Source organism: Rhinoderma darwinii, chromosome 1 (assembly GCF_050947455.1).
Source record: "Rhinoderma darwinii isolate aRhiDar2 chromosome 1, aRhiDar2.hap1, whole genome shotgun sequence".
NCBI lineage: Eukaryota > Metazoa > Chordata > Amphibia > Anura > Rhinodermatidae > Rhinoderma > Rhinoderma darwinii.
Window position 1 is genome coordinate 365,191,780 of NC_134687.1, and position 144,179 is coordinate 365,335,958.

Genomic DNA, 144,179 nt, shown 5'->3' on the forward strand with positions numbered 1-144,179 from the left:
TTGCAGTAATTCTCGTCATTCGAAAAAAGAGTAGGTCTTAGGTGGCTGCGAAGGCCACGTGGTATCCTGCTTAGTCTGTGGTATTCTGCCAATATAGTCATTTGAGGTATAAATTCTTTCTCGTAGTCTCTAGTATGGAATTCCTGTGGAGGGATGCGTAGAAAGTCACCCGAGTTGGTGACCTGTGATAATATGGTTGCTGTAGTTGTGGAATCATATGCAAAAGTTTCAGACGTCATCTGGGTAGGGTGCAAAGCGTCCAAGATCAAGTAGTGCTCTAGAAAAAATATTGGGGCGCATCTCAATATTTTTTCTAGACTCCTGGAGTTAACTGCCTTTGTCCGTCATTGGTGGTACAAAGCTGCTTAAAATGATTTGGATGCCGCAGTTACTTTACATCCCCCATAACACTACCATTTGGATACCCAGATTTTTCTTCTAAAAGTTTCATGGAGTATTTGGGGACCTTATCTGGAAAAAAGGTTGGGCTAGAATTAAGTTGGAAGCCCTTCAAAAAGCTAAGGATAAGTTGGTTTGGCAGCCTCCAGCTCTGAGGTATAGTATCTTGCAGCACAGCTGTAACACTTGCGTGGTTGGGAGGAGCAGATTGCATACATCTTAATTGCTTATTGCTGAGAAATTACATGGCCAATAATTATTTGTATAAGTGTTTGGAGGCGCACAAGTTTAAGGCACACACACACAAAACATTTTACTACTCTATATCTTCTCCATAAGCTTTGGTGGAGAGTTAGAACGCTGAAGGGTTTAGATGGTAGCACTCAATACACCTTTATCTTTAACACCCACCCCCTGACTGTGGGAGTTATTTATAATAAGCGGGTTTGAATATTAACAGCTGGCACTATGTTATGTATCTCAACTTATATCTAGAGCCGATATACAGCTGTTTTCCTTATTACAGTAGGAATATGCAATTCTTTTGAATCACTTTTAAAAATACCTACAGGTAAGACACACTTTTAATACTGAAGTCACTTCTAAGCTGGTACAGGTCTCCACTAATTCGGCTGTGGAACTGATCAGTCTCTCTATATGTTATTTAGGGGTAATATCACTTTTATATCACTATGTATTGGATAAGTTTCTGTGCAAGTTCCCCTATAATTTAATGGAAAAATGGTAGGATGACCTGAGACTCATTGAAGAAACACAATGATCCCTTAGCAAAGACCACAGGTTTCCCTTATCTACCTGATTTATATATGATGTCGGACCCCAGAGATTTTGTTTAAAATTCGAGATCGAGAATTACCATTCTGTAACCGCTTCAAACCATTCCTGGACAATTTTTGCATGTGTGGCAGGGCGTTTTATCCTGCTGAAAGAGGCTATTGCCATTAAGGAATATCATTGCAATGAAGGGGTATACTGGGTCTGCAACATTGTTTAAGTAGGAGGTACTTTTTATAGTAACATCCACATGTATGTCAGTACCCATGGTTTATCAGCAGAACACTAGCCAAAGTATTACACTGTCTCTGTAAGCTTGCCTTTTTCCCAGGTAACATCTCTTCCACAGGTAAGTGATGCACATGCAACCGACCCTTCACATGATGTAAAAATAATGCAATTTTTTAGACCAGATTACCTTCTTCCATTGCAGAAGTCCGGTTCTGATGCTCACATGCCATTATAGTCACTTTTGGTGGTGGACAGGGGTCAGCATGGGTACTCTGACCGGTCTAACTATTTTGTTCTTTCTATGATAGCGAGGATTAACTTTCTCAGCAATTTATGCTTAGTTCTTTGCTCCCCATGACCTCAATGAGCCTTGGGCTCCCATGACCATGTCACTGTTTCACCAGCTGTCCTTCATTGGACCACTTTTGTTAGGTAAGATCTGCCATTTTGGAGATGCTCTTACCCAGTTGCTCACTTTTCCAAAGTCGCTCAGATCCTTAGGCTTGCTAATTTTTCCTTCTTCCAATACATCAATTTCAAAAACTGACTGTTCACTTGCTGCCTAATATATCCAAAAACTCGACAGGTGCCATTGTAATGAGTTAATCAATATTATTCACTTCACATGTCAGTCGTTTAGAGGTTATGGCTAAATTGTGTATAGTACTTGCAAAAATGTATAAAAAATCACCCCAAAATTACCCTTTTTATAATCATGCCTCTTTGAAGTTCTCAAAATTGTTAAAATTTACTGTGTATTCATTTTTCATTTATATATTTTATTTTTTAGTTGTTGGTATCACTGAATGACTAAAACATACATAATGTTATAAATTAAATCATTATACATTTATCTAATGGTTTGGTTATTCTCTTTCCTGCTGCTCCATTTATAAAATAGGCAATTTTCTAGGTATTTTTATTGAAGACCAGTAAATTTATTTTATAACCAATATTGTCGGTCAGAGTCCAGAACAGTCGGATAAATGGTATCAGATAACATTACCATGTGATTAGGAATGTATCTTATGAGCGGTCTACAAAGCAATTCAGTGATAACAATATATTTTCAATAAGTCAAGACCAATTAATTAGCCATTTTTTTTTTCAAAGACTTTAGGTACCTAACAATGTTTGTTCCTTTCTGAAACTAGGGGATATTGACTATCAACTTTTACAAACTACAAATCTGCACTTGCTTAAAACTTACCCCGTACCCATTCCAACTTTATGTGGGACTGTAAGCCTTTCTGCAGGAAGCACAGTATAATTTGGCACGTATTACAGTTCCACAGTATTAAGGAAGTATGAACATAACCAACTAAAGGCAACCAGTAGAATATTGAACTTTCAAAATCAGTGGAAAAAAATGAAAGCAAAGTTACTCAACTTTTATCTGGATTTAGAAATATTATAAAAAAATAGATGTATGCTTTTATTGGGACGTATTGTGTAATTATGAGCTTCATAGCAACCTTTACCTGCAAAACGATAAGCATGGTGAAAAATATCAGTCTTAACATGAGCACACATATTGTGATACTTTTGATATTGAGTAGCATGTGTATTTTTCAGACAATAATCTGGTTAAAAGGAATTTCATAATTAATGAACATTGGCTTCATAACGTAGCTACATAATGGCCCACTGACAAAAAAAAATTCACTAAAATTGTCTGAGCTTTGGTAAAGATGACAGTAGTTACTTAATTCATGATAGGGTCCTCCATGGTGATGTAATCTATTCTGTACCAACTTTCAATTTCTCATACTTGACATACATACTGTACGAAAATAACAAACTGATGGAGGTCATCTGTAATTATCTTCAGGAGACATTGATAGCAGATCTATCGCTTACCGTAGCTCTGTCAGCATGAAATGCCAATATGAACTCACACATAACCATCTACACACCTTCGGCACCAATCATAACATAAGGCAAGAGTAGATTTATATGCAACTGCACACATTTTATTATCTTAAGTGGTATGTAAAAGTATGCAGATTGACATTGATTTTTATATTACACATGTACAGTTCCAAGATACAGTTTGACATATTTATTAAATTTACTCAAAGGAGTAAATGTAAATATTTTTGGCACAAGGTTTGAGACCAAACTGAACGAGCATCTGCTATACATTAGCTTCCAGTGGTTTCAACACATGGTTGAGTGTTTCAATTAGCATTTAATCTTGACATAGTCAATAATAGTCAATTGCTTTCATTAAGTAAATAAAGCAATATACTGTAATACTCTAATGTTAGCTACCCAATAAAAGCTGTTAAGATAAGAGGCTGATCAGGTGAGTGCAGGTAATAGGACATTGGCTTAAGTATATAGGCACATTTTTGTACTCTATAGAATATAATGTTTAATGATAGTTTAACAACCATAATACAGAATACAGCTGCTACAATGTTACCTCAGTTTGGTCATTAGTGAGTCACAACACTGAAAAGATTTAAATAGGCTCTGTCACCACATTATACATGGCCTATCTTGTACATGATGTGATCGGCGATGTAATGTAGATTACAGCAGTGTTTTTTATTTAGAAAAACGATCATTTTTGACGGAGTTATGACCTATATTAGCTTTATGCTAATGAGTTTCTTAATGAACAACCTCCAGCCAGGACGTGATGTGTATTCAGACTCCTGTCATGTCTGTAGCGTCTCTGTGATATCTACAGCAAGGCAAGCGTAATCTCGTTTGAAATGACAGGTTACATCGTAATCTCGCGAGATTACGCATGCCTTGCTGTAAATATCACACAGACGCTACAGAAGTGGTCAGGATTCTGAATAGACATCACGTCCTGGCTGGAGGTAATGTATATTCATTGTCCAGACACTGCAGTAACGTTATAGTGTGTTTATGTGGTCGCATATAGCGATATAGCTATATCGCTATGTCTGTATAAATGAATGGAGAGAAGTGTATGATGCCGATTGGTCAGCGTCATACACTTCTCTGTACAACGCCCACTTGGCCATATAGTAAAACACGCCCAGTTGTTCATTAAGAAACTCATTAGCATAAAGCTAATATAGGTCATAACTCCATCAAAAATTATCGTTTTTCTAAATAAAAAACACTGCTGTAATCTACATTACAGCGACGATCACATCATGTACAAGATAGGCCACTTATAATGTGGTGACAGAGCCTCTTTAAGCTCAAATCAAGGACACTAAATTTAACAAATATGAGTGGTATTTTTTATTACATTCATTAATTCAACACTATATTGTAATAAGGTCCTCGTCTCTGTTTCTTACATACATGGATAGTTTTTCTGTAGGTTAAGGATTGTTAAATACATCCATTTCTGTAGTGCAAAGCCTCTCTATTTTAAATCTATACTTAACAAATCTGCGCATACATAGAATTCATGTCTGTAAGGCTCTGTTAGGACTAGCGCCTTGGCTTCCGTTTATAACGGAAGCCATGATGCTTTGGCGGATCAGTTTGTCAATGGTTCCAAATGTACCGCAATGACCGATGGAACCCCCAACAGAGGCTCCTAAAACTATGTGAATTTATTAGAGCCTATTAAAGAAACAGCTTACAAACCTATTACAATATAGTACTAATTAAATTAAATAAGTGCAAATAAGTATAAATGTATGAAATGATGTAATGTAATGATAACACTTCATTTGGACTGAATAATAAACATTAATTCGGAAATGGATGAATGTAAAGGCTAACCGCCCTCTGCCATTAGAATATCACAGACATCTTATACATAGGACTTTTTTTCTGCTTAGCTGCATAAAAGATAACTTCAGCTAAGTCATACGGATATCATTTCAAGCATATCTTTTAAGACACAAAATGCAAAAAAATATAAACTTGTTTTACATTTTAAACCTCTTTGAGATAAAGGGTGAGCATCGCCATTTTCAACGTGTTTGTCTTCTGCATGGCTGTGTCATAATAAAGCATTTAAAAAAGAAAAGATATAGCAGAGAGCGCTACATGGTGCAATAAATATGGTGATGAATAGCAATGAGTGATAAAATCATGCTCGCCAAATTCAGTTGTGCGACAGGCGGAACACTTGGATAAGTTTGTTATAGTGTCATGCAAAGGATTCTGTGACTGCTGCTCCAACCTGCAGGCCTTTGGTAACGCGGGCCTCATGTAAACCATCAAGGTATAGGAAAAAAAGCAGGAATAAGGAAGGGGCTGTCAACGTGATAAGCAAGTATAAAACAATTTCATTTAAACGTACACCGCTTTTTAGGTTGATCTGAATCTCCCTGAGGTACATAGTAAATGTTTCATCAATAGTACAATTTAAAGAAAATATCTAGTTAAAACCGGACATGACATAATCTGGACAAAAAAAACAATCTAATTTTCACAATTGTTACAAACCGATTGACAGGCATTAAGTTGCTCCAATGTGCATACAAGCATAGATACAAAGACGAGTATACCTCAATACCAGAAAAATTCTATACATATATCTATACAATCCATTTAGAATTATTTCATTTGTTTAACCTGGTTCATGCCAATGGTACTATTCCAAATCTAGACATATGGTGTTCTACTTTGTTTCAGAAATGCATATTTGTAAAATATATTTTTTTTATATACATCCGTATCTGAAAATCTGATACAAAATTGAACACCATTGTAATGAAGGGGGTAAGGAAACAGACAAGTGAGCCCTAATCTACCCGCCACTCAGTCCCTGCCTACTTGCAACGACCCGCCCTAGGCGACGGGGTACAACTGGGCGACGGTCCCTACGCTCAATAAGTGCACGACAGACAAACAGACAAGGTTACACAGAAGCAAGGGAAAAGGGGCAGTTGCCCACGGGAACACCGTGAGCAACAAGAGTGGTGAACGAGCCGAGTAAAACCAGGAGTGTACGAGGTACCAAACGCAGAGCAGGAGAGTAGTGAACAAGTCGAGTCAAACCAGGAGTGTACGAGGTACCAAACGCAGAGCAGGAGAGTAGTCAGTAAGCCAGGGTCAATATGAAGCAGGGTCAAATGGTACAAGAAGCTGCAGCAGGGCCAGGAAACAAAACGAGAAGAATCACAAGCAAGGAGGAACAGGAAAGGCAGGTATAAATAGACAGAGGGTGGGAGCTAGCTCCGTCTGGCCAGGCTGTGATAGGTTCTCCCACTCCTAAGCCTGCCATCCTGAGTGGTGGAAGATGGAGTCAGTCTCACAGACATAGAAGCAGGTGCAGACTGATTACCCATGGGCGTGGATACAGAAGCTGTGCCTGGCAGATCCTTAACAACCATATTCTTCATTGTCCAGATTTATAACATTACCATTGACATGAACCTGGTTTAACACATTACATCATTCTCACATATATCCATTAATTCTAAATGAATATATATGTTTTTAATGCATTTTTCAGGTATTGAGGTATATTCGTCTTTGTATCTATGCTTGTATGCACATTGGAGCAACCTAATGTCTGTCAATTGGTTTGTAACCAATTGTGAAATGAGATTGGTGTTTGCAAGATTCTATCATGTCCAGTTTGTAACCAATTCTACTACTGATAAAACATTTGCTATGTACCTGAGATCAGATCGACTATGAAACACAATGTACTCTTACGTTAAATTGTTTTTTATATTGTTATCAAGTTGACAGTGCCCACCTTATTCCTGCTTCTTTCCTATACATTGATGTTTTGTTATTAATACATTTTGCAGGGCTTTTACTGAGCTATTTAAATCAAGTTGTAGTCCTTTGACAAAATGCATACAGTATTTCAGATCCAAATTCAAGTAGAGGTGTACAATATAGAAAACATAGCTTAATTGTTTTATGGGAACCTGTAACTTACAGATGTCCTATAATTAAAAATAGCATGTCACATTTGCCCATCACCTCGGTGAGCCCTTACAGCCATTCAGTAGATCCAAGAGGGGTCACATGACAATTCCCTGCAGCTCTGACACACTAAAAAATACTTTATAGTGTTTTTCAGGGGCTTTTTAGTGGGAGTTGTATGGGGCAATTTCTAGGAAAAAAACACATTATGCCAGATTCACATAGATTCCTTAAAAACATGAGTAAGACAATAAACATTTGTACTCTTTTCAGTGTTGGACTTTAAGTGCTGAATTATTTTCATTCAAGGCCTAAATCCTCTTTCCCGACATCACAGTGATGTTTACTAGAACCCAACAAAACTGAATCATGATAAATATTTTTTTAAGGGTGTAAAATACAAATTTTTGTTACCCTTAACAAAACCCTTTGTTACCCTCTCTTAACATTAAAAACATAATATCAAACCTTTGCCAACATATCTAGAATGTAAATAAATGGAATTTCTAATAGAGTGTCCTATAGTTGTACAGATTGGTGTTTACATAAGACTACGACCAAGACAGTAAGGAATCTTACAAAGCTGTTTTATTATAAATGATTCTACTTTTATTTGGCAATATGATTGAATGGCATGTCTACCATGCTAAGGCAAAATACAATACAATCCACTAATACTGAATTATTCCGCCCCCTCTAACAAACGTTCAAGACTTCTCAGCTCCGTTGTGTAAAATACACAAGACTTCTCTTATTAAAACACTCAAAGAAAGAAGTATAGACCAGCTATATAATTATATTAATTTAAGATTTTCTATAGAAATCATTATAATTGATACAAATGAAACCAAGTCAAGGGGAACAATCCTTTAGATACAGTTGGCCTTGATCCTTTGAGGTGCTAAAGTGAACACATACAGATTAATATTTATCTCAATAGACATATACTGAAGTAAATAGTTATATATTGTTTTATAGTTTCACATGCGTGTTTCGTTGTAGGTCTACTGGCTATAATCAGCAAACATGTGATGGGTCATTTATTATACCAATGTATTTTACATTATGTCGAATTAACTTGTACAATAGATATCAGTGGTGGTGACTTTCTATGTAGACATACAACTATATGGCACACTGAACTGTAATGATAACCACAAACAGTATGGGTAGAGTAAGTTTCCAAGCCCCTTCGCTACCAAGATGGCATGCTCTACGGTGGGTTTCCTTAATACTTACATGCTTCCTAAATAAAGGTGAATGATAAATACCCTTTTACTGCATGATCTCTGCACCTTGACAAGCAAAAATTCATTCTATCTGTACAAATAGCAGCTTGAAGATACGAAGACAAGTAAAATATGGGCACTATACACAGAAAATGCTGCTGTGTGTGACACTTTCCAAGGCAAATTTGTATAAAGGACCTCAAAGTATAAAATATAAGACATGGTATGAAAAGGCATAATGTAAAAATGTCACTGTCCCTTTATAGGCATTATTAACTGATTGGCACAAAATCCTGTGTCTTTAATGATGTTCACAGTTAGTGGGGGGCCCTGTGAATATTGCAAATAAGCAACCATGTGGTCTATGAATAATTATTGGCATGATACAGACACATACAAACACAAACTATTCTTCATATATGGCCTCTGGATTATTTCCCACATGTTTACAGAATAGGTTATATCTAAGGCAACTTGCATTTTACCTTGGTGGTCAGTTACTCCAAATGAAGAGAACACAAGACATTGTAAAAACACGAGAGACTGTGCTTCAATAGTGCTAATGCAAAAGATTCACATTACTGACCCAGATTTCAGAATCCAGGTAAAGAGCATGCTAACTGGTAATACATTCCAAATATGTTGGAAACTTCATGTCTCCATATAAAAAATGTGAAGTATTTTACAACTGTTCTTTCTTTTTAACCTGTTGGCAAGAGGCAAAAAAAAAAAAAAAAAGTCCAAATATTAAAAAAAATATTTCAATTTATTGTCTCTGTATTACTCGACATTCCATAAAGTCCATGTGCTCTCAGCTCCTCTTGCTTAAAACTGTGATGTCTGAGTAAAAGATATGTTATCTGATTTATCGACAGCAAATCCTCCGTTCACATAAGACTTTTTCACCTCACTGTCCTCCTCGTTTTTCAGTACACTTGGCTCAATGGCAAAAGGGTTAGCAATGTTAACTTCTGATGTTATATCCATTTGCTCCAGTTCTTTCTTGGAAAGCTTCTCTACTATACCAGTTCCATAGGCATCACCAAGAACATTTACCATGGTCCTAAATCGATCCCTACAGAAAATAAATATTTTGTTAAATATGTATGTTGTGTCACATAGTTTGCTAATGGCTAACAACCTGAAAGAGGACTGTCATAAGAAAGCACCATGCCAATTTAACATGGCAAGTAAAAAAACAATATTGACTAAAGGACAATGTTGTCCTCTAATAAAGAGCGTAGAAAACATTGCATTATTCATCTATGCAGCTACATGACAAGACTGCATTCAAAGAGTTAATGCACGCAAATCACTAAAGTGAAGTTCTACTGTTCATTAATATTGGCATCTTTTTTATATATACTGCATATATCTTCACAAACTTTCTTGCCTTTTTCACTTATCACTTTTTTTTTCTATTAATTATTGTGTGTGGCTCCTTGAGGCCCAGTTCACACAGTTTTTTTATGTTGACGCGGAAATTGCGTCGGAATCGGCGACAGAAAACAACCTCATATTGATTTCAATGGGAAGCGGAGGTGGGCTTTTTTCCACGGTGTTTTTTAGCCGCTCGTGGTAAAAAAAGGCGGCATGCTCTTTCTTGCCGCGGTTCCGCCTCTGACCTCCCATTGAAATCAATGAGAGGCAGAGAAAGTGTTTTTCGCTGCATTTTTTGCCCGCGGCGCTCAATGGCCACAGGCCAAAAATGCTGTTAAAACCGCGGCAAGAGTTTGCAGACAGTTCAAAATCTGCCTCAAAATTCCTGTAGGAAACTGTGTGTGAATAGGGCCTAATTCTGTTGACTTTTCGCATGGGTTAACATACAATCCTTTATTATTCATGTTGCCTCTGCTGCTCTGAATCATAAATATAAATATTTGAAGCCATGAGGAAATGTTATGAGGAGTTATAATGATGCTTCTATGACCTTTTTTTAAAATCTCCTGTAATTGTATTGTGTGCAATTCACAGTCTCTGTAATCAGCAGGGCTATAAACTGTGGGATAATACGCCATCTGCAAGCTACAGGTCAAGGCTGAACATGTAACAATTAACTCAAGAAATGTCTTTCTTATATATCAACTTCCGCAATAAGTATATATTTTTTTTCTTTCGTAAACTAGAAAATGATATCTGACTAGTTGCCAAGGGAACACAACTGTTTTCCTTCTGTTTTTAGAAATTAGTTTTCATATAATTTTTCTGCAAGTTCTGTGTGCATCTACTGTCACAATCTTTGATTGATAGTTAAGCTTTAAAAATGTAGAAATACAGATGCAGCCTGTCATCAGTGCACAACATATAGGAATCTCCCCCACATATAATACTTCCCCATGTTTGGCTATGCACTTACAGAAGCCAGTCAACAGCGATGATAAGAGTGACATCGTCTGCTGGAAGCCCGACAGCGCTCAGAACTATCACCATGGTAACCAGGCCAGCTTGAGGTACCCCGGCAGCTCCTATGCTGGCTGCGGTAGCTGTCACACTGTAAAAAGTGTAACATGTTAAATAGTGACAGAAATTCGCTGAAATGGTGGGCATCCTGTTTTACAATATAATATATAACAAGAAAGTCTAATTAAAGTATTTGCGATAATTTACACCAAATAGAGGGTTTTGTTGCCAAGACTGAATCTACATACCTAATTGTGACAATCTGACCAACATCCAGGTCCATGTCATTGAGCTGCGCAATGAATACTGCGGCCACTGCCTCATAAAGAGCTGTGCCATCCATATTGATAGTGGCTCCCACTGGTAGAACAAATCTTGTTATTCGTTTGTCCACCCTGTTCTTCTCTTCAGCACAACGAAAAGTCACTGGTAAAGTCGCTGAGCTAAAAATTTTATTAAAGAAAATGTGTCATATTATTCCACATACATCAAGGTTGAAAACTTACTAAAATCTAACATTAAGTTAACATCATAGGTCTTTGCTACATGGTTGACTGCATGATAGGCTGAAAGTGTATAAATCTGTAAGTATCTCTCTCAGTGACAGTTCTAGTGGGCAATCAGGGGACCGCTAGAGCCATCTTCGAGAGCAGAGGGGCGAGCTGGCAGCGTGCAGTGCATAAGTACTTGCACATCAAGTACCTGTCTTAGTGGCACTTGCGATTGCGGCGCAGGGGGGAAATAAACATTGCTTTCCCTGTCATGGAACTTTCATAACTGAGTCCAAAGGTATTTTTACAATCCCTCCCCTTCCCCTAGATCGCTCTGTCAGCAGTTTTGAGGCCTCTGTGCTGCTGACAGATTCAATTTAAAGTAAAATACTTCTGAGCCATAATTTACAACATTTCACACAAATTTTTTGTGCAAAATATAAAAAAAAAACACTAAAATCTTTTTTATATAGATTTAAACTGTTAAATATTGTGGAAATGTAATTTAACTTTAACTGTGGTTTTCTAAAACTTTTAGGCCTCTCAGGTCACTTATAGTGCTTTTTTTGTTCTAATGTATGCTTGCTTTAATGTATACATAATTTGTTTGTTGCTGTATGTGTATTGCTCAATATGCGCTCTACCTAGGTGTTTTTGTTATTTTGCAACCCAAAGCCTGTTCAATTATTATGTTGTTGTATTACATTGTTAACAACTAAGATTTCTAAAATCAACATGTGGTAAAGTGAAAAACTTACCTTGATGATATCATAAGTGCTGTAAGAAGAGCTTGTGCCATGCCCATTGCAAAACGGAAAGGATTCTTCCGTACTATTATTAGATAAATAAGTGGCAGCACTATAATGGAATGGATGGCAAGTCTGTAAGTAAAATTACATAATGAAATGTGTCAACTTGATACTGACTAGTCATTCTTACCATCATTAAAACTTAGAGCAAGTTAGGTGTCCATCAAAATATTATGTTTTATTGTATTTTAAGTTTATACCATTATTTTCTTTCCCCATTAAAGGGAACCTGTCAGCGTTATATACATGTAACGGAGTGATGTAAAGATAACAGTGTTTTTGGTCATGCAAGTTGCATGACCGAGATATCTCTGTTTTGATGCCCCCGACGCCATGATCACAAGTGCCACGGAGGCGGCCTCTTCATGTTCAGTGCTCCATGACTCTGCACTGAATGCTGCCAGCCCCTCACCTCTGCTATGAGTGATGGCTCTGGAGTCCAACCAGGGGACCACTTTAGCCATCGCTCAAAGCAGAGAAAGGCACTTGCGACTGCAGTGGCATCAAAACGGAATTTCTTCAAACTTGCTACACTCCATAACTCAAAACTGCTGACAGGTTTCTTTTAACAGAACGATTGAAATATTAGTTATACTGTATATATATTACATAAATAACAAAAAAACATACCCACTGAGCACTGTTGCCATATAAAGACCAAGTTTACGGAAAATCTCCCAGTCATTAACTTCAATTATCTTCCCTGCAATCAAAAACAAGATGCCAAGAGGCATGTACCTAAAATGCATCAAAAAATGAAATGTGTTACTTGAACGAAAAGTTATACTTCTTGTTGAAAACAATGACAGTCTGATTAAAACAAGTGCACTCAGGAAGAGACAAGGATTTGAAAATACAAGACCAACTTATGAACCGTCTTCTTCTACAAGCTCGCTGCCTGTCTACCTTTTTTAACCCCTTCACGCAAAATCACGTAACTGTACGTGATGAGGGTTAAGGGGAAGTATGGAGCGAGCTCACGGGCTGAGCTCGCTCCATACACAGCGGGTGACGGCTGTTACACGCAGCCGACACCTCCCTGCAATGAGCGGAATCAAAGTTCACTTTGATTACGCCAGTTTAACACCTTAAATGCCGCAATCAATCGCGACCACAGCATTTAAAGTGTTAGAATCAGGGGGACGCCCCCTCAAACAGGTTACAACGGTTGCTATGGCAGCCTGGGGGCTGAACAAAAGCCACCAGGTCCGCCATTTTGAACTCCGGCAGGGCTTCAAAGGAGACTGTCAGAATCACGATATACTGCAATACATTAGTATTGCAGTATATCATGCAAGCGATCCAACGATCGCTGCTTCAGGTCTCCTAGGGGGACTAATAAAAAAATGTTCAATTAAGGTCTCATCTACACGAGCGTGTGCGTTTTGCGCACGCAAAAAAACGCAGCATTTTGCGTGCGCAAAAGGCACTTGACAGCTCCGTGTGTCATCAGTGTATGATGCGCGGCTGCGTGATTTTCGCGCTGCCGCCATCATAGAGATGAGGCTAGTCGACGTCAGTCACTGTCCAGGGTGCTGAAAGAGTTAACTGATCGGCAGTAACTCTTTCAGCACCCTCGACAGTGAATTCCGATCACAATATACAGCAACCTGTGAATAAAAAAAAGACGTTCATACTTACCAAGAACTTCCTGCTTCCTCCAGTCCGGTCTCCCGGCCGTTGCATTGGTGACGCGTCCCTCTCTTGTCATCCGGCCCCACCTCCCTGGATGACGCCGCAGTCCATGTGACCGCTGCAGCCTTTGATTGGCTGCAGCCTGTGCTTGGCCTGTGATTGGCTGCAGCTGTCACTTGGACTGAATTGTCATCCCGGGAGGTCAGACTGGAGGAAGAAGCCGGGAGTTATCGGTAAGTCAGAACTTCTTTTTTTTTTTACACGTTCATGTATATTGTGATCGGAAGTCACTGTCCAGGGTGCTGAACCAGTTTAACTCTTTCAGCACCGTGGACAGTGACTGTCTCCTGACGTCGCGTACCAGAAAATTTATTGCCGGGTTCGGTCAAAACGAGTTCGGCCGAACCCGGTGAAGTTCGGTGCGCTCATCTCTAATTTGACACTCCGTTTGGATGTTTGTAAACAGAAAAGCCCGTGGTGCTTTTCTGTTTACATTCAGTTTGACAGCTCTTGCGCGAATCACGCAGTTCGCACGGAAGTGCTTCCGTGCGGCATGCGTGGTTTTCACGCACCCATTGACTTCAATGGGTGCGTGATGCGCGAAAAACGCACGATTATAGAACATGTCGTGAGTTTTACGCAACGCACTCGCGCTGCGCAAAATTCACGCATTGTCTGCACTGCCCCATAGAGTAATATAGGTGCGTACGACACGCGTGAAAAGCACGCGCGTCGCACGCGCGTATATTACGCTCGTGTAAATGAGGCCTAAATGTTCAAAAAACCCCCCCTTTTCACATTTTTTCCCTAAATCAATGTAAAAAAAAAAAGTTAAACCAACTGGTATCGACGCGTCCGTAAAAGTCTGAACTATCACAATATAGCGTTGTTTAACACGCTCAGTAACTACTGTATATAAAAAACGCAATTGTTTTTTTTTGGTCACCTTAGCGCTCCAAAAAAATGAAATAGAAAATGATCAAAAAGTCGCATATACCCCAGAAAGGTATCGGTGAAAACTACAGCTCGCCCCGCAAAACTTAAGCCCTCACATCGCTAAATTGATGGAAAAATAAAAAAGTTATGGCTCTCAGAATACGGCGACACAAACGTTTTTTTTAATTTAGCAAATGGTTTTATTTTTTTAAAAGTGGTAAAACATAAAACAAACCATATAAATTTGGTATCGACGTAATCGTATCAACCTGTAGAATAAGGTGAATACGTAGTTTTTACCGCCTGATGGACGCCATAAAAACAAAACCCCCCAAAATATGACGTAATCGCTGTTTTTTGCCCATTTCAACCCACAAATAATTTTTACAACTGGTCCCGCGAAAAACAAGCCCTCATATGGCTATATAGACGGAAAAATAGAAAAGAATTATAGCTTTTGAAAGGTGGGGAGAAAGAAACAAAAGTGAAAATTTAAAAAAGGCTGCGTCCTGAAGGGGTTAAACCAAACATGGACTTAGGTTCTCAATTTCTACAGTCACCATAACTTCCCTGTTCATTAAAGAGAAGATCAGCTAAAAAGTGTATAGATTTTTTTTGGGCAGCGGAATAAGTATTCATTTCCAAACTGCTTTTTTAAATATTCATACACATTCTTTTTAAACAATATTTAGTGCTCTTTATAGTATATTACCTTTGCATATTAAATAATTGTGACATTTTTGACAAGTTGACATCATATATGTTATAGGTAACATTTTTGTAAATGACTGTTGTGTTGAATATGTCAGGAGCTACACTTTGCTGTTTATTGGTGCTTATAAATTGAGTTTTAATTCACCTTCTTTCATTGTTCTTGGCAGAGAAATGTAGATTTGGGTTATTTTTGTGATTACTCCAACAAGTGAATAGTAGGTAGACAAAAATTCAAATATTCCAATGTTTCTATTTTTTCCGTAAGGTGCATGTGTTGCTTGTTAGGTAAGAAAAATGTTCATCACTTACCACATGATGATCTGGACTATTTGCATTGTTGCATCATTTAGCGCATTGAAAAAATCCACCAAAACTTGTCCCTTTTCTCCCATTTTTCCAATGACAATTCCAAACACGAGACAAAATACAATGAGGCCTAAGACATTGACTCCATCAGTGTAGAGGCCAACAATTTTGTATTCCTTTGTTTTGTTCTGTAAGGGCAAATACAATCCTAACTTAAAAGAATATATATGAGTTTCAGATTTATCACCACATATTCAATAGGAGTTTTAACCTATGTTTCTGCATTTCACAGCCCTATTTACACTATGCTGCTTTCTTCTACACTTCTCTCCTGCCTGTGTTTAATTATCTCTACTACCTACATGGCTTTTGAGCCAACTCTCAATCTATGCCTATAGACTGGAAATTAGGCCATATCATCTTTTGAAAAAACTGTGCACTTATATTTCAAACACATAAGATTATATACAATTTACACATCCTAGAGCTAACTGGGTACACACAGCAAAGGCGCTCACCACAGCTGCTCCATTTGCAATGACACTAGATTTGTCCCTTAAACTGACATGTACCACTTGAGCAATTTGCTCTCTACATATTATTTAAAGGAACAGTGTCACCACAAATTTTTTTTCATGTCAGTTTAATGTTAGTGTTTTATTAAAAACGTTTTTATTTATTTGTGTGTTTGTGTGTTACTTTTTTCTATTTTTTCACTTTTTCTTCCCTATGGGGGCTGCCATTTTTTTTTCCATTTCTGTATGTGTCGATTAACGACACATACAGACATGGAATACGGCAGCCACAGTCCCATAGGGACTGCGAACGGGTCCCGTCCCATCCACTTCTGTGTACGCCGTCTGTGTGGGAACTGCGCATGCGCCGCTCCTACACAGTCCAATTTGAAATGCGCGCCGTCCGGCGCCATTTTCCTGTGGACCGGAAGTCGCGGCCGGACAGTAAGATTACTACTTCCGGTCGCGGCTTCCGGACTTGTGCACTTGGACCAGCGGCAGCAGACGGAGTGGACGGGCCGGAGGGAGCCGCGGCGGCAGGAGCAGGTAAGAGATTTCTATGTATGTTCGTGTTTGTGTGTGTTTTACTACTGTATGTAAACCTACTACACTGTGTGTTAGCTCAAAAAATGGCGACACACAGTGTAGGAGATTAGACCGTTCAATCCCCTCGTTTATCCCGGCCCTAGCCAGGATAAAGGAGGGGGGGATTCTCAGAGCTCACTAGAGCGAGTGCTTTTTTCCCAATTTTGCAGCAAAAAGCAATGTGGTTGCTTTACCACATGCAATGCTGCAATTTTGGGAATAGCTCCATCTAGTGACCAGCAATGGGAAATATTATAAATTAGAATCTAATTTATAATATTTCCTGACTCGTGAAAAAAATAAAAAAAATTTGAACAATGTTTAATCACCTACACACTAAATGTTTAATTAAAAAAAAAAAAAACATGTTTTGCTGGCAACACATTCCCTTTAAGAGGTATATGGAAAAACAACATTATACCATGCATACAAGACAAATTGGTTGAGAATCGTACCTGTTTTAACATTAATAAACTAAGTTGGATATCCATGGCATCAACATATAACATTTTAAAATAAATTGTATAATACCTCCTGAACTGTCAAAAACAGATCGATAGTATCATTCTTCTCAATGGTGCTGTTCTTGTCAGGTTCCTTTGATGGTTTCAGCTCTTCGCGCTTGGTCTTGTACTGTAATAGAAAATGTTCTTTGTCTTATTGTCTTTGTCTCTCCATACGTATATTAACCACTTCCCTCCGCAGCCATTTTTCAGATTTTCATTTTCGCTTTTTCCTCCCCACAATCCAAAGGCCACAAGTTTAGAATTTTTCTGTCGATATAGCCATATGAGGGCTTGTTATTTTGCGGGACGTGTTGTAGTTTTTCACAGTACCACTTATTGTACCATATAATGTACTGGGAAACTGGAAAGAATTTCTTTGTGGGGTATAATGGGAAAAAAACTGTAATTCTTCCATTGTTTGTTGGGGTTTCATTTTTACGGTGTTCACCGTGCGGTAAAAACAATATGTTAACTTTATTCTGCGGGTCAGAACGATTACGGCGATACCAAATAGAAATAATTTTTTTTATGTTTTACTACTTTTACGAAAACACTCGCCATATTCTGAGAGCCGTAACTTTTTTGTTTTTCTGTTGATGGAGTGATGTGAGGGGTAATTTTTGCATAACGAACTGTAGCTTCTATTTCTACTATTTTGATGTACATATGACTTTTGGCCAAAACCTTTTTTTATTAGTCCCCCTAGAGGACATGAACCGGCGATCGTTGGATCGCTTGCACGATTTACTGCAATACTAATGTATTGCAGTATATTGTGATTCTAACAGGTTCCTTTTTAAGCCTTGCCTCCGGCAGTGCTTAATAGGAGTACAAAGATGGGAGACCTGGAGGCCTTCATTAGCCCCGTAGGCAGCCATGACAACAATCAGCACCCTGGGATTGCGTCGCATGAGGGGGAGATGGAACGTCAGAGGGTGCCACTCCCCTGTTTGTAATGGCTTAGATGCCGCGGTCTCTATTGACCACAACATCTAAGTGGCTAAATGAGCGGGATCCCGCCCATTACACTGAAGTGTCGGCTGTAACATACAGCTGACACAGTCATGTTATGTAGCAGACTCAGCCCGTGATTTTGCTATATACTCCCCCACCTGACCTCTGCCAGATATATATGATGTCAGGAAGGGCTTAAAGAACAACTAAAGCTTATATGTTAGCATTTCAACTACAACATTTCTATGCTAGCCTCTCCTAGACATTTTGTTTAACCCGTTAGGGACCGCCCCATAGTGTTTTTATGGCGGCCACTAATGGGCTTTATTCCGATGCAATAGACTTTTTACGGCGCTGCATCGGAATAAAAAAACAGAGCAGGGAGCTGTTAAATCTCCCTGCTCTCAGCTGCCAGAGGTAGCTGAGGGCTGGCGGCATCCCTGCTCGAACGTGTGAGATCGATATTAATATCGATCTCACCCGTTTTAACCCCTCAGATGCGGCACTCAATAGCGAGCGCCGCATCTGAGTTGTTTTGGAGAGAGGGAGGGAGCTCCCTCTCTCTCCCGCCGACACACGGCGATAAGATCGCCGAGTGTCTGTCTTCTATGGCAGCCGGGGGGGCCTAATAAAGGCCCACAGGTCTGCCTGTAGTGAATGCCTGCTAGGTCATGCCTGTGGCATGACCTAGAAGATGCCTGTCTGTTTTACACGGACAGGCATAATACACTGCAATACAGAAGTATTGCAGTGTATTATAAAAGCGATCGGATTATCGCATAGTGAAGTCCCCTAGTGGGACTAGCAAAAGAGTTAAAAAAAAGTTTAATAAAAAGGGAAAAAAAATAAAATAAATAAATACCCACTTTTTCCCCTTACAAACTGCTTTATTATTAAAAAACAAAATAAAGTTAAAAAGTTACACCTTTCTAGTGGGAGCTCATACGTTGTCTATTGTATACATTTTATTTTTTCTTTATGATGACCTGTATACGTTCTTCACAACATTTATTTTATTTACCTTTCTTTTATTATCCATATTATTTTGAATCCCATTTTCTCAAAATGTTAAAACTTATAGGTTAATTATTATTTGAGACTAACTATTTACTTCTACCTGCGAGTAGAACTGTTATACACATATATTTTCTGATGTCTCAACTGTTTAATAAAGACATATTGAAACAGAAAAAAAAAAAAAAAAAAAAGTTACACATATGTGAACAAATATATGATAGAACGGCTAAAGTCTCCCTATCGAACAACATTACAGAAACCTTGTATAAAATGTTAACAAGGTGGTACCTTACTCCGGATAGAATAGACAAGCTGTTGCCAGGTAGTTCTGACACTTGTTTTAGAAACTGTGGAGAGAGGGGCACTATGGCTCATATTTGGTGGTCCTGTCCAATAGTACAGGCTCATTAGAAAAGAATTGAGCGTCTAATTGATTCTAAATTACATTTACAAATCTAGTTATCCCCTTGCTCGGAGTTACTGAACGCAGACATTCCTGATATACCCAAACAAAGTAGAAAATTAATCTCACATATTTTATCGGCAGCCAAATGGACAGTAGCAATTAGCTGGAAATCCCTAACTATTCCATTTTTGAGGACGCTGAACAAAATTAAAGAGATACATCAATTTGAGAAATTAATTAGTATTCTTGAAAACAGACTGCCAAAATGAGAAGCCCAGTCGATCGGTTGGTCCTCGTAGAAATCGCTTAGAGACTTTTGTTAGCTTCTGTGACTCATTTGTCCATGAAAGAACTAGAATCTTTACTATAGATAGCTGCACCAAGTTTTGACTGTTTTAGTTTTATGGTTGGTTCTTCCTTGCTAGCTTCTACAACCTCGGGCATGATATTCCAACTTCACCTAGAGACAAACATTTACTGAGTTTTACGTCATAATAAACTAGGAAGAGGTTATGTGTTTTTCACTAACACCATACTCATGCATATCTTTTAATGTATTGTTATATCAATATCCTCATATGGATAATTTTTTGGTATTCCTGCAACATATGTTTATGTATTAATCTCGATCACAATGTTTCCTACTGAGAATGTTATCATAGCTCTGCTAAGCTATATATGCTCCCGACTTGTGGGAATGTCTACTGATTTATCATGTCTTTTTTTGCCAAAAAAAGTTACACATATTTGATATCGCCGCGTCCGTAACGACCGCACTGTGAACGTTGTAAAAAATAAAATAAAAAACCATGCAAAAATTGCTGTTTTCTTTGAATCTAGCCTAAAAAAAATGTGATAAAAAGTGATCAAAAAGTGGCATCTACTCCAAAATGGTACGGATAAAAACTACAAGTCGTCCTGCAAAAAAAAAGCCCTCATACAACTGCATCGGCTAAAAATTAAAAAAGTTATGGCTCTTCAAATATAGACACAAAAACAAATAATTTTGAAAAAAAGTGTTTTCACTGTGTAAAAGTAGTAAAACATACAAAATCTATATAAATTTGGTATCATTGCAATCGCAACAACCCACTGAATAACGTTGTTGTGTTATTTATACCACACGGTAAACGGCGTAAATTTAGGACGCAAAAAAGTGTGGCAAAATTGCACTTTTATTTCTATTCCCCCCAAAAAAAAGTTTATAAAAGTTAATCAATAAAATCTATGTACCCCAAAATGGTGCTATTAAAAATTACAACTTATCCCGCAAAAAACAAGACCTTATACAGCAATGTCGACGCAAAAATAAAAAAGTTATAGCTCTTTGAATGAGACGATGGAAAAACGTAAAAAATGGCTTGGTCAGTAAGGTCTAAAATAGGGGTTAAATGTTTGTGTTGAAACAAGCTGAGATAAACATCGCTGATTTTGGTAAAACTAAATTGAATTTAAGTCTGTGCCTCTTGTTTGGGAGCTACTTTGAACTATAGATTATTATAAAATCACATTAGCAAAAGTAACAACACACTCATGAAGATAACAACTTTTCTAAACACGGGCACCCTGACGATCAGCTGGGTCTGGTTCCTGGGAGCCCTGAAGATCAGCGGTCGCAGCAGGGGAAATGGCCTTGATGAAACAACCCTTTGAGGACCGCTTGTAACTTATTTACAATTATGTATGCCTGGACACATTACTTATCTGAGCAAATATGAACATATTTTAGGATATTTAAGATCTAGCAACTCCTCCCTCTATTGTGAGCACATTTAAAGTATATTTGAATAGACTAGGGAAAAAACAACAACTATTTCTGGCTTGGTCATAGTGTATATTACATTAAATCTAGGCCACATTCAATTTATCCAGCCTGAGGAAGCAATATATTATGGTTTAGGGCTTGTCCGCGCGTAACGGATTTGCTGCAGAAAACTTCAGAAGCAATTCCGTAGAAACTAGCAGTAATTCCGCTACGGAAAAACACACTATTTTCTGTGTTTTTTACTGCAGCAAATGGTGCGGATTTTGCTGTCTTTCTTTCAATGCTGGGAGATGGTGACATCTCCTCTGAAAAAGGCAGTAATTCTGTTCACTTTCCGCAGCAGGCATTGACATACTGTGGTACGAAAAATACGCAACACAAGTGAATTTCTGCTCTGAAATTTTTACGCAGCGTGTGGATGAGATTTGTTAAATATCACTTTGCTGCTACTGTATTCTGCTGCGTATTTTCCGTCCGCAATTCTGGACGGAAAATAAGCAGCAATTCAGCAACGTGTGGACAAGCCCTTAGACATCATCTTGACAAAGTAATCTTTACATGTACATGCAAAACAGCTTTCCACACTGCTAACATGACGTATTCTCGCATATAAAGTTTTACCAATTTTACATTGTTCACCAATTCCTGTCACAGCACAGCCACTTTTCATTAGGACATGAATTGCTGTCCACCACGGAAGTCGGTTCTGGGGCTCCCTCTCTTTCACCCTGCTCACTGCAAGTTCAGAGTGAGCGGTGTGGGCCTAACCAATTGGCTGGGTTAACCCCCTTAGATGCCACTATGAATAGCTATCGCAGCATCTAAAAAGACAGAGGGAGGGGGCTCCCAATGTCAGTCTATCGGCACCCCACAATGCAATCATGGGGTGCTGATGGCTTTCAATGGCCCCCAGGTCTGCCAGAGGCATATGCCTATTAGGCCCTGCCAGGGGAATACCTTTTTCAGTTTTACACTGACAGGCAATAATGCTTTGAAATGATAAATTCTAAAGCATTATGTAAGCGATCAATGGATCACAACTTTAAGTCCCCTAGTGAGACAAATAAAATAAAAAAGTAAATTAAAGCGACCCTGCGGTCTCAGGACAAAATTATAAATGTGATGGTGTATAGTGAGTAATATTACCTGGTGCCCTCCTGTTGTGTCCCTCTGCCTTGGATCTGCCATTGTAGGGTCCCCTCTGTATTGTCTCAAAATGGCCACAGAGCTTCTCAGACTGAGTTTAAGACACTCCCTCTGTTCACGTATTGGACAAAAATACTCATGTTAGCAGCTCTGGCCAATCCAAGAACACTGGGAGTGTCTCAGACTCAGTCTCAGGGACCCTGCAGCAATTTTGGGACAGCACAGGGCGGACCCCAAAACGGCAGAGGGACACAACTGGCAGGCACCAGGTAATAAACCTCCCTTATATAAAATGTTGTTCCGGAACCAGAGGGTCGCTTTAAGTTCAATAAGATTAGATAAGATAAGATCAAATAAATAAAAACTCTCAAAAAAAATTTAAAATAATGTTTCATTAAAATTATATTTATTTAAAAAAAATAAAAATTAATATATGGTATCGCCACAAACGTAACGACACATAAAAAAAAGCGAACTTATTATTTAAACCGCATTGCGCATGTTAGAAATAAATGCAAAAAATTAAGGCGAAACTGCTGTTCTATTACTGTTCCTCCTGTAATTTTTTTTTTATAAAAATCAAACAATACAGGGCTTGAATGAACTGCATTAGGTCCGAAACGGCCATCTCCTGTGTATTTGGTTTGAGTCTGCCACGCTGATAACTTAAAAGTCTAAGGGCCTGTTCACATCAGTGTTTGACTTCCGTTTGCAGAAAGACAAGTGGAAAGTATCGTTTCCGTTTACAATACCATTGATTTCAATGGTATTTTTTTGGTTTCAGCTTGCATCCGTTCCGATAGGTTTTCGTTTTGTTCAGGCAAACAATAGTGCAGAACACTACGCAATTGTTTCCATCAAACACTGATCTGAACAGGCTCTGAGAATAAAGGACGATTTTAATTGCTGGTGAGCGCCGCAAGTTCCTCTTCCCTTCTACTTTATTTACATTGGCTGTTCTTGTTGTAAACAATAAATTATATGCACCCCAAAGTAGTACATGAAAAAAAAAAAAAGCTGACACATTTCAGTGCAACAAGCGGGATCCCATATAACAACTTAGATGCTGTGATAAATAGCGACTGCAGCATCTAATCCATTATAAAGAGGGGGAAGCCCCCTCTGTCCCTCCACCGCCCCACCCCGTGATGCAACCGCTGGGTACCAAGGGTTGTTATGGTAGCCTAATCAAAGCCCCCAGGTCTGCCATCTTGGTGCTTCTATGAAGCCCTGCCAGAGGTGCCTGTAAAAATCACAATACATTGAAAGACATAAATATTACAGTTTATTGTGCAAGCTATCTAATGATCGCATGTTTAAGCCCCCTGTACAAAAAAAATTAAAAAAATGTAACAAATAACCTTTTTCCCATTTTTGTCCTAAAGTAATGTACAAAAATACACATAATTGGTATCTCCGTGTTCATAAAAGTCCAAACTATTACAATATAACAAAAATATATATATATATATATATATATATATATATATATACATATATATATATATATATATATATTAATACACTACCGTTCAAAAGTTTAGGGTCACTTAAAAATTTCCTTATTTTTGAAAGAAAAGCACAGTTTTTTTCAATGAAGATAACATTAAATTAATCAGAAATACACTCTATACATTGTTAATGTGCTAAATGACTATTCTAGCTGCAAACGTCGGGTTTTTAATGCAATATCTACATAGGTGTATAGAGGCCCATTTCCAGCAACCATCACTCCAGTGTTCTAATGGTACATTGTGTTTGCTAACTGTGTTAGAAGGCTAATGGATGATTAGAAAACATTTGAAAACCCTTGTGCAATTATGTTAGCACCGCTGTAAACAGTTGTTCTGCTTAGAGGAGCTATACAACTGACCTTCCTTTGAGCTAGTTGAGAATCTGGAGCATTACATTTGTGGCTTCGATTAAACTCTCAAAATGGCTAGAAAAAGAGAGCTTTCATGTGAAACTCGACAGTCTATTCTTGTTCTTAGAAATGAAGGCTATTCCATGCGAGAAATTGCCAAGAAACTGAAGATTTCCTACAACGGTGTGTACTACTCCCTTCAGAGGACAGCACAATCAGGCTGTAACCAGAGTAGAAAGAGAAGTGGGAGTCCCCGCTGCACAACTGAGCAACAAGACAAGTACATTAGAGTCTCTAGTTTGAGAAATAGACACCTCACAGGTCCTCAACTGGCAGCTTCATTAAATAGTACCCGCAAAACGCCAGTGTCAACGTCTACAGTGAAGAGGCGACTCCGGGATGCTGGCCTTTAGGGCAGAGTGGCAAAGAAAAAGCCATATCTGAGACTGGCTAATAAAAGAAAAAGATTAATATGGGCAAAAGCACACAGACATTGGACAGAGGAAGATTGGAAAAAAGTGTTATGGACAGACGAATCGAAGTTTGAGGTGTTTGTATCACACAGAAGAACATTTGTGAGACACAGAACAACTGAAAAGATGCTGGAAGAGTGCCTGATGCCATCTGTCAAGCATGGTGGAGGTAATGTGATGGTCTGGGGTTGCTTTGGTGCTGGTAAAGTGGGAGATTTGTACAAGGTAAAAGGGATTTTGAATAAGGAAGGCTATCACTCCATTTTGCAACGCCATGCCATACCCTGTGGACAGCGCTTGATTGGAGCCAATTTCATCCTACAACAGGACAATGACCCAAAGCACACCTCCAAATTATGCAAGAACTATTTAGGGAAGAAGCAGGCAGCTGGTATTTTATCTGTAATGGAGTGGCCAGCGCAGTCACCAGATCTCAACCCCATAGAGCTGTTGTGGGAGCAGCTTGACCGTATGGTACGCAAGAAGTGCCCATCAAGCTAATCCAACTTGTGGGAGGGGCTTCTGGAAGCATGGGGTGAAATTTCTCCCGATTACCTCAGCAAATTAACAGCTAGAATGCCAAAGGCCTGCAATGCTGAAATTGCTGCAAATGGAGCATTCTTTGACGAAAGCAAAGTTTGAAGGAGAAAATTATTATTTCAAATAAAAATCATTATTTCTAACCTTGTCAATGTCTTGACTATATTTTCTAGTAATTTTGCAACTCATTTGATAAATATAAGTGTGAGTTTTCATGGAAAACACAAAATTGTCTGGGTGACCCCAAACTTTTGAACGGTAGTGTATATATATATATATATATATATATATATATATATATATATATATATATATATATATATATATATAACGCCAGAATTGCTGCTTTTTGGCCAAAACTTGTAAGTACATCAAAATAGTACAGAAAAACTACAGCTCGCTGTGCAAAAACAACCCCTCACATCGTTCCATCCACAGAAAAATAAAAAAGTTTTCTCAGAATATGCCGAGTTTCAGTAGTAAATGATAAAAAAAAGTATATGCATTAGGTATCACCGTAATTGTATTGACCCGCAGAATAATATGTCGGTTTACCACACGGAGATTGCTGTAGAAACGAAACCCAAAAAACAATGGACGAAGCGCTGTTTTTTTCTATTCTACCGCACACATTTTTCTGTTTTTCAGTACATTATATGGTACAGTAAATGGTGCCGTTAACAACTACAACTCATCCTGCAAAAAACAAGCTATGTTGGTGAAAAAAATTAAAAGATATGGCTTTAAAAACGGGGAGGAAAACTGAAAAGATTCAAAATGGCTGCTGACGTAGGTGGTTAATTATATTTATTGATTAGAGCTGATCGCCGGGCGGCCCAATAGCAGGACACTATGTGGTTTTCTAGCTTATAGTCCTCCTTCACACAAGCGTATTTGACATCCGTATTACATCTGTTTTTCAAAGTAGCTGTCTTATATCATTCAATTATCTCCCTAGAGGACAGCCCATCAGTAATACAGATCTGCAGGCTCTGTTCACATCTGCTTTGGGGTCCCATTCTGACGTTCCGTCTGAGCTTTCGGTCAGAACGGGACCCTGAACAGACACAAACTGACACGAACGGAAACCAGAGGTTTCCGTTTCCATCACCATTGATTTCAGTGGTGACGGATCTGGTGCCCATGGTTTCCGTTTGTCTCTGTTGTGCACCGGATCCGTCGTTTTGCCGGAAGCAATAGCATAGTCGACTACACTATTGCTTCCGGCAAAACGACGGATCCAGTGCACAACAGAGACAAACGGAAACCATGGGCACCGAATCCGTCACCATTGAAATCAATGGTGATGGAAACGGAAATCTCTGGTTTCCGTTCGTGTCAGTTTGTGTCTGTTCAGGGTCCCGTTCTGACCGAAAGCTCAGATGAAATGTCAGAATGGGACCCCAAAGCAGATGTGAACAGAGCCTAATGCCTCATTTACACGAACGTGATATACGGCCGTGCGACTCGCGTGCTTTTCACGCGGGTCGCATGGCCCTTTACAAGTCTATGGGGGCATGCAGACAGTCCGTGAGTTTTGCTCAGCGTGAGTGCGCTGAAAAAAACTCACGGCATGTTCTAAAATTCTGCGTTTTTCGCGCATCACGCACCCATTGAAGTCAATGGGTGCGTGAAAACCACGCAGGTCGCACGGAAGCACTTCCGTGCGAACTGCGTGATTCGCGCAAGAGCTGTCAAACTCTGAATGTAAACAGAAAAGCACCACGTGCTTTTCTGTTTACTAACATCCAAATGGAGTGTCTCAGAGATGAGCGAACCGTCCGAACCGAACTTCACCGGGTTCGGCCGAACTCGTTTTGACCGAACCCGTCAAAAAATGTTCCGGTACGCGACGTCAGGAGACAGTCACTGTCCAGGGTGCTGAAAGAGTTAAACTGGTTCAGCACCCTGGACAGTGACTTCCAATCCCAATATACGTGAACGTGTAAAAAAAAAAAAAGTTCTGACTTACCGATAACTCCCGGCTTCTTCCTCCAGTCTGACCTCCCGGGATGACAATTCAGTCCAAGTGACAGCTGCAGCCAATCACAAGCCAAGCACAGGCTGCAGTGGTCACATGGACTGCCGCGTCATCTAGGGAGGTGGGGCCAGATGTCAAGAGAGGCGCGTCACCAGGTTACTCGATATGGTGATCGGAATTCACTGTCGAGGGTGCTGAAAGAGTTACTGTCGATCAGTTAACTCTTTCAGCACCCTGGACAGTGACTGACGTCGACTAACCTCATCTCTATGATGGCGGCTGCGCGAAAATCACGCAGCCGCGCATCATACACTGATGACACACGGAGCTGTCAAGTGCCTTTTGCGCACACAAAACGCTGCGTTATTTTGCGTGCGCAAAACGCACACGCTCGTGTAAATGAGGCCTAATACTGATGCAATTCTGATAAAATACTGATGCATCAGTAATACACCTGAAAGAGGCCACAATCAAGAGAAAAATGCAACATGGTGTCTATCACAAAATAATAATTTTACTTATGATGTCACACACAATAACTGGCAAATCAAAAATATGAGAGCAATACATTCTCTTAGGTTGTCATTGGTAAATTATGTTTTCTCATCTACTAGACTAACCATTTATGAAATAACCTACTGACTGAGATATATTAACACATTACCCTGGAGCTCAACATATTCCCCAAGGGTTAATTCTGAAGTTCTTTGGAAACATATTGGCCAACATTTCTTTAGACAACTCTTTGTCTTCTGTAGGGTTGTAACTTTTTAAGTGATATGGTATAAGCAAAACCTTCTAAAATAATAACATTATCTATGGTCAATAACAAACTACTGGATGAAACTAAATTATCTATGAAAGGCAACAAAGGGTGTTGTCTTACCTGCTGGAAGCATGCCTGCACAAGATTTTCCGGAAACATATTTCTAAGAGGTAAGTGTATCTTTAGTTAAAAACGATATTCACAAAAACAATAAAGACTTATTATTAGATATGAAGCATCAATATGCCCACACTTATTTCATTACAGTCACATAGTATGGTTAAAAAATTCTCTCCCCAATCCAAACATTTGGAAATCAGAATACATTTCTGGATCAACGATCTGCCAGCAATCTAGTGCCCATAACTTGTAATATTATTTACTTCTAGAAATGACATCCATGCCCCTTTTAAAATCCTTCAACAACCAACCATCACAACATCCTGTGGCAAAGAGTTCCAAAGTCTCACTGCTCATACAGTTAAGAATCCCTTATTATTATTATCTATTACTATATTAGGACATGCTCTTTAGAAAAGAGAATTCTAACAATACAATTTAGAATAATAATAATAATAATAATAATAATAATAATAATACCGATATAATATGTGTCATTGCCATTGTGCTTCAAAACTATAACATTACATTTGTATGCAAACTCCAATTTATTCATTAAACATTGAACATAAATGAAAACCAAATTATTTTAGGTATAGACTTTTCACAACTCATAAAGGTGGAACTTTGGTAAATTGTGAATAGTAACTTTAAAGTGGTTATATGGGGACCGAAAGGTATTAGCAGTGTACTCACTGCAGTATGTGAATACACTGCTAATATACATTCTGGTCCCCCGTCACGATGAATATAAGATTTTCATAGATTTTTATAGTGCTGGCGGGGGACTAGAAGTCTAGTCGCACAGTCTTCCTTCAAGACGACACAACTCTTCATCATGTGACCGAACCCGCTGTAGTCCATGTACCCGATGTACTACTGCTACTGCTTGTACATAAAGTACAGCGGGGCCGGTCACATGATGAAGAGTCGAATCATCATCAAAGAAGGCTGTGCAACTAGACTTCTGGTCCCCTGCCAGCGCTATAAAAATGTTTGAAAATCTCAGAATCAGCGCGACGGGGGACCGGAATGTATATTAGCCAGTACACTCACATACTGCAGTGAGTACACTGCTAATTTTTGGTCTCCACATAACCCCTTTAAGACATCTCACACTCCATGCATATATTAAAGATTAACTCAGTTTAGTATTAATGACTAATGATGCCCCTTTTATGCAGTGATATAGGCATACTATCATCCTGCAAATAATGAGCAGTTACTTGCATAAAATAACACTCCCTTACAAAATCTAAAAAAAGACTAAAAAGGCCAAAGAACTAAAGATGTTTTGCCATAGGAGACAAGCGCTAACTCCCACTTCTGGTACTTGCGCCAATCCATAGGTTTAATTTTGATATTCTGCCTCCACATATGCTAATGCTAGTTCATTATATCTGTGCAATCAAGGGCATGTTCAGACGTGGTCGGAAATTTTCCTCCTCGTATTTTAATGCAAATTTGTGGTAATTACGCAACGAGTCTGCTGCAGAATCTGCATATGTGAGGGTCCATCCGGATGTGGCAAATTTCGCAGCGGACTTTTGCAAAGGCTGAAATCTGCAGTGAAAATCCGTGGCTTCTCCGCAACAGGCTGCGGAATGGAAAATCCACACCACAAGAAATTTTCCCGTACTTTTGCTCTCTGCAACGTCTGCACTAAGCAAAGTAAGAAGCTAAAGATACCAAGTCTGAACATGCCCTAAATGTTTTACTGCACCACTGATGATAATATAACTTGTGATGAAATTATCATTAATTGAAACACATTGGCGCACATTTACTGTGCATATGCAGTTTACACTAGTTCTTGTCGTAAACGGCACACAAAAAAGTCGCAATTCATAACGTGTGACAATTTTGCTTTGGTCTCAAAAGAGATGTCGTTTTAGACACATTTTTTTCAGTATAAAGCTGGAACATAGTGCAGGTCGGCACCGGCACATATGGTTTTATGACTTTAAGACAGTCTCATATGCAACAAATTTATTAAAAGGCATGTACCTTTTAGTAAATTTTGCACAATTCACTCCAACTCACTCCTTTACTAAGGGCACTTTACACGGGCCAACGATCAGGAAAATGAGCGTTCATATGATGTGTTGCCGATATGATGGAAATGTATGGAGACGAGCGATCGTAGTAACGATCACTTGTCCCCATACATTACTGATTATTGCTCCCTGAGAAAGGAGCAAACGAGCGCCGATCAACGAGCTGCCTTGTTGTTCGGCGCTAGCTTCCACGGCCCATATCAAGCCGTGCAATAGGACCTTTAGACTGAACAAACATACGCCAGTCTTAGTAAATGTGGGCTACTTTGTTTTTGTAGTAGCTACTTAGTCAGCGTTAGATTTCTCTGTTATTCATCAACTGTTATCTCTAAGATTACCTAGTAAGTCATATCTGTTGATGGTACAGATAGGACAAATTGGCAAATTATGGAGCTATCGTAAATGACCGCCGAATTTATGGCACACTGTACCCTTTTTCTAGGTAAAGGTAATTCAAGTGGGACATTGTATTTAACAACAAGAAACAAATACTGTCTTAATTAATGATTATACAGCTTTCAACTCATTTAAATTACTTTACTATTCATATTAATACTAGAAAGAAGCTATTATAAAAAATCTACACTTTGGTAGACATCAAATTCCTCTATCTGTCTGTGTGCCTGCTGACTCTGCAGTATCAGGAACCAAACACATTAATACTGTAAATATTATGCACTGTACTGCCCCTTTATTACCAGGCATGAAAAGGCCTTCATGACCAGCTATTTTTTTTTCTTTTTTGCCTCTCTGCCTTTCACAGTCATTTTTTATTTTGACGTGGCTATATGAGGCCTTGTTTTATGCGGAGGAAATTTATGCCATTTATTTTTAAATATAGAAAAAAAATTCTCTCAATACATCTACTACGACATCTGTTGCAGCTGGGGGGGGGGGGGTAACAAAGACCCCAAGCCTGCCATGACTATATGCGTTGTAGGCCATGTCAGAGGCATGGCTTAATAGACTGCCCGTTAGTCTTACGGTATGTTCACACGATTAACAAAATACATCTGAAAATACGGAGCTGTTTTCAAGGGAAAACATCTCCTGATTTTTTTCGGGCCGTTTTTACGCTAATTTTTGGAGCTGCTTTCAATAGAATCTCTGCGAAAACGGCTCCAAAAACGTCCCAAGAAGTGTCCTGCACTTCTTTTGACGAGCCATCATTTTACGCGCTGTGTTTTGACAGCGACGCGTAAAATGATAGCTCGTCTGCACAGAACATCGTAAGACCCATTGCAAGCAATGGGCAGATATTTGCCGACGTATTAAAGCCGTCTTTTCAGGCATAATTCGAGGCGTAAAACACCTCCATTACGTCTGAAAAGAGGTCGTGTGCACATACCCTTAGGGTATGCTCACACGCAAACGTAAAATACGTCTGAAATTACGGAGCTGTTTTCAAGCGAAAACAGTTCCTGAATTTCAGACGTTTTTGCAAGTGTACGCGTTTTTCGCGCCGTCCATTACGGACGTAATTGGAGCTGTTTTTCAATGGAGTCAATGAAAAACGGCTCCAATTACGTCCCAAGAAGTGACATGCACTTCTTTGAGGCGGCCATCTTTTGACAGCGGCGCATAAAAAAAAGCCTGTCTGCACAGAACACCGTAAGACCCATTGAATTCAATGAGCAGATTTTTTTGTCGACGGTTTGGAGCCGTTTTTTCGGGCGTAATTCCAGGCGTAAAACGCCTGAATTACGTCCGTAAATAGGGCGTGTGAACATACCCTTACACTGACAGATAGTAATGCTTTGGTATACCAAGTAGACCAAAGCATTATATCAGCGATCAGAAGCTCACATTGTGAAGTCCCCTAGTGGGACTAAAAAATAATATTAAAAATACAGTTAAATAAAGTGTATTAAAAAATACAAATAAATATTCACTATAAAAATAAAATAATTTTTTTCAATAAAAAAGTGGTTTTATTTTGTACAAGTGTAAAACAAATAAAAAATACACATATATGGTAATGACCTGAACAATAAGGGGGATTCACACGAACGTGTATTCGGTCCGTGCGGGCCGCGTGGTTTTCACGCGCCACGCACAGACCAATACAAGTCTATGGGGCAGTACAGACAGTCCGTGCTTTTTGCGCAGCGTTTGTCAGCTGCGCAAAAAACGCGACATGTTCAATATCTCCGCGTATTTCGCGCATCACGCACCCATTGAAGTCAATGGGTGCGTGAAAACCACGCAGGTCGCACGGAAGCACTTCCGTGCGAACCAACTGAAACAGCGCACCAGCTGTCAAAAGGATGAATGTAACCAGAAAAGCACCACGTGCTTTTCTGTTTCCAAACATCCAAACGGAGTGTCTTTTTAGATGAGCGAACCCGGACAACCGAACCGAACTTCACCGGGTTCGGCCGAACTCGTTTTGGCCGAACCCGGCAAAAAAAATTCCGGTACGCGACGTCAGGAGATAGTCACTGTCCAGGGTGCTGAAAGAGTTAAACTGTTTCAGCACCATGGACAGTGACTTCCGATCCCAATATACATGAACCTGTAAAAAAAAACTAAGTTCTGACTTACCGATAACTCCCGGCTTCTTCCTCCAGTCTGACCTCCCGGGATGACAATTCAGTCCAAGTGACAGCTCCAGCCAATCACAGGCAAGCACAGGCTGCAGCGGTCACATGGACTGCCGCGTCATCCAGGGAGGTGGGGCCCGATGTCAAGAGAGGCGCGTCACCAAGGACGCGTCACCAAGGCAACGGCCGGGAGGGAAGTTCTCGGTAAGTACGAACTTTTTCTTTTTTTTTAACAGGTTGCTGTATATTGTGTTCGGCATTCACTGTCGAGGGTGCTGAAAGAGTTACTGCCGATCAGTTAGCTCTTTCAGCACCTTGGACAGTGACGGGCGTCGACTAGCCTCATCTCTATGATGGCGGCTGCGCGAAAATCACGCAGCCGCGCATCATACACGGATGACACACGCAGCTGTCAAATGGTTTTTGCGCGTGAAAAAAGCAGCGTAGTTTGCGCGCGCAAAAACGCAACGTTCGTTTGAATCTGCCCTAAAAGTGACATGGTGAACGCCATACAAAAAAATGCAAAACACTATGACGGAAATGCTTTTTTTTCACGTCCTGCCCCCAAAAAAATATAACAAAAGTTAATCAATAAGTCCCATGTACCCCAAAATCATAATAACAAAAAAATTAAACCTCATCCCGCAAAATAAAAAGCCCGCATATAGCTACATCGACAAAAAAAAAAAAAACTCTTGGAAAGCAGCGATGCAAAAACAAATTTATTTGTGTTTAAGATTGTTTTTATTGTGCAAAAGTAGTAAAACCTAAAAAACCTATTCATATTTGGTATCACCGTAATCGTACCCACCCATAACATAAAGATATCATGTTATTTACGCCGCAAGGTGGACGGTTTAAATTAAAACACAAAAAAAATGCTGGAATAGCTGTTTTTTCAATTCTCTCTTCATTTTTTTTATAAAGGTTTTTTAATATAATATAAGTACCCAAAAATGGGGCCATTGAAAAATACGGCTATGATGATGGAAAAATACTAAAGTTATGACTCTTGGTATGTGACAATGATAAAACGAAAAATAATTGAATGGAAATTAAGGCCAAAATACGCCTGGTCATTACAGGATTGATATATCTTTCTGTAGCTGTGGTACTGCATGAATAAGCACAGACATTTCCTTGTTTTTCTATCGCTTACCCCTGCCCTCTATCTCTTCCCAATTCTCTACCCATGTCTCGTAGGATTTTATCTTTAATAACTTTTGTCGTCAGGAATTTCTTGGAGGCAATTGGTTTATTACTTTACCTGTCATATTATTAAAAATTCAATAAAACTTGAATTTGGAAAAAAATAAAAATAAAAAAAGGTCATACAACTCTTAAAACCAATCACATGTGCAGCACTTGTACATCCCGCAGAAATAAATACTTAACTAGGTTGTCTCATGTAGGCAGCCCCTTTTAGAAAGAAGCTGGCGAGGTGATTATCAGGCTATCCTACCCCCTGGCGATCAGTTGTTATTGGCTGGGGAAGCCACAGCCAGCCACATATTTGCTCTGCAGCAGCAAATCTACAATTACATGAATGACGGTCCATGTAATGCATGGATGCACCGGATCCGCAACAGTGGGAGCCTCTTTTACTTATCTCTGCTGCCTATATAACTCTGACATATTTCGCTGTGCTGTACAGAGAATGTCACCATAAGGGTATGTTCACACTACAGTGTCCGTAACGGCCGAAATTACGGGACTGTTTTCAGGAGAAAACAGCCCCGTCATTTCAGCCGTAACAGCATGTGCAGGCGCTTGAACGCCGCGTCCATTACGGACGTAATTGGCGCTGCTTTTCATTGGAGTCAATGAATAACGGCTCCAATTACGCCCCAAGAAGTGACAGGTCACTTCTTTGACGCGGGCGTCTATTTACGCGCCGTCTTTTGACAGCGCCGCGTAAATATACGCCTCGTGTGAACAGACAAACGTCAGCCCATTGCTTTCAATGGGCAGATGTTTGTCAACGCTTTCAAGCCGCAATTTCGGACGTAATTCGGGACAGTGCAGAGGAGGAGAAGCATCCCCCACCCGTCACGGGAACGGGGATAGGTAAGTAATTACGTTATTTTTTTATTAGGTACGTACATATGGTGGCATTATACTGTATAGGACAGCTAAGGGGAACATTATACTGTGTAGTGGCAGCTATGGGGGAATTATACTGTGTAGGACAGCTAAGGGGAACATTATACTGTGTAGAGGCAGCTATGGATGGCATTATACTGTGTAGGACAGCTAAGGGGAACATTATACTGTGTAGAGGCAGCTATGGAGGGCATTATACTATGTGGCAGCTATGGAGGCATTATACTGTGTAGGACAGCTAAGGGGAACATTATACTGTGTATAGGCAGCTATGGAGGGCATTATACCGTGTAGGACAGCTAAGGGGAACATTATACTGTGTAGAGGCAGCTATGGACGGCATTATACTGTGTAGGACAGCTAAGGGGAACATTATACTGTGTATAGGCAGCTATGGAGGGCATTATACCGTGTAGGACAGCTAAGGGGAACATTATACTGTGTAGAGGCAGCTATGGACGGCATTATACTGTGTAGGACAGCTAAGGGGAACATTATACTGTGTAGAGGCAGCTATGGAGGGCATTATACTGTGTAGCAGTTATGGGGGCATTATACTGTATGGGGCAGATATGGGGGACATTATACTGAGCAATTACAAGAGCTGCAGGTCCAAGGGGGGAGGCGCTGTGTAGCACTATATACAAGGGGGGTGGCGCTATGTGGCACTATATACAAGGGGGGATTGCTGTATGGCACTATATAGAAGGGGGGAGCGCTGTGTATCACTATATCTAAGGGGGATTGCTGTGTAGCACTATATACAAGAGGGGGAGGGCTATGTGATGCTATTTACAGAGGGGGAGGGCTGTGTAGCACTATTTACAGGGGTCTGTGTGTAGCGCTATCTACAGGGGGCTGTTTGTGGCTCTATCTACAGGGGGCTGTGTGTGGCTCTATCTACAGGGGGTTGTGTGTGGTGTTATCTACAGGGGCTGTGTGTATGTGGTGCTTTACTCTACAGTGTTTGACACAATTATATTCAGGGGCGCAGTCTATGGTGCTATAATATTTAGGGGCCCAGCGTTTGGTACTATTTTATTCAGGGGCTCAGTGTTTGGTGCTATTATATTTAGGGGCACAGTGTGTGGCACCATGATAATTTTATCTTTGTTTATAGGTGTGGAAATGTTGGAAAAGTGAGGAGCCAGAGACACCTGAGTGGCAAATTCTGCAGAAATGGGTCATGGCCGGGAAAAGTCGTCATGAAGTCTGGACCGGATGGAGTAGAAAAGAGGGATAAAACTACGTCGTTACCTGTGAGTTACTAGATTTATAGACAATCTGTCATCTCTCCTGACATGTTTATTATAGGAAATCCTTGAATTTCACAAAAAGTCTTTGTGCAGTCCAGGACTGATAGACAAATAAGGAGACTGTCAGCGATGGTTGGAGACTGTCAGTATGTGGGGACACAGCCTTTTGACAAGGGGAGTAGTAACACCCATTTGTTAATGTCTGGACAAAAAGGAAGTGTTAACAATAGTTACAGGGCGGCGGTGGAGAAGGGGGGCCCAACTTTGGGTAACAGCCCAGGGCCTATGGTCTACTTAATCCGCCACTGGAACAGAGCCTAACCTATGTTCAAAGTCTCAATATACACATTATAGGAGGTAGGAGACACAGGAACTTTACAACAGGTTTTCTGGGAAAAAAAAGTCCTAATAGCTTTCAAGTCCTATTGTACTATGTACAAGTTTTGTGAAAGGCAGAATGTACTGCCACATCTTATTAGTGCTGGAAGTCTTCCACTAAAGGGGATTAGTATCTTTGATATGCTTGTTCTAGCTGTACTGTATTTTCTATAAGCAGCCATGTCAAGTGGAAAGATTCTAATCTAAAATATACACTGCTGCAAAACAAATAGCAAAGAGCTTCTCTCAAGACAACAGTGGATAGATATTGACTGCACTTTAAAGTGTACCTATAGTTCACACTGTTATTTAATAAATGCTTCTCACATGGCTAAAGACTATTTTGCACCTTGCTCTTATAGAGGTTGCAGCTCAGTAACCTTCCTGCTCTTTTAGTCAGATTTAAATATATAAACTCAACAGGTCAAATCACAGGTTAGGTGCCACTGACAGGTGTCAAAGCACCTCCATTATATGGTTATATCGTAGCAAAGCTTCATTAAATCATAGAAGAATTGGAGAAACAGAAGCCATGACGCCACAATTGTTTGAAAATAGTAACAAAATTTTATTCGAACATACAATATAAAGTGACATGGACACTTTATATTGTATGTTCTAATAAAATTTTGTAACTATTTTCAAACAATTGTGGCGTCATGGCTTCTGTTTCTCCAATTCTTCTATCTTTTAGTCAGATGTAGACTAAACTTTGGGAGTTCTGGTGGCATATCATACATTATATTGTTTGATGTAGAGGATGTTTAAAAAACAAGAGCTGTAAAATAACAGAAGTCCATAAGGCCTCATTCACACAGAGTTTTTTGCAGGAGGAAAATTCTGCCTCAAAATTCCGTTTCGGATTTTGAGGCAGATTTTGTCCTTCCTGCACGTAGTTTGCCGCGATTTTCACTGCGTTTTTCTCCCATGGCCATTGAGTGCTAAGGGCAAAAAACTCCGCAAAATCCGCTTTCTCTGCCTCACATTGATGTCAATGGGAGGTCAGAGGCGTAAACGCGCGAAGATAGGGCATGTCCCTTCTTTCTCCCGCGAGGCGGTTTTACCGTTCGCGGGAGAAAACTGCCCCCGCCTCCCATTGAAATCAATGGGAGGCATTTTGGCCGGTTTTTGACGAGTTTTCAAAGCGGTTTCCGCTCCAAAAAGCTTGTCAAAATACTCTGTGTGAACAGGCCCTAAAATTAAATTTATTGTGCAACCTCTTCACACTGAGTTTTTTGACGAGTTTTTTTACGCGGAAACCGCGCCGCAAAACTCGTCAAAAATGGCCCGAAAATGCCTCCCATTGATTTCAATCGGAGGCGGAGGCGTCTTTTTTCCACGAGCGGTAAAACAGCCTGGCGGGAGAAAGAAGGGACATGCCCTATCTTCGGGCGTTTACGCCTCTGACCTTCCATTGACATCAAAGGGAGGTAGAGAAAGCGTATTTCGCTGCGTTTTATGCCCGCTCAACGGCGCAGCGAAAATCAGTGTGCAGGGAGAGGAAAATCTGCCTCAAACTTCCAAACGGAATTTTGAGTCAGAATTTCTGCCTGCAAAAAACTCTGTGTGAACATAGCCTAACAATCTGGCTAACATTTTCTAAAAAAAAACAAACAGAACTGACAAAAAGGGCAATATGTTTCTAAATATTAGGGCACATTCAGATATGGCAGATTATTTGCGTAATTCCGCTGCAGACAAGCCACAGTGGAAAACCGCAGCAGACTTTTGTTTCTTTCATTTCTATATATTTAGTTTACTTTAGTGCAGTTGTTGCAGAAAACAAAGTGAGTAAGATAGCTTGCAGTCCGGAACTTACATTCCGAAGCATGCTCAGTCTGTTGTGGAGAAGCAGCAGATTTTCACTACAAATTTAGCCTTTGCAATGCAAAGGCTGAAACCTGCAGCAAGTCCGCTGCGAAATCTGCCACGTGTGGACGAACCATCACATATGCACATTTTGCAGCATATTCGCAATGTAAGTGCCGCGAATTTGCAGCACAATCCGCAGCGGAAAGTTTCTGCCACGTCTGAACGTCTTAAACTGTTGCCCAGAATATACAGTATTTTGTAATTTAGAGACATATTACACATTTTGTCAGTGCTGTTATCTGTGATTATAAAGTACTATCTATGTGTGTCACCTTCTCAGATTTAGTTTTATTTTACAGCTCCTGCTTTTTTAACCTCTTGTGCCTCCCTCTATGTCAAACTATATATAACGTATGGCATGCCACCACAAACACATCAGTAAACTTAAAATCCACTGGCAGAACTGTGGAAAATGCAGCTAAAATAATTCAAGCTTATAAATAAAGTAATAGGAGGTTTCCTAAATAATTTTTCCATTTGGTTAGCAGCCAATAACACCTTAAACATTATGATTGTTAGGGCGGATTCACACGAACGAGAATTGCATCCGTGCAGGCCGCGTGGTTTTCACGTGTCTCGCATGGACCAATAGAAGTATATGGGGCAGTACAGACAGTCCGTGCTTTTTGCGCAGCATTTGTCCGCTGCGTAAAAAGCGCGACATGTTCAATATCTCGGCGTATTTCCCGCATCACGCACCCATTGAAGTCAATGGGTGCGTGAAAACCACGCATGCCGAACGGAAGCACTTCCGTGCAAACTGGCTGTTTCGCGCAACAGCTGTCAAAAGGATGAATGTAAACAGAAAAGCAGCACGTGCTTTTCTGTTTACAAACATCCAAATGGCGTGTCATAATGATGGCGGCTGCGCGAAAACCACGCAGCCGCGCATCATATGATGCTGCCTCACGGAGCAGGTAAGTGGCTTTTGCGCAGGCAAAACGTCGCTTTTTTGCGTTCGCAAAAACGCCACGTTCGTCTGAATCAGCCCTAATTTTATTACTATTAGATTTGCTGAAGGCCTTATTCAAACGAACATGTATCCCGTCAGTGTGCTGTTTATTTTTTGAAAGGGAATCTGTCAGCAGTTTTGAGGCACGGCGGTCGCAAGTGTTCTCTCTGCTCTAATTGATGGCTCTAGCGGCCAATCAGGAGACTGCTAGAGCCGTCACTCAGAGCAGAGGGGCAAATCTAGCAGTGTGCAGTGCAGAAGCACTAGTACATCAAGTGCCGCCTTAGTAGCACTTACGATCCCGCCCTGAGGTAATTAAACATCGCTTTCTTGACCATGCAACTTGCATGATCGAGATAAAAGGTATGTTTACAATGTCCTCCCCCTCTCCAATATCGCTCTGTCAGCTGTTTTGAGGCCTCAAAACTGCTGACAGATTACCTTTAACAACAGACAGCAATCTGACCCATTCAATTCATTGGGGCTATTTACACATCTGTTGTTCTTTTACCGAGCGTGTATCCGTTGCGAGAAATTCACAGCATGTCTGGTACATTTTCTCGGACCAGACTTGCCCATGAAACTTTATGGGTGCTTGAAAACTAAGAAGTGCTTGCAGAGGAGAAAAACAGATGAGAAAAACGGATAAAACAAGAAAACCCCACTGACACAACATTGACATTTATATGCATTAAAAAGTCTTTTTTTGCGGATGCAAATCAGGCACGCTCGTGTGAATAAGGCCTCACTTGACACAGGACTGTTTAGGATATTATTTCACCTTTTGCATGTCAGAGATAGCTAACACATTAACCCCTTCCCGCTTTGGCCACTTCCTGACAGAGCCTCATTTTTCAAATCTGACATGTTTCACTTTATGTGGTAATAATACATTCAATATTTAATTGTGAAAAACACCAAAATGCAGTGAAAAATTCCAAAAATTAGCATTTTTCTAAATTTAAATGTATCTACTTGTAAGACAGGCACTTATACCACAAAAAATTGTTGCTAATTAACATCCCCCATATGTCTACTTTAGATTGGCATCGTCTTTTGAATATCGTTTTATTTTTCTAGGACGTTACAAGGCTTAGAACTTTAGCTGCAATTTCTCACATTTTCAAGAAAATTTCTAATTTTCAAGCTATTGCGCTGCGGATGGTGCAAATTAAAAATTAAAATTTTTCCCTAGATATGTAATTTCAGTGGGAAATATGTCGTGCCCAGCTTGTGCCACTGGAGACACACACCCCAAAAATTATTAAAAGGGTTCTCCCGGGTATGGCGATGCCATATATGTGGAAGTAAACTGCTGTTTGGGCACACTGTTGTGCTCAGAAGGGAAGGAGCGCCATTTAGCTTTTGGAGCTTGGATTTTGCTTGGTAGTAGTTTTGTTTGGAGTTTTACTAGTATTTCAGTTTATAATGTGGGGGTACATGTAAGCTGGGCAGAGTACATCAGGGGCATATTCAAGTGGTATAATAATGGGGTAAACAATAAAATAATCCATAAATATTTGATACATTGTGAAGCAATCCTTTATGCACAGGCCGGTGTCACAATGATAAATGTCCTTTCTTATCCCCCTTTTGGTCCACTCCCCGCACCTTTGCAGTTTGGGGAATTTAGCTGGGAAGTGTTGTCCTGGTATAATACGGGCGCCCTCCCTTCCAGGAGATATGTTTGGGCCATACCCTTCCTGGTTCCCTAATTTTAGGGCCTTGTTCACCACGCGTCATAAATTACATGTTATTCTGCGGGTCATTATGATTCTGGCGATACCAAATGTATATAACTTTTTTATGTTTTACAACTTTTTGCACAATACCAAGTTGTAAGAGCCATAACTTTTTAGTTTTGTCATCGACGGAGCTGTATGAGGGCTTGTTTTTTTGGAAGATGAGCTATAGGTTTTATAGGTACCATTTTTGGATACATACGACTTTTTGATCACATTTTATTTCAATTTTTGGAAGACAAAGTGACCAAAAAACAGCAATTCTGGCATTATTTTTAGTTTTTTTTTTTTACGGCGTTCACTGCGCGGGACAAATAACATAATATTTTTATAGTTCAGGTCGTTACAGACGCAGCGATACCAAATATGTATGGTTTTATTACAATTTTTTCAATAATAAATGACTTGATAACGGAAAAAGGGCGATCGTGTTTTATGTTATTACTTGAAACTTTTTTTTTTTACAACTTTTATTTTTAATTTTTTTACACTTTTCTTTAGTCCCACTAGGGGACTTGAAGGTCCAACTGTTTGATTGATGTTCTAATACATTGCACTACCTATGTAGTGCAATGTATGAGAACTGTCAGTTGTTCACTGACAGCAAGCTGATCAGTCTCCGGCTCCTAATCGGCTTCCGTAATGGCAGACAGGAGGCCATTGTTAGGCCTCCTGTTGCCATAGCAGCAGTCGGCACCCTTGCCATCGCATGGCAGGCTGCCGATTTGCTACAAACCACTAAGATGAAGCGATCACTTTGGATTGCTGTATCTAAGGAGTTAATGGCAGGAATCGGAGCTTGCTCCGGTTCTTGCCGTTACAGCGGGGTGTCTGCTGTAACATACAGCGGACACCCACTGCTGATGATGCCAGATCAGCTTCTGAGCCGGAAGCTGAGCCGGCGCCATCTTGCCAATGGTACCGGAAGCCTTTTAGGCCCCGCCGGCGAGCGGAGCATAGGAGGCTTCCGTTGCTGGCTGACCGGAAGGCCAGTATTAGGCCTCCGGTTGCCATTGCAACGCAATGGTACTGCGCTTTGCGAGAAGCCCTGCCCGACAGCGACGTATATATACGGCAGATGTCAGGAAGGGGTTAAATGTTATTGAAAAGTATATACCGCATTTTGATACTAGAGTAAAGAAGATGAATGCAACGTTTTGTAACAATTACTTATGAACATGAATACAATTATCCTACCTTAACAAGTCGAGCAGTGCATCAACAGTAGTAACTTCTGGTGTACTTCCTGTCCTGTCAATTTCATCTGCACTTTGAGACACTCCAGGTTTGATGCTCACAACTAAAACAATTCCTGCAGTTGAATAATAAAAGTTGTTTTTTTATTTTCTGTGTTATAATAGTGTCCTCTAAACTCACCTCACCTCATCACAGACATACAAATTTAACAGAGCAGTAAATCAGTGCAGAATCTAAAGGGGGTTTTACACAGGATGATTATCGGGCAGACAAGCGTTCATAGAACGCTCGTACCCGTTCATTGCCCTGTGTAAACAGGGCAGCAATCAGCAGATGAACGAGCAAATGCTCGATCATCTGCTGGTCATATCGTTTTAATAAAGTAAAATATTATCGTTGTCGGTAGCACATCTCACTGTGTAAACAGGGAGACACGCTGCCGACATGATAATAACATATGAGGACGAGCGATCGTAGTAACGACAGCTTGGCCCCATACATAGCTCCATGTGACAGGAGCAAACGAGTGCCGATCAACAATGTCTCGTCAATCGGCGCTCGCTGCACCGGCCGAGTGGGCAGGTGTAAAAGTCCCTTTAATTCCCACCACATCTAAGTAAAACTGACAGGCACAATTCTTTATCTGGAATTGTCGGGGCCATCATATGAAACTGGCGGATGGTCAAAGTAGTGGGTGATAACTAATCTAGAAGCTCTCTGCATTCCTGCAAGAACCTTATTGTGAATTCCTGCACATGTATTAATAATGATTTAGCTGACCTGTTTAGTGAAAACTACAAGATACAAAACAATAAAATGCATATAGTTACCAAGAATAACAGCTATGACAGTAGTGCAGAAATAATACACAACAGCACGCAGACCAATTTTCCCAGATACACTGGAATCCAGAGCAGCAACACCTAAGAAAATAATATATTATTATTACAATAGCTCAATACTAAAGCATATTTTAGTAAAGTATATTAGAATGTAACAGAATTTAACATCTATTAATATAGCAGCTAGCAATTTTATCAGTTAATACAGGGGGTATCTGGGGGGGGGGGGGGCTAGCAGGTCATGTGCCTCGGGTGCTGGGTGCCAGGTGGGGAACTAACAAGTTACTCTGCCTTTGCCATGGCATTTAGATACAGAGCAAGGGCAGTGAATTCAATCTTTGCCCCAAGTGAAGGAAAGCCTAGCTACGACTTAAAAGGGTTATTCAGGATTTTAAAATTGATGGCCTATTCTTGGCCTATTTGCTCGCCCCAGCCCCTTCAAACAGCTGATCGACGAGGGTGCCAAGAGACCCCCGCAAAACTAATATTGATGGCCTATCCTAAGGATAGGCCATCTATTTCAAATCGCCTGTTTTGGCCTTCAGGACGAAGCCGATTTTTCAAATCTGACATGTGTCAATTTATGTGGTAATAACTCCGGAATGCTTTTACCTATCCAAGCGATTCTGAGATTGTTTTCTCGTGACATATTGTACTTTATGTTAGTGAAAAAATTTGGTCGATGAATTCAATATTTATTTGTAAAAAACACCAAGATTTGGAGAAAATTTGCAAAAATTTGCATTTTTCTAAATTTAAATGTATCTGCTTGTAAAACAGATAGTAATACCACACAAAATAGTTACTAGTTAACACTTCCCATATGTCTACTTTAGTTTGGCATAGTTTTTTGAACATTCTTTTCTTTTTCTAGGACATTACAAGGCTTAGAACTTTAGCAGCGATTTCTCATATTTTCAAGAAAATTTCAAAAGGCGATTTTTACAAGGACCAGTTCAGTTCTGAAGTGGCTTTGTGGGCCTTATATATTAGAAAGTCCCCATAAATCACCCCATTTTGAAAACTGCACCCCTCAAAGTATTAAAAACATAATTCAGAAAGTGTATTAACCCTTTAGACGTTTCACAGGAATTAAAGCAAAGTAGAGGTGGAAGTTACAAATGTAATTTTTTTTTTACAAAATTAATTTGTAATAAAAAAAATTCTATACCACAGAAGGTTTTACCCGAGAAATGTAACTTATTATTTATTGCACAGATTCTGCAGTTTTTAGAAATACCCCACATGTGGCCCTAGTGTGCTAATTTACTGAAACACAGGCCTCAGAAGCAAAGGAGCACCTAGTGGATTTTGGGGCCTCCTTTTTTTTAGCATATATTTTAGGTACCATGTCAGGTTTGAAGAGGTCTTGTGGGGCCAAATCAATAAAGACCCCCAAAAGTGACCTCATTTTGGAAACTACACCCCCCAGGGAATTTATCTAGGGGTATAGTTAGCATTTTGAACCCACAGTTTTTTTGCTAAATTTATTTGAATTAGTTTGTGAAGATGAAAATCTATTTTATTCTGAAAAAACTTAGACATTTTTAATTTTTTCAAGGAATAAAAGAGAAAAAATACCCCAACATATGTAAAGAAATTTCTCCTGATTATAGCAATACCCCATATGTGGTAATAAACTGCTGTTTGGGCCCACAGCAGGACTCAGAAGGGAAGGAGCACCATTTGGATTTTGAAATTCAGATTTTGCTGGAATAGTTTTCAGTGCCATGTCGCGTTTGAAATGCACTGGAGGGAACAAAATAGTGGAAACCCCAGAAAGTGACCCCATTTTGGAAACTACACTCATCAAGGAATTTTTCTAGGGATAAAGTTAGTATTTTGACCCCATGGTTGTTTTGCTGAATTCATTGGAATCATTCTGTAAAGGTAAAAAAGGTAGCCATTTTTAATTTTTACAAGGAATAAAGGAGAAAAAGCACCCCAACATTTGTAAAACAATTTCTCCCGATTACGGAAATATGCCATATGTGGTAATAAACTGCTGTTTAGACCCACAGCAAGGCTCAGAAGGGAAGGAGCGCTATTTGGCTTTTGGAGCTCAAATTTAGCTGAAATGGTTTTTCATTGCCATCTCGCATTTGCAAAGCCCCTGAGAGGCCAAAACAGTGGAAACCCCCCAAAAGTGGAAATTACACCACTTAAAGAATCTATCTAGGGATATAGTGGGCATTTAGACCCCACAAGTCTTTTGCAGGATTTATTAGAATTAGGCCGTGAAAATGAATATCAACATTATTTCCACTAAAATGTTGCATTTTTTTAATTTCACAAAGGATAAAGGGGGAAAAAGCACCCCAACATTTGTAAAGCAATTTCTCCCGAGTACAGCTGTACCCCACGTGTGGTCATAAATGGTTTTTCATTAGAAAGTAATTAACCCTTTCTGGACTGATCCATTTTTTTCTTTTCCTTTTTAGTTTTTTCCTCACCGCGTTCCAAGAGCCACAACTTTTTTATTTTTCAGTCAATAGAGCGGTGTGAGGGCTTATTTATTGAGGGACGAGCGGTCATTTTTATTGGTACAATTTTTTGGTACATACAACTTTTTGAGCACTTTTTATTACATTTTTAGGTAGAGCCAAGGTGATCAAAAAAACAGCGATTTTGCAGTTTTAAATTCTTTATTTTTCATGTGAGACACTCCATACATCACCCCCCACACTAAGACATGCTATGTCGTGGTGCACGAAGGGGTTAATGTGCAGCGCATGGTGCGGAGTGAAAATTAAAATTTTCCACTCATATGCCATTTTAGTGCACTACATGTTATGCCCAGTTTGTGCCACTGAAGACAAATACCTCATAAAATATTAAACGGGTTCTCCCGGGTATGGCGATGCCATATCTGTGGACGTCAATTGGTGTTTAGGCACGCTGCAGGGCTCAGAAGGGAGGGAGCGCCATTTGGCTTTTGGGGTGCAGATGTAGCTTGGTAGTTGTTCTGTTTGGGGTTTTACTGGTGTTTCAATTTATAATCTGGGGGCATATGTAATCTGTGCGGAGTACATCAGGGTATAATAAGAGGATATAATAATGCAGTAAATAAATAATAATCCGCAGATATGTGGCCAGTGTCGCACTGATAAATGGCGCCCGATCTTATCCGCTTTTGGACACTGCACAATTTCTGTCGCTATATTCTGAGAGCCAGAACTTTTTTTATTTTTTCTCCACCGGAGCTGTGTGAGGGTTTATTCGTTGCGGGACAATCTGTAGTTTTCATTGGTACCATTTTGGGGTACCAGAAATTTTTTGGATCACGTTTTATTCAATTTTTGGGCAAGCAAGGTGACCAAAAACCATCAATTCTGACAATGTTTTTTATTCTTTTTTTTATGGCCTTCACCCTAGGCTATAAATGACCATTTTACTTTATTCTGCAGGTCGATACGATTACGGCGATACCATATGTATATAATTTTTTTATGTTTTGCAGTGTTTGTGCAATAAAATCACTTATTTATAAAATTCATTATTTTTTGTGTCACCATATTCTGAGAGCCATAACTTTTTTATTTTTCAGTCAAAAAAGCGGTGTAAGGGCTTGTTTTTTGCGGGACGGGATGTAGTTTGTATTGGTACAATTTTGGCGTACATGCAACTTCTTGATCACTTTTTATTGTATATTTTGGGAGGGGAGGGGACCAAAAAATTGTGATTCGGGCACTGTTTTTCGTTTATTTTTTTGCGGTGTTCACCGTGCGGGAAAAATAATATTACAGTTTTATAGTCGGGGTCGTTACGAACGCGGTGATACCAAATATGTGTACTTTTTTGAACGTGTTATTTTTTTTCCTATAATAAAAGACTTATTATAGGAAAAAAAGCATTCTTTGTTTATGTCACTTCTAACTTTTATTTTGACACTTTTTAAAAACATTTTTATTATCTTTTTTTTACTTGTCCCACTAGGGGACACTTAGACTTGCAGCTCTGATCGCTGCTGGAACACATTACACTACACACGTAGTGTAATGTGTTCTAACTGTCATTGTGATATAACTGTCACACTGACAGGAAGCATCGGAGGACCGGCCGGAGGCTGTTCCTCCGAGGCTTCCGTACATGGCAACACGGAGGTCATTGTCTGGCCTCTGGTTGCCATGATAAGGATCGCCAGCCCCCGCAAATGTATGTGGGGGGCTGCCGATCCGCTGTAAACCTCTTCGATGTGGTGATCACAATCGACCACCGCATCGAAGGGGTTGACTGCCGATTTCAGCGGCGACAGGCCGCTGATCGGCAACGGGGAGAGCAGGGCAGACGCCCTGCACAGTTAACCGCCGCTGCGGTGTAGCGCCGCGCGGCGGTTAACTGTTGAAGCGCGGACGTAACTGCACGCCCAGGTGCGCGAAGTTACTGCTCAACTGGACGTGCATTTTACAATATAAAATAAAGCAATGTATTTGCAAAGGTTTTAGTATTTAAAGTTATGTTTAATGTGTAGGGATTTTTTACAGTCAACAGTACACCAAAAACATTTTATGTTAAACAACAATTTAAAAAAGTGTTTCTCACTTTACCTTTACAGTTTGCTGTACTAAACAATTACTATATTATGCAAAAAGAGATTAGAAACATGATGTAATAATTACAAAATATGTGGTATGTCTTATCAGGTAGTCTGTGAAATAAGATATATATTTTGCTTTAAAGAACTTTTCAATACCAAGGTTACAAATACGGATTTCACTTTCTATAAATAAGGCCCTATGGTGATGTACGCTTAGCATGTATGACCGGGAAAAGCTCCAGATGTACACGCTAAACAAATCCATAGGGCTCTATTAACCCAACAGTGGCAAAAATAGTGTCCTTTTGGCCTCCGTCAGGCCTGTGTACATCTGTATACCGCAAAAAGAAGGTATGGAATGGTGTATTAGACTACAGTATTCCATACAACTGCGTACAGTAAAAAAACAATGTATACCAAGCGGTAAACATTTATTTTTTTAAATGGGAGGATGTGGGCGATGTATCTTACTGTATGCCTACATCACAGCCTTCTGTCTACATCGGGAGATGCTCCCGACCTATACCTCCAATGTAGAACGTGATGTGAACAGAGCCTAATCTGTAAATTTACACATGGCAGATTACAAGAAGATCTTATTATGAAATTAGATAAACTGACTGGACTAAATGGTTTGTTTGAATGTAGTAAAGAGAGGCTGTAAAGACAGATCATTTTGTATTCTGAGTAATAATCCTAGGGTTTAAAAAGACAATTGGTTTTAAATGTATTGCAACAGCATATACATGTATTGGACTGTATGTTTCTGAAGATGACACCATTGTTTCTAGTGTATAAATTACCATATGTGGACAGTATTCTATTTTGCAAATCATGTTTTCCTACTGCAGAAATTCAGTATAGAATATTACAACTAACGGTTATAAAAAGTATTGGGTGGTGGGGCAAAAGAAATGTAATAATTTCTATGCCTCGGTCATATATCTCATGTGTGATCAGTGACCCCTGCATCCAATTTATTTTTAATGTTTCAATGCAATTTAAAATAAAAAATGGAGCAACTTTGCAAATAATCTTAATTAAAAAATGTACTATTGTTTTGGGTCTACGGTTCTACTGGCCTATAGCTATACAGGCATATATGTTTCCATGGTAGCAGACAACAAACAAACCCTGTGTGTAGTCTGATCCTGCATTCATATTTCCTTCTTTCTGTCCCCTACTTCTTGCTTACCTACCATATGTATGTTAGTAAGAATTATCGGACAGATGGAAGGCAATAAATATGCAGAATCAGACTATACAGTATTTGCTCATTGTCTGTTACCACGTAAACATATAGGCCTCAATGGGAGTTTCTAATTAAGACGATTTGCAAAGTCGCTTCTTTTTTAATTTTACATACATTGAAACAATAAAAGACTTGGTTGAAGCATAGCCTTTAAAGATGAATTAATCTAGACATAAGGGATATTGGATAAATGTGGCTCTGAAGCTTTAGTTCTGCCCAAGGTTGTTTCTCTATTTTCTACCTCTCTATATATGAAGGAGAGAAAAAATGACTAATTACAAAAGGAATCATTATTTACATATTTGGCTTAGAAAAACGCTAAAACTATTTCTGAATCATTTTAATCCAAACTGGATCAGATCATCCAAATGTCCATATTATCTGAATTATGTTTGGATTCGCAACTTCATGGTAGATCTTCATAAGAACAAGTAGATCTGTGATTTACATTTACAGAACTAGGAATCTTAAGCTGGCCAATTGCATTATATTAAAGTTATCTGAACATGCGGATTTTGTCGACAAAGGCCAAAATGGGGAAAGCCCAACAGTGCTTTGATGGTAGATGTTAAAATCGAACATGCCTGATGCTTTGTTCTTTCGGTAGTTAAGCCATCCCCAGAGGTGTCTAGCAGAAGAATATTCCCCTGTTCCTATTAAATGAAACATGCACACTATACTGGGAAGTTGGGAGAGAAAGAAGTCAACCGAACAAGACATCAAACATAGACATTATGTATAAAATACCTGTAATCATGCTGGATACAATCAATGGCAAAATGATCAGCTTTAACATTCGCATCAGAATCTCTCCAGGGAATGCAAAGTAAATCTTATCCAAGTTAGAAAGGTTGCCATATTCACGAACCAAAACCCCAAGTCCAATACCTTAAAAGGGAAAAACAGAAAATGACACTAAACAATTATAAAAATATTCACTTAATATAAAAGTAAACTGAACATAAAGAAAGTACACTGACAACAAACTTGACCATGTATTGGACACATGTTCAATATAAATAAGTAAATGAATGAGTAAATATTGGATTGTTCATCTGATCGGTAGGAACGTTTTAGTTATATATATCACTTATTAATTTACATAATCATCTTCAAAGTGGCTGTCAACGGTGGGGTTGCGGGACACCCCCAACCAAAATATTTTTATCAGAGTTTTTTGTTGCCTTCTACATGTCACTTTATACCACGTACCCTACCAAATTTCTGTCTGAAATAGATTTCTACTAAAGTGGTTTTCCCAGAATAATAAATGATCACATATCCACAGGATAAGTGCTAATTTTCTGATCGCTGGGGACCCCACCTCTGGGATCCACAGCGATCGTGAGAATGGGGGTTTTGAACCCCCAGATCCACATTACTGCAGTCCCCGCAGTAAGGAGGAGCTTGATTGGAGTAGCGGTCGAGCATGCGCCAGCTGCTCCATTCAATGTCTATGAGAATAATGGAAACAGCCGAGGGCTGTATTCGGCACATTCTCAACCACCTTTCAATGTCCTCAACATTGCGGTCGAGCAGTGAGGGGGAACAGGGGGTTCGGGACCCTCGTTCTCACGATTGGTGGGGGTCCCAGTGGCGGGTTCTTCAGCGATCAGAAAAATACAGCAGCTGTAACATCATCTCTCAGTGACACTAAAAATCGGTTTCATCACTGCCTCACTGAAGACAGATTTTACGAGTGAATTGGGAGTGAGTGATGAGTGCATGAGGCAGGGGAGGGGAAGAAGTGTCTGATAAGTGGAGAAAGAGGCATTTTTCTGTTTCTAATCCAGCCTTATCTAGCCGTGTACTATTGATTTATGGAAACATGATTGAAACAACAAGTACTCTTTAAAACTCATATATACATCCATATTAGGGATCCTTGTGTTATGGATCCATAATATGGCGAATAATTCCATGAATCCATACTGTACCTACAGAGGTTTTTTTTATGTATTTCCACCTAGCAAGCTGTATTACGGAGGTATTCCCCAATACAATCATTGCCTCTGAGGGTATGTTCACACGCTAGCTGTCATTTACGGCTGAAATGACAGCCTGTTTTCAGAAGAAAACAGCTGCGTCGTTTCAGCCGTAAATGCTCCTCCTCGTAATATACGAGGCGTCTGTGACGCTCGTATATCTTGAGCTGCTCTTCATTGAGTTCAATGAAGAACGGCTCAAATTACGTGGCAAAGAAGTGCCCTGCACTTCTTTGCCGAGGCAGTCAATTTACGCGTCGTTGTTTGACAGCTGTCAAACGACGACGCGTAAATTACAGGTCGTCTGCACAATACGTTGGCAAACCCATTCAAATGAATGGGCAGATGTTTGCCGACGTATTGTAGCCCTATTTTCAGGCGTAAAACGAGGCATAATACGCCTCGTTTACGCCTGAAAATAGGTCGTGTGAACCCAGCCTAGGGAAGAATACCATGTGCCAACGGGACTCTACTATAGGCCCATAAGGAATTTCTGTGCCGATGTACAAGATTCGTGTACATATGCACACATTACACCGCGTTCCAAATTATTATGCAAATGTTATTTTTCGCTGATTTTCCTAAATAGTCGATTCAAATGACAGTCAGTATAATCTTCAAGCCATCAACCGTTGGAGTATTTTATTGAACAAATCTCCTAATGATAACAGATTTTTTTTTAGAAGTAAAAAACTCAAAATGCACTGTTTCAAATTATTATGCACAACAGAGATCAAAACATTTTAAAGGTTGTAAAGAGAACTAAAATTGTCATTTGTTGAATTTGCAGCATCAGGAGGTCATATTTACAGAAATCAAAAGCTCTTTCAATCAAAAAAATTTAACAGGCCAAGTTACATGTTAACATAGGACCCCTTCTTTGATATCACCTTCACAATTCTTGCATCCATTTCTGCTTGAATATCTTTGCAGGATGTCAGAATAGCCTCCCAGAGCTTCTGTTTTGATGTGAACTGCCTCCCACTCTCATAGATATTTTGCTTGAGGATGCTCCAAAGGTTCTCAATAGGGTTGAGATCAGGGGAACATGGGGGCCACACCATGAGTTTCTCTCCTTTTATGCCCATAGCAGCCAATGACACAGAGGTATTCTTTGCAGCATGAGATGGTGCATTGTCATGCATGAAGATAATTTTGCTACGGAAGGCACGGTTCTTCTTTTTGTACCACGGAAGAAAGTGGGCAGTCATAAACTCTACGTACTTTGCAGAGGTCATTTTCACACCGTCAGGGACCCTAAAGGGGCCTACCGGCTCTCCCCCCATGATTCCTGCCCAAAACATGACTCCGCCACCTCCTTGCTGACATTGCAGCCTTGTTGGGACATGGTGGCCATTCACCAACCATCCACTACTCCATCCATCTGGACCATCCAGGGTTGCACGGCACTTATCAGTAACCAACACGGTTTGAAAATTAGTCTTCATGTATTTCTGAGCACACTGCAACCGTTTCTGCTTGTGAGCATTGTTTAGGGGTGGCCGAATAATAGCTTTATGCACACTTGCAAACCTCTGGAGGATCCTACACCTTGAGGTTCGCGGGACTCCAGAGGCACCAGCTGTTAGGGATCTGCCAGGTACTTCATCTAGCTATACTCCTGGGATTAATCAATCCACACCTGAGGCCAGACCTGTTCGACTGACACCATCTCCCACCAACCAGGGTGGCAGGCTCAGGAGTGGGAGAGCCTATCGCGGCCTGGTCTGTCGGAGTTAGCTCCGCCCCCTGTCCTTTATTACCTGCCCTGTGCTCTCCCTCAGTGCTTGTAATTCTTTTGGATTCCTGGCCCCACTGCTGCTTGCTCCAGCCTGCTTCTGCCGTGCTTCTGCCTTGCTGCAGTTCTGCTTGACCTGCTTTGCTTTGCCCCTGGCTTGCTTCTGTCTCCGTGCTCGCTCGGGTGTACTCACTTCGTCCTGGTCCTGACTGTTCGTTCGCCGCCCCGTTTCCTCGTGGCGTTCCGTGGCTACTGCCCCTTCCCTTGCGTGTTCCCTGTTTGTCTTCCTGTGCACTTAGCCAGCGTAGGGACCGCCACCCAGTTGTACCTCGTCGCCTAGGGCGGGTCGTTGCAAGTAGGCAGGGACAGGGCGGTGGGTAGATTAGGGCTCACTTTCCCTTCACCTCCTTCCTGCCACTACATAATTACAAGCCCTTACCTAGTCTACCATTTCTCCTACGCTGACGCTATCATGGACCCCCTTGAGACCCTGACCCAGCAGATGCAGGGCCTCTCCCTACAGGTCCAGGCCCTGGCCCAAAGGGTCAATCAGGGTGACGCTGCTTTAGTAGTACCCCTCACCTCACCTCTAGAACCTGACCTCAAGCTACCTGACCGGTTTTCAGGGGACCGTAAGACGTTTCTCTCCTTCCGGGAGAGTTGCAGACTGTATTTCCGCCTAAAGCCCCACTCCTCAGGTTCCGAGAACCAGCGGGTGGGTATCATCATATCCCGACTCCAGGAAGGGCCCCAAGAGTGGGCCTTCTCCTTGGCTCCTGACGCCCCTGAACTTTCCTCTGTTGATCGTTTTTTCTCTGCCCTCGGACTCATTTACGACGAGACTGACAGAACTGCTTTAGCCGAGAGTCAGCTGGTGACCTTACGTCAGGGTGGGAGACCGGTTGAGGAATACTGTTCTGATTTTAGGAAGTGGTGCGTAGCTTCTCAGTGGAACGATCCGGCCCTAAGGTGCCAGTTTAGGTTAGGATTATCTGACGCCCTGAAGGATCTGCTGGTTAGCTACCCCTCGCCTGACTCCCTTGACCAGGTTATGGCCCTAGCAGTACGACTTGACCGACGTCTCAGGGAACGTCAGCTAGAACGCTTCAGTGTGCTCCCCTCTGACTTTTCTGCGATCCCCCCCGAGGTCCCGTCTCCTCGCCCCTCCACGGAGGACTCGGAGGTACCTATGCAACTCGGGGCCTCCATGTCCCCTCGACAACGTAGGGAGTTTCGCAGAATGAATGGTCTCTGCTTCTACTGTGGGGACGACAAGCATCTACTGAACACCTGTCCCAGGCGCAAGAATAAGAAGCCGGAAAACTTCCGCGCCTAAGTGATCATCGGGGAGGTCACTTGGGCGCACAGGTATTTCCCGTTAATGTGAAACGCAATAAAATTTTGCTTCCCTTTCAGGTCTCGTTTGCTGGCCGGTCTGCCACGGGCAGTGCTTTCGTGGATTCTGGCTCATCTGCTAATATCATGTCTGTGGAATTTGCTATGTCTCTAAAGATGCCTTGTATTGATTTACCTTATCCTATCCCTGTAGTAGGAATCGACTCAACCCCCCTTGCTAATGGTTATTTTACTCAGCATACTCCTGTTTTTGAACTCCTGGTTGGCTCCATGCATTTGGAGCAGTGCTCTGTACTGGTGATGCAGGGATTATCGTCTGATCTGGTTTTAGGCCTTCCCTGGTTGCAGTTGCATAATCCCACATTTGATTGGAATACTGGGGATCTCACCAAATGGGGTAATGAATGTCTTATGTCATGTCTTTCTGTTAACTCTATTTCTCCCCGGGAGGAGGTAAACACGCTTCCTGAGTTTGTTCAGGACTTCGCCGATGTGTTTTCTAAGGAGGCCTCCGAGGTGTTGCCCCCCCATAGAGATTACGATTGCGCTATCGATTTGGTGCCTGGTGCCAAGCTTCCTAAGGGTAGGATATTTAATCTTTCATGTCCTGAACGTGAAGCGATGAGGGTGTATATCCAAGAATGCCTGGCCAAGGGTTTCATTCGCCCCTCGACTTCTCCTGTAGGTGCTGGCTTCTTCTTCGTGGGGAAGAAGGATGGTGGTCTTAGGCCGTGCATTGATTATCGTAACCTGAATAAGGTCACCGTAAGGAACCAGTACCCACTTCCTTTGATTCCGGATCTTTTTAATCAGGTTCAGGGAGCCCAATGGTTTTCTAAGTTCGATCTACGGGGGGCATATAACCTTATCCGCATCAAAGAGGGGGATGAGTGGAAAACTGCGTTCAACACACCCGAGGGTCATTTCGAATACCTGGTCATGCCCTTTGGGTTGTGTAATGCCCCTGCTGTCTTCCAGAATTTTATTAATGAAATCCTGAGAGAGTACCTGGGTAATTTTCTTGTTGTGTACCTTGATGACATACTGGTGTTTTCCAAGGACTGGTCCTCCCACGTGGAGCATGTCAGGAAGGTGCTCCAGGTCCTTCGGGAGAATAATCTGTTTGCTAAGACTGAAAAATGTGTCTTTGGGGTACAGGAGATACCATTTTTAGGGCAAATCCTCACTCCTCATGAATTCCGCATGGACCCTGCCAAGGTTCAAGCTGTGGCGGAATGGGTCCAACCTGCCTCCCTTAAGGCGTTACAGTGTTTTTTAGGGTTCGCCAACTATTACAGGAGATTTATTGCCAACTTCTCGGTCGTCGCTAAGCCTCTTACGGACCTTACCCGCAAGGGTGCCGATGTCCTCCATTGGCCCCCTGAGGCCGTCCAGGCCTTTGAGACTCTCAAGAAGTGCTTTATCTCGGCCCCCGTGCTGATTCAGCCCAACCAAGAGGAGCCATTTATTGTGGAGGTTGACGCTTCCGAGGTGGGAGTGGGGGCCGTCTTGTCCCAGGGTACCAGCTCCCTCACCCATCTCCGCCCCTGTGCTTACTTCTCTAGGAAGTTTTCGCCCACGGAGAGTAACTATGATATTGGCAACCGCGAACTTCTAGCCATTAAATGGGCTTTTGAGGAGTGGCGGCACTTCCTGGAGGGGGCCAGACACCAGGTAACGGTCCTTACGGATCACAAGAATCTGGTTTTCCTAGAATCGGCCCGGAGGCTTAATCCTAGACAAGCTCGGTGGGCACTATTCTTTACCAGATTTAATTTCTTGGTTACCTATAGGGCTGGGTCCAAGAATATTAAGGCTGACGCTCTGTCACGTAGTTTCATGGCCAATCCTCCTTCCGAGAAGGATCCTGCTTGTATTTTACCCCCTGGTATAATCGTCTCTGCCACGGATTCTGATTTAGCTTCTGATATCGCGGCTGATCAGGGTGCAGCTCCCGGGAACGTCCCTGGGGACAAACTGTTTGTTCCCCTGCAATACCGGCTGAGGGTACTCAGGGAAAACCATGACTCCGCTCTATCTGGTCATCCTGGCATCTTGGGCACCAAACACCTCATTACCAGAAACTATTGGTGGCCTGGGTTGCCTAAAGATGTTAGGGCTTACGTCGCCGCTTGTGAGGTTTGCGCTAGGTCCAAAACCCCTAGGTCCCGACCTGCGGGCCTACTACGTTCCTTGCCCATCCCCCAGAGACCTTGGACCCATATCTCCATGGATTTTATCACCGATTTGCCTCCATCTCAGGGCAAGTCGGTGGTGTGGGTGGTAGTCGACCGCTTCAGCAAGATGTGCCACTTTGTGCCCCTTAAGAAGCTACCTAACGCCAAGACGTTAGCTTCTTTGTTTGTGAAACACATCCTGCGTCTCCATGGGGCCCCAGTCAATATCGTTTCTGACAGAGGGGTACAATTTGTTTCCTTATTTTGGAGAGCTTTTTGTAAAAAGTTGGAGATTGATCTGTCCTTCTCCTCCGCCTTCCATCCCGAAACTAATGGCCAAACGGAAAGGACCAACCAATCCCTGGAACAATATTTAAGGTGTTTCATCTCTGACTGTCAATTCGATTGGGTCTCATTCCTTCCCCTTGCTGAATTTTCCCTGAATAACCGGGTCAGTAACTCGTCAGGGGTCTCCCCGTTTTTCTGTAATTTCGGGTTTAACCCAAGGTTCTCCTCCGTCTCCCCTGGTTGTTCCAATAATCCTGAGGTAGAGGAGGTTCATCGGGAACTGTGCACTGTCTGGGCCCAGGTTCAGAAGAACCTAGAGGCGTCCCAGAGCGCACAAAAGATTCAGGCGGATAGTAGACGTTCTGCTAACCCCCGGTTTGTCGTCGGGGATTTGGTCTGGTTGTCGTCCAGGAACTTGCGCCTTAAGGTCCCGTCCAGGAAGTTTGCTCCCCGATTTATTGGACCTTATAAGATCATTGAAGTCCTCAACCCTGTATCCTTCCGTCTGGAGCTCCCCCCATCCTTTCGCATACATGACGTCTTCCATGCCTCCCTCCTTAAACGCTGCTCCCCGTCCTGGTCCCCCTCGAGGATACCTCCTGTTCCCGTTCTCACCCCTGAGGGGGTGGAATTCGAGGTGGCCAAGATTATGGACAGTAGGATGGTCCAGGGCTCCCTCCAGTACCTGGTCCATTGGAGAGGATACGGGCCGGAGGAGAGGACTTGGGTACCTGCCCGTGATGTTCACGCTGGGGTATTGATCAGGAGGTTCCACCTCCTCTTCCCCACTAAACCGGGTCCCCTTAGTAAGGGTCCGGTGGCCCCTCATAAAAGGGGGAGTACTGTTAGGGATCTGCCAGGTACTTCATCTAGCTATACTCCTGGGATTAATCAATCCACACCTGAGGCCAGACCTGTTCGACTGACACCATCTCCCACCAACCAGGGTGGCAGGCTCAGGAGTGGGAGAGCCTATCGCGGCCTGGTCTGTCGGAGTTAGCTCCGCCCCCTGTCCTTTATTACCTGCCCTGTGCTCTCCCTCAGTGCTTGTAATTCTTTTGGATTCCTGGCCCCACTGCTGCTTGCTCCAGCCTGCTTCTGCCGTGCTTCTGCCTTGCTGCAGTTCTGCTTGACCTGCTTTGCTTTGCCCCTGGCTTGCTTCTGTCTCCGTGCTCGCTCGGGTGTACTCACTTCGTCCTGGTCCCGACTGTTCGTTCGCCGCCCCGTTTCCTCGTGGCGTTCCGTGGCTACTGCCCCTTCCCTTGCGTGTTCCCTGTTTGTCTTCCTGTGCACTTAGCCAGCGTAGGGACCGCCGCCCAGTTGTACCTCGTCGCCTAGGGCGGGTCGTTGCAAGTAGGCAGGGACAGGGCGGTGGGTAGATTAGGGCTCACTTTCCCTTCACCTCCTTCCTGCCACTACACCAGCGGCTTCAAATACCTGTTTGCTGCTTTGCAATGGCATTTTAGCAGCTACTCTCCTAATCCTATTAATTTGTCTGGCAGAAACCTTCCTCATTATGCCTTTATCTGAACAAACCTGTCTGTCCTCTGAATCAGCCACAAATCTTTTCACAGTACGATGATCAGGCTTAAGTTTTCTTGAAATATCCAATGTTTTTATACCTTGTCCAAGGTATTGCACTATTTCACGCTTTTCGGCAGCAGAGAGATCCTTTTTCTGTCCCATATTGCTTGAAACCTGTGGCCTGCTTAATAATGTGGAACTTCCTTCTTAAGTAGTTTTCCTTTGATTGTGCACACCTGGCAAACTAATTATCACAGGTGTCTGAGATTGATTACACTGATCCAAAGAGCCCTAAGACACAATACCATCCATGAGTTTAATTGAAAAACTAATAATTAAATGTTTATGACACTTAAATCCAATGTGCATAATAATTTGGAACACGGTGTATATAAAGAATGCATAGTTTAGTTTCTTATGCAACGACATTAGTAAGGTGAGTGGTTTTAGTTGTTGCTATTGCCACAATATATTGCAGTACAATTAATTCATGATACAAAAAAAAGCACAGAATGTTCAATCTATTCATTACATTTATGTATAATATCTAACTCATAGCAAATATAACCTCAATTGATTGTTTATTTCTGTTTCTTCTTTTCGCCTAAAGACACCATATAAATGCAAATTACATATAATTCAGAAACTTCAGAAACATCTTTCAGCTTGTTGTTAAGGATTTTCTAGGTACATCATCAAAAAGAACCTGGTGCCCTCCTGGTCTATTGGGGGAATGTATTAAGACTGGCATTTCATACACCGCTCTTAATAGGAAACAAGCTGGTGTAAGATGACATTGCAGCTTTTCTAAGTCAGAAAATGTCCATGTACTGAATTAAATTTAAAAAAAAAAGGACAATATTTAACTCCTTAACGCCGAAGGACGGATATATCCGTCCTCAGCAGCTGCTAGTTCGCGCAGGAGGACGGATATATCCGTCCTGTGATGGCGCGGGTACTGCCACTGTACCACGCGATCAGTGGCAGGAGCATGGCTGTTATACACAGCCTGGCTCCTGCTGCAACTGCCGGAATCGAAGCGCGCTCCGATTCCGTCAGTTTAACCCATTAAATGCCGCTGTCAATAGTGACAACGGCATCTAATGTGTTTGACAGAGGGAGGGACCTCCCTCTGTCACCCCATCGGCGCCCCCGCAAACAAATCGCGGGTCGCCGTCGGGTTTCCATGACAGCCGGGGGTCTAACAAAGACCCCCAGGTCTGTCTTCAGCATCTGCCTGTTAGGCGATGCCGGAGGCATGACCTAACAGATTGCCTGTCAGTTTTACACTGACAGGCAATAATGATTTGGTATACTAAGTATACCCAAGCATTATATATGCGATCAGCACATCGCATAGTGAAGTCCCCTGGTGGGACTTAAAAAAAAAAAAAATGGCAATCAGTTAAATAAAGTTTGTGAAAAAATAAAATAAAAAATTATAGTCAAAGTCAAATAAAACTACTTTTTTTGCCCAAAAAGAGGTTTTATTTAGTAAAAGTGTCAAAACAAATCAATCACACATACACATATATGTTATCCCCGCGATTGTAACAACTTGACCAATAAAATGAACACATTAATTAAACCGCCGGATGAACAGCGTCCAAAGAAAACGCAAAAAACAACGGCAAAATTCTCTCTTTTCTCCCATTCCCCCCATAAAAAATAAAATAAAAGTTAATCTATAAGTCCTATGTACCCCAAAATAGTACTAATGAAAACGACACATTGTCCCGCAAAAATCAAGCCCACATACGGCCACATCGACGGAAAAATAAAAAAATTACGGCTTTTGGAATGCGGCAATGTAAAAACAAGTAATTTTTTTCTAAAAGGGTTTTTATTGTGCAAACGTAGGAAAAACATATAAAACCTTTACATATTTGGTATCCCCGTAATCGTGCCGACCCATAGAATAAAGTTAACATGTTATTTACGCTGCATAGTAAACGGCGTAAATTTATAACGTGAAAATTAATGCTGGAATAGCTGCTTATTTTCAATTCTCTCCTAAAATAAAGTTAATAAAGTTAATCAATATATTATAAGCATCTAAAAATGGTACAATTACAAAATACAACTCGTCCCGCAAAAAACCAGCCCTTATACGGCTATGTCGACGGAATAAAAAAAAAGTTACGACTCTTGGAATGCGACCGTGAAAAAACAAAAAATAATCCTTGGTCATTAACGTGCAAAATGGCCTGGTCATTAAGGGATTAAGCACGCGATCATTCAAATTAAAGTTGTTATTATTATTATTATTAATATAGTTTTAAACATCTGTTTATTATGCTTTTCAATAAAAGTTACTGGTGTGGAGGTATAGAAACATGCAGGAAGAAACAAGGTAAGACCACAAGTCTGCATCGTCAAGGACAAAACCAGACACACATCTCTGATCACTTTTTTTTTTATCCTGTAGAAATCCTCTAAATTGATAACATAATTACCAAACTTCACTGCAACTTCTGATCTACTGCTATATGGCCATGTTCGGTGGAAATGCTTTTTAAGGGCTTGTCCACACGGCGGATTTTGCATGGTGAGTCCCGCTGCAATATCCGCCGTGGACCTATTCCTGCCGGCAGGAATGTTCCTCCCTCCCATTGACATCAATGGGAGGTTCGGGCAGAATACGCCCCAAGATTGAGCAGGACGCTTCTTTTTTCCGCTTGCTGAAAAAAATCAGCTAGCGGGAACAAGAAGAGTCAGACTCCCATTGAAAACTGGTGGGAGGTGGAAATTTGCGGCGGAATCCGTTACAACATTTCCTTTGTATTAACATACCCTAAAACAACAGAAGAAGAAAGTAAAAGAAATGTTAAATGAATGTTATTATTTAGAAAGGTACTAAAGCTCTCAAAATGTTGAATGTACATAAAACGATATAAAAAAAATTATAAACTTCATAAACCTTTTTTTGTATTAATAAACTGATTAAAAAAATATTATATTTTCTTTATATTCCTGCATTGTAACGTAGGTTGGATACTGCAGAAAAAAAGTCATTTACAAACATTTATTGATTTAAGTTATTAAGAACTTGATAAATAAAACTGTCTAGTCACAAGATACATAAGTTAGGTTTTTTTTATTCGCTCTGTTTGTGGTGAACTTTCAGTGTTTTCAGCGGGGAAAATCTATACTCCAAAAATATAGCCCTGACGTATGCAACCGTATGTTGGCTATTGACTCCCATTGTAAAAAAAAACAACATATACCACACGGTATACTTATTTTTTGTTTTTGCAGAACACTCCTACATACCAACATGTACATGGCCGGATTGTATGCCAAAAGGACACTCTTTTGGCTTACCTAAGAGTCATTAGAGCTTATCAACATGTTGGGCGTACACGTCGGCAATGTTCACATTGGCTTAGGTTTTTATTGCTGCCATTATGTATATGACAGGTCTATCAGGTTTCAATTTTTTTTTGTTTTTTCTGTAGTTCTTTTTTACTGCACAGCACTTTATCAGTCACATAATAATCGAGTGTTGGTGAAACCCTGAATGCTCAGTCTTCCCCACAGTACAGCTAATTGCACATGCACCATACTGTCAAATGTTTCTGCAAAATGACATGCGCCAAAATTATTAGTTATTATGCTGGACCCTACTTTTCCACTATCATCTGTTTTTTACCTTCACATTTCTACTACACATGCTGAAATCTAGGAAAAGCTTCAATCTAGTGCTGCTGTTGTAAGCCTGTAGGCAGTTTATTGTGCTGTAATGCACCAGCTACAGTTCTGCCCAGTCTGAGGGACGCACTGTGATAATCAGTGGGGGCAGATGGAAAATCCACTAATGCAGACAGTAGGTAAAAGAGTTTTAGTTCTTCATAAGTTGCTTCGTATCTTATAAAAAAAAGTTTTTGGCAGTGTTTTGTTTTTTTACTCAGACAGTAATGTCTCGCCTAAATGCTTTGTTGGCCATTTAAAGAGTACATGTGGACCGATTCATGCTGCTCTAACCACGGGTAGCATGATATAGCAACAGACTCCCACATTACGAAGAACGAAGATTTACTCTGAAGCATTTGTGTTTCTAAAAGAGACAGACACAGGAAGAAGTGTCCGCTGGGTGGCTCCCCTTCTCTCCGCTCAGCTCAGGTCTCTAGGGAGCACTTTTTCCTGTGCCCGCCTCTTTTTAAAACTGTGTTTTCTCTAAAAGGCTGCAGCGTTTAAGAGTAAAACGCAGTTCTTTGTAATGTGGGAGCATGTCGGTATTTCATGCTACCCGTTGTTAGGGCAGCAAAAATCTGCTGACATGTTGCTTTTAATAATAACTGCAGATCCAATCTGCACATACAATGGTTAACTAACCATAAAAAATCAACGATCCCTAATCTTTAGAGATAGTGGAAGATCGCAACATGCAGATAAGAATGATATTCCAACTGCTTATCACTGAAAGGGGTGTTCCCACGATTAAATATTACATTTCTCTGTTAGGTCACGCAAAATATTTTTTTGCAATTGGAATAATTTCAAAAATCGGTACTGTGTCTAGATATTGCGGCTATATACTTGATGTACGCCTCCTGATGTTCTTTTGATTTTTTTGTCTCAGAAGATCCACTTAAAGTATTCAGAGATAGCAAAGAAAAAGCCAATTCTAGTGCGCCAATTCTTATTGGCAGGCCTGCACAATAGCAGGAATAACTCTACCGCCCAACATTTTATGTTTTGCGTTATCTAACAAAGGCATTTTAGATTTAATCATGGGACAACCCTTTTAAGCTGGCCACACAAATAAGATTACCATGTAGCTGGTAAGGGAGCAGTGCCGAGACATCTCTGGTATCTGACTTTACGTGCCCAGGCATGTTGGCTATAATGGCCAAATTCAAAGGGTTTGGCTGAAGGTTGCTTGAATATGTTGAACAAATGATCATTCACAATGTTAGACTCCTCTTCAGGTGTCATGTATCGCTGTATATTTATGGTTTATGCCTTTTGATTAACTTACTCCTGTGTATTTTCACTAGGCTGGAGAATGTGAAAGGGAGTGGTGTCATGTCTCTAATGTTGAGAGCAATGTTTGTGTGTCAATGAAATTCCTTTGTGTGGCATCATTTTCTTTTCAATATACACATCTATAACTGGATAAGAATATACAGATTTGAAATTAAGCAACTGAGATACAATTGAAGTGTAGACTTTCAGGTTTATTTCAAGGGGTTGAACAAAAATATCCTGTTAAAGGTTTAGGAATTGCAACCATTTTTCTACACAGCCTCCTCATTTCAGGGGCTCAAAAGTAATTGGACAAATTAACATTACCATAAATAAAATGGGTTGTTTTTTTTAAATACTTTGTAGAGAATCCTTTGCAGGCAATGACTGCCTAAAGTCTGGAACCCATGGACATCACCAAGCGCTGGGTTTCCTCCTTTGTGATGCTTTGCCAGGCCTTTACTGCTGCTATCCTCAGTTGTTGCGTGTTTGTGGGTCTTTCTGCCTAAAGTTTTGTCTTAAGTAAGTGAAATGCATGCTCGATCGGGTCGAGATCTGGTGATTGACTTGGCCATTGCAGAATATTCCACTTCTTTGCCTTAAAAAACTCCTGGGTTGCTTTCACAGTATGTTTTGGGCCATTGTCCATCTGTACTGTGAAGCGACGTCCAATCAACCTTGCTGCATTTGGTTAAATCTGAGAAGAAAGTATATCCCTGACCACTTCAGAATTCATCCGGCTGCTTCTGTCTTTAGTCACATCATCAATAAACACTAGTGACCCAGTGCCTTTGGCAGCCATGCATGCCCATGCCATCACACTGCCTCCACCATGTTTTACAGAGGATGTGGTGTGCTTTGGATCCTGATTCGTTCCAAGCCTTCTCCATACTTTCTTCCTCCCATCGTTCTGGTACAGGTTGATCTTAGTTTCATCTGTCCAAAGAATGCTGTTCCAGAACTGGGCTGACTTCTTTAGATGTTGTTTGGCAAAGTCTAATCTGGCCTTTCTATTTTTGAGGCTGATTAATGGTTTGCACCTTGTGGTGAACCCTTTATATTTGCTCTCATGAAGTGTTCTCTTTATGGTAATGAATACAAGGAGCAGGACCTCAATAGTTGGTGGGCGTCAAACAGTTAAATTCAAAAGCGGTTGCCTACCGGCAAAAAGATGCCCTGTTTTCCAACTATTATGAAAAAAAAAAAAAAAAAAGTCTTTATTAGATTTGCAAAGGACAGACTACATAGAGTTTAAAAGTTAATGTCCATTTCTGACAACTGTCAGCATAGTGCCAGACGTAGAAACTCTGTATTAGAAAGGGTTAAGTGCCACAACCACAGAGCACTCCATCCAGTAAATTGATAGTTAGATTCTAAAGTTGCAATAGGACAATTATTAAAATGATGGTAGAAGCCCCCCCGACATGTTTCGCTACGATGTAGCGTCTTCAGGGGTATCGGGGCCAATGACTTATGACTTATGGTGGACTTAGATACTGATACACCTAGTTCCAGGAGAGTGTTCTTCACTTGGGTAGATTTTGTGAAGGGGTTTTTCTTCACCATGGAAAGGATTCTGCGATCATCCACCACTGTTGTCTTCCGTGGACGTCCAGGCCTTTTGGAGTTCACGAGATCACCAGTGCGCTCTTTTTTTTCAAGAATCTACCAAACTGTTGATTTGGCCACTTCTAACATTTGTGCTATCATTCTGATGGATTTCTTCATTTTTTTCAGCCTAACTATGGTCTGTTTCTCTTGCATTGAGAGCTCCTTTGACCTCATGTTGTGGGTTCACAGCAACAGCTTCCAAATGCAAATGCCACACCTGGAATCAACTCCAGACCTTTTACCTGCTTAACTGATGATGGATTATCGAGGGAATAGCCCATGCAGCCCATTAAATAGCTTTTGAGATAATTGTCCAATTACCTTTAGTCCCTTGAAAAAGCAGCAGCTACATATTAAAGATTTGGAAATGCCTAAACCCTTCCTCAAATTAGGATGTGAATACCCTTAAATAAAGCTGAGAATCTGCACTTTAAGCCCATATTGATTATATAACTGTATTTTCAATATGTTTTGGTAAACAGCTAAAATGGCAAAACTTGTGTCACTGTCCAAATAATTCTGGACCTAACTATATATACATATACATATATATATATATATATATATATATATTATATATATAAAAATATCTATATATACATATGTATATATATATATCTTTTGTATATATTTCATAATAATTACAGTTTGCATAGATAATTTATACTCTGTTCATACGACTTTTGAGGCTTCTGTCAGAGGTATATATACATACATGAGAAACATGATGTTTACATCGAAAGGGATATTTAAAACACATATGCTCCTTACGCTGTGTAAGGGCTTGTCCACAAGTAACAGAAAATTTCTGCAGCAATCCCGCAGAAACTAGAAGGATTTCCGCTGCGGAAAAACTGCACCATTTCCAGCGTTCTTATTGCAGAAAATGGTTGTTGTGTTTTCCAAAGGAGATGTCATCATCTCCCAACTGAGAAAAACGAGAAATTCAGACCACTTTCCGCATCAGACATTGACATGCTGCGGAATGAAAAATATGCACCGCAGGTCAATTTCTGGTCGGAAATTTTACGCAGCGTGTGGATGAGATTTGTTAAATCTCACCCACTTTGCTGCTACTGTATTCTGCATATTTTCTGTCCGCAATTCTGGACGAAATATAGGCCCCAATTCCGCTTCATTTGGACAAGCCCTTAGGCTCTGTTCACATCTGCCTCAAAGCCACAATGTAGTGCCGCATCCAATAACTTAAAATGTGGTTCATCAGGATTTCGTATTGGTGCCCAATGTAGTGCTATTCTTCCCATCAAATCTGACGGAATTTGTGATGGAGGCTCCAAACATATGCTAACCAAACGGAGCCTCCAACGCAAATGTAAACATAGCCTACTGCATATTTCTATCAATTCGCACTGAAAATAACAAATGCAATATTATTGAATATAAAGGAATTATATAAAACTTTTAAATGTGTTAACTATAGCTTCATCTAGTAACAAAAATACATTACAACATCTCCTATATTTCAAGATATTGTTATACTCCTCATAAATACCATATTTTTTTTTTTAGAATAACCTTATCTGTTAGAGAACATCAAAAATCTGACCAGAAGGGGATGCAATAGTAGATTCTTTGAGTTGTTTTGGAATGAGGCTTTACATAAAGGCTAACTATTTACCAAAAATATTTTGGGTATATTTTTTTTGCTATGTTTACTTTATTTATATACTTTGAGATGATTTCACAAAAATACAATTGCTAGAGTGTAGTTGCTTTTCGTGAGGAATGTGGATAAAATAGAAATGATAACTATACATCCCTAATTTAAAAAAGGGTTGTCTCACAGGGCATTCAACTCGCCAGCATATGACTGCCGGGCAAAGGAGAATAGTGGGACCATATGGGTCCACACTGTTCTGTCCTTCTAAAGGGGGTTTTACACTGGGCAATTATTGGGCAAATGATCGTTCATAGAACGATTGTTCCTGATAATTGCCCTGTGTAAACAGGGCAGCGATCAGCAGATGAATGAGTTAGTTTTAAAAAACTAAATAATCATCGCTGTCAGCAGCATATCTCCCTGGGATGTTAAAAACGCCAGTTTTTCACGTCCGCGGTTGGCCACGTTTGTGTGAATGTAGCCTTAGGCAGTGTTTTCAGTAATTAAATCAAATATACTAAAAGAAGATTTTCATTGTCATGGATCCTCCTTTCTTGTCTCCATTGTCATCTTTACTCTGCTGATTTTCATAGATCATAAAAGCATCTGGGGTTATGAAATTGTTATGAATATAAACAAGCAATACATTTTCCTTAATTTATTTCCTTTTTGCCATGTGAGTTTCTGTCTTTACTAAGTAACATAGGGTTAGCTGTTGTTTATTTTTACGTTACACAATGATTGGCACAGAAGTGATGGAATGCTCAATAGTTGGTAACTGTCTGCTCTTCACAGGTGGTAAAAAGTTATTGTGTAATTTAAAAACACTGCATATTATGGCAATAATTAAAGCATATTCTCTTTCAAGTAAACAGATATTTGGCAATGCTGAGCAGATCCATGTGGATTTCTACCTTTAGGTGAATAAAACATAAGGAAACTCATCAGCTAGCAAATTCTGGATGCCTTTGCTATTTTTCTGAATTGTTGTCGCAATGATGAGGTCAGAAGTTTGAATCCGAACTCTAATGCCTTAACATTATTGCCATAGCTACTATGTCTACTGCCCCAGCGTATGCTTTAACATTATTGCCATAGCTACCATGTCTATTGCCCCAGCGTATGCCTTAACATTGTTGCCATAGCTAACATGTCTACTGCCCCAGCGTTATGCCATATTGTAACTCCTGAGCGAGCAGGGTATTCCAGAGTGGCTCCCCAATCTGTCTCATAGAAGGAGCCCTGAGCAGGAGACTTCCCTTTATAAAGTCCATATGTCCTAATAGGGCATATGAACAGAAGTTGTCTTTATGAGAAAACCCATTTGATCTCTATGTATATACCATGTCCACACAGGTTGCTATAAAGATGTGCATAAGAATAAAAATACAGAACCACCATGCAGCTAGAGTCCTTAACCCCTTAGTGATCACCAATACGCCTTTTCACTAAGGGGCCCTAGGCTAGGCCGTCGCCCTTTCACGGCGGTCACGTCTAAGCCTAATGACCGCCGGGCTCCTGCTCCAATGGCCGCGATCGAAGCTTATTTAGACCGTTTAACCCATTAAATGCTGCGGTCAATAGCAACCGCGGCATTTAAATCATTTACAGAGGGAGGGTGCCATGGCAGCCGGGGGCCTGATAAAGGGCCCCAGGTCTGCCCTGGGCCTATGCCTATTAGGACGTGCCAGAGGCAGTATTGCCTGTTTTAGGCCGGATTTACACGAGCGTGTGCGTTTTGCGCGCGCAAAAAAACGCTGCGTTTTGCGTGCGCAAAAGGCAATTGACAGCTCCGTGTGTCATCAGTGTATGATGCGCGGCTGCGTGATTTTCGCGCAGCCGCCATCATAGAGATGAGGTAGTCGACGCCCGTCACTGTCCAAGGTGCTGAAAGAGCTAACTGATCGGCAGTAACTCTTTCAGCACCCTCGACAGTGAATGCCGATCACAATATACACCAACCTGTGAATAAAAAAAGACGTTCAAACTTACCATGAACTGCCTGCTTCCTCCAGTCCGGTCTCCCGGCCGTTGCCTTGGTGACGCGTCCCTCTCTTGTCATCCGGCCCCACCTCCCAGGATGACGTGGCAGGCCATGAGACCGCTGCAGCCTGTGATTGGCTGCAGCCTGTGCTTGGCCTGTGATTGGCTGCAGCTGTCACTTGGCCTGAATTGTCATCCCGGGAGGTCGGACTGGAGGAAGGAGCCGGGACTTATCGGTAAGTCCGAACTTCTGTTTTTTTTTACACGTATATGTATATCGTGATCGAAAGTCACTGTCCATGGTGCTGAAACAGTTTAAGTCTTTGAGCACCGTGGGCAGTGACTGTCTCCTGACGTCGCGTACCCGAACATTTTTTGCCGGGTTCGGTCAAAACGAGTTCGGCCGAACCCGGTGAAGTTCGGTGCGCTCATCTCTAATTTGACACTCCGTTTGGATGTTTGTAACCAGAAAAGCACGTGGTGCTTTTCTGTTTACATTCATCCTTTTGACAGCTCTTGCGTGATTTTCGCGCATGCAACGCAGGACCGTCCGTGTGGCATGCGTTGTTTTCACGCACCCATTGAAGTCAATGGGTGCGTGTTGCGTGAAAAACGCAAGAATATAGAACATGTCGTGAGTTTTACGCAACGCACTCACGCAGCGCAAAATTCACGCATCGTCTAAGCAGCCCCATAGACTATTATAGGTGCGTACGACACGCGTGAAAAGCACGCGCGTCGCACGCGCGTATAATACGCTCGTGTAAATGAGGCCTAACACTGACAGGCAATATACTGCTAATAATGACTGGCAATTAAATATGTAATTAAAACCGCAAGGTGAACACTGTAAAAAAAAACGCAAAAAACAATGGTGAAATTGCTGTTTTTTTCCATTGCCCCCCAAAAAAGTAATAATAAAAGTTAATCAATAAGTCCCATGTACCCCAAAATAGTACCAATCAAAACTACGTCTCGTCCCGCAAAAAACAAGCCCACATATAACTACATTGACAGAAAAATAAAAAAAATGACAGCACTTGGAAAGCGACGATGCAAAAACAAATAATTTTAGTTCAAAAGAGTTTTTATCGTGCAAAAGTAGTAAAACATAACAAAAACCTCCACATATGTGGTATCGCCGTAATCATACGTACCCATAAAATAAAGGCAATGCATTATTTACGCCGCCCAGTGAATGGCGTGAATTTAAAACACATAGTACAATGCCGGAATTTCAGGGGTTTTTACTATTCCCCGCAAAATAAGTTAAAAGTTAATAAAAATATGATATGTACCCCAAAATGGTGTCACTAATCCCGCAAAAATCAAGTCCTCACATAAAATAAAAAAGTTATAGCTCTTTGAATGCGAAAAATGAAAAAAATAGCTTGGTAATTAGGGCCTAAAATAGGCTGGTGACTAAGGGGTTAAGATCAAAGCCCTGGAAACAAATATTGTTTATTGTAAACAAAAAACACAGTAAGTGCTCTGTTAGGCTATGTTCACATCTGCGTCAGGGCTCCGTTCCGACATTCCGTCTGAGCTTTCCATCGGAACGGAGCCCTGACTGACACAGACTGAAACCATAGGTTTCCGCTTCCATCACCATTGATTTCAATGGTGACGGATCCGGTGCCAATGGTTTCAGTTTGTCTCCCTTGTGCAAGGATTCCGTCGTTTTGACAGACGCAATACCGTAGTCGACTACAGTATTCATCCCGTCAAAACGATGGAACCCTTGCACAACGTAGACAAACTGAAACCATTGCCATCGGATTCGCCACCATTGAAATAAATGGAAATGGAAACGGAAACCTATGGTTTCAGTCTGTGTCAGTCAGGGCTCCGTTCCGACAGAGAGCTCCGTCGGAATGGAGCCCTGACGCAGATGTGAATGAAGCCTTTAATGTACACTACTTGCATAAAACGAAAACAAAAAAACATTTAGTGATGCATCAGTCTTTTTTTTTATATACCCTTCCTTCCCTTTGGATCAACTCCTAGCTTTGGCTATAAAAACTGAGAATAAAACGGCACTAAAAACCCTATTAAAACTCTGTGTGTGATCCTAGCCATAAAGGGGTTGTGTCATCACAGACCTTTATAGCATATACACAGGGAATGCTATAAATGTCTAAAAGTTGCGGGTCCCACCATTGGGACCCGTACCTGTCTCCCGAACGGGGGTCTCCCGACCCACCTGGTGAAACTATGGCCCTGTTCACACATAGTTTTTTTTGCAGGTGGTTTTAGCGGCATTTTTCGGCCGTGGCCATTGAGCACCGTTGATTTCAATGGGAGGCAGGAGGCGGAACCACGGCAAGAAAGAGCATGTCGCTATGAGCGACTAAAAGTTGCTCCAGGAAAAAGACGCCTCCGCTTCGCATTGAAAACAATGGGAGGCGGTTTCGGACGGTTTTTGGCGCTGATTTCGACGTGGTTTCCGTGTCCAAATCAGCACAACAAAACTCTGTGTGAACTGACTCTAAGCGAGTTACAGAAACAGTGTAGCTATGCTATATGCATTTCTGTTTATTTATTCACTAGCTCTTCAGATTTCTGTCTATTATTATGAGGCTCTGTGTACTGTGCGATCTATGTCTGAGCAGCTGATAGGAGTAAAGCGTTATTATATAGTTACTAATTAGTTTAATGGTCACCAACTATTCCACAAAGAAATGTTATGTAGGTAGTTGCAACATCATTATTGAAACTGGGGATATACAAAAGTAAATTTTAGTACGGCAAAAATAAGCCTAAGGCCTCATTTACACGAGCGTATTATACGTCCGTGCGACACGCGTGATTGTCACGCGTGTCGTACGGACCTATATAAGTTTATGGGGGCATGCAGACAGTCCGTGAGTTTTGTTCAGCGTGAGTCCGCTGAAAAAAACTCACGACATGTCCTATATTTGTGCGCTATTCGCGCATCACTCACCCATTGAAGGCAATGGGTGCGTGAAAATCACACACACCGCACGGAAGCACTTCCGTGCGAACAGCGTGATTCGCGCAACAGCTGTCAAACTCTGAATGTAAACAGAAAAGCACCACGTGCTTTTCTGTTTACAAACATCCAAACGGAGTGTCATAATGATGGCGGCTGCGCGAAATTCCCGCAGCCGGGCATCATACGCTGATGACACACGGCGCTGTTAAGTGCCTTTTGCGTACGCAAAACACCGCGGTTTTTGCGTGCTCAAAACGCACACGCTCGTGTAAACCAGGCCTAAATGCCGGGTTTACACGGGCCGGATACGCTGCGTAAAACTACGCAGTGTATCCGACCTAGAACCTGCAGCCCATTCCATCCGAAAAACCGCACTACATTGGAATTTTCTATGTGGAAAGAAGCGCTAGAAAAAAGCTAAAAATGTTCATACTTACCCCGGCCGTAACCATGGCGGCTCGTCCCTCTGACGTCCTGCAGCCTGGCCTCCTGGGATGATGTTTCATCCCATGTGACCGCTGCAGGAGCAAAAGAGATCTGGGTAAGGCCTGATTCAGACGAACGTGACGTTTTTGCGCACGCAAAAACCGCGGCGTTTTGCGTGCGCAAAAGGCACCTGACAGCTCCGTGTGCCCTGTTCATATGGATGCGCGGCTGCGTGCTTTTCGCGCAGCCGCCATCTTTATGACACTCCATTTGGATGTTTGTAAACAGAAAAGCGCGTGGTGCTTTTCTGTTTACATTCATTCTTTTACTGTTATTGCGCGAATAACGCTTGTCCCACGGAAGTGCTTCCGTGGGGCATGCGTGATTTTCACGCACCCATTGACTTCAATGGGTGCGTGATGCGCGAAAAACGCTGACACATAGAACATGTCGCGAGTTTTACGCTTCGCGAAACTCACGGACTGTCTGCACTGCCCCATAGACTTCTCTAGGTCCGCGCGAGCCGCGTGAAAACCACGCGGCCGGCACGGACGCAAAACACGTTTGTCTGAATCCGCCCTAAGTATAAGATCTTTTTTTTCCTACTTGCGATCTTTGTGGCGGAATCACAGCTTTCTGCCGCAAAAATCGCAACCTCTGCTATTTGTTGCGGATTTCCCCCGCAACCTGCAGACTTACCTCGATACCCACAGAAAAGCAGCAATTTCGCAACCTAAATTGACATGCTGTGGATTAAAATACAACACCGCAAGTCAATTTATGAACGTTTTTTCAGCGTTTTTTTTTAAACAGTGTGTGGATGAGATTTGTTCAAATCTCATTCACTTTGCTGCTACTGTATTACGCTGCAGATTTTCCCAATGAAATCCATTGCGGTGAATACGCAGTATTTGGGCCATGTTTTATCCCGGCCTTCGGCTAGGTTCAAAAATTTAATTTTTCTTTAGTTAGCAAGCATTTTTTTGTTTTGGTTGATAAACTCCCATTCAAAGAATTAGGAGTTCATCTACCAAAACAAAAATGCACCATGTGAATCCAGCCATTCCATTAATCTTTGCCAACTCATTAGGAAGACTGTGCTCAGGCTACACGTTTATTTCATGTGCAGGTTTATCTTTTCTTAATTTGCTCACATTCAGGCTGGTGGATATTGGCTGTGACTAAAAAAAAACAAGATAAGTTAAAATTTACCTCAGTTGGTGTTAGAAGGTGGTATGTTCTTGTTAATGTTTGTCATTCAAGCGCTAAACTTCTCTCAACAGGACACATATATTGATCTGCATGTATTAACCTTTGGACATGAAATTCCTTTCTAAAAATGCCATCTTATTTACACATGTTCTGCAACCACAACAGTACCAGTATGAAGCTATTTTCTCATGACCATTTTAGAACATAATTGAGATAATTACTGTATGTAACAATATTATAGTGAACATACACTGTATTTGTAACGTCACAACTTTACATGGTCCATACCTGCAGATAAATATACAGACTACTAATAATAATTCAGTGAGAAACATTTTTTCAATTAATTCTTTAATATATATTTCTATAAACCTGCAAAGAAATCAAACACACCAATAGGTTCACTGAAAACCAGTCCTAACAAAATAAATCTAAGCTAATTAGAGTTCTGTTATACAGGAACAGATAAGAAAACATTAGTATAGTAATTTTTTATATTTCTCATGTGACTAGTAAAAATTGCCTTGAGCAAATACACTATATTCATAATGTTTCATTTCTGTAGGTCAGTGTTTTTCAACCAGTCAGGCGTGTTCAGGTAAATAGGTTAGGAATCACTGCTGTGGGTTATCATTTGATTTCCTGTGTAGAAGTTCTAAATTTTTATTAGACCACCATAATTATAAAGAAATGATACTTTTTTTTTTTTAAATATACAAACTACAGCACAGCCAAACAAAGAGAAATGTTACTAGCAACACATCAGAAAATAATCTGCAAGGATAAATGTATACAAAAGCAACCCCAAGATCCTCCCCCCCCCCCCCTTAGACCAGATTGGAGGTAAGAAAGAAAACAAAATACATAGATATTAAATATCGCTCATGACATAGGATTTTTCTCCCTTTATTTTTCATAAAGAAGAGTCCTGTACACCTGCCCCTTCCACGCAAGAAAGTTTGCATCCACTTTTTAAGGATCTCAAGACGAGCCCAAAAAAATAGTTGAGAAATAAACTGTACCTGGAGTCAAGTCTCCCAGCAGAACCAAAACACAGTCCAATTCTGCACAAAGTGGAGCAATCCTTTTAACCCATCCCAGCACCGGAGTCCAGTATCGATGTTACATAGTTACATAGTTACATAGTTTGTACGGTTGAAAAAAGACACATGTCCATCAAGGCGCTCGCTGCACCGGCCAAAATCGGTCGCTGTAATAGGGGCTTAACTTAGGACATCTCCGAAGAAAGTGTACAAGATCTGCATCTGGAGTACCACACTTCGGGCGCAATCATCGTTCTGAAACCCATTTTAACTCGTTTCTTTAGAGTATAATGTAACCTATTTATCACTATATAGTGTGAAAATCGGTGAGCAACATTGAGTACTACTCTCCCCACATTCCGATTCATAGATACCCATTGTGACTGCAAAATAGAAAATCCACTTCCCATTTATTTCTATTAGTAAATTGAAATTTATTTTTAGTTCCTAAACACCAGTGTTTATAACAAAGTGATATCACCCCTTTACAACTTTTTTTTAGTTAACAGAATATCATGAAATGATACTTACTCTATTATTGGTGACAATCAATTGAATGTGAATTTGGTACACACATACAGAAATCTACATGCCATTAACCCCTTCCCCTCGTAAACAACTTTCAGATTTTAATTCTCGTTTTTTTCCTCCCCACCTTCCAAAAGCCCTAACTTTTTTATTTTTCCGTCGATATAGTCCTATGAGGGCTTGATTTTTGCGAGACGAGTTGTAGTTTTTCGTAGCACCATTTTATTGTGCCATATAATGTACTAGGAAACGGTAAAAAAATTATTTGTGGGGTAGACAATGAAAAAAACATTCCTCCATTGTTTTTTGCGCTTCATTTTTACGGAATTCACTGTGCAATTAAATTAATATGTTAACTTTATTCTGTAGGTCAATACGATTATGGCAATACCAAATATATATCGTTTTTTCTATATTTTACTACTTTTACAAGTAAAAAACTAAGTGTAACATTTTTTATATATTTTGTGTCGCCAAATTCTGAGAGCCATAAGATTTTTCATTTCCGTCGATTAAGTGGTATGAGGGCTTATTTTTTGCGGGGTAAGCTGTAGTTTTGATGATACCATTTTGAGGTTCATGCGATGTTTTGATAATCTTTTATTCTATTTTTTGTGGGAGATGACCATAAAATAGCGATTCTGGTGTTTCCAATTTTTTTTTTACGGAGCACACCGTCCGGGTTAAATAATGATATATTGTAATAGTTCAGACTTTTACGGATGGGGCGATACCAATTATGTTTATTTATTTACTATGCTCTAGTGGGAAAATGGGAATTGTTTTGTTTATTTTACTTTTAATTTAAAAAAAAATTTTGACATTTTTTATTAGTCCCCCTAGGGGACTTCAACCAGCGATCGTTGGATCGCTTGCACGATATACTGCAATACCAATGTATTGCAGTATATCGTCTTTCTGACAGGCTTCTATTAAGCCCTGCTGGAGGCAGCGTTTAATAGGAGCACAAAGATGGCGGACATTATTAGGCCCCCACGCAGCCATAGCAACCATCGCCACCCCGCGATTGCATTGCGGGGGGCATGGTGAGATGCTAGAGGGGGTTGCCCCCCTCTTTCTAACGATTTAAATACTGCGGTCGCTACTGACAGAAGCATTTAACTGGTTAAACTAGCGATATCGCACTTGAGCGAAGTGTCTGTGAAGTGTCGGCTGTAACATACAGCCGACACCCGCATCGTATGGAGCGGGTTCACTCCGTGAGCCCGTTCCATACTTCCCCTACCCGGCTATGACGTATGGATACGTCAAATGTCGGGAAGGGGTTAACACTCAGGAACTCATAGACAGTCTACAGTCCTTATTGTCCCCTATCTCTACCCTCTGCTTATAAATCTGGCTGACAAACATTACAATGAAACTCTCAAAAGTGCCCTGAATGAAGAAGCTCCCCCTACACTCCAAACCTCCCGACAGACGGCGGCAACCTTGGCACGCACCTCAACTTGTTTTCCTTAGCAGTACTCTAGGTGTGCCGAACATTTGTGGAGAAAATTGCATTTGTCAGCCGATCTCTTCCACTACAAATTCAACTTACAACACTGATCTTCACCTTGCCAAGCAAGTCTATTTCACCTCCCTTATCTCCACACTATCTAATAATCCAAAATGACTCTTTGATACTTTTCAGTCCCTCCTTAGTCCTAAAGTGCAGGTGCCTATTTATTTCAAAGTTAAAATTAATAACAACCAGAAGGAAACTATCTCCCAATTCCCAAGTAGCATTGATCCGTTCTCTCTTCCTTTTCTGTTATTGGGTCAAATGCTAAAAGTGAAGAAGAAGTATCTAGGCTCCTCTCTTCTTCTCGCCCTACTATCTGCATTTGTGATGCTATTCCCTCACACCTCGTCCAATCTCTCTCTCCAGTACTAGTCACCTAACTGATCCAAGTGATTGAAATGCCAGACATTCCCCCAAATGGTATTAATAAAAACTATATCTTTCCACGTATAAAAAGACGCCTTACACGGCTCTGTACGCAGAAATATAAAACAGTTATGGGAGTCACAATATGGCAATGCAAACATTTTTTTGTTTCTTTCAAACTTTTTTCGTTTTTTAAAGGTACTAAAACATAACAAAAACAATATAAGTTTGGTATCACCCTGATCGTACTGACCCGCAGAATAAAGGTAATGTTTCCTTTTCACCGTACATTGAACACTGTAAAAAAAAACATAAGAAAATGGCGGAATTGCAGTTTTTTTCAATTCGAGCTTCCCAGTACATCGCACATAATATTAAATAGTACCATTAGAAAGCACAACTTATCCCACAAAAATGAAGCGCTCATATGGCTGTGTCAACGAAAAAAGAGAAGAGTTATGACTTTTTGAAGGTTAGGAGGAAAAAACAAAAGCATAAAAATGAAAGGGTTAATTGTTGTTCGTAACTAAATATTAAGCACTATCTAATAAGACAGAGAAACCTCTCTGGCATGTTCTGTGAGAAACAATTCCTTTTGGCATAGTGCCCAGGAAATGCAGGAAATCAATCTGAAGGATTAAAACTCCAAAATTGAGCAACCTAATTTTACATAAACATATGCACAGTTCAATTTCACAATTGGGTTTGATAGAAAATGTACCACATCTACTATATGTTTATTTAATTAAATAAGTCATAGCAGTATGCTAGAAGCAAACATAATGGTGAACGGGGGAAGTCTCTGGACAGGCTAGACAATTATTGCTACTTAAAGAGAACCAGCTACAGTTTATCTTTGTAAACCATTTACATACCCTTATCCCCCGCAGTCTTCTAATTCCCGCACTTTCTTTCTTCAAAATGTCCCATCGAGTCACAGCGAGGGATAAGACAACACCCAGTGAGGAGAGCTTAGGTCTCCTCCCTGTACTGATGTTAGTAATTAGCATATTGGACTGCAAAACGGAGTGCCGGCCATATGGGGGACAATTTGAGAAAATTTTAATACCTGCATTCCCCGCGGGAATTAGGATATCGTGGGGAATGAGGGTATGTTAATGGTTTTAAATAAAAAACTAATGACAGGTCCTCTTTAACCTCACTAATGATTATACAGAGCTGTGCTCCTTCAACAGTAATAGGACAATACTATTTTGAACGGGTGCAGCTGGGGCAGCAGTTTGACTGCACAGAGAGCCTAATAAGGGCTAGAGCCGCAATCCTGGTCTTGCCTTAAAGACAAGAATTTTTAAAACAAGACCAGAATTGTGGATCTAGCCCCGATATAACCCAAGCTTGCATTGCCTATCTTAAAAACAGCGGGAGTCAGTGTGGGACTTGCTGACAGAAGTGCAGAGAGAGGAGGAGGATCGGTGATCCTTCTTCTGTCCCTGTATGCCTTCAGGTAACCCCAGGGGAGGGGTAACAGGAACTTTTCTTCATGTTATCAACTCCCCTTATCAATCAAAGAGCATACTTGCTCTTTGATTGTCATATATTTTATATTTATTTATTTCTAATCACTCCTGTGCACCTAATTAGATTACTCCACAACCTGGTCAAATAAGTCAAATACAGTGTTTATAAAATGAAAAAAAAAAATGTAAGTAAGAAAATAAAATAAACATTATGCAGTTTTATTATTGCTGAAAAAAAAAGAATAAAACTACACATAATTGGTAATTCCACATCAGTGACAATAGCTGAATAGCTGTTTTCTCTTTTTCTCTCCTCCCAAAAACAGGAATAAAAAGTAATCAAAAGTAGTATATGTATAATAAAGTATAGGCTGTGCTCCCTTAAAAGAAAGAAATATTCATGCAACTTATATATATATATTGGCAAATCGCGCACTGCACACGGAAGCACTTCCGGGTGCCGCGTGTGATTCGCGCAACAGTAGTAAAAACTATGAATGAAAACAGAAAAGCACGTGGTGCTTTTCTGTTTGTAAACATAAAACCAGAGTGTCATCATGATGCCGGCTGCGTGATTTTCACGCACCATATGCTGATGACAGACAGACCTTTTGCGCGCGCAAAACGCAGCGTTTTTTGCGCGCGCTAAACGGACATGTCCGTGTGAATAAGGCCTTCGGGCCTTAGGTGCCTCCGTGTGGCGTGTGTGATTTTCACGCACCCATTGACTTCAATGGGTGCGTGATGCGCGTAAAATGCAGAAATATAGGACCTGTCGTGAGTTTTACGCAGCGGACTCACGCTGCGCAAAAATCACTGATAGTCTGCACTGCCCCATAGACTAGCATAGGTCCGTGCGACGCGCGTGAAAAGCACGCACATTGCACGGACGTATTACACATTCGTGTAAATCCACCCTTAGGCCTCATGCACACTTCAGTTTTTTCCTTCAGGGTGCTATCCGTTTTTGTCACTGATAGCACCCTGAACCCATTCATTTCAATGGGACGATGCACACTTCAGTTTTTTTGACGGTCCGTTGCTCCTTTCCGATCCAAAGTCGAGCATGTCCTACTTTGGTCCGGGATTCCGTGACCGTGAGGCCTATGCAAGTCAATGGGGCCATCAAAAAAACTGAAGGCACACGGAAGGCATCCGTGTGCCGTCCGTGCGTGACGGAGCCGTTGCCTAGCAACCGCCGGGCGGGCAGAAAAACATTAGAGAAATATTACACTAATCGGCAGCCACTTGTCTCTATCAATAACTGATAGAGAAAAGAGGCTGCTGATTAAAAATAAAATAAAAAGCATTTCATACGTACCCGGTCGTTGTCTTGGTGATGAGTCCCTCTTCTTCCTCCAGTCCGACCTTCTTTTGTGACGCGGAAGTCTGTGATTGGCTGCAGAGGCCGCGGCAGCCTGTGATTGGCTGCAGAGGCCACGGCTGCCTGTGATTGGCTGCAGAGGCCACGGCTGCCTGTGTTTGGCTGCAGAGGCTGCATGTGATTCGCTGCAGAGGCGACATGGATTGAACGTCAGGAGGAATGTAAGTATGAACTTATTTTTTTAAAAATGTTATTACATTAAAATTGTATTTTCCGCGCACTGAACATGGTACCTGGTACCGTCCAGGGTGCTGAAAGAGTTACCGCCGATCCGTGCAGCCCATTAACTCTTTCAGCACCCTGGACACTATCATGCTCGGCGCACGGAAACAGAAACACGGAGTGCACACGGAAACCACACGGCCGCTAAAACGGGTTCACGGACCCGTCAAAAGCCGCCGTGAAAACGGTGACGTAAGTGTGCATGAGGCCTTAGGCCTCATGCACACTTCCATCACCGTTTTAGACGGATCCGTGTGTCCGTTTTTGTTTCAGTGTGCACTCCGTTTCCGTTCCGTGTTTCAGTTTTACACGGACGTTGTGCTTCCGTTTGGCTTCCGTTTAAAAAACTGAAGGTAAACTTCATTTTAACTTCATTTTTGGTGCTGTTTTCTGCAGCTTTCAGAGCATACAGAACAGTTTGAGATGACTCTGCTTGGCTTGCTTTGTTTTTTTTTTTTTTTTGGAGGGAAATGTGTGCATTTACTTACTTATTTTGTGACGCTGGGCACTAGTTCCCTGCTGCCATCTGTGCGTCAAAAGCTCCTTGGCAAGTTCCTCCCACGTGGCGTCCTTTTTATAGCGGTCGTGGTAGCATTCTGCCCGCGTATCCCACAGTTCTGGGTGATCATGCACCAATGCTATGAGTCTCTCCACATCCATCTTCAGGAATGGATGTGTACTGTAGTCTGTGAGTCTGAACTTTGGCTCACCCAGCCGTTGCTATGGCAACGGATCCGTCAAAAACGGACGGCACACGGAAGCCTTCCGTGTGCCATCCGTTTTTTTGACTGACCCATTGACTTCTATGGGCCACACGGTCACTGAATCACTGACCAAAGTAGGACATGCTCTACTTTTGATGGAACGGAACAACGGATCCGTTTAAATAACTGAAGTGTACATGTGCCCATTGAAATGAATGGGTTCAGGGTGCTATCAGTGACAAAAACGGATAGCACCCTGAAAGGAAAAGACTGAAGTGGGCATGAAGCCTTAGGCCCTATGCACACGACCGTAAAAACTCTTGTAATTACGGGCCGTAATTACGGGCCCATAGACTTCTATTGGCCACGGGTACCTCCCCGTATGCTTACGGGAAGGTGCCCGTGCCGTTGAAAAAGATAGAACATGTCCTATTTCAGGCCGTAATTACGGCACGGGCAGCCCATAGAAGTCTATGGGGCTCCCGTAATTACGGGTGACTACGTGTGTGCACCTGTAATTACGGGAACGTTGCTAGGCGACGTCAGTAAATAGTCACTGTCCAGGGTGCTGAAAGAGTTAAACAATCGGCAGTAACTGTTTCAGCACCCTGGACAGTGGCTACCCATCACAATATAGATAAAGCTGTAAAAAAAAAAAAAAGACGTTCATACTTACCCAGAACTCCCTGCTTCTTCCTCCAGTCCGGCCCCCTGGGATGACGTTACAGCCCATGTGACCGCAGCAGCCAATCACAGGCCAATCACTGACTGCAGCGGTCACATGGACTGCCGCGTCATCCAGTGAGGTCGGACTGGATGTCAAGAGAGGGACGCGTCACCAAGACAACGGCCGGGTAAGTATGAATTTATTTTACTTTTATTACGGAAAGGGCTGTCCCTTCTCTCTATCCTGCACTGACAGTGCAATTTTGCAGCCAAAAACGTGCCCGTAAATACTGGTGCAATACGGGTCGAATACGTGTAACCAAGGACCCGTATTTACGCCAGTATTTACGGGTGGACAAAAATACGGTCGTGTGCATGAGGCCTTAGGAAACTTTTAAACAATGTTAGAATTTGGCACAAACAAATAATATTTCTTCTTGCTACTTATTTCTAAACACAATTTAAATCCTTAACCCCTTTAGGACGCAGCCTGTTTTGGCCTTGTGGCACAGCCGATTTTTTTCAAATTTGATATGTGTCGCTTTATGTGCTAATAACGTGGGAATGCTTTTACCTATCCAAGCGATTCTGAGATTGTTTTCTTGTGACATATTGTACTTTATGTTAGTGGAAAAATTTGGTCGATAAAATCAATATTTATTAGTGAAAAAAACAAAATGTTGAGAAAATTTGCAAAAATGTGCATTTTTCCAAATCTAAACGGATCTGCTTGTAAAACAGATAGTGATACCACACAAAATAGTCACTAGTTAACATTTCCCATATGTCTACTTTATGTTTGCATTATTTTTTGAATGTCCGTTTATTTTTCGAGGACGTTACAAGGCTTAGAACTTTAGCAGCAATTTCTCACATTTTCAAGAAAATTTCAAAAGGCTATTTTTACAGGTACCAGTTTAGTTCTGAAGTGGTTGTGAGGACCTTATATATTGGGATATAAATTACGCCATTTTAAAGTTTGCACCCCTCAAAGTATTCAAAACAGCTTTCAGAACGTTTCTTAACCCTTTAGGCGTTTCACAGGAAATAAATCAAAGTAGAGGGAAAATTTACAAATTTCATTTTTTTTTTTGCCGAAATTCATTTATAATACATATTTTTCTGTAACACAGAAGGCTTTACCAGAGAAACGCAATTAATATATATTACCCAGATTCTGCAGTTTTTAGAAATATCCCACATGTGGGTCTAGTGTCCTAATGGTTCGAAACACCGGCATCAGAAGCAAAAGAGCACCTACAGGATTTTGGGGTCTGCTTTTTTTTAGATTATATTTTAGGCACCATGTCAGGTTTGAAGAGGTCTTGTGGTGCCAAAACAGCAGAAATTCCCCAAAAGTTACCCCATTTTGGAAACTACACCCCTCAAGGAATTTATCTAGGGGTGTAGTTAGCATTTTGGCCCCACAGGTATTTTGCTATATTTATTGGAGTTAGTCTGTGAAAATGAAAATCTACTTTTTTTCTGAAAAAACATAGAAATTTGTAATATTTACAAGAAATAAAGAAGAAAATGCACCCCAACATTTGTAAAGCATCTTCTCCCTATTACGGAAATACCCCATATGTGGTAATAAACTGATGTTTGGACCAACAGCAGGGCTCACAAAGGAAGGAGCGCCATTTGGATTTTGGAGTGCAGATTTTGCTGGAATGGTTTTCGGTGCCATGTCGCATTTGCAACACCCTGGAGGGACCAAAACAGTGGAAACACCCCAAAAGTGACCCCATTTGGGAAACTACACCACTCAAGGAATTTTTCTAGGGGTATAGTGAGCATTTTGAACCCACAGGTTTTTTGCAGAATTTAGTGGAATTAGGCCGTGAAAATTATTATCAACATTTTTGTCCACTAAAATGTTGATTTTTTTCATTTTCACAAGGGATAAAGAAGAAAAAGTCGCCCAAAATTAGTAACGCAATCTCTCCCGAGTATGGCAATACCCCACATGTGGTAGTAATTGTTTTTTTTTATATATAAATTAATTAACCTTTGCAGGACTGATCCTTTTTTGCTTTTCCATATTAGTTATTCACTCCCGCCTTCCAAACGCCATAACTTTTTTATTTTTCAATCAATAGAGTGGTGTGACGGCTTATTTTTTGCGAGAAGAGTTGTAGATTCTATTGACACAATTTAAAGTACCATAAAATGTACTGGGAAACCGAAAATAAAATTCTTTGCGGGGTAAAATTGTTTTTTGGCAGGACCGCAGAAAGAACAGTTATGTCTTATTACGGCCGTGTTCTGCGGCCAAGGCTCATAGCAAATAATGGCCGCGGCCATGTGCAAGGCCCTTGATTTGCGGGCGGCTTGCGGATGACACTCCGCCCCCGGCCTACCCGAAAATCACGGCCCTGCACATGACTACGGTCGAGTGCATGAGGCCTTAAAGATAATCTGTCACCAGATTTACTAGGCTGCCTTATCGGAGGGTAACATAAAGTAGTGACAGAAAACCTGATTCCAGTGCTGTGTCACTTACGAACTTTGCAATATTTGGTAGTTTTCATACAATCACAGTTTATCTCCTGCGTATTTGTTAGCTGCAGCTCCCCCGTCTTTCATAACTTACATGCAAAGCCCGTCAATTTAGCAAATCAGTATGTCTGTCACTACATTATGCTTCCCCTTAGTGAGGGCAGAATAATATACATGGCAGGTTCCCTATAAGACATGGATGTGCTGGATGCTCTTTCAGGATTCTGAGGCTTTCAGTACCATATTATAATAAGGCAGAAGGTTGCTAGCCACCCCTACATTTTTAAATAACATAGAAATAGTACTAATGTTGAGTGTGAGGTATCTACCCATTAGGCTGGGTTCACACGGCCTATTTTCAGACGTAAAGCTGGGTTCACACGACCTATTTTCAGGTGTAAACGATTAGTTTTACGCATCGAATTACGCCTGAAAACACGGCTCAAATACGTCGGCAAACATCTGCCCATTAATTTCAATGGGTTTGCTGACGTACTGTGCCGACGACCTGTAATTTTACGCGTCGCTGTCAAAAGATGGCGCGTAAAATAAAAGCTTCGTCAAAGAAGTGCAGGACACTTCTTGGGACGTAATTTGAGCCGTTTTTCATTGACTTCAATGAAGAACAGCTTCAAATTACGGCCGTAATTGACGCCTCGCAAAACGCGAGTACGCGCAATTACGTCTGAAATGCAGTAGCGGTTTTCTCCTGAAAACAGCTCTGTAATTTCAGCCGTAATTGTCGATATCGGTGTGCACATACCCTAATGGAGGCGTTTTACGGCTCGAATTACGTCTGAAAAAACGGCTCCAATACGTCGGCAAACATCTGTCCATTACTTTCAATGTGTTTGCCGATGTACTGTGTCGACGACCTGTCATTTTACGCGTCGCTGTCAAAAGACGGCACGTAAAAATACAGCCTCATCAAAAGAAGTGCAGGACACTTCTGGGGACGTGTTAAGGATCTGCCAGGCACAGCTTCTGTGTATACGCCCATAGGTAATCAGTCTGCACCTGCTTCTCGGTCTGTGAGACTGACTCAATCTTCCACCACTCAGGATGGCAGGCTTAGGAGTGGGAGAGCCTATCACAGTCTGGCCAGACGGAGCTAGCTCCCGCCCTCTGTCTAGTTATACCTGCCTTTCCTGTTCCTCCTTGCTTGTGATTCTTCTGTTTGGTTTCCTAGCCCTGCTGCAGCTTCTGTACTATTTGACCCTGCTTCATATGACCCTGGCTTACTGACTACTCTCCTGCTCTGCGTTTGGTACCTCGTACACTCCTGGTTTGACTCAGCTTGTTCACTACTCTCCTGCTCTGCGTTTTGTACCTCGTACACTCCTGGTTTGACTCGGCTCGTTCACCACTCTTGTTGTTCACGGTGTTGCCGTGGGCAACTGCCCCATTTCCCTTTGCTTCTGTGTACCCTTGTCTGTTTGTCTGTCGTGCACTTACTGAGCGTAGGGACCGTCGCCCAGTTGTACCCCGTCGCCTAGGGCGGGTCGTTGCAAGTAGGCCGGGACTGAGTGGCGGGTAGATTAGGGCTCACTTGTCTGTTTCCCTACCCCCATCATTACATAATCACAAGCCCTTTACCTAGTCTACCCTGGTCGCTCACACCACTATGGACCCCCTTGAGACCCTGGCTCAGCAAATGCAGGGTCTCTCCCTACAGGTCCAGGCCCTGGCTCAGAGGGTCAACCAGCCTGATGCTACCATGGTAGTGCCCCTCACCTCACCTCTTGAAACCCACCTCAAGTTGCCTGACCGGTTCTCAGGGGACCGGAAGACTTTTTTCTCCTTTCAGGAGAGTTGTAGGCTCTATTTTCGCTTAAAGCCCCACTCCTCAGGTTCTGAGAGCCAGCGGGTGGGTATAATTATGTCCCGGCTCCAGGAAGGGCCCAAAGAATGGGCCTTCTCCTTGGCTCCTGACGCCCCTGAACTTTCCTCCATTGATCTTTTCTTTTCTGCTCTCGGACTCATTTATGACGAGATTGACAGGACTGCCTTTGCCGAGAGTCAGCTGGTGACCTTACGTCAGGGTAAGAGACCTGTGGAGGAGTATTGTTCTGACTTTAGGAAGTGGTGCGTAGCTTCTCGGTGGAATGACCCTGCCTTAAGGTGCCAGTTTAAGTTGGGTCTGTCGAACGCCCTGAAAGACCTGCTAGTTAGTTATCACTCTTCTGACTCCCTAGACCAGGTTATGGCTTTAGCGGTACGACTTGACCGACGTCTCAGGGAACGACAACTTGAACGTTTTTGTGTTTTCCCCTCTGACTCCCCCATGATGCCTCCCGAAGTTCCGTTGCTTCGCTCTTCCACGGAAGACTCGGAGGTACCTATGCAACTCGGGGCCTCCGTGTCCCCCCGACAACGTAGAGAGTTCCACAGGAAGAATGGTCTCTGCTTCTATTGTGGGGATGACAAGCATCAAGTGAACACCTGTCCTAGGCGTAAGAATAAGCAGCCGGAGGTCACTTGGGTGCACAGGTATTTCCCGTAAATATGAAACGTAATAAAATCTTGCTTCCCTTTCAGGTCTCTTTTGGTGGTAGGTCTGCTACCGGCAGTGCCTTCGTGGATTCAGGGTCTTCTGCTAATATCATGTCTGTGGAATTTGCTATGTCTCTAGCTATGCCTTTGTTTGATTTGCCTAAACCTGTCCCGGTAGTGGGTATTGACTCCACTCCTCTTGCTAATGGTTATTTTACACAGCATACCCCTTGTTGGCTCCATGCATTTGGAGCAGTGCTCTGTACTGTTGATGCAGGGATTATCGTCCGATTTGGTTTTAGGCCTTCCCTGGTTGCAGTTGCATAATCCCACGTTTGACTGGAATACTGGGGAGCTTACCAAATGGGGTAATGAATGCTTAACGCCATGTTTTTCTGTTAATTCTATTTCTCCCCCTGAGGAGGTGAACACGCTACCTGAGTTTGTTCAGGACTTCGCTGATGTTTTCTCTAAGGAGGCCTCCGAGGTGTTACCTCCTCATAGAGATTACGATTGCGCCATCAATTTTGTAACAGGAGCTAAGCTCTCTAAGGGTAGGATATTTAATCTCTCTTGTCCCGAATGTGAAGCCATGAGAGAGTATATCCAGGAATGCCTGGCCAAGGGTTACATTCGCCCCTCTACTTCTCCGGTAGGTGCTGGCTTCTTCTTTGTAGGGAAGAAGGATGGTGGTCTTAGGCCATCCATTGACTACCGTAACTTGAATAAGGTCACTGTAAGGAACCAGTATCCCCTTCCTTTGATTCCTGATCTCTTTAATCAGGTTCAGGGGGCCCAATGGCTCTCTAAGTGTGATCTACGGGGGGCGTATAACCTTATCCGCATCAAGGAGGGAGATGAGTGGAAGACTGCGTTTTAACACGCCCGAAGGTCATTTCGAATACCTCGTCATGCCCTTTGGGTTGTGTAATGCTCCCGCGGTCTTCCAGAATTTCATAAATTAGATTTTAAGAGATTACCTGGGGGTATTTCTTGTAGTGTACCTTGATGACATACTTGTGTTTTCCAAGGACTGTTCCTCCCACATTGAGCATGTCAGGAAGGTGCTCCAGGTCCTTCGGGAAAACAAACTGTTTGCGAAGATCGAAAAATGTGTCTTTGGGGGGCAGGAGATACCATTTTTGGGTCAAATCCTCACTCCTCATGAATTCTGCATGGACCCCGCCAAGGTTAAGGCTGTGGCGGAATGGGTCCAACCTGCCTCCCTGAAGGCGTTACAGTGCTTCTTGGGGTTCGCTAATTATTACAGGAGATTTATTGCTAACTTCTCGGTCATCGCTAAGCCTCTTACGGACCTCACTCGCAAAGGTGCTGATCTCCTCCACTGGCCTCCTGAGGCTGTCCAGGCTTTTGAGGTCCTTAAGAAGTGCTTTATCTCGGCCCCGGTGCTGGTTCAGCCCAACCAAATGGAGCCATTTGTCGTGGAGGTTGACGCCTTCTAGGTGGGAGTGGGTGCTGTCTTGTCCCAGGGTACCAGTTCCCTCACCCATCTCCGTCCCTGTGCCTACTTCTCCAGGAAGTTTTCGCCCACTGAGAGTAACTATGATATTGGCAACCGCGAACTCTTAGCCATTAAATGGGCATTTGAAGAGTGGCGCCACTTCCTGGAGGGGGCTAGGCACCAGGTAACGGTCCTTACCGACCACAAGAATCTGGTTTTCCTAGAATCTGCCCAGAGGCTAAACCCGAGACAAGCTCGATGGGCGTTATTTTTTACCAGATTCAACTTTTTGGTTACCTGTAGGGCTGGGTCTAAAAATATTAAGGCTGATGTACTGTCGCGTAGCTTCATGGCCAGCCCTCCTTCGGAGGAAGATCCTGCTTGTATTTAGCCTCCAGGTATAATCATTTCCTCTATTGATTCTGATTTGGTCTCTGATATTGCTGCTGATCAAGGTTCAGCTCCCGGGAACATTCCTGAGAACAAGCTGTTTGTTCCCCTGCAATTTCGGCTAAGGGTACTTAGGGAAAATCATGACTCCGCACTATCTGGTCATCCAGGCATCCTGGGTACCAAGCACCTCATTGCCAGAAACTATTGGTGGCCTGGGTTGCCTAAAGACGTTAAGGCCTACGTCGCCACTTGTGAGGTTTGTGCTAGGTCCAAGACTCCCAGGTCCCGACCAGCGGGCTTACTACATTCTTTGCCCATTCCCCAGAGACCTTGGACCCATATCTCCATGGATTTTATCACCGATTTGCCTCCATCTCAAGGCAAGTCGGTGGTGTGGGTTGTAGTAGACCGCTTCAGTAAGTTGTGCCACTTTGTGCCCCTCAAGAAACTACCCAATGCTAAGACGTTAGCTACCTTGTTTGTCAAACACATCCTGTGCCTCCATGGGGTCCCTGTCAATATTGTTTCTGACAGAGGGGTACAATTTGTTTCTTTGTTGTGGAGAGCCTTCTGTAAAAAGTTGGAGATTGATCTGTCCTTCTCCTCTGCCTTCCATCCTGAAACTAATGGCCAAACTGAGAGGACTAATCAGTCTCTAGAACTATATTTAAGGTGTTTTATCTCTGACTGTCAATATGATTGGGACTCATTCTTTCCCCTCGCAGAATTTTCCCTTAATAACCGGGTCAGTAACTCGTCAGGGGTCTCCCCCTTTTTCTGTAATTTTGGGTTTAATCCACGGTTCTCCTCCGTTTCACCTGGTAGTTCCAACAATCCCGAGGTAGAGGTCGTTCATCGGGAACTGTGCACAGTCTGGGCCCAGGTTCAGAAGAACCTAGAGGCGTCCCAGAGCATACAAAAAACTCAGGCAGATAGAAGACGTTCTGCTAACCCCTTGTTTATGGTCGGGGATCTGGTGTGGCTATCGTCTGAGAACTTGCGCCTTAAAGTCCCGTCCAAGAAGTTTGCTCCCCGGTTTATAGGGCCGTACAAGGTCATTGAAGTCCTCAATCCTGTCTCCTTCCGACTGGAGTTGCCCCCATCTTTTCGAGTACACGACGTGTTTCATGCCTCCCTCCTTAAACGCTGCTTCCCGTCCTTGGCTCCCTCGAGGAAACCTCCTGTCCCCGTTCTTACCCCTGAAGGGGTAGAATTCGAGGTGGCCAAGATTGTGGACAGCAAGATGGTCCAAGGCTCCCTCCAGTACCTGGTCCATTGGAGAGGATACGGGCCGGAGGAGAGGACTTGGGTACTCGCCCGGGATGTTCACGCTGGGGTATTGGTCAGGAGGTTCCACCTTCGTTTCCCCAATAAACCAGGTCCATCTAGAAAGGGTCCGGTGGCCCCTCATAAAAGGGGGGGTACTGTCAAGGATCTGCCAGGCACAGCTTCTGTGTATATGTATAGGTAATCAGTCTGCACCTGCTTGTATGTCTGTGAGACTGACTCCATCTTCCACCACTCAGGATGGCAGGCTTAGGAGTGGGAGAGCCTATCACAGCCAGGCCAGACGGAGCTAGCTCCCGCCCTCTGTCTATTTATACCTGCCTTTCCTGTTCCTCATTGCTTGTGATTCTTCTGTTTGGTTTCCTAGCTGCAGCTTCTGTACTATTTGACCCTGCTTCATATAACCCTGGCTTACTGACTTACTGACTACTCTCCTGCTCTGCGTTTGGTACCTCGTACACTCCTGGTTTGACTCGGCTTGTTCACTACTCTCCTGCTCTGCGTTTTGTACCTCGTACACTCCTGGTTTGACTCGCCTCGTTCACCACTCTTGTTGTTCACGGTGTTGCCGTGGGCAACTGTCCCATTTCCCTTTGCTTCTGTGTACCCTTGTCTGTTTGTCTGTCGTGCACTTATTGAGCGTAGGGACCGTCGCCCAGTTGTATCCCGTCGCCTAGGGCGGGTCGTTGAAAGTAGGCAGGGACTGAGTGGAGGGTAGATTAGGGCTCACTTGTCTGTTTCCCTACCCCCATCATTACAGGACGTTTTTGGAGCCGTTTTCTCATAGACTGCATTGAAAACCGCTCCAAAAACGGCCGAAAAAACGCAGCGAAAACGCAGCGAAAAACGCGAGTTGCTCAAAAAACTTCTGAAAATCAGGGGCTGTTTTGCTTTGAAAATAGCTCTGTATTTTCAGACGTTTTTTGTTAAGCGTGTGAACATACCCTAAGACTGGGTTCACACGACCTATTTTCAGATGTAAACGAGGCGTATTATGCCTCGTTTTACATCTGAAAATACGGCTCCAATACGTTGGCAAACATCTGCCCATTCATTTGAATGGGTTTGCCGACGTACCGTGCCGACGACCTGTCATTTCCGCGTCGTCGTTTGACAGCAGTCAAACGACGACGCGTAAATTGACTCCCTCGTCAAAGAAGTGCAGGACACTTCTTTGAAACATAATTTGAGCCGTTCTTCATTGAATTCAATGAAGAACAGCTCAAGATTATGGGCGTTAAAGACGCCTCGCAAAATGCGAGGACGAGCAATTACGTCTGAAACGACGCAGCTGTTTTCTCCTGAAAACAGTCTGTAATTTCAGACGTAAAAGCCTGTTATCGTGTGCACATACCCTAAGGGTGTATTCACAAGGTTGTGTGAGTGTCTGGTATCTACCCACAAGGATGTATTCATGCATTTTGACAGCAATGTGCCGCGACTTTACAAATTGCAGTAAAAATGCACATGCTTTTTTCAGCGCGGTTTTCCGCCTCGTGGCAAACAGCGCTGCAAAACTGCACCGTGTGAATACATCCTTAAGGCTAGATGCACACGTTGCTGAATTTTGAAAATCTTCAAACACTTCAGGGTAACGAGCAGGATCCCGCTCGAGAGCCATCCCACTCGTTTAACCTGTTAAATGCCGCGGTCAATAGCGACCGTGGAATTTAAATTACTAAAAACAGGGGGGGCCCTCATAACATTCCAACGACCCCCCGCGACGCGATCGCGGGTTGCCGTTGGTTGGCATGGCAGTCTGCCATCTTTTGTACTTTTGTACTCCAGCAGGGCTTCATAGGAGAGTGTCAGTATCCAGATATACTACAATACATTAGTATTGCATTATGTCATGCAAGCGATCCAAAGATCGCTGGTTCGAGTCCTCAAGAGGGAAAAGTAAAAAACAGTAAAATAAAATTTTTTAAAGAAATTAAAAAAAAATTACAATTAAAAGCTCAAATAACCCCCCTTTTCCCATTTTCCCTCAAGCACAATGTAAAAAAAAATTAAAAAAATTAACATAACTGATATCAACGCGTCCGTATAGGCTGAACTATTACAATATATCATTATTTAGTCCACACGGTGAATGCCGTAAAAACAAAAAATTAAAAACAGAATCTCTGTTTTTTGGGCACTTCATCTCCCATCTCCCACAAAACAATTTAATAAAAGTGATCAAAAAGTCTCATGTACACTAAAATGGTACTAATAGAAACTACTCGCCGCGCAAAATATAAGCCCTTATACTGCTCAATCGACGGAAAAATAAAAAAGTTATGGCGACAAAACTCACATTTTATTTTTAACAATCAGTTTTTTCCTTGTAATAGTAGTAAAAACTATATAAATTTGGTGTCACCATAATCGTATTGACCTGCAGAATAAAGTTAACATGCCATTTTTACCACACGTGAACGCCGTAAAAACAAAACCCCCGAAAAGATTCCACCCCGCAAATAATTTTTTTCCTGGTTCCCACCACATTATATGGTACCGTGAAAATCCACAATTCGTCCTGCAAAAAACAAGCCCTGATATGGCAATATTGATGGAAAAATATAAAAGTTATGACTTTTGTAATGTGGGGAGGAAAAAAACGAATGTGAAAATCCCAAAAATGGCTGTGGCAGGAAAGGGTTAAAATGGTGAGAAATTGAAACACAAACTACATAAATAAGTTGTAGAACTTTACATTTATACAGTGATTAAGCTTTATTTACATAAAACCTCTCTAAAAAGGAACCTACTTTAACCCTTTCCCGACATTTGACGTATCCCGCACATTTAACTCGTTAAATTCCATGGTCGATACCGACCGCAGCATTTAAATCGTTAGAAAGAGGGGGCGGCCCCATCTAACAGCTCATCGCGCCCCCCCCCAAATGCAATCGCGTCGGGGGCGATGGTTGCTATGGCTGCCTGGGGGCCTAATGAAGGCCCCCAGGTCCGCCATCTTTGTGCTCCTAATAAGCCCTGCATCCGGCAGGGCTTAAGGGTATGTGCACACGGTAGCAGGCTTTTACGTCTGAAAAGACAGACTGTTTTCAGGAGAAAACAGCTGCCTCGTTTCAGCCGTAATTGCTCCTCCTCGCATTTTGCGAGGCTTCTCTGACAGCCGTAAATTTTGAGCTGCTCTTCATTGAGTTCAATGAAGAACGGCTCAAATTACGTCTGAAAGAAGTGTCCTGCACTTCTTTGACGAGGCTGTATTTTTACGCGTCGTCGTTTGACAGCTGACAAACGACGACGCGTAAATGACAGGTTGTCTGCACAGTACGTTGGCAAACCCATTCAGATGAATGGGCAGATGTTTGCCGACGTATTGTAGCCGTATTTTCAGACGTAAAACGAGGCATAATACGCCTCGTTTACGTCTGAAAATAGGTCGTGTGAACCCAGCCTAAGGGTATGTTCACACGTAGTCAACAAAAACGTCTGAAAATCCAGAGCTGTTTTCAAGGGAAAACAGACCCTCCTTTTCAGACGTTTTTTTACCAACTCGCATTTTTCGCGGCGTTTTCCCGCCGTTTTCGCGGCGTTTTTTACGTCCGTTTTTGGAGCTGTTTTCATTGGAGTCTATGAGAAAACAGCTCCAAAAACGTCCAAAGAAGTGTCCTGCACTTCTTTTGCCGAGGCTGTATTTTTACGCGTCGTCGTTTGACAGCTGTCAAACGACGACGCGTAAATAACAGGTCGTCTGCACAGTACGTCGGCAAACCCATTCAAATGAATGGGCAGATGTTTGCCGACGTATTGTAGCCCTATTTTCAGACGTAAAACGAGGCATAATACGCCTCGTTTACGTCTGAAATTTGGCCGTGTGAACATACCCTAATAGTTGCCTGTCAGAATCACGATATACTGCAATACATTAGTATTGCAGTATATCGTGCAAGCGCTGGTTGAAGTCCCCTAGGGGGACTAATAAAAAAAAAGTACAAATTTGTAAAATAAAGTTGTTTTTTTATGTGAAAAAAAAATAAAAATATTAAAAGTTCAAAAAAAAACCTTTTCCCATTTTCCCCCTAGAGCATAGTAAAAAAATAAATAAACATAACTGGTATCGCCGCGTCAGTAAAAGTCTGAACTATTACAATATATCATTATTTAACCCGCACGGTGAATGCTGTAAAAAAAAAAAATTGTAAACGCCAGAATCTCTATTTTTTGGTCACCTAATCTCCCACAAAAAATTAAATAGAAAGTGATCAAAACGTTGCATGTACCCCAAAATTGTATCATTAAAAACTACAACTTATCCCGCAAAAAATAAGCCCTCATACCACTTAATCGACGGAAAAATAAAAACGTTATGGCTCTCGGAAATTGGCGACACAAAATACATTTTCTTTTTTACACTTAGGTTTTTACTTGTAAAAGTAGTAAAATATAGAAAAAACTATACATATTTGGTATCGCCGTAATCGTATTGACCCACAGAATAAAGTTCACCTGTTGTTTAATTGCACAGTGAATTCCGTAAAAACAAAGCGCAAAAAACAATGGAGGAATTGCTGCTTTTTTTTCATTTTTTACCCTACAAATATTTTTTTTCCAGTTTCCTTGTACATTATATGGCACAATAAATGGCGCTACGAAAAACTGCAACTCGTCCCGCAAAAATCAAGCCCTCATAGTACTATATCGACAGAAAATTATAAAACGTTATGGCTTTTGGAAGGTGGCAAGGAAAAAACTAAAATGAAAATCTGAAAAAGGGCTGCGGCGGGAAAGGGTTAAGACAGGTGCATTTTAATCAGGGACATTTGTAAGATTTCCTTAAGGAGTTAAATTAGTGGTAGGGGCTGCACATGACTTCTGCGGGTCAACTGCTTGGAATAGGATTTCTCTTTTTTCATACTGCACTGCCCTGTGGACAAATTCAGCTATCCTGAAAACAGTCTGTCATTTCAGACGTAAATGCCTCTCATCGTGTGCACATACCCTTAGGCTGGGTTCAGACGACCTATTTTCAGATGTAAACGAGGCGTATTATGCCTCGTTTTACGTCTGAAAATAAGGCTACAATACGTCGGCAAACATCTGCCCATTCATTTGAATGGGTTTGCCGACGTACTGTGCAGAGAACCTGTCATTTACGCGTCGTCGTTTGACAGCTGTCAAACGACGACGCGTAAAAATACAGCCTCGTCAAAAGAAGTGCAGGACACTTCTTTCAGACGTAATTTGAGCCGTTCTTCATTGAACTCAATGAAGAGCAGCTCAAAATTTACGGCTGTCAGAGAAGCCTCGCAAAATGCGAGGAGGAGCATTTATGAATGAAACGAGGCAGCTGTTTTCTCCTGAAAACAGTCTGTCATTTCAGAGGTAAATGCCTGCTACCGTGTGCATATACCCTTACAGTGCAGAATATGTGACCGTGTAAAAGGACCTAAACATATGGCATTGATATCTGATCAGCGGCGGTCCAACCCTATCAATGCCTAGAACTATGGCACTTCTGATTTGAATGTTGTGGCATCAATGTGACTCCTCTGAATACCCCTTTAAAAAGGGAGTCTCATCAGACAACCCCTTTTAGTCTGAAACAGCTGATTCTGCCAGTGGAAGCTGCGCCCGGCCAGGCAATTCCCCTGCAGCGGACGCTAGTAATACATGCAATGCATGGACGAGGGTCTCAAGCGGGGACCCCCCCCCCTCTATGATGTCCATATCTTTTCACATTTTCCCCTCAGATATGTGTTTATTTTAGAACATTTTTGATCTACCAAAGCACACTGAGGAAAAATTCATCACTGCTCCCCCTTCCCATGTAAACATGTGCGTACATTGTATTTGTCATACTCATGTTTACATGGAAGAGGGGGCAGTGCTGAATCTTTCCTCAGTGTACTTTGGTAGATCAAAAATGTTATGAAATAAAGACGTTTCTATTCACAAGAGTTGAGAAGAAAACCTGGAACGCACGTCCACTTGCTACACTTGATCTATTGCGGCTCAGTGAAACTTCAAAAACGTACGAACATGACGTTGTTACTTTACATTTTGCTCAAACTGTATAAGCCCACTTGCCACTTCACGGCGACCTCTTTAAAGTGGGTCCCTACTCTACCAAGTGTAGTATGGCATGGCCACCAGTGCCGCTGCAACACAGTACCCATAGAGGGAGCAACCAAGGAGACCAACAACACCCATGCTGCCAGTCTAAGCCAACTTGGCTCTGGGCCACGTCCCCCAACAGATACAGCATCACAGCAGCAAAGATCACCACACAACACCACAAGAAAGTGACCAGATGGAAGAAGCTCACCTTTCCTTGTAGTCTCAGTGGCCAAACTGAGAACAAAGAGGTAGAAACCCTTATGCAATCACCTGCTATTAAAAACACCTGAGCCAAATGGGTGGTGGGCCAGAAAAAAAAGAGACAGACTATATATATACACAAGAATTTATTAAATAAACAGTAAACAGTAAAAGTATGAGGCGAAACGTATATAATCCTGGCCAGCCCATTCAACTAACATCTATCTATCTATCTATCTATCTATCTATCTATCTATCTATCTATCTGTCATCTATCTATCTATCTATCTATCTATCTATCTATCTATCTATCTATCTGTCATCTATCTATCTATCTATCTATCTATCTATCTATCTATCTACTATCTATCTATCTATCTATCTATCTATCTCATATCTATCTATCTCATATCTATCTATCTATCTATCTATCTATCTATCTATCTATCTATCATCTATCTATCTATCTATCTGTCTGTCTGTCTGTCGGTCTATCTATCTATCTATCTATCTATCTATCTATCTATCTATCTATCTATCTATCTATCTATCTATCTATCTATCATCTATCTATCTATCTATCTATCTATCTATCTATCTATCTATCTATCTATCTATCTGTCATCTATCTATCTATCTATCTATCTATCTATCTATCTACTATCTATCTATCTATCTATCTATCTATCTATCTATCTATCTATCTATCTATCTATCTATCTATCTATCTCATATCTATCTATCTCATATCTATCTATCTATCTATCTATCTATCTATCTATCTATCTATCTATCTATCTATCTATCTATCTATCTATCTATCTATCTGTCTGTCTGTCTGTCTGTCGGTCTATCTATCTATCTATCTATCTATCTATCTATCTATCTATCTATCTATCTATCTATCTATCTATCTATCTATCTATCTATCTATCTATCTGTCTATCTGTCTATCTTTCTGTCTGTCTGTCTACAGATATTTCCACCTGTACCTTTGTTTAAATTTGGTTAAGGATTCCAATTTCTCATGAAGCAAATTCAATACACTATCATGATATACTAGCAATATTCTTGACAGGCTGCAACGCACATTACAACCAGTAAGATACATACGTAGATAAATATAGCAGAGACATCTCGTAACATAATATCGCAAAATCATGTTTTCTTTCAAAGCTGGTCATCTCGCGCCATACATCTCAGGATATGTTGAGATATAAGGAAAGGTAAGGGAGGACACATCTATCTATCTATCTATCTATCTATCTATCTCTCTCTCTCTCTCTCTCTCTCTCTCTCTCTCTATCTATCTATCTATCTATCTATCTATCTATCATCTCATGTCTATCTATCTCATATCTATCTATCTGTCGGTCTGTCTATCTATCTATCTATCTATCTATCTATCTATCTATCTATCTATCTATCTATCTATCTATCTATCTATCTATCTATCTATCTATCCCATATCTATCTATCTATCTATCTATCTATCTATCTATCTATCTATCTATCTATCTATCTATCTATCTATCTATCTATCTATCTATCTATCTCATATATATCTTTCTCACATATATCTATAGCTATATGAATTTCTCTCCTATGTCAATTACCTATCTATCTAGTGCCATGGCATGAAAATCCAATGGTAACATTCCAATCGGGGTATTTCCTATAGGAAAGGACCTCTTTCAGCTACACTTTCCCATAGGCCCATAATAGCTGCCAAGTGCAGACTATCCGGGCGTCTGGTGCTTGGTACCCATTTTACCTCATGGAAAGTAGGACTACTCCTCTGCAGCATTAACATTCTCCAACACGTTCTGCCTGCCAATGCAGGAGTCAGATAGCAATGCATTGCGTGTAGGAGACCACAATACAGGCAGCCGACTAATGATTACCTCCCCCGCCATCTATTGAGCACGGACTAGAAATACATATACAACACGCAGCGCTACACACAGTATGGAGACGTATACATCACACTGACCTAGTACCACGGCCACCACGGTGGTGATGAGGAGCCAGTTGTTCCTCAGGATCCTTTTGCAGTCACAGCCTTTCTTCATCTTCTTCCCCATGTCTGGTTAGTGCAGCGAAGACGATGCGGAGAGGTGTCACACTGCAGAGCTGCGGTCCCCTATGAGGCAGCCTTTGTGACTGCGGCAGGGAGCCACGGAGGTGTCTGATGCTGGCGGGAAGGGCAGTCTCCCGTGTGTGAGCGCTGCAGTCCACAGGCTGTGCTGATAATGACGACTACCTGTAGGCACTGCCTCACATCTGCCACATGAACCTGCCCGTTCTACCAGTGCCTCCCTCCTCTCAGCCCTTTTTGCCTAGTCCACCTCCCTATCCGTCAGATAAATGGGCATTGTTCCTTGTCCCGCCTCGCTGTTACATGGCTAATGGTGAATCACTGTCATAACCTCATTACTCTTCAGTGACACTTTCATCATTGTGCTCTACTCAGTATAATCTCATGTGAACGTATCCTAATAAGTGGGGGTCACACAATGGACCAAAAGAAAAATTCTATGTGGACAGGTCACACAGGCGGTTGCGGAGAGGCGTGTTTGTCACCCTAATTTTCAAGATTATTATTATTATTTTTTTTTACAAAACTACGATTAGATCCAAGACCGAGGAATGACAGGTGCGAAAAGAGGTGCAAAGGGACGCGGCCATCCGATATGCAATAGTTGCACCAAATTATTGTAAACTGTTACCAGTTCCAGGCACGAAATAGTGAAGTATGTGTGTAAAACTTCAGGAGGAGGTTTAAAGGGGTAATCCGAACTCGGGTAATTATGGCATATCCTGCAAATATGCCGTATTGGAAATGCCCCTTTTAGTCTACTTCACACAGGGTTTTTGACTGGCATTTTAAACTGAATTTAAAAAAAAAATGCATTTTAAACGTCAGCATTTTTAAAATGTAACATACATTTTTACATGCGTTTTTGGTGACATTATGGACGACAAATGCAGCCAGGAGGAGTTGAATGGAGCAGTGGTCGAGGATGCGCCCTGCCGCTCCATTCAAACGTTATGGCACTAATGGAAACTGCTGGGCGCTCATCTCGCCAGTGCCATAGACTTTGAATGGTGTGGCATAAGCCAGTCACCTGCCAGTATCTGTGTATGAGAGACATGAAGTGCATTAGGGTGCAAGGAGTGTGGGGGATACTGATGAATAAAGGGGTTCTGATGACTAATGTAAAAGGGGGGCCAAGGAAAGGAGTCAGATTAGGGAATGTTATAGGCTTGTCTAAAAAGATGTGTTTTTAGGGCACGCTTAAAGCTGTGGATGTTGGGAATTAATCTGATTGTCTGGGGTAGCGCATTCCAGAGGACTGGTGCAGCACGAGATAAATCTTGGTAGACAGTGCAGAGACAGGTTCCACTTTTGCCAGGCAATTAGTACAGCAGCTGGACCCCCACTGAGAAGTTGTCCAGACTTCCAATCAAGGACTGGCACATGTTGCTGTAACCAGGGTAGTACCAGAAGAAAAGGGTTAATGGAGACTGGCAAAACATAGAAGGAGATCTGTTAAGAATAAAACACTCCCACCTGCAGAGTCAGAGTCTGTGTGGCAAACAGAATGGGATCAGGAAGATGTTGGCCATCTATGGAAGCCACCGCTAAGGGTTTTTCCAGACGAACAGTTGGCAGACTGAGACGAGTCACCAGGGCCTAAGGTATAAAGTTTCCTGCAGCGCCAGAGTCGAGATAGGCCTGACCGGTGGCTGAAGTATTACCACAGGACAACTTTACCGGCATGGTTAACATCGGAGAGACGCTCTCTCTACCTAGGGTAGTCCCTCCTACCAACCCTAGAGTTTCCCGACTTCAACGGGCAATTACTTACAAAGTGGTCTTTTCCACCACAATATATGCAGAGGTTGTCCGTATCCCTTCACCGTCGTTCCTGAACCATGAGCTTGACTCATTCAATCTGCATAGATTCTTCTGGAACCTGAGTTAGCAGCGGTCTCTGGAAGGACAGAGCGAGCCTGGGAAAAATTCTCTCATGCATGGCTTACTGGGAGCGCTCCTGTGTGCGTTCTCTGAATTGATGGTCAGTTCTCGTGGCAAGAGAAAGGTTGGCATTCAGAGAGGAAGGTAAGTCACGGCCTACCAGCGTGTCTTATATTCGGCTAGCCAACCCCTGCGAGAAGGATAAGAGCTACTCTGTTCCAGGCTAACTCTACAGCAATGGTCCAAAACGGAATAACATATTGACCCACCTTGGAGATTGGAGAAGGGAGAGTTTAGTGAGGAGAAGACCGATTAGTAATGAGTTACAGTAGTCAAGACGAGAGTGATTTAGAGTGACATATGCGAGTCATTGAATGTGAGGAATAAAGGAAAGATCTCTGTCAAAAAGTACCCCAAGATAGCGGGCATGCTGCCTACGAGCTATGGTAACAAAGGCGTAGCTAGGTGATCCAGCACCCGGGGCAAAGATTCAGTTTGGCGCCCCCCCCCCAACCTCTCCCGATATCTCCTTCCCCATCGCCATGTTTGTTTTCTCTACCAATCAATGACGTGTCATTTCTTTTCCACATTTTTTTTATGTAACTCAAGCATAAAAATATTTGTACATTTTACAAGCAATATAGTTCTATGCACAACACAAGAACCAAGCTCATTACATATATACAGCACCAGAACAAAGCTCATTACATATATACAGCACCAGAACAAAGCTCAGTACATAAATACAGCATCAGAAACAAGCTCTGTACATATATACAGCATCAGAACAAAGCTCATTACATATATACAGCACCAGAACCCAGCTCATTACATATATACAGTACCAGAACAAAGCTCAGTACATAAATACAGCTCCAGAACCAAGATCATTACATATATACAGCACCAGAAACAAGTTCAGTACATATATACAGCACCAGAACCCAGCTCATTACATATATACAGTACCAGAACAAAGCTCAGTACATAAATACTGCTCCAGAACCAAGATCATTACATATATACAGTACCAGAACAAAGCTCAGTACATAAATACAGCTCCAGAACCAAGATCATTACATATATACAGCACCAGAACCAAGCTCAGTTCATATATACAGCACCAGAAACAAGTTCGGTACATATATACAGCACCAGAACAAAGATCATTACATATATACAGCACCAGAACAAAACTCAGTACATATATACAACACCAGAACAAATACAGCTCAATTTAGTGCAACCCCTGCCGTATAGGTTTGCACTAAATTGTTTCCAGCTCCCAGCATGGCCCGAACAATGGTAAGGATATGCTGGGAGTTGCTGTTTCACAAAAAAAAATTCATATCATAATCATACCACCCATCATCTCGCTGCAGATCATACAGTGACTACAGTACTGATTAGAGGCAGAATAAACATTTACATTAAGTGACTCACCGGTGACGTCTCAGATTCTAGTTTTTTCTCCATCCGGTCCAGATCTCTACGATGACTTCTCCTGGTCACAGCCCATTTCTGCAGTTTGCCGCTTAGATGTCTTCAGCTTCTCACTTTTCAAACATTTCTACACCTATAAACAAAGTTCTCATTATACCACACACTACGCCCCTAAATATAATAGCGCCATACACTGCACCTCTAATTATAATAGCACCATACACTGTGACCCACACACACACACACACACACACACACCGTGCCCCTTGTAGAATAGTGTCTGCCATAGAGCCCCCTGTAGATAGTGCCCCCCATAGAGCCCCCTGTAGATAGTGCCCCCATAGAGCCCACCCCTATATATAGTGTCCAACATATAGCTCCCCCTATAGTGCTCCACAGATAGCCCACCCCTGTATGTAGCCCCCCTGTAGATATAGCCCACCCTTGTATATAGTGCTTCACAAATATAGTGCTTCACATATAGCCCACCCCAGTATATAGCCCCCCTGTAGATTTCAGTGGTGCCGCGACCCCTCAGAGAGGCAGCAGGCCGCCGTCATGGACGGTGCAGCCCTGGCGCCCCCTCTAACTTGCGCCCAGGGCACATGCCCCGCCTGCCCCCCCAGCTACGCCCCTGTATGGTAATACCACACACTAAGATGGAGACATCAGGTTTAGGAATGTTAGTAGATAGTGAAAAGTCAAGGAGCAAAATAAAGTCTATCGGGTGTATATATGATAAAGTATTTTAATATCTGATATACAGTTTAGCCTTGTTATCGGACACTTTTATAACTTGGATGACTATGGCCCACATTTATTATTCAGTTTAATCTTAATTTTGGTAGAAATTACACAAATTGAAAAGTGATCCAAATAGTGAAAAAGAAAAAAATTAACACCCCTGATGGAAGGCACTCCTGCACTTGACTGGTTCAGGGTTGAAACGCGTAGCTTTTATTCCAATTTTATGACATAGCATGTATGTCTTTTAAAAAATAAAAAATTTTTTACCCTCATTTGACATCTTATCCCGACTGGGATTTTTGTTGAATTCAATCTACAAGTGCAGGAGCGCCTTCCATCAGGGGTGTTCATGTTTTTCTTTTTCACTATTTGGATCGTTCCACATCAACTACCGCTGATCATTCAGCCGCCGGTGTTCACCCAGAGGGCTAGCAGACTGCACACTTACGGAGTACTGAGGCTCCATTGGTTTATTGATCGAGTTGTGCCGACCATCCAGCACAACCTTAAAAGGTGAGTGTAAAATCTTATTTTAAGCATATTACTGTTGACCACCTTGCAACAACAGCAATACCTCAGAGGAGCGCTCTGTCTTCCTTTTTCTTTCCATAATATTGCCACAAGTTGAAAAGTCACATCTAAGATTGCACCAAAATTGTTCAATTTGGCTCAGAAATTTATTTTCTCATGGCAAAAAAGAAAACAGCTAAGAAAAGTGAGCCAAGATGTAAATGTACATTTAGCGGAATACATGAAAGGCAAAAATGTACAGTCGTAGCATTCTCACCTCCAGCCCTCTAGTTATCTCTCCAACTGCCATCAAATCGAGTCTTGTGGCGGGGCTGGCAAAGTTTCCAGGCATTGCATGCCTAGAGAACTTGGTGCCATATTTAAATGCACTGGCTTTAGTGTCAGTTATTAGGTGTTATTTCCTAGCTAGGCTGTAGCGTCCATGGCCGCGGGCCGTCGGGTCCGCTGTGTCCCGTAGGGTGCGCGCGCACCCTCGTGCGCGCTCTTAAAGGGCCAGCGCGCACATTAAGAAAATCATCATCATCAACACAAATGATTTCCTGTACTATAAGAAGGCCCCAGCCCTTCTGATCTTTGCCTGAGTGTTGTTAGTAATTCCCAAGTCTTTTTTGCAAATGGTCCCTTAGTGTTTCCCGCTCCAGTTGTTACCCGTGCCCTGTTACCTGTTCCTGTATCCCGTGCTGTGTTCTTGTTCCTGTGCCTACTAGTTGGAGTCGTGTCTACTGCACCTGTGTCATCCGCCACGTCCTGTGTCATCTGCCACGTCCAGAAGTATTTGCCACGTCTGGCGCAACTTGCGGCACCTGCTGTCATCCGCCACGTCTGGCATTACCTGCTGCACCCATCTCCATCTGTGCCAGAGCTGCGGCCACTGTCTGGACTATCCAGGTACCCTTGTGCGGGACTTTGTATTGCTGGGGTTCCCTGTTGTTTGGCCAGCTGCCTCCCTGCTACGGCGGTGCGGCCTAGTGGGTCCACATACCCACACATTCGTGACAGTACGCTCAGGCCATGGACCCCGCTGGCCAACCTGAGACCTTGACGACACAAGCCTTGCTGGCCGAGATGCACCAACTCCTGCTGTCGATGAACGCCATTGGTTGCTCCAACCACAGTCGTCACCGCACCCATTCCTGCTGTTCCTGCTGCTACACTTCCTGTCTGTAACAGTGCCGATCCCCTGTGCTTCTTGCCGCTATCACCACGCTATGACGGAGACCCGAGAACCTGCAGGGGATTTTTGAATCAGTGCGTGATCCACTTCAGACTACATGCCAGGTCCTTCACATTGGATGACGTCAGGATCGCCTTCATCATCTCTCTCCTTACTGGCAAAGCTCTGGCATGGGAAAATCCTCTATGGGAACATCAGAGACCCGTAACTTACAGTGCTTCTTACGGTCCTTCCGCTCGATCTTTGAGGAACCTGGGAGAGTTTATTCGGCTGCTGCATCTCTGCTGATCCTACACCAGGGAGACCTCTCCGTGGGCGAGTATGCCATTCAGTTCTGTATCCTGGCTGCTGAGTTAACCTGGAACAACGAGGCTTTGGTGGCCACATTCTGGCAGGGACTGTCTTCAGGGATTATGGACGAGCTGGCCGCTCGCGATCTGTCATCTACCCTGGACGATCTTATCCTACTTATCATCCGGGTTGACATGATTATCCGGGAGCGTTCCCAAGAGGTTCTCTGGGAGAGAGAACTTCCTAAGCTGGATTCTACTTTCCAGCAATCCTTACTATCCTCCTCAGTCGTCCCACCAGAATCCTATGCAGATGAACCCTGTCAAATTGTCTATCCAGGAGAAACAATGCAGACGCACTTCTGGACTTTGTCTGTATTGCGGCCTCGGAGGCCATATTGTGCGTCTGTGTGCCCAGAGGCCAGAGAGACCCCATTGCCTAGGATTAGTTGGTGAGGCAACCCTAGGTGGAATGGTACCTAATAAAGCATTCTGTTCCAAGCTGACTATTCCTGTGACCCTAGTATCCGGCGAGAGGACGCATCAAGTTTCTGCCTTGACTCTGGTTCTGCGGCAAACTTCATCCAAAATGAGCTAGCGGATCATCTTCAGTGGCCCACAGTTCCCCTGGAGATACCTTTAGCTGTTGCCTCAGTGAATGCACTGCCTCTGCTGATCCCATCGTTTCTAAAACCAAGCCATTGAAGCTCCAGGTTGGAGTCCTTCATTCTGAACTAATTTCTTTCCTTGTTTTGCCCAAAGCCATCAATCCTGTTCTGCTTGGCCTGCCTTGGCTTCGACTGCATGCCCCAGTCCTGGACTGGAATTCTGGAGAGGTTCTCCAATGGGGCTTCAAGTGCCTTGGTCGTTGTCTGTTGCAGATTCTTCCTGTCCAGCCTCCTCTGCCTCAGTCATTGGCGGGACTGCCCCCCCCCAGTTCGCTCAGTTTGCAGATGGCTTCAGCAAAAGGGAGGCTGAGACGCTGCCTCCACATCGGACTTATGATTGCCCCATTGAACTGGTTCCTAATGCCTCTCTCCCCCGGGGCTGAGTATATCCTCTCTCCTTTCTAGAGTCTCTATCCAGGTTGGCCTATATCAAGGAGAATTTGGAGAGGGGTTTCATACGAAAGTCTTCCTCCCTGGCCGGGGCTGGGTTCTTCTTCGTTAAAAAGAAAGACGGATCCTTTCGACCCTGCATTGACTACCGTGGTCTCAACCAGATCACGGTCAAAAACAAATACCCGTGGCCACTTATATCTGAACTGTTTGATTGTACACGAGGAGCCAGAATTTTTTCTAAACTAGACTTGCGTGGGGCTTATAAATTGATCCGAATCCGTCAAGGTGACGAGTGGAAGACGGCGTTCAACACTCGTGACGGGCACTATGAATAGCTGGTGATGCCATTTGGACTGTGTAACGCTCCCATGGTCTTCCAGGAATTCGTTAATGATATCTTCCGAGATCTTTTCTATATCTGTGTTGTTGTTTATCTCGATGATATTTTGATTTTCTCCCCATATCCGACGACTCATCGGAGGCATGTCCGTCAAGTTCTGCTACGATTAAGAGAGAATCATTTATACGCCAAGCTGGAGAAGTGCGTCTTTGAGAAGAGTTCACTGCCCTTCCTGGGCTACATCATCTCGGATCAAGGTCTCAAGATGGATCCTGAGAAAGTGAGAGCTGTCCTGGAGTGGCCACGTTCTCAAGGCCTGAGGTCCATACAGCATTTCCTCTGATTCGCCAATTTCTACTGGCAGTTTATCCCAAACTTCTGATCACTGACATCTCCAATTTCCACCTTTACGAAGAAGGGTGTGAACGCCAAGGTGTGGACCCCAGAGGCAGAGTCCGCATTTATTAGTCTCAAAAAAGCCTTCACTTCAGTCTCGATCCTCCATCATCCTGACGTATCTCGGCAGTTTTCTTTAGAGGTGGACGCCTCTTCTGTTGGTGCAGGTGCACTTCTGTTCCAGAGGAGCTCCAAAGGAAAGGCAGTATTATGTGGATACTACTCGAGACTTTTTTCTTCTGCAGAGCGCAATTACTCTATTGGGGATCGGGAGCTACTGGCCATCAAATTGGCTCTGGAGGAGTGGAGACATCTGCAGCTCACCCCATCCTGATCTACACCGACCACAAGAACCTCACCTACCTTCAGTCCGCTCAACAACTAAATCCCCGTCAAGCCAGGTGGTCGCTGTTCTTCACCCATTTCCAATTTGTGCTCCACTACCGTCCCGCTGACAAGAATGTGAGGGCCGATGCCCTGTCCAGATCATTTGAGTTGGATGACACGGTGGAGTCCCTTCAAAGTATCATAGACCCGTCCTGCATTGTCACTGTCAATCCTTTGCAGGTTAGAAACATCCCTCTGGGGAGGACTTTTGTTCGGTTGGCATGCAGGAGAAGAATTCTCAGATGGGGACACAGTTCTAAACTGGCTGGGCACCCTGGTGTTCGTAAAACCCGAAACCTGATTGCCCGTCACTTCTGGTGACCCACGCTGCCCAAGGATGTTGTGGACTTTGTCTCTTCTTGCAGGGTGTGTGCTTCTAACAAGGTTAGTCACTCCAAGCTTGCCGGTCTGCTTCAACCTCTGCCTGTACCCAGTGCCCCCTAGCAGCACATTGCGATGGACTTTGTCACTAACCTTCCTCCCTCAACAGGATGCAACACTGTCTGGGTGGTGGTGGAACGGTTCTCGAAGATGGCACATTTTATCCCGCTGACCGGCCTACCTTCTGCTCCCCGACTGGCGAGTCTCTTCATTCAGCACATCTTCCGCTTGCAGGGCTTGCCCCTTCACATTGTGTCCGATCGGGGGGTTCAGTTTACCTCGAAATTCTGGAGGGCTCTCTGTAAACTCCTGGATGTGAGATTGGACTTTTCCTCAGCCTATCACCCCCAGTCCAATGGGCAAGTTGAGAGGATCAACCAGATCATGGAGAATTATCTCTGTCACTTCATCTCCTTACAGCATGATAACTGGGTACAGCTTCTTCCATGGGCCGAGTTTTCGTACAACAGCCACACAAGAGAGTCCACCACTTCCACTCCGTTTTACATTGTATACAGTCAACATCCTAGATTCCCTCTTCCAGTGTCTACTACTTCTCAGGTACCCGCTGCAGACTCTGCATTTGGGGACTTTCTGCAAATCTGGCAACAGATCCGGTCCTTTATTTTGCTTGCTGTCGCTCGCATGAGGCAAGAGGCGGATACAAAGAGAAGAGAGCCGCCTCAGTATTTCCAGGTACCAAAGTCTGGCTGTCCTCACTGAACATTAGTTTGAGTGTGCCTTCATACAAGTTTGCTCCCAGGTTCCTCGGTCCTTTGGAGATTCTGCAACAGATTAACCCTGTCTCCTATAAACTGCGGCTGCTTCCTACCCTCAGAATCCCCAACTCCTTTCATGTGTCCCTCCTGATACCAATGGTCCTGAACCGCTACAGCAAGATTTCCAGTTCCACAATTGCTCCCAGCGGTTCTTCTGATGTGTTGAGGGAGGTGAGGGAGATCCTGGACTGCAAGAGGGTAGGAGGAAGGACTTTCTATTTGGTGGACTGGAAAGGGTTTGGTCCTGAGGAGAGGTCCTGGGAGCCGGAGGAGAACCTCGATGCCCCTGCTCTCGTTAAGAAGTTTCTCTCTCGCTCTGGTCCCAAGAAGAGGGGGCATAAGAGGGGGGATACTGTAGCGTCCATGGATCTGTGACTGGACCGAAGCGGAAGTGAGCACTGGCGTCTCCTGGGAAGGAGATGGGGACCACCGCTCACTTCCGCTCCGGTCCGCTGTGTCCCGTAGGGTGCGCGCACACGCTCGTGCCAGCTCTTAAAGGGCCAGTGTGCGCACATGAAGAAAATCATCATCATCAACACACATGATTTCCTGGACTATAAGAAGGCCCCAGCACTTCTGATCTTTGCCTGAGCATTGTTAGTAAATCCCAAGTTTGTCTTGCAAATGGTCCCTTAGTGTTTCCCGTTCAAGTTGTTACCCGTGGCCCTGTTACCTGTTCCTGTATCCTGTGCTGTGTTCTTGTTCCTGTGTCTACTAGTTGGAGTCGTGTCTACTGCACCTGTGTCATCCGCCATGACCTGTGTCATCTGCCACGTCCAGAGGGATTCGCCACGTCTGGCGCAACCTTCGGCACCTGCTGTCATCCGCCATGTCTGGCGTTACCTGCTGCACCCATCTCCATCCATGCCAGAGCTGCGGCCACTGTCTAGACTATCGAGGTACCCTTGTGCGGGACTTTGTATTGCTGGGGTTCCCTGATGGGCCAGCTGCCTCCCTGCTACGGCGGTGCGGCCTAGTGGGTACACATACCCACACATTCGTGACATAGGCTTATTTGTTCCTGTGTACTGCTGCTTGGTATTTGACTCTTGGTTGACCTGGTTTGTTTGACTCCTCTACTGCTCCGTCCCCACTGTACTGCATTCTCTGCTTTGCTAGTTCTCTGTTACTGTAAATTAGTTTGTCGAACTACCCTATTGAACTACCCGCTACTTTACAGCATACTTGGCTTTGCTACATTATGATTATTATGATTATTGAACCTCGGTTTGCCTGCCTACCCTTTTTGAACTACCCTGTTACTGACGTCGGTCTATCCGACTACGATCTCTGTTACTTCATAAGCATTTGTCTAACTTCCATTGACAACTTCTGGACCTTCAGACTATGTTGCGGTACCCATCTTCCTTATTCCCTCCCCGATATGTTTAAAAGGACTTTACATCTGTCATTGCCCATAGCAACCATACTTCCGATTACTCTCTTTAAGTTTTATTCCATCCATGTTAGACGTGATCCAGAGAACTACCTGACTAGAGGCACCTATGTCCTGGCACCAGTTAAGTACCTCAAACCCTTAGCAAAGTCATGGAAAGGGGGGTGGCTGTAGGTGTAATTGTGCCGTCCTGTTTGTTCTTTCTCTGGGTATCGCAGGAATCAGATCATTACAATGTTTGCCCATAGCAGACGTAAAAAGAAATTAGAAGTCTGACAATTCCAAATGGATTAAGAGGTTTGCACCTTTTAATTGAATAAGCGCAATTATCGCCAACTACCAGTGAGTCCAGTGACGCATACTTTACACCACTCCAGCCAATGCTTGTGCATGGCATTACGCACAGGCTTGTGCGCAGCTTCTCGACCATTAAAACACATTTAATGATGCTCCTGAGGCTTCTAGAGGCAGTTTGAACTCTGTAGTGCGTTATGTAACAGAGGATAGCCGATGTTTACATGCCACGCACTGAAGCACTTGTCGACCACTTCACCACAAGGCCTTATTCACACGAACGTGTTATACGTCCGTGATACGCGCGTGATTTTCACGCGCATCGCACGGACCTATGTTAGTGAATGGGGCCGTTCAGACTGTCAGTGAATTTCACGCAGCGTATGTGCGCTGCGTGAAACTCACAACATGTCCTATACTTGCCCGTGTTTCGCGCAGCATGCACCCATTGAAGTCAATGAGTGCGTGCAAATCACGCACGGCACACGGAAGCACTTCCGTGTGCCGCGCGTGATGCGCGCTACAGTAGTAAAATAAGTGAATGAAAACAGAAAAACAGTGTCATAAGGATGCCGACTGCGCGAAAATCATGCAGCCACGCACCATATGCTGATGCCACACAGACATTTTGCGCACGCAAAACGCAGCGTTTTTGCACGCGCCAAACGGACACGTCCGTGTGAATAAAGCTGGGTTCACACGGTACGTTCTTTTTGCGTCTTTAGCATGCGTTTTTTTTTGGGGGGTAGATTAACTCCCATATTTCTCAATGGGAGTTCATCAATCAAAAAAAAAAACACATGCTAAAAACGCAACAAAAACGCACAATGTAAACCCAGGCTAATAGCATCTACAGTTTACCGGGACAAATCTAGCAGATCAGAAATTTCACAAACTGATTTGCTGCAAAGATGGCATCCTATGACAGTGTCATGTTTAACCCCTTAACGCTCCATGATCTACTATTAGGTCATGCTAACTGTAGCGTTCGCGCTCAGTGACCTAATAGTAGGTCATGGAGTAAACACGGCGCCGTTCGCGCGGGGCGCGTTCATGAGCTGTGATAGCTGCTGTTTCCGACAGCAGACTATCACTGCTCAATGTGCCGGGACCGATCGCGGAGCTCCCCTGCCGATTAACCCCTCAGAAGCCGCATTCAATAGCGATCGCGGCTACTTAGGGGTTAATCCGCCATCGCCGGCCTGCTACGCGATAGCGGCCGGCGATGGTAACTATGGCAACCGGACACCAAACAATGGCGTCCGGCTATGCCATAGACGGAAGCCTAGTGGGTCCTGACAACGTCAGGACCCACTATGCTTGCTGTCAGTGAGTAGCTGACAGTTCTAATACACTGCACTACGCATGTAGTGCAGTGTATTAGAATAGCGATCAGGGCCTCCTGCCCTCAAGTCCCCTAGTGGGACAAAGTAATAAAGTTAAAAAAAAGTTAAAAAAAGATGTGTAAAAATAAGAAAATAAGAGTTTTAAAAGTAATAAAAGTAAAAGTCCCACTTTTTACCTTATCAGTCCTTTATTATTAATAAAAATATATAAACAAACAAATAAACTATACATAATTGGTATCGCCGCGTCCGTAACGGCCTGAACTACAAAATTATTTTGTTATGTATCCCGCACGGTGAACGCCGTAATAAAAAATATTAATAAACCGTACCACAATCACAATTGTTTGGTCACTTCACCTCCCAAAAAATGGAATAAAAAGAGATCAAAAAGTCGCATGTACCGAAAAATGGTACTGATCGAAACTACAGTTCGTTACGCAAAAAATAAGTCTTCGCACGCTTTATTGATTGAAAAATAAAAACTTTATGGCTCTTAGAATAAGGTAACACAATAAGTAAATGATTGTTTACAAAACGTATTTTATTGTGCAAACGCCATAAGACATAAAAAAAAACTATAAACATCTGGTATCGCCGTAATCGTATCGCCCCGCAGAATAAAGTGAATATGTCATTTATAGCGCACAGTGAACGCTGTAAAAAAAAATAGAATAAAAAAAAATAGTAGAATTGCTGTTTATTAGTCACCACGCCACCTAAAAATAGAATAAAAACTGATCAAAAAGCCGCATGCACCCCAAGAAAACTACAATGGATTCCTCAAGGGGTCTAGTTTCCAAAATTGGGTCACTTTTGGGGGGTTTCCAATGTTTTGGCACCACAAGACCTCTTCAAACCGGACATGGTGCCTAATAAAAAAGAGGGCTCAAAATCCACTAGGTGCTCCTTTGCTTCGGAGGCCGGTGCTTCAGTCCATTACCGCCCGAGGGCCACATTTGGGATATTTCTCTAAACTGCAGAATCTGGGCAATACGTATTAAGTTGCGTTTCTCTGATAAATCCTTTTGTGTTATAGAAAAAAAATGGTATAAAGAGGATTTTCTGACAAAAAAAAAGTAAATTTCACCTCTACTTTGCTCTAAATTTCTGTGAAACACCTAAAGGGTTCATAAACTTTCTAAATGCTGTTGTGAATACTTTGAGGGGTCTAGTTTCTAAAATGGGGTGTTTGATAGGGGTTTCTAATATATGGGCCCCTCAAAGCAACTTCAGAACTGAACTCGAACCTAAAAAAATAAATAAATGAGGCAATACTTCGCTTCTCACATTATACTGATAATGAGCTGTGCCCACCCCGAAATGACCCCAGTTTTGACCGTTTGTATAAACGGAGACCCCTATTAGACCGTTTCAGTGCCCGGTTTTCCCAAGCATACACCTCCGAGAAGTGTATTTCTATTGATGAGTCCCAGGTACATTTTAAAGGGAGGGTTCAATTCCGCCAGTACCTGCCGGGTAAGAGGCCAAGGTATGGCGTGAAGATGTATAAGCTGTGCGAGAGTGCATCAGGGTATACCTACAGATTTAGGATATATGAAGGAAAGGCCACCCCCAAACCAGACTGCATCCTGGACTACAATAGGTACATGGGAGGGATGGACTTGTCAAATCAAGTCCTGAAGCCCTACAATGCCATGCGGTGTGGTATAAGAAGCTGGCCGTGCACATCATACAGGTGGCTTTGTACAATGCGTACGTGCTAAGTCGATGTGCAGGCCAGAGGAGAACTTTCCTGGAATTTCAAGATCTAATCTTTAGGGACCAGGAAGGGGGGCACCCAGTACTTCTGGAAGCGAGGCCACACGCATCGTACCAGGGCAACACTTTCCAGGAGAAGTTCCCCAAACCGGTGGAAAGGGAAAGAGTCAAAAGAGGTGCAGAGTCTGCTATAAGAGGGGGATAAGGGAGGACACATTATACCAATGTGACACGTGTCCCGAAAAACCAGGGCTCTGTATAAAAGATTGTTTTAAAATGTATCATACATCCCTTGATTTTTAATTTACCCTAATGCACTCCGCACAGCTTACCCCCCTCATCTTTCCCTTCTGAGCCCTGCCGTATGCCCAGGCAGCTGATAACAGCCACATGTAGGGTATTGCCGTACCCAGGAGAACCCACATTACAATTTAAGGGGTGTATATCTCCGGTGGCGCATGCTGGGCACAATATATTGGACACTGAAATGGCATATATATATATAAAATTGCAAATCTCACACTGCACCATCTGCTGCGCATTATCCTTTACACAGTACCTGTGGGGTCAAAATGCTCACTACACCTCTAGATGAATGTCTTAAGGGGTGTAGTTTTTAAAATGGGGTCACTTCTCGGGGGTTTCAACTCTACTGGTACCTCAGGGGCTTCTGCATACATGACTTAGCACCAGAAAAGCTCCAGTAGGCCAAATGGTGGTCCTTTCCTTCTGAGCCCTCCCATGGGCCCAAACGGCAGTTTATCACCACAAATGGGGTATTGCCGCACTAAGGACAAATTGGGAAACAAAATGGCGTATGTTGTTCCCTGTGAAAATAAGAAATTTTGATCAAAAATGACATCTTATTGGAAAAAATATCATTTTTTTCATTTCACAGCCCAATTCAAATAGGTGCTGTGAAAAAACTGTGCGATCAAAATGATAACAAAAACCATAAATGAATTCCTTGAGGGGTGTAGTTTCCAAAATGGGGTCACTTCTGGTGGGTTTCCATTGCTTTGATACCTCTGGGGCTCTGCAAATGCGACATGGCACCCGAAAACCAATCCAGCAAAATCTGGACTCCAACAAACACATAGCGCTCCTTTCCTTCTGAGCCCTCCTATGGGCCCAAACGGCAGTTTATCACCACAAATGGGGTATTGCCGCACTAAGGACAAATTGGGCAACAAAATGGGGTATGTTGTTCCCTGTGAAAATAAGAAATTTTGATCAAAAATGACATCTTATTGGAAAAAATATCATTTTTTTCCTTTCACAGCCCAATTCAAATAGGTGCTGTGAAAAAACTGTGCGGTCAAAATCATAACAAAAACAATAAATGAATTCCTTGAGGGGTGTAATTTCCAAAATGGGGTCACTTCTGGTGGGTTTCCATTGTTTTGATACCTCAACGCCTCTTCAAACCTGGCATGCTGCCTAAAATATATTCTAATAAAAAAGAGGCCTCAAAATGCACTAGGTGCTTCTTTGCTGCTGGGGCTTGTGTTTTAGTCCACGAGCGCACTAGAGCCACATGTGGGACATTTCTAAAAACTGCAGAATCTGGACAATACATATTTAGTAGTGTTTCACTGGTAAAACCTTCAGTGTTACACGAAAAAAATTGAATAAAATTTAAATTCAGCAGAAAAAATGAAATTTGAAAATTTAATTTCCACTTTGCTTTAATTCCTGTGAAATGCCTGAAGGGTTAAAAAACTTTCTATATGCTGTTTTGAATACTTTGAGGGGTCTAGTTTTTAAAATGGGGTGTTTTATGGGGGTTTCTAATACATAGGCGCCTCAAATCCACTTCAGAACTGAACTGGTACCTTCAAAAAAAGGCTTTTGAAATTTTCTTAAGAATATGAGAAATTGCTGTTTATGTTCTAAGCCTTGTAACGTCCAAGAAAAATAAAATAATGTTCAAAAAACGATGCCAATCTAAAGTAGACATATTCTATTTTTTGTAAATTTTCTCTAAATTTTGCAATTTTTCACAAATAAAGACTGAATATATCGACCAAATTTTACCACGAACATGAAGCCCAATGTGTCACGAGAAAACATTCTCAGAATCGCTTGGATAGGTTTAAGCATTCCGACGTTATTACCACATAAAGTGAAATATGTCAGATTTGAAAAATGGCCTCTGAGCCTTAAGGCCCAAACTAGGCTGCGTCCTTAAAGGGGTTTTCCGGAAGTAAAAAATTACTTTTAATTAAACTAAACAATAAAAAACATTTAACTTTGTAATGTACTTACGTTTGATTAGCTGGCTGTATCGTCGTATTCCCTCTTCCGTCACGTGACCGCTTGTCCATGTAAAATTTGCACTTCCTGTGCATACCCGTCCATTCGCGCCTAACTTCCGGTTTGCGGTTTCCGGTTTTCACAGTGTACGGTTACGTCATACTGTACCACGTGTTTTCCTCATCTGCTTAGAGCATGCGTGGTTGACACTACCACGCATGCTCTGTTAAATGATATGGCTGCGTCTTCAGCAGCAGTTTCATTGCGCATGCGCAAGTCTTAATATGTGGTGTCGGTGTGCACTGTGACGGCCGTGTCTGCCGTAGCTCGCTCTCTCCTTCTCCTCCTCACAGTCCGAAGCGCATGTGAGGAGGAGGAGGAGGGTGTTTATTTGCTCACTGTAGGAGCGGAATCCCCAAACCCGGGATTGGGGATTCCGCTCCAGGAGAAGTCACAGACTTCACTGTGTCCATATATGGACACAGTGACTTCTGAAGCGGAATCACCGGCGAATTGGCCGGGGATTCCGTTCCAGGAGAAGTACCTCACTTCACTGTTCATATATGGACAGTGAAGTGAGGGATTTCTCAAGAGCCGTCCCCTACAGGAAAGTACGGAGGGTGGCATTGACTACAGGGGGGCTATGTGGCATTACCTACAGGGGGGGCTATGTGGCATTACCTACAGGGGGGGCTATGTGGCATTACCTACAGGGGGGGCTATGTGGCATTACCTACAGGGGGGGCTATGTGGCATTACCTACAGGGGGGGGGGCTATGTGGCATTACCTACAGGGGGGGGCTATGTGGCACTACCTACAGGGGGGGGGGGCTATGTGGCATTACCTACAGGGGGGGCTATGTGGCATTACCTACAGGGGGGCTATGTGGCATTACCTACAGGGGGGGCTATGTGGCATTACCTACAGGGGGGGGGCTATGTGGCATTACCTACAGGGGGGGCTATGTGGCATTACCTACAGGGGGGGGCTATGTGGCATTACCGACAGGGGGGCTGTGTGGCATTACCTACAGGGGGGGGGGCTATGTGGCATTACCTACAGGGGGCTGTGTGGCATTACCTACAGGGGGCTGTGTGGTATTACCTACAGGGGGGCTGTGTGCCATTACGTACAGGGGGGCTATGTGGCATTACGTACAGGGGGGCTGTGTGGTATCACCTACAGGGGGGCTGTGTGGCATTACCTACAGGGGGGCTGTGGCAGTATCTATAGAAGGTAGTGAATGGGGCCGCAATTCTCTCGTGGATTTTCGGGGGAATTGCGCCCACAAAAGCACGTTAGTGTGTATGGGGCCTTACATACATTTATAGTAAATTATGTAAAAAAAAAAAGAAACGTTTTACCATTGTTTGGAGTAGTGTTTGGTGTTTGCTTCACTGTAAGGCCCTGTTCACACAGTTATTTGCAGGCAGAAAATTCTGCCTCAAAATTTCGCTTGAATTTTCAGCCAGATTTTGATCTGTCTCCACGCCGCTTGCCACGATTTTTGCCCGCGGGCATTGAGCGCAACGGGCAAAAACGCTGCGAAAAACGCTTTCTCTGCCTCCCATAGATGTCAGAGGGAGGTCAGAGGAGTAAACGCCCGAAGATAGGGCATGTCGCTTCTTTTTCCCTCAATGGCCGCGGGCAAAAAACGTGGCAAACGGCGTGCAGGCAGGTCAAAATCTGCCTCCAAATTCAAGACAGAATCTTGATGCAGAATTTTCTGCCAGCAAAAAAACTCAGTGTGAACAGGGCCTAATACAGGATCTATTGGAACAGATCCAGCAGCAGGTGAGGTATATGTGCTGACTGGATTGTGTGTACCAAGATGTCTGACTTAGGTGGAGTGGGCAGACTTAGGGCATGTTCACACGGCCTATTTTCGTCCGTTTTTCGGGCCGTAAACTCCCGAAAAACGACCGAAAAATCCGAAGGAGCGTTTTTTGATGTGTTTTTTTTACACATAAAAAAACGACCGCGAAAAAGAAGTGCAGGAAACCTCTTGAGACGTTTTTGGAGCCGTTTTCCATAGACTGTAGTGAAAAAAGCTCCAAAAACGGGCGTAAAAAACGCAGCGAAAATCGCGATTTGCACAAAAAACTTCTGAAAATCAGGAGCTGTTTTCTCTTGAAAACGGCTCCGTATTTTGAGACGTCTTTGCCTGTGAACATACCCTGACATTTATCAGGCTGTGGGAGGGGCGGGGTAGGGAGACGGGTGCCTGGACTTAGATCAGGGATAGATGGAGGCACAAAGGATAATGATGATTATTACTGTGCAAGTGCTTATACAGACGAACGTGTAATACGTCCGTGCAACGCGCGTAATTTTCACGCGCCTCACACGGACCTATATTAGTCTATGGGGCCGTGCAGACTGTCTGTGAGTTTCATGCAGCGTGTGTCCGCTGCGTAAAACTCACGACATGTCCGATATTTGTGTGTTGTTCGCGCATCACGCACCCATTGAAGTCAATGGGTGCGTGAAAATCAATCGCAGCACACGATTCGCGTGATTCGCGTGATTCGCGTGATTCGCGTGATTCGCGCGACAGCAGTAAAAAGTATGAATGAAAACAGAAAAGCACCACGTGCTTTTCTGTTTACAAACATACAAACGGAGTGTCATAATGATGGCGGCTGCGCGAAAATCACACAGCCACGCATCATACGGGGCTGACACGCGGGGCTGTTATGTACCTTTTGCGCGCACAAAACGACGTGTTTTTTGCGCAAGCAAAAGGCACACACTCGTGTAATCCGGCCTCAGACTGTGTGCAGGGAGGGAGCGTCTGCCTGTAATCTGGAATTAGAGCAGGGAAGGACATGTGACCATAGAGGGGCGTGGCAGTATGCAAATAGCTGAGGTGCTTTGGAGGAAGGGGGAGGATGCAACTGTCTCCTCAGATGCAGCCGGGGATCATGGGTATAGTGGGTTACAAGACAGGAAACAGCCAGTAAGGGATGTAAACAAAAAGCAAGGGATGTAAACAAACAGAAAAAGCAGCAGTGACGATGGAAATCAAACAGAAACTGCTTAGAAGTTTAATAGGGGGTATTAGGGAAGGCAAATCAAGGCTGGGGGACATTTTTTAGAATTTTTTTTTTCCTGGACGAGCATTTTTGGCCAAGTTATGACCATTTTTGTAGTTATGCAAATGAGCGTTTGCAGGTAAGTAGCTACATCGACTTACCTGCTAACGCCGATGCTGCTGCAGAATCAACTGTAGCCTCTGGTGCCGATGTGTCCTCGCTCGTCTGACACGATGCAGGACCTGTGAGTGACGTCACAGATCTGCACTGCCAGAAGCTGGGCGTTCTGAAGAGAAGTGGATGATACTTCTCATCAGAACGCCCAGCTAGTAAAAGTATTAAAAACGCCCCGATGTACGCACATAATACACGCCCACTTGGACTTTTACTTTTAAACACACTCACTTGGACTTTTGCAAGCCTCATTTGCATAACTACAAAAATGGTCATAACTTGGCCAAAAATGCTCGTTTTTAAAAAATAAAAACGTTACTGTAATCTACATTGCAGCGCCTATCTGCTGCAATAGCAGATAGGGGTTGCAAAATCTGGTGACAGAGCCTCTTTAAGGGGTTAAAGTCACTGAGCTTTTCAGTACAACCCATACTATTACAAATGTTTGTCTATGGAGATTGCATGTGTGGGCATTATTTTAAGTAGCTGTTTGCAATGGCTGTGGCTGACACCTAACACTTGAACTCAATAATTAGGAGGAGCGTCAACATACTGTTGGCCATATAGTGTATCTTATTATCATTTATTTTATTTCTGTTATTTATATAGTGCCTCCATACTCTGCAGTGCTGTATAGTTGTCCTCACTCGCTCTTACCATTGGGGCTCACAATCGAAATTTCCTATATGTATGTTTTTGGAGTGAATCTCATTATACAGATGAGAAATGGAGTTGTTAAGTGTCATATCTTAAAGGCTAACTAAGCGTTCGATAAACTTCTGACATGTCATAGTGACATGTCAGAAGTATGGATTGGTGGGGCTCTTCTATCCCAGTCCTTTGGGCACCTTTAATTATTTGGTCCTAAATTTGCATAATTTGACGTTTTCCGATTAGATGCGTTTTGTGGTTATGCTTCTTGGGTTTTCAAGCAAGTGGGTGCTTAACTAAATATATGATTCCACAGTAAGTAATAGGCTATTGAATCATCATTTCCTTGCTGAAAACAATCTGACCTACATTTTATAATCATGCTAGTATTTTCATTTGGTAGGATCTTGTTTTGCATATGAATTAGGTACAGGTAAGTAAATAAACTTGGGTAAACACCTTTATAGCAATAGGTGTTGGTTGAAAGATTATACAGCATTTCCTAATCTTTTTGTTCAACTCAATGTGATCGCTGCTCTCCTCCCTTTTGCTGGCTTAAGGGTGTATTCACACTGTGCATTTTTGCCGTGCGTCCAGAAATCGTACTTCAAAACAATTTTCAAATCGCGGTAAAAACGCATGCGTTTTTCGGTGCGGTTTCTTTGCAGGAATAAATTTTCAACCCCTTAACGACTTACATGTGCATGTACTCAGCAGCTGTTAAGGGGAAGTATGGAGCGGGCTCATGGGCTGAGCTCGCTCCATACTTAGAACACTCAAACACAGGCCTCAGAAATGAAGGAGCACCTTGTGGATTTTGGGGCATCGTCTTTATTCGATTATATTTTAGGCACCATGTCAGGTTTGAAGAAGTCCTGTGGTGCCAAAACATTGGAAACAACCCCAAAAAGACACCATTTTAAAAACTACACCCAAAAGAAATTCATCAAGGGGTATAGTGAGCATTTTGACTCCACAGTTTTTTTGCTGAAATCATTGGAATTAGGTCGTGAAAACAAAAATCAATGAGAAAAAGCACCCCAACGTTTGTAAAGCAATTTCTCCAAGGTACGGCAATACTCAATATGGAGTCATTAACTACTGTTTGGACACACGGCAGAGCTCAGAAAGAAGGTGTGCCATTTGGCTTTTGTAGCTCAAATTTTACTGGAATGGTTTTTGGGTGCCATGTCGAATTTGCAAAGCCCTTAGGGACCAAAACAGTGGAAACCCCCCCCCCAAAAGTGACTACACTTGGGAAACTACAACTCTTAAGGAATCTATCTAGGGGTATAGTGAGAGACCTTTTGCAAAATGTATTGGAATTAGGCTGTGAAAATTAAAATCTAAATTTTTTTCCACTAAAATGTTGAATTATTTCATTTTCACAAGGGATAAAGGAGAAAAAACACCTAGCATTCATAAAGTAATTTCTCCCGAGTTCGGTAATACCCCATATGTGATTATAAAATGCTGTTTGGAAACACGGCAGGGCTCAGAAATGCAGGAGCGCTATTTGGCATGCTGATTTTGCTGTATTGTTTTTTTGGGCGCCATGTTGCATTTGCAGACCCACTGAGGTACCAGTACAGTGGAAACCACCTAAAAGTGACTCAATTTTGGAAACTACACCCCTCATGGCAATCAGGGGTGTAATGAGCATTTCGACCCCACAGGTGTTTCATAGATTTAATTAGAATTAGGCAGTGAAAATTAAAAATTTAATTTTTCCAAATATTTGTAGGGGTAATAGGAGAAAAAACACCATACAATTTGTTATTCAATTTCTCCCGAGTATGGCAATACCCTATATGTGGTCCTAAACTGCTCTTTGAGCACATGGCAGGGCTAAGAATTGAAGGTGTGCCATTTGCTTTTTGGAGCACAGATTTTGCTGGATTAATGTTCGGTCGCCATATTGTATTTGCAAAGCTCCTGAGGTACCAGAGTACATTGGAAACCTACAAGAAGTGACCCCATTTTGGAAATTACACTCCTCAAGGCATTTATTATTTGCCTGGACATATGGCAGGTCTCAGGAGTGAAAGAGCACCATGCACATTTAAAGGAACAGTGTCACCACAATTTTTTTTTTAATATGTTAAAGATGTTAGTGCTTTATTATAAACGTTTGGATTAATTTGTGTGTTTGTGTGTTACTTTTTTTTATTTTTACACTTTTTCTTCCCTATGGGGGCTGCAATTTTTTTTTCCATTTCTGTATGTGTCGATTAACGACACATACAGACATGGAATACGGCAGCTACAGTCCCATAGGGACTGCGAACGGGGCCCGTTCCATCCACTTTCGTGTACGCCGCTGTGTGGGAACGGCGCATGCGCCGCTCCCACACAGTTCAATTTGAAATGCGCGCCGTCCGGCGCCATTTTCTTGTGGACCGGAAGTCGTGGCCGGCCAGTAAGATTACTACTTCCGGTCGCGGCTTCCGGACTTGTGCACATGGAGCAGCGGCAGCAGACGGAGCGGATGGACCGGAGGGAGCGGCGGCGACTGTAGCAGGTAAGTTATTTCTATGTATGTTCGTGTTTCAGTGTGTTTACTACTGTATGTTAACCTTCTACACTGTGTGTTAGCTCAAAAAATGGCGACACACAGTGTAGGAGGTTAGACCGTTCAAACCCCTCGTTTATCCCGGCACTAGCCAGGATAAAGGAGGGGGGGATTCTGAGAGCTCACTAGAGCGAGGGATTTTTACCCAATTTTGCAGCATAAAGCAATGTGGTTGCTTTACCACATGCAATGCTGCAATTTTGGGAATGGCTCCATCTAGTGACCAGTGCTGGGAAATATTATAAATTGAATCCAATTTATAATATTTCCTGACTCGTGAAAAAAAATAAAAAAATTAGAACAATGTTTAATCACCTATACACTAACTGTTTAATTAAAAAAAAAAAAACATGTTTTGCTGGCAACACATTCCCTTTAAGACCTATTTTGGTTCACAGCATTGGCCCACAATTGCAGGGCTCTGAGGTCAAATAGTAAAACAAACTCCCAAGAACTGATTCCTATTTTTAAAACTGCACCCCTCAAGAAATTTTTTATGGGGTGTAGTAAGCATTTTGACCCCACAGGTGTTCATTTGGTTTTCATTAGAAATTAATGCGCAAAGTGAATATTGCAATTTTAGTGCACATTATGCTGTGCCCAGTTTATGCCACAGAAGCAAATACCTCTTAAACTGTTAGGCAAGTTCTCCCGGGTACAGCAATGACATATATGTAGCCATAAACTGATGTTTGAAGTTTTGGTTGCCTGCATCACTCACCCGGAGAATTCAAAGGTATGCAAAAAATTCAACAGCTTCCAAAAATCCCAAATTTAGGATCCTTACATCTACCACAAGAAAAATAGTGACAGCATCCATGTGGGAAAAAAAATGGTGTTTAACAACACAACCCCAATGAAGTTATGCACGGTTTAGACTCACAAACACTGGCGTAGCTATAGGGGTCGCAGCGGTCGCAATTGCGACCGGGCCCCGAAGCCATAGGGGCCCACGGCCCCCCGCACCACATCAATAAAAAGTTACTATAGTAACTCGGGCCGCGGGCCCCTGTTACTATAGTAACATACTTTATTTACCTTCCTGGTTCCGGATCGCAGCGCATGACGTCACAGCGCTATGCGCCGCACACAGCATCGAGACGACAGAACTCCCACCGCGGCCGAAGAGGAAGGTAAGGTTAGCCCTGACTGGCGGGGTCCGACTCCCGGGACCCGCCAATCAGCTGTTTTGAAGGGGCCGCAGCACTCGTACGAGAGTTGCTCCCCTTCATTCCTGTCACTTCATTCCGGTCACACTGTGAATCCGTGTCGGCGATTCACAGTGTGAGCGAGTAGTGAAATGAAGGGGAAGCAGCTCTCGTACGAGTGCTGCGGCCCCTTCAAAACAGCTGATTTGCGGGTCCCGAGAGACACATCAGCTATTGATGGCCTATCCTGAGGATAGGCCATCAATGTTTAGGGACTGTACAACCCCTAAGCCTACGATGTAGCAGGCTTAGGGGGCCCATGAGACAGGATCACAGATTGTGTGATCCTGTCTGCTGGGCCCTGTATCTAAGCCAATCACATGGTAGGCTTAGATACATGGCCCATGCGTGATCCTGTCTGCTGGGCCCTGTATCTAAGCCAATCACATGGTAGGCTTAGATACATGGCCCATGCGTGATCCTGTCTGATGGGCCCTATATATAAGCCTACCACACTGTAGGTTTAGATACAGGGCCCCAGCACACAGTAATCTTATACTGTATAAGATTACTGTCTGCTGGATCCTGTATCTAAGCCTACGTTGTGGTAGGCTTAGATACAGGGTCCCACAGACAGTATCACACATGGGCCCTGTATCTAAGCCTAACACACGTGTTACTAATAATTTTTTGTGTGTTTTCTTACAGGTTACAGGTCGTTGGACTACGTCGGATTCCAGGACTACTTCGATGACAGCTTTTTTTTTATTATCAATAAAATGGTTAATGAGGGTTGTGTGGGTTTTTTTTTTATTTCAATAAAATATTTTTTCTATGTCTTTGTGTTTTTTTTTTAAACTATATTACTACCGCCTTAGTAATGGTCGCCGGCTGATTGACAGTATCCATTGCTAAGGCGGGGCTTAGTGTTAGCCGATGCAGAGGCTAACACTAACCCCCTTTATTACCCCGGTACCCACCGCCACCAGGGGTGCTGGGAAGAGCCGGGTACGATCCAGTACCTGACCATCTGTAGTGATGGTCGGCCACTGGGGTGGCCGCAGGCTGGTATTATCAGGAGGGGAAAGGCCAAAAACAGTGGCCCTTCCTACCCTGGTGATGCTAGGCTGCTGCTGCTTTATTGTATCTGGCTGGTTATGAAAAATGGGGGGGACCCCACGTCATTTAAAAAATAAATAAAAAATAATTGGAAAGAACGATGTGGGGTCCCCCCCAATTTTCATAACCAGCCAGATACAACACAGCAGCAGGCAGCATTACAAGGGTGGGATGGGGCCACTGTTTTTGGACTTCCCCAGCCTAATACTACCAGCCTGCGGCCACCCCGGTGCCTGCCCGTCACTACAGATGGTCGGGTACTGGTTCGTACCCGGCTCTTACCAGTACTCCTGGTGGCGGTGGGTACCGGGGTAATAATGGGGGTTAGTGTAGCCTCTGCACCGGCTGACATTAAGCCTCGCCTTAGTAATGGAGGTTGTCAATCAGCCAGCGGCCATTACTAAGGCGGTGATAATAAAGTTTAAAAAGATACAAGCACATGGAAAAAATATTTTATTGAAATAAAAAAACACAACCCTCATTAACCATTTTATTGAGAATAAAAAAAACGCCGTCATTGAAGTCCTCGAATCCGAAGTCCAACAACCGGACCTGTAAAAAAAACACAAACACACAAAAATAATCAGTAACACAAAAAGAAGCAAAATTATTATTCTTACTTATCCTGGGTCCAGCGCTGGAGACGCAATGTCAGCGAGTTGGGCCCGGTATCTAATCCAATCATGTGTGATACTGTCTGCTGAGCTGTGTATCTAATCCAATCGTATCTTGTGTGATACTGTCTGCTGGGCCCTATATCTAATCCGATCATGTGTGATACTGTCTGCTGAGCCACTGTATCTAATCCTATCATGTGTGATACTGCCTTCTGAGCCACTGTATCTAATCCTATCATGTGTGGTACTGTCTGCTGAGCCACTGTATCTAATCCTATCATGTGTGGTACTGTCTGCTGAGCCACTGTATCTAATCCTATCATGTGTGATACTGTCTGCTGGGCCACTGTATCTAATCCTATCATGTGTGATACTGCCTTCTGAGCCACTGTATCTAATCCTATCATGCGTGATACTGTCTGCTGAGCCACTGTATCTAATCCTATCATGTGTGGTACTGTCTGCTGAGCCACTGTATCTAATCCTATCATGTGTGATACTGTCTGCTCAGCCACTGTATCTAATCCTATCATGTGTGATATTGCCTTCTGAGCCACTGTATCTAATCCTATCATGTGTGATACTGTCTGCTGAGCCACTGTATCTAATCCTATCATGTGTGGTACTGTCTGCTGAGCCACTGTATCTAATCCCATCCATAGTTTATAGGGACGTAGTGCTATAGATATGCTATGCTGTCTCATATACACACATTTTTTTTTGGCCGGACACATATGTATTGGGGCTATTTCCCTGACATTTTAAGCCCTGAGGGTATGTTCACACGGCAGCGTCTGTTACGGCTGAAATTACGGTGCTGTTTTCAGGAGAAAACAGCACCGTAATTTCAGCCGTAATGGCATGTGCAGGCGTCTTTCGCTGCATCCATTACGGACTTAATTGGAGCTGTTTTTCCATGCAGTCCATGGAAACGGCTCCATTTACGTCTGAAGAAGTGACAGGCACTTCTTTGACACGGGCGTCTTTTTTACGCGCCGCCTTTTGACAGCGGCGCGTAAAAAAAAATGACCGTCGGCACAGAACATCGTAAGACCCATTCAAATGAATGGGCAGATGTTTGCCAACGCTTTTGAGCCGCATTTTTAGACGTAATTCAATGCTAAAACGCCCGAATTACGTCCGTAAATAGGGTGTGTGAACCCAGCCTTAGTGACGCCCCCGGCTGCTAGTGCTGCATTGTTGGGTCACTTAGGAGACCCAGGGATGCAGCTGAAAGCTGCGGGCCGTCGGCCATGAGAAGTTTGCTGGGGGGGTGGGAGGCCAAGTAAGAATTTTTGCATCGGGGCCCATGAGCCTTTAGCTACGCCCCTGCTCACAAAGGAGTCTTTTTCAAGCATAAATAACACATGATTGTGCACATAAATATAGGGCCCCCATTAAAACTGAGCCAATCAGTATCTACAACATTAACTCCTCCCCTCAGGTGTCATTATACATAAAAATGTATCAAAATTAGCCAGGTGTGCTTAAAATTCAAACTGACTATAGCCAGACATAGTTAATAAAAGTGAGTGTAACTTACACTACATAGAGACCGGACAGGACCCAGTGTTAGGATGAGCTGTTACGCACGTGTCGGCGTTTCTTTAGGTACATCACACAGTTTTAATTTTAAATACCATTTTGGAGTACATGCAACATTTTTATCACTTTTTATTCCATTTTTTGGGAGGGGAGGTGACCAAAAAACAGCGATTCTGGCATTTTTATTATTTTATTTTTTACGGCGTTCACCGTGCGTGAAAAATAAGTTCATAGTTTTATAGTTCGGGTCATTACGAACGTGGCAATACCAAATATGTATACTTTTTTTTAAATGTTTTCATATTTTTCCTAGAATAAAAGACTTACTGTATTTTTAGGACCATAAGACGCACCATAATTTTAGTTTAAAGAAAATGAGAAAAAAAAACGGGGAACATCTACAAATGACACACTTAGGGCATGTTCAGATGTGGCAGAATTTTTCTGCTGCAAATTTGGCTGCAAATTCGCGGCAATTACGCAACGAATCTGTAGTTAATTCAGACGTTGAGGCTATAACAGTGGACTTGCCGCAGATATGAGCCTTTGCATTCCAAAAGCTGAAAACCACAGTAAAAATACACTGCTTCTCCGTGACATAATGTGCATGCTGGGGTGTGAAAATTCTGCACTGCAGCCTAAATTCCGCACTGTTATTTTCCACAACGTATGAACTAAGTTACCAATGAAAAAAACGGCCGCCGCAGATTTGCACTGCGGACTGTCACAGCGGAATTCAACAGAAATTCTGCCACGTCTGAATGTGCCCGTATGGGGAGAAGGTATTTGCACCTTATTACACTTGTTCTCTTTTTCTGTAGCTTGCGATCAGTTAATAATAGGGAGCAGCAATATGTTGTCCTGTAATGGCTGCTTCCTATTCTTATGCCGACAGTCAGGCTAATCAGAAACGGTTCTGGTAAAACAGAGAAAGGTGTTTGTTTTTATTATATTTTGATTGACAGGGAGTAGAGCCCATCTCTGCCTCTGTGTGGTACACTCCAAGCTCCTCTAATTGTGTTATTCTAATGACAGGGGCAGGGAAGTGGCTGTGAGCAGCTACTGCACAGCGACCCCTTCTGACATCCCCTAGCCATCACACACTGCCGGCAGCCATGCAAGAAACAGAAAGAGTTTGAAACTCTGTCATGACTCCAGACACTGCACAGAAATGAGTGATCCTTCTTGACCTCAGCCTCCATGCTGCCGACACTACAGACAGCAGAAGCACGGCAGCCGACAGGACACCGATAGATGACACCGACCGTCGGAAGACATCCAAGCTGAAATAAATTCCTCCTGTACTCCCCTGCTGCATAAATAGTATGAGAAAATATCATGAAGAAGGTACCTTCACTCAATAAGACACAGTCAAATTCAAGCCCGATTTTAAGGGGCTAAAAACTGCGTCTTGTGGTCAGTAAAATACAGTGTAAGGCCCCATGCACACGAACGTATTTTTTACTGTCCGTAAATACTGGCGTATATACGGGTCCTTGGTCACACGTATTCGACCCGTATTGCACCAGTATTTACGGACCCGTGCCCGTAAATACGGGTCCGGTGTCACCAGTATTCCACCGGTATTTACGGGCACGTTTTCGCTGCAAAATTGCACTGCAGTAATCGGCAGCCCTTCTCTCTATCAGTGCAGGATAAAGAGAAGGGGCAGCCCTTTCCATAATAAAAGTAAAAGAAATTCATACTTACCCGGCCGTTGTCTTGGTGACGCGTCCCTCTCTTGACATCCAGTCCGACCTCCCTGGATGACGCGGCAGTCCATGTGACCGCTGCAGCCTGTGATTGGCTGCAGCGGTCACATGGACTGAAACGTCACCCCGGGAGGCCAGACTGGAGGAAGAAGCAGGGAGTTCTGTGTAAGTATGAACGTCTTTTTTTTTTTACAGGTTGATCTATATTCTGATCGGTAGTTTCTGTCCAGGGTGCTGAAAGAGTTACTGCCGATCATTTAACTCTTTATGCACCCTGCACCGTGACTATTTACTGACGTCGCCTAGCAACGCTCCCGTAATTACGGGTGCACACACGTAGTCACCCGTAATTACGGGAGCCCCATAGACTTCTATGGGCCTGCCTGTGCCGTAATTACGGCCTGAAATAGGACATGTTCTATATTTTTCAATGGCACGGGCACCTTCCCGTAAGCAAACGGAGAGGTACCCGTGGCCAATAGAAGTCCATGGGCCCGTAAAAACGTGCCGTAATTACGGCCCGTAATTACAGGCGTTTTTACGTTCGTGTGCATGGGGCCTTATTGGAAAAAAGGCGATTTTTGTTTTGTTTAACTTGAAACTTTTATTTTTGCATAACATTTTTATTTACTTTTTTTTTTACTTTTTTTTTTGTCCCACTAGGGGACTTAAAGGTCTGCACTCCTAATCTCTCTTCAAATACATTTTACTACCTATGTAGTGCAATGTATTAGAGATGTAAGGCTGGATTCACACGAGCATGTTCGGTCCGTAAAGGACGGAACGTATTTCGGCCGCAAGTCTCGGACCGAACACACTGCAGAGAGCTGGGCTCCTAGCATCATAGTTATGTACGACGCTAGGAGTCCCTGCCTCTCCGTGGAACTACTGTCCAGTACTGAAAACATGATTACAGTACGGGACAGTTGTCCTGCAGCAAGGCAGGGACTCCTAGCGTCGTACATAACTATGATGCTAGGAGCCCAGCTCAGCCCAGCTCCCTGCAGTGTGTTCAGTCCGGGACTTGAGGCCGAAATACGTTCCGTCGTTTACGGACGGAACATGCTCGTGTGAACCCAAGCCTAAGTGTCACACTCACAGCAAGCCTTTCAAGCCCCGCACTTGTAGTAATAGGCTTCCGTACTTGGCAGACCAGGAGGCCATTGTTAGACCTCCGGTTGCCATAGCAACCATCGGCACTCCCACTATCGGCTACAAACCACCTAGATGCTGCGGTCGTATTAATACAATCAGATTGTAAAACGCTTCAAAAAGGGACATAACCCTTCTTTCCGAAGCGTATTTTTGCGAGGCATTTTTTTAATACAGTTGCATTTTCTATTGCAATCAATTGAAAGCTGTTTGCAGGCGTATTTTGAGTCTATTTTGGAGCACAATACGCTCTGAAATACACCAGAAAATAAATATGCTGTGTGAACATGGCATTACAAAAAAATCAGCTACAAATCACAACGCAGCTTTAATTTCCTAAACTGCTCTGGAAAAGTTAAAGCTGCACTGTGATTGGTTGCTTTTGGCAACAGAGTCAGTTTTTCTGTTAGACAGTTTTGATAACGAGGCCCATCGTGCTAGCAAATTCACTATGTAATTGATGCCTCATGAGAAGGACATATTTTTCATATACAAATATCAGTTGTGGACGAAAAAACTTATAAAAGCTTAACCAAGATGAGTTGATTTAACTATACTGCCTGTGCCATCATCGTGAAGAGAGTCAGGATGCTTGAATAGCTGCAGTTTATATAAATATTCTCTATTCATGGAACACTGTTGTGTCATTCTATATTATCTCCACAAAACAGAAAGGGGTGAATAAGACCTTACTCACACGACAGGTTTTCCCGGCCGTGTAACGATCGTTCATAAAACGGCCGTCACGCGGCCGCAGTAGGAACAATAGACCTAATGGGGCTATTCACACGACCGATTTTATTGCTGGCCCGGGAAACCCGGCCGTCCAAAAACTGGGACATGCCCTATTTTCGGCGGTTCTCCCGGCCGCCTGGCTCCCATAGAAGTCTATGGGGCCGGGTAACACACGGCCATCACTGGAATGTGTCCCGAGTGACGGCCGTGTCTTCAGTCACTCGCTCGCTCTCCTTCTCCTCCTCACAGTGCGAAGTGCATGTGAGGAGGAGGAGGAGAGTATTTTTTGCTCCCTGTAGGAGCGGAATCCCCAATCCCCGGCCACAGCTTTGGCAACGCTGTGGCCGGGGATTGGGGATTCCGCTTCAGAATGCCTTATGGACACAGTGACGTCAGGCACTTCTGAAGCGGAATCCCCGACCCTGTGGCAGGTGTTTCCGCTCCAGGAGAAGATATTGCCCTGCTTCTGATCTCACGCGTACACTGGCTGTTACACAGCACGAGAATGCTCGTCCTGTGTCGGCAACCAGTTAAGCAGATAACTAATACAGATAAAGCAAATTCTTACATATAAAAGTCAGAGAGACCTTCTTGGAGCTAGAGAATCATATTTTTATGATGAGGACAGAATCTTCTTTAGAATACTGAACAGAAAACAATGTGCCAGAAAAATAAAATGGGGCTGTCCTTACCTGGTGTACCAAGGAACAGCTCATCCTGGCCCAAGTAGAAAGCAGTACAGGACATGTAGCACTCTACTATAGAAAGACACTACTAGAAAGCAAAAAGAAGAGGTCTTGTGGTGCCAAAACAAAGGAAACACCCTGGAAAAAAATAACATTTTGTAATCTACACCCACAAGAAATTCATCTAGAGGTGTAGTGAGCATTTTAACCCCACAGGTGTTTCATATATTTTATTAAAAATCTTTCATTTTCTCAACAAATAAAGGAGAAAAAGCACCTAAACATTTGTAAAGCAACTTCTCCGGAGTAGGGAAATAACCCATATGTGGTCATAAACTTCTGTTTGGATACACAGCAGATTTTGCTGTATTGATTCCTGGGCGCCATGTTGCATTTACAGAGCCCCTGAGGTACCAGAACAATGGAAACCCCTGAAAGGCGACTCCATTTTGTAAACTACACCCCCTGAGGAATCTAGGGGTATAGTGAGCATTTTGACACCACTGGTTTTTGCGGAATTTATTATAATTGGGACGTAAAAATAAAAAAATAGCATTTTTTTTCCAATAACATGTAGTTCTAGCTCAAAATTTTAACATTTTACAAGGACTATAGGAGAAAAAGCCCCTTAACGTTTGTAAAGCATTTTCTCCCGAGGCACAGTAATACCCCATATGTGATCGCAAACTGCTGTTTGGCACACAGCAGGTCTCAAAAGGGAAGGAGCGCCTTTTGGCTTTTTTAGCGCATATTTTGCTGAATGAATTTTTGGGAGCCATGTCGCATTTGCAGAGCATCCTGGGGTACCAGTACAGTAAAAATTCCCCAGATGTGACCCCCATTTTCAGGACTATACCCTCAAGGAATCAAATTAGGGGTGTAATGAGCATTTTGACCCATAAAGTGTTTTACAAATTTTAATAGATTTGGGCCGTGATTATTTAAATCTCAATTTTTCCCAATAATATGTAGTTTTAACTCAAAATTTTTCATTTTTACAAGGAATACAGAAGAAAAGGCACCCCAAAATTTGAAACGCAATTTCTCTTCTCAGTAAGGCAATAACCTATATGTGCTTGTAAACTGCTATTTGGACACACAGCAAGGCTCTAAAGGGAAGGAGCGCCATTTGGTTTCTGGGGTGGAGATTTTACAAGATTAGTGTCACATAGGGTTCGTGGACCCACAGGGCCGTACCGCCTTGGCGGTATGGCAGCTGGCCAATAGGGCACAGGTCAGAGTCTATAGTTCATATAGGGTACCTGTGGCAGCTCGGACAGTAGCAAGGCAGGCTAGGATGGGACTAGGCAGCAGGTAGACGTCAGGCGTGGAGTAGCAGGTCAGGCGTGGTATACAGCACAGCATGGCAACAGCTCAACACGGCACTAGATCAGGATACAGGTTACAGGATACAGGAACAGGGAACACTGGCAGCAGGAAACACTAGGGGACCATTTGCAAGACAAACTTGGGATACGACAACAACGCTCAGGCGTGGGAAGAAGGGACTGAGACCCTCTTATAGCCCAGGGTGGTCTGGGAGCAATCAGCTCAATCTCCCAAATGCGTGCGCTCTGGCTTCTTGAGTCTGGACTGAGCTCGCGAGCGCACCCTGGTGGTCACTGTGGAACAGGACGGCCGTATGTGCAAACATCTCTGGAGAGAAGGGCGTCGACTGGATGGAAGGAGTTCGTGGTCAGCGACCACGGACGTTACAATTCGTTTTCAGACACCATGTTGCATTGGGCTGAGGTACCAGTACTGTAGAAACCCCCCAAAAATTAGCCCATTTCGGAAACTAAATTCCTCAAGGAATTTATCCAGAGGTATAGTGAGCATTTTGACCCAAGAGGTGTTTTGCAGAAATTAGTACACAATAGTTGTTGTAGATTGAAAATTTTCATTTTCCACAGATATGCCATTTCAGTGCCCAATATGTTGTGCCAATGGAGACACCCACCCAAAAAATTGTTAAGCGGGTTCTCCAGAGTAAACTAATACCCCATATGTGGCCATAAACTGCTGTTTGGGCACACTGTCAGGCTCAAACAATAAGCAGCCTTGCTTCCAGCGGAGATGATGAAGTTTTTGGGTAGACGTGCTGTCCTGTTTCCCAAATATTAGGGCCTTGATAATTACCTCTTAAAACTGAAGGAATGTTCCCAACTGACCTGCACATTGGGATAGTAAGTAAGGGTTATACAATACCATCTGTACGATGTCCACGGCCAGCTTTACGTACCATGGGACACGTTGTAAATCTGGGGTATTGTACAAAATATCTGTGCTCCAGTATTGCCTAATCTTTGACTGCTAGCTCTATAAGCAGCACACGGCCCTAAAATGTCCTCATCTCCTGCATCCACCTGTCAGTTCTAGCAAATGATGACGTGGAGTTTTTGGTGAAAAACTACTGGACCTAAAAAATTAGTCTGGCCATCATTTTGCATCATTGTATTCTGATAGTCATAATGTTTTATTTTTCTGTTTATCATTCCGTTGCACTGTGTGAGAGCTTGGTTTTTGTGGAACGAGCTGCAATTTTTATTGGTTGCATTTTGGGGTACATGTAATTTCACATTTTATTCCATTTTTTGGGAGACGAGGAGACCAAAAAACGTTTTATATAATTTTTTTACAGCGTTCACCGTGCAGTTTAAACAACATGTTAACTTTATTCTGTGCGTTGATACGATTACAGCGATACCAAATGTATATCTTTTTTTTCAATTTGACTACTTTCCCACAATAATATACTTTTTTCTAAAAAAAATCATGTTTAATGTGCTGTTCAAAAGGAGTTTTTTGCAGGCAGAAAAATCTGCCTCAAAATTCCATCTGGAATATTGAGGCAGATTTTGACCTGCCTGCACGCCGTTTGCCGGGTTTCTCGGCCGTGGCAATTGAGCACGGCGGGCAAAAAATGCAGTGACTAACGCTTTCTCTGCTTCCCATTGACGTCAATGGCGGTCAGAGACAGATAGGCCCAAAGAGAGGGCATGTCGCTTCTCTTTCCCGAGAGCGTGTTTTTCCGCTTGCGGGAAAAAAAACTCCTTCACTTCCCATTGAAATCAAGAAGATGTGTGAAGAGGGCCTTAGTGGCTCCATTTTCTGAGAACCATAACGTTTTTATTTTTCAGTTGATAGAGCTGAGGGAGAGCTTTTTTTTGTGTGTGACGAACTGTAGTTTTTATTGGTACCATTTTGGGGTACTTGCGACTTCTTTATCAATTTTTATTCCAATATTTTTGAGACAAGGTGACCAAAAAAAGAAATTCTGTGATAGTTTTTTATTTCATTTTTTTTACAGTGTTCACCGTGTGGGAAAAATAACATGGTATGTTTATAGTTCAGACCGTTGAGAACGCAGCGATATCTATTTTGTATCGTTTTTTCATTCTTTCCAATTATAAAGGAATGATTAGGGAAACAGGGTGATTCTTGATTTTATTACTTAAAACTTTTGTTTATTTATTTTTCTAAAACATTAACTTTTTTTTTTTCCACCTACTTGGGGAACTAAAGGCCTGATCTTTGTCAGGACCTAATAGGCTTGTGTATATATATCTGTTGTCTGCTCTTTATGCATGGCCAAACGACTGGACCAATCTGCACCAAATATGGAACATATGTAAATCATGTGCTTCCGAAGGTTTAGACTGGGTTTCAGCTCTCTAGGACCTACCGTTCCTGACATATTAACAAAAGAAAATAACTCCACTGGCTTCCACATCAAGGATCTTCCTCGCAGGTCCTTCATTCTTAGCCTCACTCACATGTACACGGTTTTAGACCAGGTTTCCATAACAACCAAGCCATTTTTCTTTACTCGATGTGTTACTCGCCGTAAACTAACTGTACCTAAACTGAATTTGAGCATTCTCATAAATTAAAACCCTTTCATACCAGTCATGCCTCCAAGAAGGAACCCTGCACTTAGACGATAGACTCCTGTGGCAAAGAGCATGGTTGCTGCCCGAGCTGCTGAAATCTCTCAACAGAATCAAGCCTGTGGATTTCAGCATTCTCATAAATTGAACCCTTTTCAGACGAGTCATGCCTCCAAAAAGGAACCCTGTGTAATGTCCGTGGCTGCGGGCTGTCAGCTCCAGCCTCCCGCTGACAGACGCAGCCACGAGTCGGCAAGCGCTGGCCCCAGCCTCCTCCTCAGGAGACGCCAGCGCTTGCATCCACTCACCTCCGCCGGAGCCCGCAGGGTGCGCGTGCACGCTCGTCCCCGCTCTTAAAGGGGCAGCGCGCGAACCGGACATCTTGAACAACCTTTGACCCGTGAGTACCCTGGGCTATAAGAGGTCCAGCCCCCTAGTTCGATGCCTGAGCGTTGTTAGTTTTCCCAGTCTGTCTTGCAAATGGTCCCTTAGTGTTTCCCGCTCCTGTTGTTACCCGTACCTTGTTCCCCGTTCCTGTTTCCCGTGCTTTGCCCTAGTATCAAGTCGTGCCACGTCCTGTGTCATCTGCCACGTCCAGAGGAATCTGCCACGTCCTGTGTCATCTGCCACGTCCAGAGGAATCTGCCACGTCCTGTGTCATCTGCCACGTCCTGTGTCATCTGCCACGTCTGGAGGAATCCGCCACGTCCTGTGTCGTCTGCCACGTCTGGAGGAATCCACCACGTCCTGTGTCATCTGCCACGTCCGGAGGAATCCGCCACGTCCTGTGTTATCTGCCACGTCCGGAGGAATCCGCCACGTCTGGCGCAACTTGCGGCTCCTGTGTCATCCGCCACGTTTGGCGCCATCTGCTGCACCTATCTCATCTGTGCCAGAGCTGCGGTCACCATCTGGACTATTCAGGTACCCTTGTGCGGGACATTGTATTTCTGGGGTGTCCTGTTGTTTGGCCAGCTGCCTCCCCGCTGCGGCGGTACGGCCTAGTGGGTCCACTAACCCGCTCCATGACAGTACGCTCAGGCCATGGACCCCGCTGGTCAACCAGAGACGTTGACTACACAAGTCATGCTGGCTGAGATGGAGGATCTCCAGTCACGACAAGACCAGCTCCTCCTGTCGGTGAACGCCATAGCCCATCGGCTGCTTGCTCCGTCCACAGTCATCACCGCACCCATTCCTGCGGTTCCGCCTGCTACACTTCCTGTCTGTACCGGTACCAACCCCCTGTGTTTTTTGACGCTACCTCCACGCTATGACGGAGATCCGAGGTCCTGCAGGGGATTTTTGAATCAGTGCCTGATCCATTTCAGACTACATGCCAGGTCCTTCTGTTCGGATGACGTCAGGATCGCCTTTATCATCTCTCTCCTTACCGGCAAAGCCCTTTCATGGGCCAATCCTCTGTGGGAACATCAGGGACCAGAGACCCGGGACTTGCAGTGCTTCTTACAGACCTTCCGCTCGATCTTTGAGGAACCTGGGAGATTTTCTTCGGCTGCTGCATCCTTGCTGACCCTACACCAGGGAGACGTCTCCGTGGGCGAGTATGCCATTCAGTTCCGTATCCTGGCTGCTGAATTGACCTGGAACAATGAGGCTTTGGTGGCTACATTCTGGCAGGGACTGTCTTCAGGGATCAAGGACGAGCTGGCTGCTCGCGATCTGCCATCTACCCTGGACGATCTTATCCTACTCGCCTCCCGTGTCGACATGAGGATCCGGGAACGTTCCCAAGAGGTTCTCCGGGGGAGAGAACTTCCCAGGCTGGATTCTGCTGTCCCGCAATCCTCAGTCGTCCCACCAGAGTAACCGATGCAGAGTAATTATGTTAAATTGTCTACCCAGGCGAAACAACGCAGACGCACTTCTGGACTTTGTTTGTATTGCGGCCATGGAGGCCATATTGTGCGTCTGTGCCCCCAGAGGCCGGAGAGACCCCATTGCCTAGTATTGGTTGGAGAGACAACACTAGGTGGAACAGAATCTAACAGAGGATTCACTTCTAAATTGACTATTCCTGTGACCCTGGTATCCGGCGACAGGACGCATCAAGTCTCTGCCTATCTTGACTCTGGCTCTGCTGCAAATTTCATCCAGAAAGAGCTTGTGGATCATCTTCAGCTGCCCACAGTTCCCCTGGAGACATCTTTGGCTGTTGCCTCAGTTAATGGACTGCCTCTGCCTGATCCCATTATCTCTAAAACCAAGCCGTTGAAGCTCCAGGTTGGAGTACTTCATTCTGAATTTATTTCGTTCCTTGTTTTGCCCAAGGCCATCAATCCTGTTCTGCTGGGCCTGCCTTGGCTTCGACTACATGCCCCAGTCCTGGACTGGAATTCTGGAGAGGTTCTCCAATGGGGCTCCAAGTGCCATGGTCATTGTCTGTTGCAGATCCATCCTGTCAAGCCTTCTCTGCCTCAGTCGCTGTCGGGACTGCCTCCCCATTTTCCTCAGTATGCAGATGTTTTCAGCAAAAAGGAGGCTGAGGCGCTGCCTCCACATCGCACCTATGACTGCCCCATTGATCTGGTTCCTAATGCCTCTCTTCCCCGTGGATGGGTATATCCTCTCTCCTTGCCTGAGTCTCTGTCCATGTCGGCCTATATCAAGGAGAATCTGGAGAGGGGTTTTATACGAAAATCTTCCTCCCCGGCCGGGGCTGGATTCTTCTTCGTTAAAAAGAAGGATGGATCCCTTCGTCCCTGCATTGACTACAGGGGCCTCAACCTGATTACAGTCAAGAACAAATACCCGTTGCCACTCATCTCTGAGCTATTTGATCGCATACGAGGGGCCAACATTTTTTCTAAGCTAGACCTGCGTGGGGCTTACATTCTAGTCCGGATTCGCCGGGGTGACGAATGGAAGACGGCATTTAACACCCGGGACGGGAACTACGAATACCTGGTGATGCCCTTCAGACTGTGTAACGCTCCAGCAGTGTTTCAGGAGTTCGTTAACGACATCTTCCGAGATCTACTCTATGTCTGTGTTGTTGTTTATCTCGATGATATTTTGATTTTCTCCCCTGATCAGACGACTCATCGGAGGCATGTTCGTCAGGTTCTACTACGATTGAGGGAGAATCATTTATACGCCAAGCTGGAGAAGTGCGTCTTTGAGAAGAGTTCTCTGCCCTTCCTGGGCTACATCATCTCGGATCAACTCCTCAAGATGGATCCTGAGAAAGTGAAGGCTGTCCTGGAGTGGCCACGTCCCCAAGGCTTAAGGGGCATACAGCGGTTCCTGGGATTCGCCAATTTCTACCGGCAGTTTATTCCTAACTTCTCTTCTCTGACGTCTCCCATCTCGACCCTTACCAAGAAGGGTGTGAACGCCAAAGTGTGGACTCCAGAGGCAGAGTCTGCATTTAATAGCCTGAAGAGTGCCTTCACTTCAGCCTCGATCCTCCATCATCCTGACGTATCTCGGCAGTTCTCACTGGAAGTGGACGCTTACTCTGTCGGTGCAGGTGCACTTCTGTTCCAGAGGAGCTCCAAAGGAAAGGCAGTAGTATGTGGCTACTACTCTAGACTGTTTTCTTCTGCAGAGCGCAATTACTCCATTGGAGATCGGGAGCTGCTGGCCATCAAATTGGCTCTGGAGGAGTGGAGACATCTTCTGGAGGGCGCTGCTCACCCCATCCTGATCTTCACCGACCACAAGAACCTCACTTACCTTCAGTCCGCTCAAAGACTTAATCCTCGTCAAGCCAGGTGGTCGCTGTTCTTCACCCGTTTTCTGTTTGCGCTCCACTACCGTCCCGCGGACAAGAATGTGAGGGCCGATGCCCTGTCCAGATAGTTTGAGACGGAAGACACGGTGGAGTCCCTCCAGACCATCATAGACCCGTCCTGCATCATCACTGCTAATACTCTGCAGGTTAGAGACATCCCTCCAGGGAGGACTTTTGTTCTGTTGGCGGACAGGAGAAGAATTCTCCGCTGGGGACATAGTTCTAAACTTGCTGGGCACGCCGGTGTCTGTAAAACCCGAGACCTGATTGCTCGTCACTTTTGGTGGTCCACGCTACCTAAGGATGTTCTGGACTTTGTCTCTTCTTGCACGGTATGTGCCTCTAACAAAGTGACTCACTCCAAGCCTGCCGGCCTGCTTCAACCTCTGCCTGTACCCAATGCCCCCTGGCAGCACATTGCGATGGACTTCGTCACAGACCTTCCCCCCTCAGCAGGATGTAACACTGTCTGGGTGGTGGTGGACCGGTTCTCTAAGATGGCTCATTTTATCCCACTGACCGGCCTACCTTCTGCTCCTCGTCTGGCAAGTCTCTTCATTCAGCACATCTTCCGCTTGCATGGCTTGCCTCTTCACATTGTGTCCGACCGGGGGGTTCAGTTTACCTCTAAGTTCTGGAGAGCCCTCTGTAAACTCCTGGATGTGAGATTGGACTTTTCCTCTGCCTATCACCCCCAGTCCAATGGGCAAGTTGAGAGGATCAACCACATCATGGAAAATTATCTCCGCCACTTCATCTCTTCACAGCACGATAACTGGGTACAGCTTCTACCATGGACCGAATTTTCTTACAACAACCACACAAGTGAGTCCACCACTTCCACTCCGTTTCACATCGTGTACAGTCAACATCCCAGAGTCCCTCTTCCTGTGTCGACTTCATCTCAGGTTCCCGCTGCTGACTCTGCATATTGGGACTTCCTGCAAATCTGGCAACAGACCCGGTCCTCTATTTTGCTGGCAGTAGATCGCATGAAGCGAAAGGCAGATACTAAGAGAAGAGAGCTGCCTCAGTATCTTCCGGGGACTAAAGTCTGGCTGTCCTCTCGGAACATTCGCTTGAAGGTGCCCTCATACAAGTTCGCTCCCAGGTTCCTTGGACCATTCGTGGTCCTGCAGCAGATCAACTCTGTCGCCTACAAGCTTCGGCTGCCTCCTACCCTCAGGATTCCCAACTCCTTCCACGTCTCCCTCCTGAAGCCTGTGATCCTAAACCGCTATTCCAAGACTCCCAGCCCTGCGGTTGCTCCCAGCAGCTCCTCAGACATCTTTGAGGTAAAGGAGATCTTGGACACCAAGAGAGTGAGAGGAAAGACCTTGTATTTGGTGGATTGGAGGGGGTTTGGTCCCGAAGAGAGGTCCTGGGAGCCAGAGGAGAACCTCAATGCCCCTACTCTTCTAAAGAAGTTTCTCTCTCGCTCCGGTCCCAAGAAGAGGGGGCGTAAGAGGGGGGATACTGTAATGTCCGTGGCTGCGGGCTGTCAGCTCCAGCCTCCCGCTGACAGCCGCAGCCACGAGTCGGCAAGCGCTGGCCCCAGCCTCCTCCTCAGGAGACGCCAGCGCTTGCATCCACTCACCTCCGCCGGAGCCCGCAGGGTGCGCGCGCACGCTCGTCCCCGCTCTTAAAGGGGCAGCTCGCGCACCGGACATCTTGAACGACCTTTGACCCGTGAGTACCCTGGGCTATAAGAGGGGTCCAGCCCCCTAGTTCGATGCCTGAGCGTTGTTAGTTTTCCCAGTCTGTCTTGCAAATGGTCCCTTAGTGTTTCCCGTTCCTGTTGTTACCCGTACCTTGTTCTCCGTTCCTGTTTCCCGTGCTTTGCCCTAGTATCAAGTCGTGCCACGTCCTGTGTCATCTGCCACGTCCAGAGGAATCTGCCACGTCCTGTGTCATCTGCCACGTCCAGAGGAATCTGCCACATCCTTTGTCATCTGCCACGTCTGGAGGAATCCGCCACGTCCTGTGTCGTCTGCCACGTCTGGAGGAATCCGCCACGTCCTGTGTCATCTGCCACGTCCGGAGGAATCCGCCACGTCCTGTGTTATCTGCCACGTCCGGAGGAATCCGCCACGTCTGGCGCAACTTGCGGCTCCTGTGTCATCCGCCACGTTTGGCGCCATCTGCTGCACCCATCTCATCTGTGCCAGAGCTGCGGTCACCATCTGGACTATTCAGGTACCCTTGTGCGGGACATTGTATTTCTGGGGTATCCTGTTGTTTGGCCAGCTGCCTTTCCGCTGCGGCGGTACGGCCTAGTGTGTCCACTAACCCGCTCCGTGACACCCTGCACTTGGACTTTATTGGATAGGTTGGCTTCATATCAGTAGGAAATGAAGTTTTTAACCACACACACAAAAACAAACAAATAGGCCAGTGTGAAGCCTGGTAACTGCTCTATCTATATTATAAAAGTGAATGTCTGTTTGTCTGTCTTCTATAGGCATCCAAATGCCTGAACCATTTGACCCCAAATTTGGCACATAGGTACATTGGGTGTCCGGGAAGGTTTTCGTAAACATCCCGACCTTGCTGCTGTTCTCTGTTATAAATCATTATCACATGATCACGATCCAGTACCATAAAAGCGAATACAGACATTATAGTAAAGATGTTTTTATCAGGCAGTAGCAGGTAGTGCACGTCACAAGATAATCCTAGATGAGAAAGTAAAGGCTGTGACCGAGGATTCCACTCCAGGAGAAGCCCCTGTAGTCTGTGTCCATTTATGGACAGTGACGTCACTTGTTTCTCCTGGTGCGGAATCCCCATTGACAACGTCGAGGATTCCACTCCAGGAGAAGCCCCTAACGTCTCTGTCCATTTATGAACAGTGACGTCAAGGGCTTCTCCTGGGGTGGAATCCCCGGTCACAGAGTCGGCAACGCTGTGGACGGGATTTCGCTTCAGGAGTTTCCCCTGATGTCACTGTCCATATATGGACAGGCATCAAGCGCTCCGTCCAGGATTGGAATCCCCGGCCACTCGGGGATTATGCTCCTTCATGGAGCTACAGTGGCGCTAGTAGAAAGTAGAGCAGGAAGATACCTCCATGCTCTGCTATAGTGGCTACCACTGTAGCAGCCGCCGCGGCTGCTAGCGACGCCGCTGGCCATGGGAGGGCCCTTCCCCGTCCGAACGGGTGGTACTGGCTCCCTCATGCCCGGTGTTGCCGCTAGCAGCCGCTACAGCGGTAGCGATGCCACTGAGTAAAGAAGCGCCCGGGCAGAAAGGCGGCTGCTGAGTCACCGGGCCCAGGCGCTTCTGAAACAAGCAGGGGAAGGGAGCCAGCGCAGCGCCCTCTTTCTCCTGTTGGAGTGATGCGCCCTGTACAGTGCACAGGTCGCACACCCCTAAGGCCGGCCCTGGCTACTAGCGATTTCCCCGTAAACCAAGAAAATATGAGGGCATGGATTAGCCTGCTGGGTACCCTTGGAATAAATCCAATGAACACACAAACAGACAGACCGACATGTTTTACCCGGGAAGCGCAGGGTGCTTTTTCTAGTAGATATATATATATATATATATATATATATATGTATGTGTATATATTATCTACATCTATATATATATATAGATTTACTGTACATTTATATCCTTATTTTATTTATTTTTTTAAGACTCTTGCAATGCCTCTGGCTACTAGTGCTGCATCAATGGGTCACTTAAGTTATGGGCATGCCGCGGCTGTGGCCATGAAGAGACGTTGCGCACCAAAGCTGAACTTTTGCATCGTGCCCATAAGCCTTTTTTCACATATCTTTTATTTATTTTTTGTATGAATTCTTTTTATTACCTTTTGGCAAGGTTTTTCTTTTCCTTTTGACTTGTCTACCAATGTGAAAATAAGTTGTGAAATAATGCTGTTTTCACAAATGCTGACATCTCATGGCCAAACAGACTACATTACAGACATTTGACTGTTATTACTTTATTATTACTAGTAGGTAAAAGATTAAATGACAGACATTTTTTTTACTGCCCTAGATAAGACACAAAAGGAAGAGTCTGGGCAGCTGTCACAGATTAGGGTGAGGGGGCAGGGTTACCTGGGATGACTGGTAATGTCAATGCTCATCTTAAATTTCAGACTCTGTTAACACAGCTGTAAAGCCTCCTTCTCTTGTTGTAGAAAGAGAGGGTGGCTTGGCGGGCAGTCCTATTGACATTGAGGACTGTTTCAAGGAAGTAAACAAAGCATAGTTCAAAGTAAATAAATATATATAAAAACAATATAGGAGGCAGTCTTAGCCCGGGTTCCCAGAGGTCGGATATGCTGTGTAAAACTGCGCAACGTATCCGACCTAAACCCGCAGCACATTCCGTCAGAAAAACCGCACCACAGAAAGCAGCCGTAGAAAAAAAAAACATTCTTACCCTGGCAGTTGTCATAAAATGTCATCCCAGGACAGGAGGCCAGACTGGAGGATGCAGCAGGACGTTCTGGGTAAAGATAAACTTTTTTGCAGGGATTCCACCGCAAAAGTCGCAACACTTGGCTATTTGTTGCGGGTTTTGCACCCCCATTGTGGAAAACGCGCAACAGAAAAGCAACGAAAACGCAGCATAAATTGTCATACTGCGAATTTAAATTCCACACCACAGGTCAATTTATTAACGTTTTCGCTGATTTCAAAATCGTATCCACTTTGCTGCTACTGTAAATGCTGCGGAATTTCCGCACTGAATTCCGTTGTGGAAATTCTGTCATGTTTACGCTACGTGGGAAGTAGTGTAAACATTGCGTTTTTTCCGCAATGTGTTTGATTATGGAAAATCTGCATCGTAGTACAGTAGCAGCAGAGTAAACAAATTTTATCCACACGCTGCGTAAAAAAAAACAGCCAAAAAACCGTTTATAAATTCACCTGCGGTGCGTTTTTTTTTAAAATTCGCAGCATGTCAATTTATGCTGCGGAATCACTGGTTTTCTGTTGCGGGTTTTCCCCATTGAATTGATCAAAGAAGCAAAAACCGCAACATTTGTTGCAATTTTTGTGGTGAAAAGGGCTATAAAAATGGCACGACGCATGCATTTTTACAGCGATTTGCCGCAGTTTTGAAAATCACAATAAAAAAACACAGTTTTTCAGGCGGAATGTCTACTGCGGAAAACTGCAGGTTAAAAATAAAAAAAAAGTTTATACTTGCCCGTAGTCATGGCGACAAGTACCTTTTACCGCATATCCGCCTTGTGTGAACATACCCTAAATAAATATAGGCAATAAATCAGAATCCTCACTTAAAGGCTATATATACCTTCGAAAGCAATTTTTTTTTTAAATAAATAAAAATATGTAACAGTGTGTGTGGTGCAACTTTCTAATTAGTTTTTATTTAAAAATATTTTTACTTTTTGAGATACCGCTGCTTTGTATTCTGCATACAGAGCAGCTGTATCATGCACTGAGACCTGAATTCGTCAGGTCAGCGGGACTGACGGGTTCAGTGTCAGCGGGTCCTACGTGTCTCTGACACGCAGGATCCCCCTGTAATCGATCACATGTAAGCTATGAACATAGATGTGTTCGGTAACTGCTCAACCAGTCAGTCCCTCCGACCTGATGGATACAGGATTCAGCTCAAGAAACAGCTGCTCTGTATGCAAAATACAAAGCAGCTGTATCTCAAAAAGTAGAAATAAATTTTAATAAAACTAATTATAAAGTTGCACCAAACACACTGATACACATTTTTATAAAAAATAATAAAATAATCGCTTTCGAAGATGTACATAGCCATTAACTGTTCAGAATGTGTAGCTCCTAGTGCTGCTGTCTGGCACACAGCAACAATGCATTCAGAATGTCTTCAGAACCTTTAAATTTTTTTCACATTTTGTTTGGTTGAGGCTTTGTGCTAAAATTTTAAAAAAACAACAAGTTTTTCCTCATCATTCTGCACTCAATCCACCATAATGACAAAGTGAAAACAAAATGTTAGTAATATTTGCTAATTTAGTAAAAAGGAAAAACTAAAATATTGCTTTGACATAAGTATTCAGATCCTTTACTCAGTACTTAGTTGAAGCACATTTGGCAGCAATAACAGCCACCATTCTACTTTGGTATGATGCCACAAAGTTTGCACACCTGGATTAGGGTATTTTCTGCCATTCTTCTCTGCAGATTCTCTCAAGCTCTGTCAGGTTGGATTGGGACCGTCAGTGGACAGCCATTTTCAGGTCTCTCCAGAGATGTTCGATTGGTTTCAAGTGAGGGCTCTGGCTGGATCTTTTAAGGACATTCACAGAGTTGTCCCTAAGCGACTCCTGTGCTGTCTTGGCTGTGTGCTTAGGTTCATTGTCTTGTTGGAAGGTGAACCATTGACCCAGTCTGAGGTCCAGAGCACTCTGGATCAGGTTTTCATTAAGAATATCTCTCTTCTTTGCTCCATTCATATTTCCCTCAACCCTGACCAGTCTCCCTGCCCCAGCCACTGAAAAACACCCCCACAGCATGATGCTGCCGCCAGCATGCTTCACTGTAGGGATGGTATTGGGCAGGTGTTGAGCAGTGCCTACTTTCCTCCAGACATGACTCTTAGAATTAAGGCCAAAAAGTAAAATTTTGGTTTCTTCAGACCACAGAATCTTCTTTCTCACAGTCTGAGAGTCCTTTAGGTGCTTTTTTTTTTTAAACTCGAGGTGAGCTTTCATGTGTCTTTTACTGCGAGGCTTCTTTCTGGCCACTCTGCCATAAAGCCCAGATTAGTAGAGTCTGCAGTGATGTTTGACCTTCTAGAAGTTTCTGCCATCTGCACAGGATCTTTGGAGCTCAGATAGAGTGACCATTGGGTTCTTGCTCACCTCTTACCAAGGCTCTTCACCGATTACTTTGTATGTGTGATGGCCAGCTCAATGAAAAGTCCTGGTTGTTCAAAACTTTTTCTATTAAAGAATTATGGAGGCCACTGTGCTCTTTGGAACGTTCAGTGCAGCAGCAATTGCTTCTCCAGATCTGTGCCTCGACACAACCCTGTCTCTGAGCTTTACAGGTGGTTCTTTCCTCCTCATGGCTTAGTTTTTACTCTGATATGCATTGTCAGCTGTGAGACCTTATATAGACAGGGGTGTGTCTTTCCAAATCATGTCCAAACAAATGAATTTACCACAGGTGGACTTCAAGATGTAGAAACCCCGCAAAGATGATTTAGAGACATGGGAGGCCCCAGAGCAAAATTTCAAGTGTCATAGCAAAGGGTCTGAATACTTATGTAAAATTTGTTTTCAATTTAATAAATTTGGAAAAATTTGTAAAATTCTGTTTTCATTTTGTCATTATGAGGTATTGAGTGCAGAATGATGGGGAAAAACTTTTTTTTTTTATTTTAGCAGAAGGCTAAACATAACATAATGTGAAAAAATTTAAAGGGTCTAACGACTTTCTGAATGCACTGTATCTGAAATAATTACAAATGAGCAAGGCAGCTTTGAATTAGCAAACTGAGCACTTCAATATTTCACAATATTTTATGGTCAGAACTAAGGCTGGCCATAAACATAACAATAGTTAATGATTCAAATGTAACG

General features: G+C 42.9%; 1 protein-coding gene across 1 annotated transcript; it reads right to left on the reverse strand.

Moving 5' to 3' along the window:
* Positions 1-7,840: 7,840 nt before the first annotated feature.
* On the reverse strand, positions 7,841-97,662 carry SLC1A1 (solute carrier family 1 member 1). The gene is made up of 12 exons (XM_075827542.1): positions 97,302-97,662; positions 49,891-50,031; positions 43,343-43,435; positions 42,513-42,627; positions 28,413-28,455; positions 17,406-17,507; positions 15,778-15,962; positions 12,814-12,921; positions 12,133-12,255; positions 11,132-11,326; positions 10,840-10,974; positions 7,841-9,558 (listed from the first exon to the last, which is right to left on the reverse strand). Exons 1-12 carry the CDS (start codon positions 97,390-97,392, stop codon positions 9,309-9,311), a joined length of 1,581 nt encoding a protein of 526 aa, XP_075683657.1. The 5' UTR covers positions 97,393-97,662; the 3' UTR covers positions 7,841-9,308.
* Positions 97,663-144,179: the final 46,517 nt, after the last annotated feature.

Bases quoted from the DNA above. Each gene is read 5' to 3' on its own strand.
- SLC1A1 (XM_075827542.1), bottom strand. From the start codon at position 97,392: ATGGGGAAGAAGATGAAGAAAGGCTGTGACTGCAAAAGGATCCTGAGG. The intron at 42,628-43,342 runs GTAACTATATGC...ATTCAACTGCAG, and splicing joins TGTCATAGCTGTTATTCTTG to GAATTGTTTTAGTTGTGAGC. The intron at 9,559-10,839 runs GTAAGTGCATAG...TATTTTCTGTAG, and splicing joins ATCGCTGTTGACTGGCTTCT to GGATCGATTTAGGACCATGG.